The sequence below is a fragment of the Sceloporus occidentalis genome, unplaced genomic scaffold, assembly GCF_023333645.1.
Source record: "Sceloporus occidentalis isolate IW3139 unplaced genomic scaffold, rSceOcc1.0.p SCAF_93, whole genome shotgun sequence".
Taxonomy (NCBI): domain Eukaryota; kingdom Metazoa; phylum Chordata; class Lepidosauria; order Squamata; family Phrynosomatidae; genus Sceloporus; species Sceloporus occidentalis.
In genome coordinates this window covers 2041769-2185947 of record NW_028317073.1, presented here as the reverse complement: position 1 = coordinate 2185947, position 144179 = coordinate 2041769, and positions in this window count along the sequence as shown.

Sequence of the window (144179 nt, the reverse complement as noted above, 5' to 3'; positions counted from 1 at the left end):
GTGAGTGTATATATTCAGTATACAATATATATGGATATATATATACATACACCTCTCCCTCGCACTTAGCCTTACGTGACGTCACGTGACCCCGCTGGCCGCCTTGGATAGCACAAACCCAACATAGCACTCTACTGCAGGAAATTCTGCAGAAGCATAATCTTAGCTTCTGATATCAATTATCCGTAGACATCTACAAATGGGCCAAACATTATTCGGACACATTTTTCGGTTTGTTCTTGACCCTTTCATTTTCAGGCAATGCATTTCGTTCCCTGCCTATTTGGTTCGGCCGAAAAATCAGCATTTTTAATTTGGGAACGAAGTTCGTTGCCTGATGCCTGATGCCCAAATTCACTCTCATTCACTCTCTCATATTTTCACTCACACTCTCATTCACTCTCTAAATGTTTCCTTACCTTCTATGATGACCACTTCTGGTTTCTTCCATATCATCTTCATCTTCTAACGTCTCCCTTCTCTCTTCTATCTTCAATCCTTAATCTGGTATCTTCTTTCTTCATCCCCATCTCCACGGACATAAACCAGCAACTTCTGCCGAAATGACGAACTGTGGTGACATCCTCCCCAATACTCCAATCGGTGAAGAGGACATCACACAGTCAATCTTTCTTTAAAGAATTATAACAATAAAATGGCTAAGATTCACTGCTTAATGAACAAAAAATGCAGCGCTTATGTGGCTGGACTCACTAGCCAAATAAATTCACTTTACTGATAGACTGAGGTGATAAAAAAAAAAATGAAATTAAAAAATTTGAAAAATATTAAGAAAAAAAAACTTGGTCTCTTCTGTGCTAGCACAAAGCAAAAAGCAGCATCAGTACTACACAAACAAAGATTAGCTTAATTTAACAATTCAATTACTATTACCGGCTAGTTTACCGCTGACATGTTAAATGGACCGCTAAGAGCAAGATTAATTTATTAACCTGAAAAGCATCTTCTTTCTACTAGCCTATTTTACTAGGCTATTTGATCTTTCTACATAGTACTACCAGTAATACCATTGTAATACCTTTTTGTATTCTACCTGACAGAATCCCACGGGCACACTAAGCTTAGTAACAACTTATTTACAGATAAATATAATAATTTTATATTTTTTATATTGTGATAAATTAATAAAATAATATAATACAATAGTAGTAGTATAGGATATTATATTACTATTATATTTATATTACCAAATTAGTTAAGCTTAACTAACTTATTGATTTGACTGACTGGCTGTCCTGAATTATTTAAAAAAAGAGAACTAAAAACGTTACTCACTTCGAAACCAACCGGAAGGTCCTCTTTCGGTGGTATTATGTTCCCTCCAGACTCGCTAAGATGTTCCCCTCCTCCTCCCCCTTCTGTTGGAGACAGTGTGGTGAAGTGGGTACCATGCTTCACGTGTGGTGGGGCTGCCAGAAGCTTAAACCCTACTGGACAGCAGTTTTCCATCTTATAGTGGAATTACTGCATATTCCTATCGTAGCTGAGGTGGAAATAGCCTTGTTGGATATGTTTCCTCAGTCAATGGCTTCCCCACTAAGGAAACAGCTGGGACATGTCTTGATCGCTGCCAAGGTTTGCATTGCACGTAGGTGGAAAGACCCACTCCCTCCCACGATACAGGACGTCTTATATGCGCTTACCACAAACCGTACTTACAAACAGATGGCGCATTCAGCCTCTAATACTCCACATATTTTCCACGATACTTGGGCTGCCTGGGACGAGTACTATACAGCCACATTCTGTCCTATGCCTAGTGGTTTTATTCTGAAAGATTTGCGGACCATTTGGTATCGGAAGGCGACTCTAGCAACCTGATGGACTTTCTACTTCTTCTCTTCCCTCTCTTTCTACTTCTTACTATTTCTTGCTCCCCCCCTTGGCTTTATAATTGCTTTATTTCCCCCCCTTCTTCTTCTCTTTCCCCATCCCCCCCCCCCCCTCCTGGTTTAAAAAAAATAAAAAAACTGAGATCTGTATGACATATTGTATGCCCATTATACCGATGTGTTGTTTACAATTTTTTTTTTTTTTTTTGTCTTTACACACTGTACGTCGGTATATTTACTGTGTTATCCGACTGTAATGCACATATATGTTATTTTTCTTTTTTCTGTTCGCTTCTCCATGATATACGGATACTATATGTGTTCTCTTTTATGTCTGATCTCAATAAATTTCAAGTGATAAAAAAAAAAAAAAAAAAAAGAGAAGACAGGCCAGGCAGGCAATGCCAGCCCAGGGATCCCCATCCGATACACTAACGGAGTTACTCACCTGAGTACCCGCTGACCGCTGGAAAATATGGTCAGGGGTTCTGACACTGAGGTAGTCACCAGAAGACCAAAGAAATACCGAACTACTCAAGGCAAAAGCTATTGGAACAAATCCAGGATTTATTGGAATAAAAGGGAACAGGCAAAAGTATAATCCACAAACAATTTGATGTTCACTACCACCAGCGAAGGCTCAGGAGTGTAAGTCATAGCAGACTCCTGAGGCATGACCAAGGCATGTTTGTTGTGTGTAAGTCTTGAAATGCAATGATTGTAAGTAGATGCGACCGGTACTACCCTGCTAATGCAGAGCACTGGTTGGCAGCAGTAGTCCAAGGAGCGGGCAGGAGAACTAGGTGCCTTGTTATAGAAGTACCAGATGTCTGACAACCATGACAGGGGTCATAGTTGCTTGCAATGTGAGGCGACAATACCATCTGTAGCACAACTTCTTAATTATCATGTGGATAGCACATCTGTTTACATGAAGTTGAGGTCATTGCTTCTGGCCCAGAAGATGGGGACAGTTGCCATCCATGGTGGTCCTAATGCTCTAAACTGGGACATCCCACTCACAGAGAAGGTGCTCAGCTGGGTCACATAACGTGACCCCACATTAGAGACGCAGCAGCTCTGACCATGTGCAAGTTGCCCTGAAGACTGGCTCAGGCCCAGTCTGTAAAGTGACCGTGTGTGTTTTACTGTTACTGTGTGTGTTTGTGTATTACTGTCAGGAGGCCACTTCACTTGCCCCTTAAACCAGAAGATGTTAGCCTTCCCCTGGCTTTATAAGGCAACATGAATGCATTTTCTAAATTGACATATATATATAATCACTTTTTGTATTTATATGTGTATTTTCATTCTGTCACTGTAACTTCATTTTTCAAATTATTTTTTGTTTGTAACATCATAGCCAATATCAGGTGTGCATTAAATAATAGTCCAGACCGTTGTATTGTATCATTTTGTTTCTGTAAATCCAAATTGTTATGCAATGTACTGATTGTTATGTTCTGTTTCCCCACTGTCCAGAATTGTTTAGGCTGGTTGTATATAAATCAATAAAAATAACAATAGTTTGATAGAGTTAGAATCCTTCTTTTGAGTTTCTTGAGATGAAATAAATTACTTATGTTTCTGCATTGAGTAGAGCAGGGTTTTAGGGATAGCTAGGGGGATAGTGTGAAACAAATTAATTTGATCCATTTTGTTCACAACATGTCAGACCCACAATAAATCATATCCTACCATTTATGAACTTCTGGTTTGAGTTCATCCTAGTTATCTACAAAATGTAGTTATTCTCTTCATTCATAGTGATATGATTGCTTAATATACTGTATGTTTTTCATTTTATTCAGTACCATATTTAATATGTAGAAACTAGTAAAGAAGAAATATGTGTTTACTTGTACACCTGTGGTAGGTGTGTTACCAATGCTGCACTTTTGAACTTCAGTAGTGTGTGGACATCCTGGAGCTGATTGACTGTGATGAACTGTTCTTGGGAAGAAAAAACAACATAGGAGCTAAGTATTGCATATAATGTTTTATTTTTTTATGTGTTATTCAGGAGACGTTGGAAAATACATAATATTTTTTCTTCTCTCACTCAACTAATATTGGAGAGATACTTAATCATATATATCAAGTTCTCAACAGTATATATTTTAATGCTGTTTGGTACTAACTGCATTAAAAAATAAAATAAAATACATTTATGCTTGTGTATTTGTCCTTGATGTGTGCTTTCAGGAAATAACTATACCATTTTGAACGCTTGTACCTTTTTATGATAAAAAAAAATTCTAAAAGATGATTTTGTGATATTAAACAAAATATTCAAACGATGTTGTAGTTTTAAAAAAGCATATTTATTTCAACTAACTGCATGCATTTTAGTAGTTTTATAAAATAAAATATTACAAAGTATGTTATTTTGGGGATTTTTTTGTACTTAAGACTAGGCTTGTGCATTCGTCTTCAGGCGAACATAAAAACGAACACGAAGAGTGCGTTTTTGTGTTTGTTCCGAAGACACGAAGAAGAGAAGACAGCGGCGGTAAAACGTAGAAAAAGACGAAGACACACACCATCAAGATCTTCGTGATCGTCTTCGTCTACTAATCTCACCGGTCCCTTTCCCATCTAGCCTACCTTATCTTCGTGGCAGCGCGGGAGTTGACGGAAGCGGAAATCTGTAGGTTTGCCGTCAGTGGTTACAGGGCAGTGCGAGTGAGCCTATTGGTCGCCTACGGGGACCTCCTCTGGCATCAACCAATTTGTTGTTATGTTTGTCTCAGTCTGAAGTCTAAAGGTATGGCATTCTCTGTTCTATGTGTATAGATTCAATGTTCAGTTTCAGCTTTGGTTATTCAGTAGGCAGGGTTTAGTGCTAGGACCCACCGTGTATTGGAGTACTTTGGCGTAGTGGTGGGCTAAGCATACTATGGCCATATGATGTGACGGGATCTCCAATTGTTATCACATAGTCCTAGGCTAGTTCCTGTATTCATGTTTGTCTGTCTCTTATGAACATTTGCCCTCCTTTCCTTGTATCATCTGAGGATCTTGGTTCCCTGTCCTTTGTTGTGTCCTGTACCATGTATATATTGTCTGGTTATGTTTCTTGCTCAGTCTCCCTGTTCCTTGCTCTGTTCCCCCTTGCTTGCTCTGTCCCCCTTGCTTGCTCAGTTCCCCTTGCTCGCTATGTTTCAGCTGTTCCTCTGCTTAGCTTCCCTACTCCCAGCCTGCAGCATCCTGCACATGATTCTAGTGCTATGTCTCATGCTTGCTCCAGGGTGCCTGCAGGATATCTCCAAGTTCTGCTTTGTTCCGGACAACATCCGCTGCTATGTCAGGGTGCTGGTATGTGGCTGCACAACTCTAAGTGATCAATCACCCGGGCAAATGCAGTCGCCCTGAACGTCTGAAATCCATCTTTGGGCACTCTGGGTCATTACAGTCGTCTGTATGGAACCAGTTTCGGACACACGGGGGGAAATCGCACAAGAAAATTGTGTTCTCACATCTGATTTTCTGCAAATATATATGTTGCGACTGTTTTTTCAGGAAACAGCCTCTTTATGTCAACATTCATGCTTGTAACTACTGTTGATGTCTTTAAATCCTGTAAAGGCACTTTCTTATACTATACCCAACTTGTTTTTCCTCTCTAGACTAGTTTAGTTTAGAATATTTTCTTGTGAGTATAGCTGAGAAACCCCTGTGTATTTACCTGTAGAGCCTCACTTCTGCCTGTCCTCATCTTCAACTCCTACTCCTACTATACAGAAGCCCCAGTTTGGGGCTTCTGTATAGTAGGAGTAGGAGTTGAAGATGAGGACAGGCAGAAGTGAGGCTCTACAGGTAAATACACAGGGGTTTCTCAGCTATACTCACAAGAAAATATTCTCAAGACCTTAGTTTTAATTTAAATATATGGTTTATCAAGTACAGTGTCATTATAGGAAAACAATATGCACTGAGATCATCATTCTTGGAAACAAAAGTGTGCTACATTATTAAAGGATCAATAGCTATTAATCTTATGCTGTCAGTAGTTCCAGTGATAGCAACATTTATAAACATGATCCAAAAACCATACATAAATCATTACATTTTCTAAACAAAATTTAAATTGAATCTGCATCTGTTTTAATGCATACAGGAGGATATCAACTACAAACAACCATCCATCATTGATTTTGTTATGTGCCGATGTAAATAGTAGTTTGTAGAAATATTTAACTTGGGTGCTGCCCTAGTTCTGACCGAGGGCTACATCCTCACTGCTGAGAACTGGGATTTGATGACATATGTTAGCACTCTGTGTTTTAATCCCTTCGTGGTCAATGGCTGATGTTAGTTTTTGTACCCTTTGTGACAATTTTAACATTTCTGCGATGCTCATGTTTAGTTGCGTTTACCGAACCCACACAAGTTATACATGGTTTTTTTCAAGACAAGAAGCTTTTTTTTAGATGTCATTATTTTGATTCTATCATATAATTTATTATAAAAAAAGTATAAAATATGGTGAAAAATTTTGAAAAAGGGACTTTTTCTGACTTTTACTTTCAAAATCTTCTATCTAAATAGATTCTACTTTTTGTCCTACGTTTAGAAATACCCAATGTTTTTTTGTTTTTGCTTTTTTCTACACGTTATAGGGCAATAAGTACAAGTAGCGTTTTGCTATTTCAAAACCATTGTTTCCAAATCTGGTAATTCTGCCCCCATGCGCTATTTCGGGTATCTTTGAAGTCGGCCAACGCAATTTACCCCATAGAACCTTATATTTTTGAGGACTAGAGACCCCAGGGTATTTCAAATGCTAGTATTTTAACTCTTTCCATGCACTAATTCTACCACCAATCTTTTGTCAAACTTTGTGGTAGTCATTTTTTCCCCCCACACATTTCCTGGTAATACTGCTGATTCTAATGAGCATGGAAGTCAATGTCTGTGTATGTGCACACGGCATCCAAGGTTTTCTTCCATAGCAGCAGGGTTCAGGACTGGACCATACCAGCATCCTTCCAGTTGCAAAATAGCCCGCTAAATAGTCTAATGGACCATCACACAGAAAAAGGCAGGGCTTATAGTACATGCAGACTTATATTATTTGACTGTTCCCACAGTCATTTATTGATTACTTCTTTTTAGATACCAAAAAAAATCAGTGAAACATGAAGATGTCTTATGGAGCAAACAGATTTTACAGGTCATTAAATATTAACCAAATGGCAGTGTCTAATGCACAATATAATATATGCATCACACAAATTGGAATATTATTACATTACATATAAAATAGCAGTTTAATAACTTATGCATTATAAAGAGTTTTCATTTTAAAACCGAATAAAAAAAATGTACAATTTCACCAATTATACATTTATTCACAATTTCTATGTAGAAAAAATATGTGAACAAATCTTTTATAAGAGAACTAATTTAAACTGTCAAGTCATCAGCTGATCACAGCTTGGTAATATGCATAATATGGATTGAAAAATAATCAGATCTTTTCATACTGAAATGTAGAAAATAGGTCACAGTCATAAAAAGAAAATTGCCCTTTAAGTGGAACACATAATTCATATCTCTACATTTCAATAGTGTAGCAGGAAACTTAGCAATTCAGCACTCTGAATGCCTTTACTAGTTTTATTTAATTATTAATTAGATTACAGAATGTTTTTTCATGTGAAGTCATTTTCCGTTGAATTCAATCTTGATGATCTGCTGTCATCTGTATTATTTGTTTTGCTTTTTATTAGTTATCTTATAGCCAATGAAATTGCATTTTTCCAACTAGGAGAAGTTTTGAAACTGATGGATTAGATTATGTTTGTGCGGGAGGGGGGTTAAATAAAATATTTAAAAAATTCTGGAACATTTTCCCTGATTTTATTTTAGCTCTATATTTAGGTACTACAGTAAAACTACATCTATTTATAGAGCACCATCATATTCTATAGCTCTATTCCAGTAGAGGGACAGTGAAAATTAACTGTAACATTAAAATTGACCGTATATAATGTCACAGTAAATTTAACACACAAGACATATTGGTACAGAAAGTGAAAAGGGCCCTGCCATACTGGTACCGAAGGAGTTGAGGATGTTTAAATTGCAGTAAGAGTGATGTGGAGAAGTTCGTGTTGTGGAAATACTAAAAGGATTGATGCTTTTTTCAAAATACATTTAAAGGATATTAGGAGGCTAAGTTGTATGCATCTCTGAATAGTTGAGTTATAGTTAGTGTTTAAAGTATGAGAGGGTCTGACAGAACATAGTAGGGGATTACAGTAAAACATTGAACACACAAATGGAAAGAAGAGATAACCGTAATAGAGAGACTTAACTAATGGCAAAAACAACAAGGGCAGGTAGAAACAAATTTGGAGAGAAGAGCAGAGATTGTCAGGGTCCACGATGAAGCGACTCACCCGAGTACCCGCTGTCGGTGGTGCGATGGAACCCTCCATCACTGGGACCACTGGAGAGGCCTGACTGCCAGCCTCCTCCCTATTGACTATGGGCCCTGGGTTTGTAAAGGCTTCTGTGGCTACCCCCAGCAGTATCATCTCATCACTGGTTGAGGGGATTATCTTCAGCAGACAGCCAGGATCTGCCACCAGGGAGTGACCGCCATTGTTTCAGTATAATGTTGTATAAATCAGTCCCCCCCCCTTTTGTATTGTTAATCTCGTTACTGCCCCTGTTGTCTCTGGGAGGCAGATTAAGGGGGTGGTTTATGTCCCAATATTTTATTTTATGTAAATGTGTGTTTTGCTGGCTATATCCAGCTCTGTGTGTCCAAAATAAATGAGTCTTCGTTTGGTTTTACCCTACACCGAGTCTCGGCTAGTGGTTGGGGAACCGGGGAAAGTGTGTTGTCCCAGGCTAAGGGAACACAAGACAGCGGAGGTAGTCGGTCGGTCTAGCCAGATCCGTGACAGGTGGGTACTAGCTCCCATGCCGCCGCTGCCTCCATCTGTGTTTAGGCGCCCGCAGGCCCCTTTTCCTTTTCTGGATTCCTGAATGGAGTAGGCGGGGGACGCGCATTGACGGCACCACGCACGGGGGCGGGGCGACCCGTGGCGGTGGATTGTTACTGACCTCTGGCTTGATTATCGCTGTTCCTGATCTTTCCTATCTCGACCTATTGGCTTGTTTTACGGACTTCACTGCTCTCTCCCTCCCTGACCTTCGGATCCGGCTACCTGACTTCGCTTTTTTTAGCTAACCTTCCCCTATCTTCTGGAAAGTAACCTACATACTGGGTTCCTCACCTTGTATCCTACAACCTGACAGAGATATAGGGGTCACTGTTGTTAAGGGTTCTGTTGGTCAGTGCCTGGAGTTCCAATTTATTTCTGAAGGGTACAAGGAGCCAGTGGAGGGAATGGCACAGTCAGGCAACAGATGAAGGCAAAAGTGATAAGAGAATTAGTCAGTGATCTGGATGCATTGAAGTGGTAAAAATCAAGGGAGAGGAAAGCTGTTTATTGATACAATCCAGATTGGATAGCTCAAGGGAATGGATTGGTATTTAAGTAGTGTCTTGTGTGAAGAATGGGTAAATTCAGGAGATATTTTGTAGGTAAAGGTAGCAGGATTTGGTGAAAATGAGGGTTGAATAGTGTCAAGTGTGACATCATGGCAGAATTCTCGGTCTGTTTGGTAGATTGAAGAACAGTGATGGCGATATCAGGGATTGTGAGAGTGAAAATGGGAAAACAACCAGAGGTCCAGTACTGGAGTTGTTGAGTTTTATGTATTGGGATGCACTTCACAATGCAATTACAGAAAGAGAGTTGGTGAGAGAAAAAGTTAAATTAGTCACATTCAAAGTTATTTCTTATGCTTACAATTTTCTATAATAAACTAACCATGTGTTCTAATTCCTTTCTCACGAGTGATAATATAAAAATATCTTACTCATCATTGAGTGTCTGACAGAAGGTGGCCACATCATTCATTAACTAACAGTAGGCTATAAATGTCTTGGTACATTAGGTCAACCTAAAGGTAGAACATCTTCCCATAATATATGCAGGGTCCTTCCTAAAAAGTCATGGAACATACAAATGATCAACCCTTTTCATCTGGTCAAGACTCCAGGGCTACCCAAATTGATCATGTTCCTGTTAACAGCCACTAATCTGTGACCAGGAATGCCACAAGTCTGATTACAATGGGCTACTTGCTTGATGAACAAATATAACCTGGTTGCAAGCCCCTACCAAAGATCTTGTAGTAACTATTAAAGAAGGATGTTAATGCTTCTTTATGTCACATCATTCGTTGTCTCATGTATACTATATCTAATATAGACCATTTAAAAATACTGTACCAATATTTATTGGTTAAGCTGCTGATGTTTGCAGTTTGTGCTGCATCACTTCTTGCCTTAGATGTCATGTATTTTCTGCAATTAGGGCATTCAGGTTTGCTTGGCCTACAGTATATGGTGAATGGTGTTAGTGATTCTGGCCAGGAATCTAAGGGGCCTGTTAACATGGGGGAGTAAAGTTCCTTTTAATACTCTTACTACCCACAGCTTGGTCAGTACCATGCAAATAAAGTGGAGTTTCCTAAAGAAGAAAGAGCTGCAATTCATTCCTAAAATTCTCCACATTGACAGTCCGCCCCTTAACCTAAGAAACTTGTAAGGGACTGCCTGGGAAAGAACACCATTAAGGTTTCCCCAAGGGGCAGGGCACTGCAGTTCATTATTGTCTGCTTGGTTGGCTGAGTTCCCGTGGCTGTCTTCCTCACAAACTTCAGGAAGTTAACAGCAGACTCTTAGTATAGCTTGTCTAAAGTGTGCTACATGTGAGTAGGGAACAGGTAGGCAATATCTGTACTAGCTGCGTCACAGACAGATGAATTCAACTTAGGAAGCTGCAATAAATATTGCACATGAACAAAGCTTTACCTGCTTTGCGGTTTAGAAATCAAGAAGGCTTGGAGGAGATGGCAGAATAAAGCAGTAGGCTTGGGTAATCATATTGTGCTGTTTTGTTCCTGTTTCAGTAAATGTAGGTACTAACCTTCTCTTGTAGTTCAATAATGGCATGAATACATTTTGTTGAATTGTGGCAGAAGTCTATATATACAGGAGTATACAATTAGACACAGAGTATACAACACAGTTTGTTACAGTGCTTACGTACGAAAATAATGATCAAATGTGATAACAATTTAGACACAGAGTATACAACACAGTTTGTAAAAATAAACAAGGAAAAACAGAAATACTTAATTACACAAAACCCATATAGGTCATCTGCGGGAAACCACAGTGTCCTTGTTGTGTTTTAGTGTTTTCAGTGATGTTATAAATCCATAGAAAGTTCCAGACAGAACTTTCCAGTAGCGATTCTACTATTTTTCAAAGCTTTTATACCCTGGTGAAATGTTCAGTGTCAGAGAGATGTCCCAGGCCCAGCTCTTAGTATCAAACATATACTCTTAACATACCTCTGTTAAGATTGAAAGATCCCATTGTGTCCTCAAGATTACCCAAACCTAGCAAAAAAAGACCTATGTAGAAGGTCTGGGTCAGCCTGTGTGGCTTAAGAGGGAGGGCTTTAGGCTGTAAAATACAACTGGCTAGGTTAACCCTTCTAATTCCAAACCCATGTTGTGGTCAGGCTTGCATTCAGGGCTGAATGGTGCTTTTGTCAGTGCAACTTTTAACATCCAGGAAAGGCAATATCATCTTAATAGAGGCTGCGCCAAGTTTTGAAGTTTTGCTATTGTAGTGTACAAAAGAGGATTTTGATGCGGAAGAGTTAACAAAGTGATGTTGGTGTAAGGACTAATTGTTGAGGAAAGGGTTAATATGATGTTTTTCATTTATTCTCTGCATAAAAGTATAACAGGAGCTTGAAACCAAATTAATGTCATGTAGAATGATATCATGTAGAATGATCTAGTATCATTAAACATAGCTAACTTTGTCCATGAACCCAGAATTTCTGGTTGTTGACAGGATATGGAGAACATTAAGATGATCCAATTTTAGTTAATGAATAGATTTACTAGTATGTAGACAGATAAGTATATACACTCTTTATGTTTGTTAGATGATATAAAAAGTGGGATTTTTCCAGCATGGTTGACACCACGGATCAGTTCACGGTGCCTGGCATTAGCTCTGCAAACCGTCTTGCACAGTGAAGCAGTGTTGTGGACATGGATTGCATCGTCCATTATTAGTGATTCACGTCACAGACGCAATATCTGTATCTCCCTTTGGATAAACCACTCCCCTAACTGTGGCATACATTACAATACCAATTAGTTCTATTGTTTAAGAAGTGCCTTACCTCTACCACCAGGTAGCACTAGAGAGTGAGTGATGTGTACATCTATTGTTTATCTAGACCATAGATAATGGCTACCTACATGAAAAGCCACGTGGGCTATGCCAGGAACAATGGGATATCAGGAACTCCAGGAAGAAGGGGGAGGAGCAGAGGAGACTGGAAGGACAAGAAGGAAGCAGCATGGCAGAAGCTAAGGGAGCTGTGAAAGTTTGCCAGAGAAAAGTATGAAATAGAAAGCTGCTCTTCCATCTTGGGCTAGTTAAGTGCCAAGAAGCTAGGACTAGTTAAGTGCCTAGTATTGTAACTAAGAATTAGAAAACAACTACTGAAAGAATCCTTTAAAGTCTTCTATATGATCCTGGTATCTAGAGCCATTTTGGAAACTGAACACCAAAGGAGTCATTTGATATGCTGATACTCTCTGAAGTTAAGTACATATGTTATTACAATGTTATTAGAATATAATTGTTGACTGTCTGTAACTTTGTTATGGTAACCTTTTTCGATATATTGTTTGTACCGCTAGAGGTATTAATAAAGTATATCATTATATATCATAACATCTGTTGGTATTCGTCTTTACATAATTTAACTGTATTCCTGAATCAAATTTATTGTTGTATTGTTAGATGTGTTTTGTCTAAATTGTGTATTTAAATATTAGCATAATTTTGCATAAAACAGGCCACGACCACAACAAGCAGTATATAACTTTCAGGGTCTCCCAGTGCAGGAAGGAACACAAGCATCATCTCTTTCATTCCTCTTTTGTTTCTGAATATTATGTGTGTATTTTGATTTAGTTAATACACTATATGCATGCTTTCATCAATTGATTGAAAGTATCATGTCTGCATCCTTGAACCTGTTAGCATTTGCCTGTCCACGCAGGCATGTGCAGTCCTGGGTTAAAACAAATTGGCATAGTCACTGAATGATGCCGTTTTTTGGGCATCCCCAGTTGGCCAGTCCATTGCTGCTGGATCACCACAGCTGAGATTTTGAACTGGTGTGCTGCACCGATTACTTGACCAGAGTTGGAGGGAAAGATTACACAGGAGGATGTGTGTAAAGCTTTGCAGAAGCTTTGTTTAAGAATGGAAAGGGAGAACAGAAGGCAGCGGGGGAGTTGGGATTGCTTTTCCTCACTTCGCTCAGAAAATTAGATAATGTTTTTTGGGAAAGAATGCAGAAACAAATAAGTTAAAGGATGAGATTGCTGTGTATGAGAGAACAACAGCTTGTTATGTGTGAAACTGTAGAGAGTGCAACAGCTTTGGCTGTGAGAGTTGCAGAACGGTATTCTAAACAAAACTTTTCTAAGGTCTCTTCTGTTAAAGTTTGTGCCCTGGTTAGAGGTTAGTTATTGGACAACTAAACCTGGGATGGTATTGTGCATGATAGTGAGGATGAATGGGACTGGGTTGAGGAAGTGAGAGTAGCAGATATTAAGGATGATGATGCTGAGTCGGAAATGTGTGTTCGCCCTCTTGTTACTAATAGAGCAAAAGGTCCTAGGGGAGCAGACGCAGGTAATGTGTTAAATGGTCCCAAAGGATATGAGAGGGACTCTGCTATGGGTCCATCATAGGGAAGACCAATAGGCGATGCCATTTTACTGAGACGGCTAGATGGGATTGATAGGACTAGGGAGAGAGAGAACACTAAATATGACACGTAAACAAATGTTTAAAGATTTATTGGACCCACCCCTTTACTCCTAGGTAAATTAAAAGATTTACAAAACAACAATTGAAGGGAACATAAGCCTAATTCTCCACCAAGGACTGAGAAATATGCAATGAGCCCTTGTTCTGAAAAGCATCCTAGTCTTGTTTCATAAAAATAAAATACCTAGCTTATCACCTATAATGGAGATTCTTGATTTTCCCATTTAAAAACTGTAACAAAAATGTACCCTCATTAAATTCATAATTTACATGTAATCAATACTAAATCTTTTTTTCTGTATTTGTTATTAGTTATGTGAATTCTGTTCAGTGTCCAGAAAACAATTAATAGCCTGCTCTGCTAATTAGCTGAGACGCTTCATTTGCAATAGATATTTATGTCTTTTCTACATTAATACTGTACTTGTATAATACAGTCAACAAAAGGAAGTAGTAATTAGCAAGTACATTTATCATCATTATTGATTTCCAATATTTTTTGTCAATGTACTTAAAAGTGTATGTGGGATGAAATATTGATAATGTATGTATAAAATCTATGTGTATGAGCACAATCTGTCAATTTATAATTCAAGCAAACACAGTTTAACACAGTGTAATATGAAAGACATTTATCATAATTTCTATATCTGTACATAGCTGCTAGGTTTGGTTCATGAGATCTTATGTTGAAAATGATGGATGGGAATATATATCCAACTATAAATGATTATCATTTTTTCATAATATAAAAACTACATGCCTTTTTCCATTCTTGTAATATTTAGTGCTATATGGTTTGAGGTTAAGCACAGTCACCTACCATTTACTAAACTAGCACCCTAGCCTGTCTAACAGATTTCCCAGACAGAGTGCTAATGGGTTCATAGCAGAACTTAGCCTGGGGAGGGAGAATCGAGAGTGAAGGAACACTCTAGACGACTGGAACATTAACAATACAACAATGTGAGTCATAACTGCTGAGTTTTCATTCTCAACTCTTTCTTCAAAACTTATGTCCTACAGAAATAAATGTCCTACTATTTATAGGGAAAATATTAAGTGCTACATTTATTATCATAATGACTTTTAAGTAGCTATAAACCCCTGGCATGCTAGATTTCATAATTCCCTCCAGTGCAATCTTTATAACTAGATTCATTTATTGAGTGAGCTTATACATGGACCTTACATGTCATTAAGCTGGTGCATCAGCTGTCCCATTGCAATAGCTCACAACTTAGAAACTAAATTCTATTTATTACTTCTGTTTACTACTTTGTGTAAAATTCAAATATATACATTTTAATTCTACCTGAAAGATTTTCCAGTTAAATTGTAAATTAAAACCCATGAGATATCTCTCTAGCATTTTCAGACTCAAACAGTATGTTATAATACTCACAACACGTATTCATCACAAATTAGTAAACAGCTATTTATATTAAATCAACTAATACATTGCACTAATTGCTTAAAACCTATGTGAAATGAATTGACAGCTGTCTTAGACATTTGTATTCATGGTTTACTAAGAAGTTAGTGAATTAGCAAAAAAAAGTAGCAGATGATCAGTGGTTTTAACATCTGATGTGGATAACGCACAGGGGCAAGAGTAAGCAAACAGTCCATGTGATTCACACTTAAATTGTTTCCCAAAGCAGATATTTGCTTTTTTACAAATTGGCTGTAAAGGCTTTCTGATGCAGATAATTCAAATAAATTGGAAAGGTAAATGTATTTTTCTGAACAGTGTTGTATGCAAAATTGACTTGCATGTCTTTCTCGGTCAGCAGCAGTGATGGTGAATAATGTCAAAATACATTGGGTATTTGCATGAAAGTAATGATTTTGTTGATAGGTTTTTTTCTAGAATCCCTTGCCACAACACATGAAACTATATTTTACGTTGGAACCTCTGGGGATATGCTTACTGGACCTCTCTCACTTTTGTGGAAGTGGTGTCACGCTAGGGTGGAGACAGCTTCACAAAAAAAGAAGAAACTGATGGTGGTACAGAGTAATTCCCATCACCATACACTGAGCCAGACTTTGACGGTAGTGCAGCATAACCCCTATTACTTTACAATTACAGACATTGACGTGGTAGGCCTCTGGCCCCAAAACAACTTGCCTGTACCACCTCTGCACCTGAAGCAGCCTGCCTCTGTCACCTCTGCCCCAAAGCAGCCTGCCTCTGTCACCTCTGCCCCGAAGCAGCCTGCCTGTGCCACCTCTGCCCCTGAAACAGCCTGCCTGTGCCTCCTCTGCCCCCCAAATCAGCCTGCCTATCCCATTTCTGCCCCTAAATACTCATTTACCTACTCATTCATTCACCCACTTACTTTCCCGTACTCCCTTACCTCTCTTGCAGATTTCACTTGTCCGGGGTATCACTAGGGGCTGTGTAGATGTCTATGCGGCCTGACTACCACCTAATACGGACCCACAGCTTACTGCTGTGACGCCTACGCACTGTGTGAGGAAACTATTTTCCCGCCCAGAGGGAGCAGAGTGTGAGCTCCACAGTTTATTTAACCCCTTCATTCCCCTATGGACGTACCGGTACATCCAAACAACGCATCCCAAGTCGTTTGACTGCCTGGACTCTCCACTGACAGCAGAAAGCCAGCGATCTCACCTAACAGCTTCCTGCAGGGATATCCGATCGCTCATATGAGGCACAGACACTGTGATCTCTATGCAAGTCCCCACAGTGTGATCGGCGCAGAGGGATCGCAGGGAGGAGTTTCCTGTTTCTCACTCTCCTCACATCATGAAAAACGAAACGGAGAAAAAAAATGGTTAGTGATTAAAGAAAAACAAAAAACCCCACTAAAATAGTACAATAAATAATAATAAAAAAAAAACAATAAAGTGAGCTAAGTGATGTCATTGTGACATCACTGGCATTAATAACTTAGGTCCTAAGAGGACCTCTAACCATATTTTTTTTTTAAACTATATAAAAGAAATACAAAAAATAAAATAAAAAAATTAAAAAAGATATGAAAAAAGATAATAAAAAAAGAAAAAACCCTTACATCCCATTGCCCTAACACAACATCTAAACAGTATAACCCTCCTGCCCCCATTCACAACCCCCAAACCCATTAAGCCATAAGCATAAAAATTCTACAAATAATGTACACCTTTTGTTCTCTATAAGTGCTGGGAAAGTTCAGCATTACAAGCCTGCACCAAGATCGAGCTAGAGGATTCAGAGGGAAAACTTATAAAAAAAATTCCCATCCTAAATTTTCAACTAATCATCTAAGTATGGTATCAAAAGAAAGCTCTATCTCTCCTTGAAAAAACAATATATAGTTTACATGGGTACACTATTCACAGGAAAGGAGAATAATCGCTGAACCAACATACTGCAAAAATGGCAACATTGCTCTGGGACTTGAGGTACTAAAAACCCCTGGGTTTAAATATGGTTATTTTTCCACGTGTTTATTAATGCAGCAAAATGATTTTCATATTATTATCTGCTGGTTTTTATTTTATCTGTAACTGACATCTTGATGCCCTCATCTAGATGTAACAACACATTTACATTTTATCTCTTTACATTCATGGCGATGTTGAATTGGTTAAGATATACCAATTTTAGTGGGCAGAATGTTTGTTTACTCAGTTTATTTTCCACTGTCTATTTGTTATTAAAATGTATACAGTTGCAAACAGAAGACACAGGAAGCTAAAACCACAAGCTAAGCAAGATTATCTGAGTGCATTGAACATAATGGGCAATTTTCCACTTGAGAGGTTCTGTTGAGAAATCGTTGAGTAGCAAATTTTTTTATATGACAAATCCAATTCTTTTACAGATATTATATGAAATATTCATAATCCTGGGTCTGTTACTTAGTGTGTGTTGGCGTGTATACATGCACATATATTCTATAAGAACCACCAGTTTGAGTTTAAAAAAAACAAGTAACTCTTTGGGAGCACTCTTTACAGAAGTATTTGGATTGTGTATGTACCCGCAATGATGTACATTAGAGTGATAACAAACACAAGAGTAATATAGTATTGTATATTTTGCGCCTTGGTCACTGGAGCTATATGACCTCTGATATGCCACTCTGCCCCTAATATGCTCTATAACCCCTGATATGCTTTATGCCCCTAGAAATACCCTAGTGTCAAGGTTATGTCACGCAGGTGCTCCACCATAGAAGCCCCGGCAGCAGAGGTTGTCTAAGTGCATCGCGCAGACATCCACGGCTGCTGGGAGGATCCAGGTCCCTTGCAGCGCTGCAGGGGATCTGGATCCTAACCCTGCTTATCCACAGCAGCGCTAAATGAAAAAGAAAAAAAACACATGCATGTTCTGGGCGGCAGGTGACACGAACAGCACATCCCTGTGCTAAACCCCGAATATAGTCCGCACCCCCACTTTAAAGACCTAAAGTGGGGGGAAAAAGTGCAGCCTATATTCAAGCCAATACGGTAGTTTCTGCGTGTTTATTTAGTACCCCGGTTGTTTAGTCTCTGACAATTTTTTTCAGTTTTGGTTCATTTGTTTTCAGATAACATATTGCATTTTTGTCCCTTTTGGTTCAGACAAAATTTGAGGAGGCTTTTTTTGCTTCGGAAACTAAATTTTTTGTCAAAACTCTCCCCTCTCTACCTCCGTCTTTCCGCTCCCCCCCTTAGTAGGAGCAAGCAAGGGGGGAACAGTGTCCTGCTGCATAGAGAAAAATGACAGGAGAAAAGGGAGAGGCCTGCAATGCCAGCTGCTCAAATGCATATTAATTATTCTTCTCCTAAGATTTCTATTTTTATTTAGAGTAATAAAGTTTTACTTAATGTAATTAAATTTACTTTACTGAGGGAGTGGTGGATATGTCGCACAGCCTCCCAGCAGAAAAAGCTTGAGGTCCACAGGACTGCTGAGATTTACATAGTTACATATGGTAGCCTTTCCCATATCTGTTAATTGCTGTTCATCCAAAAGAAGGCAAAAAAACCCAGTTTGTGGCTTTTTCCAATTTTGCAACAAACTAGGGGAAAAAATATTTTTCTTGACCCCAGAATGGCATTTATATCTCTCCTTGGATAAAGAAGCTGTTGTCCCATAATTGAAAAATTATTTCCCTGAATATTATGTTTTTGCAAGTATTCATCCAGTTGCTGCTTAAATGCCTGTACAGACTCTGATAAAACTACCTCTGCAGGCAGAGAATTCCACATCCTTACTGTAAAAAAAAAACTTTCCTACCTTAGACTAAATCTTCTTTCTTCCAGTCTGAACGCGTGACCACGTGTCCTATTCATAATCCCGTTTATGAACAGATTTCCACACAATGGTTTGTGTTGGCCCCGAATATATTTATATAATGCTATCATATCCCCTCTGAGGCGCCGTTTTTCCTAACTAAACAGATTTAAATTAATTAACCTTTCTTCATAACTAAAGTGCTTCATTCCTTTCATTAATTTTGTAGCCCACCTCTGCACCTTTTCCAGTGCTAAAATATCCTTCTTTAGAATAGGTGCCCAAAATTGCACAGCATATTCAAGGTGTGGCCTTACCATTGATTTATAAAGAGGCAAAATTATATTTGTATCCCGTGAATTGATGACCTTTTTATACACGACAATACCTTACTGGTCAGTTAATGTAATAAAGTCTTACTTAATGAAAGGATAACTGTCATTAGCAAGGGGGATGGTGGTTATGTGTTATATGGAACAGTCTCCCAGCAGAAGAAGCTTGGGGTCCACAGTGTGGAGGTTGCGTGCAGACTATGTCAGACACCTTAGGGGGTATGATAAATATATATATTAAACATAGATATTACGGTCATTATAGGTGTAAAATTAGTTACAATGATCTGACCTAACTTAACGACATTTGACCAGTTGAATTCACATGCTCACAGAAAGGACAGCCTGAACCCCTCATGAAAAGGCAAATGTGTAAATAGTGTATTGCATTGTCTGTGAAAGCAGTAGTGCCTGATTGTAAATAATGTGTGATAGGGTCTGTAAAAAAAAACCTGAAGCTTTTGTTTAATGTGAGGCTTTTGGTCTCTGTAAACATGATGTCATTGTCCCTATAAGAATTGTGTCTCCCCCAATACCTTGTTACAATATTTTACATTCGTGTTGCAGTTAGTTACATCTCTGTTACGTCCTTGTTACCATACATCTTCATTCCCAATGTAACCGTGTGTTAGTCTTTCATAGGCTTTATCACAGTATTAAACCCTCCATTTTCTTCCAATTGTTGCTCTTTCTTGTTGGAAATTGCAGTTGGAAAGTTCCCAGTTGCAAAGAAAGAGAAAGATGGTAATGGGAGCAAAGGCTTTATAGGTTGAGGTGTCTGCATAAATACAAAAAAAAAAGCAAGAATTTAGCTCATACCCAGCAAATAGTATTCATATATGGCTTAGTTCACCACTACATCATTTATGCCTTACATATTTGTTGTTAATATTAATTACTGAGCATGTGCTGAATTAATGCTCTGTTTTGTGTATTTATTGGTCATTATTAATCTAGCCACAATCTGGGAAACTGAATGTGTATATATTTTATACTTTTTAGGTTGTACGCTCCCCTTTATGTATATGTCAGTTTCATCTTTCTCTGGTCAATGGGACACTTCTCTCCCGATTCCCAGCGATGTCACTCCCATTCCACCAACGATGTAAGCTTTCACATAAATTATATCTTTTTCTACCTGCTGCTGGCACCCAGGTGCAGACTGGACAGGGGGACATACACGTAATGCAATGTTATTAGACCCAAGTTAAAAGCGATGCTGCTCACATAAGAGCAGTCAGAAAGAAAGCTGCAATGAGGTAGGGGGGTGTGGGAGAGTGTATGCAAGTGTGTGAGAGTGCGTACATGTTACAATGTATGAGTGTTTATGTATTAGCATGAATGTGTATGTGTGTGAGCATGAACGTGTATGTGTGGGTTAGAATGAATGTGCATGAGAATATATATATATATATTTTATAAAGTATATACATATTTTATATATTGTATGTATACATGAAATATTGCATCAATTTATTGTAACGGAATAGTCTCACGCATTCAAAGGAAGAGAAAGAAAAAAACAGAATACAATTGCAGATATTTGAAATTTAATCTTTGCACTGTAGAACCCTGGAGTTTAATTAGCATCTTTCAGTGGTTTCTTTAGATGAAGTTTGTTAAAGTCAGATATGTTTCATGTGGAATTCAATTAAAATGTCTGTCTCTTGTAGAGTTTCAAAATCTTGCAACTTCTATTCTCCGTAAGAGATAAGATATATTACTTTTTTACTTTTAACGAAAACTTTTTCACTTATATATCTCTGATCTTATTTCAAACTATACCCATCCATAACCTCTCTAATATCTAATGATTGTCACGCACAGTGTACAATAGAACCTGTAGTCAGGTAGAACAGCACGGGCAAAGTCCAATAGACAGATCTCAGAGGTAACCAGCGCAGAATGGTCGAAAAACAAGCCAAGGTCAGGAAGCCGGAAGTCAGGATCGTCGTGGAATAAGCCGAGGTCAGGAAGCCAGAAGTCAGGATCGTCGTGGAGGAATCCAGAGTAAAACGCCAGGAAAACAGGAACAGGAACAAGCCGAGTCGGTAACAGGAATCAAAACAGGAATGCTTACTGAGGAATAGACACTATCAAGATAGGTACGACCATCAGAAGGCGAAGACTGAGTGTACTAGAGTCTCTTAAATAGGCAGAGGAGTTTAGGCACCAATTAGCGTTTTCCCGCCAAATATTCAAAGTGCCGTTATGTCACTTCCGGTCCGCGGCCATCTTGTGATTGGCACGAACGCAATCTTCTAAAAGGAGCAGTATTACCGGCTGGCGCCACTAGGTGACGTGAAGAGGATTGCGTGCACGCGGCAGGACCGGACCTGATTCCCATAGGCGGCGGTGGCCGCGTAGAGGTGCGGGGTCTTCCTCGTCCTCGTGGCGGCGGAAGTTGTCTCGTGGAGGCGGGAGGTCTCCCTCTTCTCCGCGGTGGCTGAGGCTGCTGTACCGAGGCGGGGGGTCTCCCCCTTCTCCGCGGCGGCTGAGGCTGCTGTACCGAGGCGGGGGGTCTCCCTCTTTTGTTGGGGGATTCGTGTGTGCGGTTTAGCCGAGTCATGGAGCGCATCTGTGTCCTGTTTCTGATTTCATAGGTAGGTGATATTTTATAATGTGTTTTATTTTATAACCGGCCCCAGAGACTGAATATGGCTACAGTGCCGGCCCTTCAAAGGGACAATCAGGTAACCTGGCTGGAGCTCTTAATTGGCCAGCGCAGTCCTGTTTGCCCAGAGGGCAGCCTCACTACAGGGGGGGGATAACACAGGTGGGGGAAAACCATTTATCCTTTAATCCCCTCAGTTGATCCATTTCCTGTGAACTCCCCGAGCTGATGGGATTTGGGGTTGGGTTCTGTGTACATTGTGAACGTCTGTTAAAGGAATGTTGATAGAATTACGGATCTATATAAATTCTATGTGTTTGAAATAAAAGTGGTTCTTGTTTTACTGCACAAATTGTGGTCTGACTGTAACTTGGATAGCAGGAGCTATCCGTATGAAGGTACTGACTAGTGATTCCTCAGCCCTCACACAGGGGTAGCCTGTAACAACTTACAAATTGCAAGTTTACTGAATTTTGGTAAGTAATTTTCGGCAATTTCTACAAAGCCACCAAAATAAGGCCAGCGACCCCCCCCCCGTCCAAAGTTCACTCACACTCTCTCTCACATGCTCATTCACTCTCTATCATGCTTTTCTAAATGTGTATCTTCTCCGCTGACCGCTCCCACATCTCCTGCATCTTCTTTGTCACCTTCTCTTCAGTCTGCTATCTTCAATCTTCCATCTTCCTCCACATCTCCACCAACATAACCCAGTGGGAACTTTCACCAAAGTGGAGGCACATGCAATTATTTCCTCCAACTGGGGAGAGGAGGACTGCAAAAGTGCATTCATTTTGCCCTAACTTGAACACCATACACTCATGCACACACATACTAACACAGTACACTAATACACAGACACTCTTATACTATATGCTTACAAACACACTCATTGTATATTGTTATACAGTCACACATGCTAATACCACATGTTTATATACAGTATATGCACACAATACCCAGCATACATTAACACTCACTAACTCTTAACACTATATATAAAAAAACTCCATGTGAGCTGGTGCACTGCAGCCTTTTTGCTATAGCATGGTCATGTGGTTCAGGTTATGTGACCACGTTGGGAGCCTCGGTTATCAGGCGCCTGGCATGTTCCTGCGTCGCCCACTTCAACGCATCCCTTCTCTCTTAGATCATGGAGGCTAGGCCCACTTGCTTGGCTGGGCCCAGTCCACCAGTTCCTGGCTTACCTACCTGATGGCAGCCTTGCCATTACTTACCCACTTTTTCACAGAGCCATATGTGATACTAGATTTTCATACTTTACCTTGTACTGTTAAAGATCACCTTCCACACCATTCACCAGCTCAGTGGTGAAGATTAGTGATGCCACAATGATACCGACGCATGGCAAAGAGTGCCCATGAAGGACACCAAACAAAAAAATGGTGTAAGGTATCCCACCATGTTACTTGAACAAACAAGGTGGTAGCAAATAATGATAAATACCAAAGCAATACCAATGGGGCACACAATAAATCATGTTATTGTGTAAAATAGTAATACCAAACACACGATGGCTAACCATATTATATACTTAAGACCATGTTCTGCCTTCCAAACGCTGCACCCGAATCTAACCCACAGCGACTATACCTAGCCTAGTCCAGACTTGACTCCTAGTATTGTTATGAAAGAAAATACCAAAAAAAGCCAAATATTAATTGCTAATGCTGCATTATGATTTTTAACTCTTTTGTACTAATTTATATTATATTTTATATTTTACTGAAGGTCTTCTGTGAATTTCACACAAACATACATTAACATACTTTCACATACTAACATCCTTATTTACACATACTAACATGCACACATCCAACAACATACTCACACTGACATACGTATTTTCCCCTTACACACATCAAGGTTCCATCAAGGTCCTCACACAATATGTCTGAGTGCCAGGAAATTACATCTAATTCCTGCACTCAGCCAAGAAGCATGGTCCGCAATGCTGGTCTAGAGTTATGTCAGGGAGGAAGGATGGTGGAACTTACATCAGTGTTTTAACTACCAAGTATGTGACCCTGTTGGGTGCTTCCCTGCTTCCCAGATAAGAGAGCAGGGCGGCTGGGCCCCCCTGCCTGGCCAGTACCAGACCCCTTTGAAGGCAGCCCTGCTTACACATTACCTGGAGGTATAAAAGACGTGTGATCTTCTGTCTCAATTAAATAAGTGGTAATGTCTGGCAATACTTAGTAAGCAAGCATGCTAGTAAATCCTGAGATGCATAATATGAGTCAATGTAGCATTTATAGGGTGAACTCAGCAGTGAGCATCTCAACTTATTTGCAAATTTGTGGAATACTCTATTTGGGAGGCTCTGATGTATTACTGTTGTGCCAATCTATAGTTATCAAATTCAGTACGTAAAACAATGTTTCATCATTTTTGTAAAATCTTACATGTAATACTTACATTTTCATCTTAACTTATAAAGCTCAGAGAGTTGGTCCATATAATACAAATATTTACCTTTCGAATTGGGTTGCTCTGTAATAGAGGTTGAACTGTTTACTACAGTCAGTTATTTAGAGATTTTCTATCTTACTTTATACAGTACAGTATATGTTTTTTGCACCCAGGAATACTTCTGTCAACTAAATATAATTACAGTTTTGGTGTACTCACATTTCACTGTGCATAAGAAGATTAGACTATCCATCTAAATGCATCCTTCTAATTTCAAATGCATAAAACTGTCTTCTTGGACTTAATTCTCATTCATAAACTGCATCCATTCCAAGTGTTGGTCATCATTTGCATAGCATGAATTGACAAATAAAGAATCAGCAAATCAGTGGGAATGTGAAAATCAATTAACTAAGCAATCCATGCATAGCACTCCAAAGATACAGATCCAGTGTTATTTTGCTGAATTTCCATAATGTTTACTTTGGTAAGAAAAGTCATTTTTATAACTAAAAATGTACATTTCCAAAAGTATTGAATTTGAATGCTATATAGATAAATAATAAAAATGTAAATAGGAAAGTAAACTCTTAAAAATGAAGGGAAACATCCTAAAACCAATTAATTTTTTTTTAATTTATTTAAGTAAATAAAAATAATCAAAATAATGGGGCTTGGCTCATCTATGCAGCTCTGTAACATTGTGGTAGCTATATTTTAGAGCAAACAAAATAACATTTTCATAAATCATTAAAATCACATAAATCAACATCACACATTTTACATTTAACAAGATATAATTCCTTGTGATTCCTATTTATGATTAATGTGAGCCTTAGTTACAAAATATCGATCTGATATAATATAACATTAATATGTCACAGTGGTACAAGTGTTAGGTCTCCTAGGATAATGCTTTTGTATAATCCTAGCCCTTGTTTACTTTGCAAGGTACATAAACAAAAATAAAATAGGATGATCGTGGCCCAGGTTCCATAAATGCACCACTTATGTTATATGCTTATGCAGTGAAAAGATTCACAGAACCCACATAAGAACATGGGAAATCCACATACATGTTGATTGACAAAAAAGGTAACATAACTTAAGAAAGCATTAGAAACATAAAGTTAAATGTGGCAAAGGCAGTTTCTCTGTTTTTGGTGAGAATTTTTAATAATGCATTTTTAATAGTGGATTTAAAGTTCTCTATGGCTTCTCTAACAAGTCTATAGTTTCAGTTGATCTCCTAAGGTAACTGTACCTTTTGTTCTCAAGCAACATGTATTTGGATTTCACTTGTTCTTTTGATGTTTATTCGTATTTCACAAGGCACAAGGACACGCTTAATACTCAGTCCCGAAAATCCCAATGAAATCAATTATATAGTCATGTAGTATAAGGAAGCTTTTGGACAATACTTTATCAAAACCTTTTGACAATGAACTATGTTAAAACACAATATTTTAGCTTTTTCTTTTGAGAAATCATTTTGGAAGTTTTATCGTCTGCTTTAAGTGCCTGATATTGCAGTATAGTCTAAAAAAATATACGGTAATAAAAATTGATAGACTATTATGTACACAGTTCTACTTATACACATATGCACACGCATTAACTGTTTGTATGTGAAATATCAGTCATTTCCATGTGAAATGTACTGTATAATTTTGCCTGGGCTTCATGTATGGTTATAAACAATCCGCTCTGTATGAAAAAAATATTAAATAAAAGATCCTTTTTATATAATCTTTATAGTGATTCACAGTCCTGGACACTAATTACTAGCTAGGAAAGCTTGCTGCTAATAAGCAGAAAGACTTCCTGTTAAAGCTGTTCAAAAATGTTAAATTCCGATTAACACTTTCCTAGATGTTCTCATTCATTCAACCACCAAAAAATATTGCTAAACTGTTGACAGCTGTGAAATAGATTTACTTTATTGTAAAATATAGAACTATTCAACACAGTGTCCTTGGTATTTTCAGAGAGTCACATGCAGTCTCACACATGATGAACTCTCGTACTGTGTCCCATTGGACATGACCAATAATATCTTTTTTCTAAAGACTGCTTTGTCAGGGGCATGACTGGCAGCATGAGGCAAGAGCTTAGGTTCTTGGGGCCTGAAAGACAACCAGTGGATGGAGCACAGCGTGGTTGAACAGTCCAGAGGTCGGGGCAGGCAGCGTAGGTTCACTTAAGGTTAACAAGCCGAGGTTGTGGGACAGGAGATAGCTGGAATAATCCAGAGATGAGCCAAGGTCAGAAGCCAGGAGGTCAAACATGGTCAAGCAGGGATTGCAAGCATATAAACTAGCCTAAGGATGAATGGCACCCATACCAAGACAGACACCACAGCTTGGAACACACAAGCACTGACTGAAGCAAGAGCAGAGGTTATATAGGGTCAGAGGATGAAGCTCCAACTCCATGGCCATCCCTACCTATCTGTAGAGGGATCAGAGCTGAACCACCAATTAGGAACAGAAGCCATGCCTCCCGCCAGGAGAGGACAAGTCATGTTGCAGGCCTGGAGGGACTGTACAGCGGTACAGCACAACCTGGAGCAAGAAGAAGACCCCCGCTCTTAGTGGGAGTGGGCTTCAGGGCCTGGCAGGGCCATGGCATATGTACACAATATTGTCACATGCCTAAACAAACATGTATCCATTAAAAAACCCTTGCTAGTGGTTTATTTGCTTACTTTTTTGGGCTGTTTCATTTGTGTCTGGGTGTGATTTTGTCATATAGTTGTCTTGATTTTGAGCTTGTTCTTTGACTACAACTAATATCAGTTAGCCACGTCCCTTGACTTGCCTCTGTCTATGGTTTGTGGATCAACATTTGGTACTTCTGTTTGGCTTTGCTATCAGTCTCTGTTACCATGCTCAGAAACCTTTTGTTGTTTAGCGCTTCCAGTGAACCTGCTTTTTGTGAGTCCATCTGAATACTCCAATCCACCCCATGACACAAGAACAGAGCATAGTATGGGCCCCAAGGAGAGGTCTAATTTTGCAGCCATATTGGACTAACAAGGGCAGATGCTGGCTTCTCATGCATCGCAGCTTCGTTGTATGAGATACTTGACGACTGATGAGGACTTTGTTTACCACAGGAAAACCATCCACTTTTCCTCGAAGTCCTCGAATCCTCTTATCTACTTTGTTTACTGATATGACTTCAGAACAGTATGATGACTTCCTAAACGTTATATTGGAGAACCTCAGCTATTTCTCTTCTTTATTTAATGTATGTCGCACTTTTGGCTCAATCTCAAGCTTATACCTGTTATGGAGTCCACAGCTCTGTTATTGTTCCTTTGTTAAAACTGTTGTCTGGGCCTATTCATTGGTGAAACAAGAATCCACCCTACTCGTGGACACTGATGTCTTTATCACAACTTTCTCTTTTCCGGGGCTCTGAAAAAAATTCAAGGGCATGGCATTACTGACGATTTGGGGGCTTTTATTGCTCCTTGTCTCAGACCTGACACACTGTCATGACTTCCATTTCATGTCTCTTTCATGGTTCCATGAAAGTGGGCTAAAGGTTGTTCACTTCTTGGTATTACAGATTTTGAAGAGATTGGCTTTCTTTTACTAATGTAAGTGCAACAGATACAGACTTTTGGATTGAAATACTACACTTTTCTGTTTTTTTACATGTATGGATACTTATTAATTATTTAGACACATATGTTTTAACTGCAAAATCACAGTAGATCAGCAGTTTCTGAAATACTCAGACCAGCCCTTCTGGCACTCAACCTTTTGACTCCTCGTTCCCTTTTTATATAATAACATAGTAATTTAGGTTGGAAAATGACATAAGTCCTTGCTGATGAAGAAGGTAAAAGCCCCTAATTAAGAGATTTATGACTCAAAAAGGGAAGAATTCCTTCTCGACTCCAAATGGCAATCTGATATCTTACTGGATCAACAAGCTATAGCTAATCCTATCCTTATAGCTAATATTATCCTTGTACAATATTTTTGCTAATAGAGTATTCCACATCTTGATTGCTCTTACCGTAAAAAAATCTTTTGGCTGCTTTAAATGAAAATCCCTTTATTGAAGACTGAATGGGGGATCTCTTGTTCTTTGCATAGTCCTAATAATGAACAGGTCATGAGAGAATGTCTGTTATGGCCCCTGTATTTTATTTGTGTAATAATATCATATCCCTTTTAAGATGTATTTTTTTCTAATGTAAACAACGTGAGCTTCTCTGGTCTTTCTTCTTAATTAATGTGTTCCATACCTCTTTGTTAACGTTTTACCTGACCTCTGCATATTTTCAAACTTCATAATGTCCTTTTTAAGAACAGGTGCCCATACTCCTTCAGAATATTCAAGATGTTTTTTTTTTTTTTTTAAAAACATGCCAATATCTTTTGTGGCCTTGCAGTAGTTGCCTGACATTGAACAGTGTTGCTAAATATATTGTCTACAATTAGTCCCAAGTCCCGATTTAGTTCATGGGGAATAGCCAATGGTGGCTAAAAGTAGGTGGGAAGAAGCCGGATGTCTGCCCTCTCAGGAGATTGAAGAAACAGACATGTAGTCCCAAAAAAGTAGTGCTTCTTTCAAAGACTTTGAGTCAAACCTGGTAAATTCCCAAGTATGCAAATAAAGATAGATTAAAAGACATTATTACTGATAAACTGTTGATTCCAGTGTATTATACTCTTCATAAAGCACCTAAAATGAGTTGTTCCCAAGGTCTGTTATAGGAAGATTCTTTATATTTATTTATCTTTTTATTTATTTTTTAGATCGGAAATAGATTGCAGGTAAATTGCATCTGTATGGCTTAGGTGTTTTAATTCAGGCTATTTTTTCATCTAGAAAATTGCTTGCATTTGGCAGGCACAAGTAAGGCTTGAATGCTATATTCTTTTCAACACACCAAAACTCATGTATTAATAACATCTGTGCATTAACTTAACTGTTAATCTGGATAAAAGAAACTTTAAACAGCTGTACGTATAGCTGTATTTATTAAGATTCAACTTAATTTAGTCTTCAAAATTATGATTTAACTTCATGTAGTCTACAAAATATCTTTGAACATCCACTGAATTCCTGTTTGCAACACATTAATGCTTTAAATATTAAGACAGCATTTCCATTACAGCATTTTAATATTATATGATCAGAATAGATGCATATGCAATTTTTCAAACCCATCCTTAAAGCTGGCAGGGGAGGGCTAGCAGCCCCTGGCCTGGGGGGTATTCAAAAGCCATTGACCTGTGGGCATCCTCCTGGCCTATGATTCTGTTCATTACTTTCGTTTATACTTGCTTAAGTTATTTTACAAACTCATATACATAAATTCTTGTTTATTATCATATTTTATTTATAAAGTTCCAACAATTTCTGAAGCAATTCTTCCACTACATACATTCAAAGGGTATGAGAAAACTAGAACTGACAGGCTAAGAAAAAGAGATACATTAGGTACATGAGGGTTCTGCTTTTAAACATTTATACCCATACAATCATACTCGTATATACATACTCACAAATACATATATTTACATATATACACACACACACATGTATAGACACACAAATGCATTTTTAAACTATTTGTATAATTCTTTTTCCACACTTGCTAACAATATTAGAGATATTACTGGTAAAACTGAAAAATTTACTGCAGGCTGTATTGAAGGGGGTCACTAACAAAACAAAAAGTTAAATGTGGTGCAGCCACTGAAGAAGAAACTTTTTTTCTTGTTTTTTTTTTTAGACTTTATGTTTATTCATATTTAAACATACACAACTATAATAAATAAAAACATATACAGTTATACATAGATCCAACAATATTAGTAACAGCCATGAATTAAGAACGACTGTAATGACCCAGATAGCCCAAAGTGCAGGAGTTATTGCGCAGTAGCAGAGTAGGACAGGGCCTGGTGCAGGGCGATTGCACTCTCCCCGGTGGGCATCTAAGGTTGTGCTGCCACAACCTTGCGTCTTGACATAGCAGCTGATGTTAACCAGAACTTGGAGATACCCTGCAGGCACCCTGGAGGAGGCATGAGACATAGCAGTAGAACCATGTGCAGGATGCTGCAGGCTGGGAGTATGGAAGCTAAGCAGAGTAATAGCAAGCAAGGGGGACAAAGCAAGCATAACAGTCAAGGCATACATAACACAGGACTAGCCTAGGACTATGAGATAATAATTGGAGATTCCGTCACATCATATGGCCATAGTATGCTTAGCCTACCACTACGCCCAAGTCCACCAATGACGGTGGGTCCTAACGCTAAACCCTGCCTACGGAAGTACACATGGGTGGGGCACACTTTATAAAGGAAACAGAGCTAAAGCAAAGAGCAAGACTGGAATCAAGGAATCAGAGGTTCAGGACAGAACTGTTATGGTCTAGCTGCTTTTCTGCTGCATTGCTGGAGGCTTACAGCCTGGCTGGGTTGCCATGGCTACACTCCTGTCACTCCTGTGACTCAGCCCATTGTCCAGCCCACAGCCAACCCCTTTTGGCTATTTAAGCAGCTAAACTTCACTTCCTCCTGGCCCTTGTGTTGTTTCCGGCTGCAAGTGCTATTGCTGTGTTCCTGAATTTCTGTGTATGACCTGGCTTTCTCTGACGTCCATCCCAGCTCCTGATTCCTGGCTTGTTCCTGACTTCGCTGATCTCTGTATTCCTGACCCCGGCTTGTCTGAGTACCCGTCTTGGTTCCTGACCCCGGCTTGTCTTTTGGTATATGCTTTTGGATCACGATTTGGCTTTGTTCACTATTGTCATTACAATAAAGGTGATTGCATTTTACGTTTTGTGTCCGTCTGGTTCCTGGTCCCTAACAAGAACATACGGAAATCCAGAAATGGACCACAGCAAGACAGGGAAACAAAAGACATGCAGCTCCGCAGCCTGGATGGGGCCTGACAGACCATCAACGGAATTAATAATATAGGCTTGATATTAAGGTCTCTACAAATCTGAGCCTAAGAATTAGGTATTCATCTAGGTAACAAGTAGTTACGGTAGCATTTGAATATACAATGCAGGGTTAAGTAGGGGCCTTGAGGGATGTATTGAAATTATATTTAACTTTAGTTTTTAATATATAGGAAAGAAGATTGGTAGCTTCGAGTTTAATATCGGCTAATTTACTGCATGGCCACCAGATATGAAATTGTGTCCCTTCCTCTTTTCCACATCTCCAGCATAAATTAGAGGTCGAATTAGAGAATCTGATTAAGCGGGAGGGAACTAGATACCATCTATGCAGTAATTTAAAAAACATCTCCTGAAGAGTGGACTGCCTTCCTAACCTGTAGCCATACATTAGACCAGCTTTCCATAGGAAAAGTAATCTCGCAATCACCTTGCCATTTCTCTATTGACAGAGGTAGTACATTTATGCACATTTTATGTGATATCCTAGAAATTAAATTAGTTTGATAGTGTTTTTTAATAAATGTGTCAAGTTCTGATGGTGGGTGGACCACCCTGGATCTCAGAAAGTGCCTCACTCTAAGGTATGAGAATAACTTGTTATCTGAGAGTGAGAACCTGCCCTGAAGATCCATAAAACTCAAAAATTAGTCACCCAGTTTCAAATCCCCAAATGTCAAGATATTATTTTGCATCCAGCCCATTAAATCTATATTCTGAATATAGTAAGTAAGCACCTTGAGAGGGGTGCGAGCAGTGAACTCTGCTTCTAAGCCTTGCATTGCCCTAAACGTATAACTTGTGTTATTGCGTCAATTATAATTGAGTTCTTAAAGTTTCATTGTCTCGAAATGGCAAGATTGAGCCAAAACAAATTAAATAGTTCATGTTCGTTTGTCTGGATGCATTCGCAGTTCAGCCATCCAAGATTTTTATCTTTTTTAATATCCCAGTGCAATACGTGCATGAACATTGCAGCTTCTTTCTTAAACCTGGAAAACCCAGCCTGAGGGATCTATAGCTCCTTTTTATCGTTTTCTTTTGAGAGATTATCCAGAATACGCCCAGAAGCTCGAAGTGGTATAGTCCTAAACAAATATAAGATTTTTGGAATCAGGTAAGATTTTAACAAGTTAATTCTTCCTAGCCAGGAAAATTCCAACAACTTAATTTTTTCGATTTTGTGGAGAAGATCTTTTGTCAGGATTTCAAAATTAATGTGGACTAGATTCTTTAAGTTAAACATCAGTCTGATTCCAAGGTAGTCCACCCAATCATTTGAATAGTCAAAATGATAATGGTCGGAAATAAAAAGTTTTTGCAGAGGAGAAAGATAAGCGGTCATCACCTGTGTCTTACGAAGGTTTAATTTATAATTAGAGTATGCACTAAACTCTTGAACAGCCGACAGGACCGCAAGGACAGATACCTCGGGATTAGTCAAAGTGAGAATAATATTGTCTGCATATAGAGTTATTTTAAAAGACTGCTCCTTAAATGTAATTCCTTTGATTTCATGTGTTGAGCTAATCAGTATAGCTAAGGAGCCAACAGGCTTAAAAGAGGGTCCCGTCACCTTAGCGCTAGGGTTTGTATATAGAGCCAGTGTGCTTTTTTTGATAAGGCCAGTGATCCCGACAGCATTCAAGGCGGCACTCAAAAAATTCCAGTTTACTCCTATCAAATGCCTTCTCGGCATCTAGAGCCAGGAAGACAAAGGGAGTAAAGGAGAAATGAACAAATTGATTAACTTGCGAGTATTATCCTCTCCGGATCTACCTCTGATAAACCCGGACTGGTCTGGATATATCAGATCTGCTATGATTACATTCAATCTATCAACCAGAATTTTTAGAATAAATCTTTGTATCAAGATTAATTAACGAGATTGGTCTGTACTTTGTAAGAAAACTTGGATCTTTCCCAGTCTTTGGAATTGGGCAGATCGAGGCTTGCAGGAATTCCTTCGAGGATTGTAATACCATCCTCTGCTATACTCTTAAATGCCCTTAATAACAGAGAGGAAATCAGGGGGTCCAATACCTTGTAAAATAATGCTGAATAACCATCTGGGCCCAGTGATTTCCCCATTTTTAGATTTGAGATCGCATCTCTAACTTCACTCATAAAAAATGGTTTATTAAGGATGTCCAATATTTCTTTTGATAATTTGGGAAGTGGGAGACTTTGTAGAAAGTGTTCAATGGTGAAGAAGAGATATCTCTGTCTCAAGTTATAAAGGGATTTATAATAATATCTAAAAGCTTTAGCAATTTGAGAAGGATCTAAAATCACTTTATCATTAAGTCTGAGCTTCTTTAATCTCTGTCTTTCTTTAATCTCTGTCTTTCATTTATTGACTTAATTTTATTAGTAACCAACTTATGTGGACGATTACTTTGATTTGTACCATTTCTGTTTTGATAAAAAGATAGCTCGGTCTAATTTCTCATTGAGTTTTGTTCTAATCTCCAGCTGAATCTCATTGGGACTTAATTTATTGTTACGTTCTATTTTTGCTAATGCTATATATAAATCAGAGATAGATATCCCCTTAATGTACATTTCAGTACGCTCCAAAGAGTGCAGTCGTTGACTAGGCCATTGTTGTTTATCTGGATAAATTGTTGAGCTTTTGTTTAGCGAGATCAGATTTTAAGTTAAATTAAAACTTTAAAAACACATTCTCCAGTGTGGTCTAGCATTGTAGTTAAGGCAGTCATCTAATGTATAAAAAACTGGCCAGGTTATTATTATTTATTCTTTAAAAATGTTAAATTAGTATATATTGCATCAATCCTTGAATAAGAGAGATGTCTATTTGAAAAGAATATATAATCTTTTCCCGTTGGATGTTGACAAAACAAAAAAGATAAATTATAGAAGTGGTGCAGCCACTGAAAAAAGAAACTGTTATTAAAGACAGACAGGATAAAATGTAACTTTTATTTTAGAAATATTTTAGGAATTATCCTGATAGAAGTAGCCAAGATGGGTACACTGTAGTCATAAAGGAATGGACATGGTCAACAGTAATGCTCAGGTAGGCTGCCCCATTTAAACGATGCTCAGTTGGTACTAAGGGGCCCAAAGTATGCTAAGAAAATGTCCCCCACACCATTACACCACCAGCCTCAACTGTTGATACAAGGCAGGATGGATCCATGCTTTCATGTTGTAAACATCACTTTCTGACCCTGTCATCTGAATGTCACAGCTGGAATTGAGAATCATCAGACCAGGCAATGTCTTTCAGTCTTTCATTGTCCAATTTTGGTGAGCCTGTGCGACTTTTCGTCTCAGTTTCATGTTCTTAACTGGTGTGGTCTACTGCTGCTGTAGTCCATTTGCTTCAAGGTTTGATGTGTTGTGCTTTCAGAGATGGTATTCTGCATACCTTGGTTGTAACTAATGGTTATTTAAGTTACTGTTGCCTCTCTGTCATCTTGAACCTGTCTGCCCATTCTCCCCTGACCTCTGACATCAACAAGGCATCAACTCTGACATCTAACACTCACTGGATATTTTCTCTTTTTGGCACCAACAGCCATGCAACGTTCAAAGTCACTTTAATCCCCTTTCTTCCACATTCTGGTGCTCAATTTGAACTTCATCAAGTTGTCTTGACTACATCTGCATGCCTAAATACATTGAGTTGCTGCCATGTGATTGGCTGAATAGCTATTTGTGTCAACAGGCAATTGAACAGGTGTACCTAATTAAGTGCCCAGTTAGTGTATGTAGTTCCAGAATCCAGTACACAGCAGAAGGGCCTGCATTTTGAGTAGTGAGCAAGCCTCTGAGATCAAAAGCTGCCAGACACCAGAAGCAGCAGTCAAAGAAAGTCTAAGAGCAGGTACAACATAGGTACCCCAACTAAAGTCACCAGCACCACTACTATCTACAGGGGTAGTACTACCTCCACCAAGGGCCTCAATATCTATGTGCACCACCATTTCCCCAGGGAACTGGGAAACAGCACAAGGGTGGGTTCCAAATAATTTTGGGGCGGGTGATTTGGGTTAAGGTTGATGAAGATATAGTTCTCATGTTTTTACTGTTCTAAACTAGTACATACCGGTTATATTTTAAGACACCTTTATACTATAGTGTCTGTGATTCTTGTGTTCTGTGTCATATAGGTGTCCTAGTACACAACACTCTAATACCGTGATGGCACAGCCAAACTGCTATAGCAACCCCAAACTCTCAACTATGCAGAGACTAGGATCTCCTGTAGACACCAGCTGGCATGAACACACCCTCCAGGATGTTAGACTCAAGGTAAAAAGTGTTACATACATACACATACATATATACATACACACATACATATATACATACACATACATATATACACACATACATTTGTATTATATGCTAATTTCATGTCCTACTTATCCAGAGCTGCTTTAGCTAAGAATAACAATGTAAGCATAACAAAGAATTATAAATTGGATCCAGTCCCTGTAGCACTACTTTGCATACATACTATATAATATACATTGCAAAGATTGTTTGCCCACTTTCAGATAATCCCTAGAAATATTTAACATGTCTGTTTTGCAATTGAAATGTTTAGCTATCATCTTTTTAACATTTATAAACAGTTATTGGATGGATTTGTTATGGGTCAGTCTTGTTTTTTTTTTTCTAACCCCACACAGAGATTCACTTTTCCCGAAAAAGGATGTGGTGAACATCGTTTTTTTAAAAAAAAGAAAAGAAATGAGAGTTAATTAAAACCTTATCAAGTCAATTTTGAAGATAAATTAAAATACTTAGAGCTGTCAGAAAAAAACATCAATCAGCTAGACAAGGTTAAATAGTCATGCCATTGCAATTAGTTTGATCTGTTATGAAATATTCTTCTGAATTCAGACACATGACTGACAATACATTATAATATGCATTATCAATTCACATAACATTTTTAAGTGCTGTTTAGCATTCCATGTAACAGTAATGTCATGAAAATAATGCATAAAACTGAATATCGCTGTGAAATTTGCATAAAATCTATTATGTAAAGTTATGGAAAAATAGGATTAGGCATGAAAGTATTCTCCATAAATCTCTTGTGAAGAAAAACAAAAAGGGAAACATATATAGCGTTGAAGATTTAGTGAATAATTTGAACTTTGAAGGCAAGTTCTCTGTACTTTATGTATGAGTTGTCCTTTAATAATTTGTCTCTTAATAAGCATTCAAGTATCTTTGTAAAATTAATATTGCATTGATGGCAATATTGATATTGTGGATAAAACAAAAGAAAATGTATTCATTACAAGCCTCCAAACACACACATACACAAAGTAATGGTCACTACAAACAAAGATCAAAATGTGCACATTTCGAGTTTGAGCAGGCTCAGCGCCCAATACTCACCTGATCTGCAGCCCTAGTGGTAGATCAGGTGCTGATGCGTGGGGCCAACATTTCTATGCTCACGTAGCATGCATCTGTGCATATCCAGCGGCCATACATTCAGAGCTTTGACCATGTTTTATACCAAGTAAATTATGTTTTTGTCAAAATCTACTAGACTTGTTTTGTGTTTTCAATGAATTCTGTAACAGTCTGTGCAGATTCATCGAATCTATTCAAAAATACCTATCTAAAGTACATTATATGGCTTAGCTGCCACTATGTCAAAGTACCCCAAGTTTGGTGAGTCCTATCTAATTTTTCATGGCTATATGCAGTGCAGTCCCATTGATTCAGCTCCTTGGTAAGCAATATGGCAGATAACAGCTCCAACTTTATCACTATTGTCAGGAGGATGCATGAGTTAACCTACTCCATGGTACAGAAAGGGTTAACAAAGTATGTTCCTTGTCCACTTAGAGAAGAGCTTACAAGTGATAGATCCTGACCCAAAGTTCAATGGAAGCTAAACATCCCTCATTGTAAAGCACTTCAGAATAACAGCCAAGCATATCTTCAAAACATACCAGATATCTGTTTGTCAGAAAAATGTGTAAAGACCAGGCACAGGCCTCACAACCAGAGTCATTAACATAATCCTTCCACATGATAACACACGAGCAGTTTTCTAAAAACAAAGAATTGCCCTTTTCTATAAAAGTTGTGAATCTCGAAAGAACCTCAAACATTTTTTGAATTTCTTTGGACTTTTATTTGGATTTGTTGGGACAAGTATTTTAATATGTGAAAATCCCTGCAGACTTCCATTACATAGTTGTATAGTATTGGTGCTTGTGCCTTGTTTTTTTACTTGTATTTTGTTTGCCCCTATTCCTACCATAGACTGGCCTGGTATTCTGGCTCAACCATCCTTCTGAAGGTAGGCTACATGGTGCATTTGTCTTAAGCATTGGTGAATATGCTTACCAAGGCTTGCAAGATCTGTGCTATATATCTCTGGGTTAATAGGTTACAAAGTGCCCGGTGCACTGCTGCTCATTGGGTCCGGCATAAGGCGGTGCACAACCAAAATATTTGGTCCCTACTGAGTAAAAAGTGAAGTGATAATGATTATGTCGATTGCTAAGCAAAAAGCATAAGGTATGTAGTTTTAATAATCTAGGGTCACTCAAAGTTTCTGCAGTATTAGCTCTGTACCTCAGACAGCCAAGATAGGCCTTTAGTGTGGTAAGTGTGCGTCAGTTTGAGTGCATGTTTATTAGTGTATAGTGTTAGAGAGTAGGTGTAAGGACATGGTATTCCTGTGTATTAGTATTGGTTTTAGAGTGGATGTGTGTTAGTAAATGGTTTTAAAGTGTGTTTTTGTTATTGTATGTTTTTTGAGTTCACTTGCAAGCACATGTTGTTAGACTGTGTGTCAGCACACGGTGTGGGTATCTGCAAATTATGTTAATGTGTGTGAGGAGGTGGTAGAGTGTGTGCTCTCTGGCACTTGTATTTACTTGCCACCTGGGCCAGAAGGTGCCAGTCCTATGTAACCCAATTTTATTTATACAGATATTGGGGAAGTGTGGCGATAATGATATGTTACCCCTCCGGGGATTTCAGTGATTGCTGTGGTGTCACTGACTCACCTGCAGTTCTTGTGGAGTGACCAGCAGATGGCAAACTGCATAGCACATGGCTGAGGTGATAAAAGGGGCCATTGGGAGTTTTGGGAGAGGAGTTCAGAGTTGGATGCCAGAGGTGAAGGACCCTTGCTAAAAGACAGGGAGAGCGAGAGAGGCCTAGGAACAGAGGCCTGCTTGAAATCCTTGCTCAGAGGAGAGCTGCAGCATCTTGGCAGAATCTTCCAGCAGACAGTCCCAAGATACAGAGCAGTTTGCAGTGAACAATGAAGAGATTTAAAGCTGAACTGACCTGATTGCAGACTGTGGAGTGGTAAGCCTAAAACATCTTCCCCTGTTTCCATAACAGGGCACCCTGACCTTAGTCATGCAAATAAAATACTTTGATCTCCAGTTTTACTGACATACTAAAAGTTTTCAATATAAGTCAAGCTATACTGTGGAGTGAGATACTTTTGGGCCCCAACTATGTTATGTGCACCAACTAAAGGTAACCAGTGGCCGTTAGGGCGAAGATTAGGGTGGATCGTAGTGATTGTTGTAGGTGGGAGAACCTCATATGGTATATTGCATATTCTGAATATTTCATTGTACTGTATTTCAGTTTTCTGTTATATTTATGCATAGTGTAATACAAAGTTAATTTTAAGTTAGCCCCGTGTCACTTTTATTGATCAATCAGATTTGTTCCCAACGGGACCCCATATCCATACCCTGGATGCTCCGTTGGGTGGAGGCACTGCCACAGTTATATACACCAACTCCCAGGTAGCGATGGCTCAGAATTGGCTTGCAGAGGTAACTAGGATAAGGGACCACAGAGATATTGGTGGGCCTACCCAAAAACCTGTTACAGATATACAGTGAAGGAAACAATGATTTGATCCCCTGCTGATTTTGTACGTTTGCCCACTGACAAAGACATGATCAATTTTAATGGTATGTTTATTTGAATAGTGAGAGACATACTAACAACAAATAAATCCAGAATAATTCATTTCAGGTTATACATTTCCATTTTACTCAGAGAAATAAGTATTTGATCCCCTATCAATCAGCAAGATGTCTGGCTCCCAGGTGTCATTTATAAAGTAATGAGCTGAGATTAGGAGCACTCTTTTAAAGCGAGTCCTCCTAATCTCAGTTTGTTACCTGTATGAAAGACACCTGGGCACAGAAGCAATCAATCAATCAGATTCCAAACTCTCCACCATGGCCAAGACCAAAGAGCTGTCCAAGGATGTCAGGGACAGAAAGATAGACCTACACAAGGCTGGAATGGGCTACAAGACCATCGCCAAGCAGCTTGGTGAGAAGATGACAACAGTTGGTGCAATTATTCGCAAATAGAAGAAATACAAAATAACTGTCAATCTCACTTGGTCTGGGGCTCCATGCAAGATCTCACCTCGTGGAGTTTCAATAATCATGAGAACGGTGAGGAATCAGCCCAGAACTACACGGGAGGATCTTGTCAACGATCTCAAAGCAGTTGGAATCACCAGGAAAAAATTGGTAACACGCTATGCCGTGAAGGACTGAAATCCTGCAGTGCCCGCTAGGTCCCCCAGCTAAAGAAAGCACATGTACAGGCCTGTCTGACAATGAACATCTGAATGATTCAGAGGAGAACTGGGTAAAAATGTGGTCAGATGAGTCCAAAATCAGGCTATTTGGCAACAACACAACTCACCGTGTTTGGAGGAGGAGGAATGCTGCCTATGACCCCCAAAAATACCATGATCACCATCAAACATGGAGGTGGAAACTTTATGCTTTGGGGTGTTTTTCTGCTAAGGGGACAGGGCAACTTCACCGCATCAAAGGGACGACCTCCTTCCCTCAGCCAGGGCATTAAAAATGGGCTGTGGTTGGGTATTCCAGCATGACAATGACCCACAACACAGCCAAGGCAACAAAGGAGTGGCTCAAGAAGAATTACATTAAGGTCCTGGAGTGGCCTAGCCAGTCTCCAGACCTTAATCCCATAGAAAATCTGTGGACGGAGCTGAAGGTTCGAGTTGCCAAACGTCAGCCTCGATACCTTAATGATTCGGAGAGGATCTGCAAAGAGGAGTGGGACAAAATCCCTCCTGACATGTGTACAAACCTGGTGGCCAACTACAAGAAACATCTGACCTCTCTGATTGCCAACAAGGGTTTTGCCACAAAGTACTAATCCATGTTTTGCAAAGGGGTCAAATACTTATTTCAATGTAGTAAAATGCGAATCAATTTATAACTATAGCTATGACAGTAGCAACTCTCCTTCTGTAGAATCATAGAATGTTCACTAGATAAGAACCATTTGGTCCATCTTGTCTGCCCAGTTTTTCTGATAAAAGACTCAGATTTTAATCGGCCCCTTGTCTTGTCTTGGATGCGAGATTTATGTTCATTGTTCTAAAACTAGCTTAAGATATTATGTGTCCATTGCAGTTTTTTATTTATGTCTACTTTCTCTTATTTGCCTACTATAATTAACCCTGCTAATCAATTGTATATGAAATCAGCATTATTAGACTGTATGCTATGTTCAGTAGCAATGTAAACATGCTGTGGATTGATGTAGCAGAGTAAATTGATCCTCAGATATTGTGTAATGTGTTATTCCCTCTTGACACTACTATTAATTTCTATGAAATGTCTCTGGCATTGTAAATTATGGAAGTATAGTAGGTAGTGTGTGTGAACCACAATATGCCATACATTTTTACCTAGAGGGAATAGTTAAATTACATTTGAAACTAAGATGATGCATTTTATTTCCCAGTTTATGTGCTATTAATATTGTTAAACAAAGTAAAATGATTTGCAAAGTTAAAAACATTAGGAACGTGTTTATGGATTTGTGTGAGTTTGAAGTGCGTTTAATTATCCATTTTCTACCTACAATAAAATCTCCCCTGTAATGCACACTGCGAATATTAAGATTATATTAAACAATTACATTTTAACCACATTTTCAATGTGATTGCAGGTAGGTGGTATGATCAGGGGCACAAGCAGGCTCTGTGGTGGCGCTGACAGCTGTTTGGTGGCAAAGATGGCATATACAGGCTGTTTGGGGGCACTGGCAAGCTGTGTGGTGGCAAAGATGCCCAATGCAGACTGTTTGGGGCACTGACAAGCAGTTTATTGGCAAAGTTGTCAGTCTGACACAGCATGTAGGGAGATAGAGTGGGTATTACCACTCTATCTCCCACACCTAACGGCTTTAAAGGGGTGGACACGCAGGGGTCACCAAGCCCCATAGATTGGCTAGCCCAGTCTCTAGTGTAACCCTTGCAACCATGGTTCTTACATCTCTGATTACAGAGATTGCACACAATCAAGGTTATATATATTCCCCTCATAAACTTTACTAATTTTGCTATAATATGCTTTCTAAAAGGCCCAATTAACATGACCAGGAAATCCTACAAACCATACATTATTGATTTACTTTTTTATTTTGCTGGTCTGTCTGAACAGTATTAGAAAGGCTTTCAATTTTGATTAAAGCATTGCAGATAGGATCATGATCAGTTATCAGGGCTCACAAATATGAGCAGTAAAGAACACAACATGTCTGTGGATCAATATTCTTCTGGGTTTCAGCAACTGAAACATACATTTATATAATTTAAGTATACTTATATAAGTAAAATGCAAAATTGAATCCATTTTGCATATACTCCAAATGCAACTTTTGGAATGCAAATCAAGTCATTTTGTTTGCCATAGGGCAGGGGTGTCCAAGTTTTTTCTGCAGTGGGCCACTTCATCAGAATTGTATGCGTGCGAGGGCCGCACTCATTTATCACTGAGAGAAAATATGGCCTTTAATAAAATATGCAGATTAAAATAAAGTAAATGACACAAAACCTTTACTTTTCCTCTCACTGATTTCTGGGATTTCTGGGCCTACAAATTCAGGATTCTGGATAAGTAAAAATAAAATAGTTCTATTTGTTTTAGCGATGCACTAAAATGAAAATTCTGGACCAAAACCGAAAATTCAGGGTTCACTTAGCCGAAACTGAAAGTGACCCCCCCACACACGTTTAATAAAAGTAAGTTACACACCAAAATTGTACAAAAAAATTAGATATTATGATTGTTAACAGCAATCTCAGGCATACCCAGATTCCAGCATGTACTGGTTGGCTGGGAATTGTATTTTTTGTCCAATTTTAGTGTGTAACCACACTTTTATTAAAAGTAACACACCGCAATTGGACAAAAAAAATCAACAATATGACTTGGCATGATAGGAGTGTGATTGCTAACAGCAAACACACTCTTTTTATACCCAGGCAACCAGTAAATGCTGGAACCTAGGCACGATGGGACTGTTACTGTTAGCAGATTGCTGTTAGCAATCAGACTCCTATCATCCCAAGTCAGCCAATACATGCTGGTACAGGGTGGCTGTAAGTGCAGACCCCATACTGCTGGCAGCATCAATACACAAGGGGGACAGCTAGCCAGGTTTCAGCATGTACTGGCTGACTTGGCATGATAGGAGTGTGATTGCTAACAGCAATCATAGTCCCATCATGCCTAGGTTCCAGCACTTACACATCAATGCTATCGCACACAAATTAATTCATTCACAGATTCATTCCCTCAATCAGACATACTCATTCACACAACCCACCCCACCCCCTTACCTGCTCTACAGCTCTCGATGCCGCTCACAGACTTCAGCAGGGGGCGCGGCCTCCCTCGTTCTCAACACAGAGGAGGCAGGACTGGAGCAGAGAATAGACCCTCCCACAAGTAAGCAGCAGGGCTCTTGTGATCCTGGCTGCCGATCTCACGCGGGCCGCACCTCGAGGTTTCGCGGGCCGCATGTTGGACGCCCCTGCCATAGGGGTACCATGTAGTATGGTACTCCCATTGAAGTCAAAATGAACTGAGCCCCATCAAATTACTAACCACAGTCAATAACTCTGGACCCAGCTTTTTGGATCCCACCTTGGCTACATCCCATGATATACTAAAGAAACAACCTTTAGTATAGAGCTGTAGCTAGCTCCTTTTGCGCCAGAGGCAAGAATGGAAAATTATGCCCCCCAGCTTTTTTTTTTTACAGAGGTTATTTTATTTACACTGTCCTTACACACACCTGTCCATAAACACACATTTACACATACACACTTCCTTTACACACACACCAGCTTACAACATACAAATACCTATACTGCTCTTACACACAAACTGCGCATACACACTGCCTTTACACACAAGTGCCCATAAACACGCATATGCACATACACATACACCGCCCTCACATTCCCCTGCCTTTACACACACACACACACACACACATACACTCACTAGCTTACAAACAGTGCCTTTACACACACACTGCCCATACACACACACTAGAGTGACCACATTTTATTTCTGCCATTGAGGCAAGTGCATGAGTTTGCACACACAGGTATATATACCTAATATATATTTATTTTAAGTAAATACTGTAATTGAACAGCTGAACTGGCAGTTGTCATTATTTAATGTTATATCCTGTTGCTGATGTATATTAATATTAGCCTCTGCTGACAATATATACTATTAGCCCCTGCTGACAATATATATATAAATATTAGACCCTGCTGACAATTTTTTATATTGAAATAATTGGACCCTATGCAAGCATTTCTTTGGGCCCCACTCCACACTCCCTAGCATGCAATAATTCCCTCCACTACCACACCATAAAAATATTTGCCACACTTACAACAGATTAGGGGAAGACTGTGAGAGTCAGTGCAGTCTTCCCTCCTTCTGACCCTACCGTGACATAGAGAGGTCCTCTCACCAGTAATCATCCCCAGAATCTTTGTCCCTTTATTCGCTAAGCCATACCTCTCTTTTACTTACTCCCTGTAGTTCAGGTATATTTCAAATAAACACATAAAACAGTACTTGCATGTATAGATCAACTGAATAAGACATACAAACACCATATTTGCAGGTATACATAAATAATGTATGGAAACTGTCAGGCCCCATCGGGGCTGGGGAGCTGCATGTCTTTAGTTTACCTTGCGTTGCTATAGTTTCTCTAGTCTTTGATTCCTTGCTTCCAGTCTTGGTCTTTGCTTTAGCTCTGTTTCCTTTATAAGGTGTGCCCCACCTGTGTGTTCTGTTTGTCTCAGGCTGCAGTCTACAGGTATGTCTCCCATTCCTATGTGTTTGGGTTTCAAGTTTAGTTTGTTTCGTATCACTGTCAGCAGGGATTAGTGTTAGGACCCACCGTCATTGGAGTACTTTGGCATTGTGGTGGGCTAAGCATACTATGGCCATAAGATGTGATGGAATCTCCAATAGTTATCTTATAGTCCTAGGCTAGTTCCTGTATCTTATGTGTGTCAGTCCCATGTAACCTGTATCCCCGGCAATGGGGTGTCCTGTCTTGTATCCCCAGCAGCGGGGTGTCCTGTCTTGTTCCATGTTGTGCCCTGTATTAAGATGTCTTGTCTGGTTATGTTTATTCCTTGTCTTGTGCCCTGTATCATGTATATCTTGTCTGTTATGTTTCTTGCTTGGTCTCTCTGTTCCTTGCTATGTCCTCCTTGCTCTCTCTGTATCTTGCTCACTCTGTCCCCCTTGTTTGCTATGTTTCTGCTATATCCTTTGCTTAGCTTCCATGCTCCCAGCCTGCAGCATCCTGCCCATTTCTAAGTTCTGTTATGTCTCATACCTGCTCCATGGTGCCTGCAGGTTAATACTTTGTTTTGAACTGGATAACATCCGCTGATATGTCAGGGCGCTGGTATGTGGCTGCACAACCCTAGGTGCTCGACACCCTGGAGAGGGCGGTCGCCCTGCATCAGGTGCTGTCCAACTCCGCTACTGCACAATAACTCCTAAACTCCATCTTTGGGCGCTCTGGGTCGAGGTAGCCGTCTGACCACGGACCCGGGTCCTTACAGAAACATAGCATAGCACATAACATAACATAGCATAGCATAACACACAAACCCAGATTCACAGATATAGATATAATTCACATACAGTGGGGCAAAAAAGTATTTAGTCAGCCACCAATTGTGCAAGTTCTCCCACTTACAAAGATGAGAGAGGCCTGTAATTTTCACCATAGGTACACTTCAAATATGAGAGACAGAATGAGACAACAAAGTCCATAAATCACATTGTCTGATTTTTAAAGAATTTATTTACAAATTATGGTGGAAAATAAGTATTTGGTCAATAACAAAAGTTCATATCAATACTTTGTTATATAACCTTTGTTGGCAATGACAGAGGTCAAACGTTTTCTGTAAGTCTTCCCAAGGTTTTCACACACTGTTGCTGGTATTTTGGACCATTCCTCCATGCAGATCTCCTCTAGAGCAGTGATGTTTTGGGGCTGTCGCTGGGCAACACAGACTTTCAACTCCCTCCAAAGGTTTTCTATGGGGTTGAGATCTGGAGACTGGCTAGGCCACTCCAGGACCTTGAAATGCTTCTTACGAAGCCACTCCTTAGTTGCCCCGGGCGGTGTGTTTGGGATCATTGTCATGCTGAAAGACCCAGCCACGTTTCATCTTTAATGCCCTTGCTGATGGAAGGAGGTTTTCACTCAAAATCTCACGATACATGGCCCCATTCATTCTTTCCTTTACACGGATCAGTCGTCCTGGTCCCTTTGCAGAAAAACAGCCCCAAAGCATGATGTTTCCACACCCATGCTTCACCGTAGGTATGGTGTTCTTTGGATGCAACTCAGCATTCTTTCTCCTCCAAACACGATGAGTTGAGTTTCTACACAAAAAGTTCTACCTTGGTTTTATCTGACCATATGACATTCGCCCAATCCTCTTTTGGATCATCCAAATGCTCTCTAGCAAACTTCAGACGGGCCCGGACACGTACTGGCTTAAGCAGGGAGACACGTCTGGCACTGCATGATTTGAGTTCCCGGCGGCGTAGTGTGTTACTGATGGTAGCCTTTGTTACTCTCTGCAGGTCATTCACTAGGTCCCCCTATGTGGTTCTGGGATTTTTGCTCAGCGTTCTTGTGATCATTTTGACACCACGGGGGAGATCTTGCGTGGAGCCCCAGATCGAGGTAGATTATCAGTGGTCCTGTATGTCTTCCATTTTCGAATAATTGCTCCCACAGTTGATTTCTTCACACCAAGCTGCTTGCCTATTGCATATTCAGTCTTCTCAGCCTGGTGCAGGTCTGCAACTTTGTTTCTGGTGTCCTTCGACAGCTCTTTGGTCTTGGCCATAGTGGGGTTTGGAGTGTGACTGTTTGAGGTTGTGGACAGGTGTCTTTTATACTGATAACAATTTCAAACAGGTGCCATTAATACAGGTAACGAGTGGAGGACAGAGGAGATTCTTAAAGAATATGTTACAGGTCTGTGAGAGCCAGATATCTTGCTTGTTTGTAGGTGGCCAAATACTTATATTACCGAGACATTTACCAATGAATTCATTAGAAATCCTACAATGTGATTTCCTGTATTCTTTCCCCCCATTCTGTCTCTCATAGTTGAAGTGTACCTATGGTGAAAATTACAGGCCTCTCTCATCTTTTTAAGTGGGAGAACTTGCACAATTGGTGGCTGACTAAATACTTTTTTGCCCCACTGTATAGTAATAGAACATTTATTGTAGATTATATAAACTGTAATCTTCACAGCCTTTGTTATTAAAATATTTATAATTAATCACAATGAATTTAGTGGTAACATATTCCTTAGTACCTTATTGTATTGTTTTTAAGAAGGTTATGTATGAAAACACCCAATAGATTTTTGAATCAAACATATTAACATATTGTTTTTTCTTTTTGTTGCTCATACAAAGCATAAATAATAGTTGGACTAATTCTTAAAAGAATTTTAATTATTTTTTAAAGTGATATTTATTGCATGGCATACATCATACACTAAAACACTAGTTATGCTACAAATGGGACCTCATATAGTTATTTAGGTTGTGTGACACGTGAGCATTTGACACCCTGGCTCTCAATTTCCTCATCCACATAAACATAAGCAATATGCTATACCACATAGGATTATATGCATAAAGCATCACTTCATATATAAAATCACCTGCCCTTGTGGTTTAGCATATGTCTGTAAAACAAATCTTACTTTGAGATTAAGATTTTGTGGTCAGATTTGCCATAAGAACCATTAACAGATAGGGGACGACTGAAAAAACTGTTGCTAAACACTTTATGTTGGAGTAATATCTACCCCAATGCGAGGTAGGGACAGACCTAAACAAATACTACTCAGAGTATTGAGTATTTTTTCTCATATCCGGTATATTGATAAAAGTCTCTGTTGAGACTCTACGAGTGCTTATTCATTTTGGAGTTAACTATGTTTTCATCTTATAACCTAAAAGGATCTCCTATTTTTGTCAGTAAATTAGAAAAGGCTCCTAATTTTTTTTTCTTCTAAAAGATATCTATAGTTTTTTGGTACACATTGCATTTTTGATGGCTATTAGATAGATATTGATTAGATATTAGATGAAACTTGCCTCTGGTATTTCTTGTTATTAAGCACTAATTATTCATCATTGATTTTATGCCTCAATAGAATGAAAGCAAATGAACACATTTTTTCAAAGACTAATGACTTTGCAGCACAAACATCAATAAGCTTTCTTATGAAATTTTAATACCATATTTTGTACAGTGTATGATAAGCCTTATCTGAACATTATGATGAAATATTCATCGATATATAACTAGGGACATATACTGTTGCGCACTATGGAAAAGTGAACCAAATCCTTAGTGAACTAAGGGTAGAGACTCCTTGAGAATACTACTCAAAATGGTTGTGTATTTAGGAATGTGAATATGTGTGCACCCAAAACGAAAACTTAGTACATTTTATATTCAGAAGCTTGGCTTTTTCATATGGGAAATCATTTTGGATCCGTAGCTTCCTCAGACCAGAAACGACTCCACAGAAAACTAGGGTTTCTCAAAATGTGTGCAGCTTGGAGGGAAAAGTTGTGTAGCATTGTTGTTATGACGTTTGCAACATGGGGGATGCATGGTTAATGGTGAGTTTGCTGAGCAGTACCCAACGTCAAGTACCCCATCTCACCACTGGCCGCATATTACTATTTGTTGAAAGGAACATATTTAGATTTAGCTTAGGGTTTTCTGAATATCCCGTCACTGTGACAGCAGTTGCACTAACAATGCTATACTAACTTACAAATCCGAAAATAAACACATTGAACATGCATAAGTGTTTTTATGTACAGTGTGTACAGTGTGTACAGTGTGAGTATTAGCAGTATATATATCTATCCCCTTTATTATTTTATCACTCTTTTTAGTACAATTTGAATAACTATAATATATTCTCTTATTCCTGATTTGCTTGTATTTCTAAACTGACAAACATCTGTTTCTGATAGTATGGGCACAGAAGATGTGCATTTCTAGTGTGAGTTTTAAAAATTATGTAACTCACATATGCACACACTCTTACATTTACACAAACCTAGATACCCCTGTTTACACATACTTACACCAACAGACACACACACATACTTACTAACACACACTTACACATGCACATTAACACACACTTACACACTCTTGTTAACACATGGTCCTCTCACATACTTACATATACACATTAATGCTAAAACAAAAGCACACATCCATGTTCAGACATACTGACACATCCATTTTTATGCTAACAAACACACATTCATGCTCACACACACACTTACACATACACATTTATGCTAACATACTCTCTCACTGTAAGATACATACATTCATACATACACCCCCCACACACTCTCCTTGCCTCATTTGCAGCTATCTTTCTGACTGCTCACACTCTGTGGGAGCAGCCTCACTTTTACATTGGGTTCACATAACATTGCGTTTTGTGACCCAGTTGCATTCCTGCAACCCCGGACTGTTCCAAAATTGTTCATAAAGGTCTAGTGAAACATTTTTGACCCATCCAGGGGGCAATGGCCTCCAGCCTCCCAGGCCAGTCAGCCCACCCCTGATTACAGTCAAACAATAATTCCAGCTGTTCATATTGTCCACACTTTCTACACAAGCACATGCATACTGTAACCTCCTGGTTATACTTAGGTGACAATCTTATAAAATCTTAGTAAAACTTTATATACATGTATCTGTGTATGTATATGTGTGTATATATATATATATATATATATATATACACTCACTGGCCACTTTATTAAGTACACCTATTCAATTGCTTGTTAACACAAATAGATAATCAGCCAATCACATGACAGCAACTCAATGCATTTAGGCATTTAGACATGGTCAAGACAACTTCAAACCGAGCATCAAAATGTGAAAGACGAGCTGATCTACTGGGATTTTCACACACAGCCATCTCTAGGCTTTACAGAGAATGGCCTGAAAAATAGAAAATATCCAGTGAGCGGCAGTTGTGTGGATGAAAATGCCTTGTTGAGGTCAGACGAGAATGGGCAGACTGATTCGAGATGACAGAAAGGCAACATTAACTTAAGTAACCACTCGTTACAACCAAGGTATGCAGAATACCATCTCTGAATGCACAACACGTCAAACCTTGAAGCAGATGGGCTACAGCAGCAGAAGACCACACTGGGTGCCACTCCTGTCAGCTAAGAACAGGAAACTGAGGCTACAATTCGCACAGGCTCACCAAAATTGGACAATATAAGACTGGAAGAACTTTGCCTGGTCTTATGATTCTCGATTCCAGCTGGGACATTCAGATGGCAGGCTCAGACTTTGGCGAAAACAACATGAAAGCATGGATCCATCCTCCCTTGTATCAACGGTTCATGGTGGTGGTGTAGTGGTGTAGGGGAAATTTTCTTGGCATACTTTGAGCCCCTTAGTATCAATTGAGCATTGTTTAACCCCGACAGCCTACTTGAGTATTGTTGCTGACCATGTCCATCCCTTTATGACCACAATGTACCCATCTTCTGATGGCTACTTCCAGCAGGATAATGCACCATGTCACAAAGCTCACATCATCTCAAACTGGTTTCTTTGACATGACAATGAGTTCACTGTACTCAAATTGCCCCCACAGTCACCAGATCTCAATCCAATAGCACACCTTCGGGAGATTTGCATCATGGATGTGCAGAAGACAAATCTGCAGCAACTGTGTGATGCCATCATGTCCATATGGTCCAAAATCTCTGAGGAATGTTTCCAGTACCTTGTACAAAGTATGCGACGAAGAATGAAGGCAGTTCTGAAGACAAAAGTAGGTTTAGATCTTCCTCTTTTCATAGCAAGGTGTACCTAATAAAGTGGCCAGTGAGTGTATATTTATATATATATACATATATATATATATATATATATATATATATTCTCTTAACCCCTTAATGACAATTGCCGGTCCTGGCACGGCACGGAAAAGCATGTGCTTTACGACAATTGACGTGCCAGGACCGGCACGTCTTTAAACGGGTGCAGAAAGCGATCTACTATCGCTTTCTGCACCCAAAAAGCGTTGCTGAATGCCTCGACCTCGAGGCATTCAGCAACGCCGCGATCGGCATGAAGGGGCCATCTCTGGCCCCTCCACGGGGCGTCAACATCCGCCATACTTTGTATGGCGGCGGACGCCCGTTTTAAAAGCGTTTAGGAGGCGATCGACGATCGCCTCCTAAACTTAAATGGTGTCGCTGGAATGCCTCGATCAGGAGGCATCCAGCGACACCAAACACTAACCTTTTGATGGGCTGTGACCGCTCCGGAGAGCGGTCACAGCCGCAGCTGCCGGCAATCTTCGCCATCAAGGAAGATGGCCGCCGTCCTGTAACAGGAACCACAAATTTTAAAAGTTCGCTAGATAGTCCAGACCATCTAGAGAACTTTGGCTCCACTTGCAGGTTGAATACAGGTACTGCATTCACCATGCAAGTCAATGGAGCCCAGCTTTCTAATCACAGTGTGATTAGTAAAAATAAATTAAAAAATAAAATAAAATTAATAATAATTAGAAAAAAATAGTAAAAAAACAGTAAAATGTAAAAATCATTTCCCACTGATGTCACTATCAGGGGAACCTCCAAGTTGAAAAAAAATGTTACATTTTTTTTAAAAAAAAATAAAAAAAATATATATATATATAAAAAATATATTTTTGTGAGCAAGTCCTAAAATTAGCATATTAGCTTAAAACAATTCTCGCATGGAAAGAGTTAAAATACTGGCATATTAAATGCCCGTGGGGTGTCTACTTTTAAAAAATGTATGATTTGATGGGGTAAATTGAATGGGCCAGGTTCAACAACGTCCCAATTAACACGGGGGGAAGGATGGCCACACATCTAATTTCCAATTAGAAAAATGCACACGTACCAAATGTGGCCTTTTAGTTCCCCCAAAAAATGACACACCCATGCATGTGGGGTATCACTGCACTCAGGAGATGTTGCTGAACACATTATGGGGTGTCGTGTGACAGCGGCATATACCAGGAGCTGTAAATTCATACATAAAGTAGGTGTGTGTGGGAAAAATACACACACAAAAATATTACTGCAAACTTTTAAAAAATGCTGGTGGTAAAATATGTGCATGCAAAGAGTTAAAATACCAGCATTTAAAATACCCTGTGGTGTCTAGTTTTGAAAAATATATGGTTTTGTTGGGCACACTGAAATGGCCTGGCTCAAAGATGTACCAAATAGGGCATGGGCAGTGGATCCCAAATGCCAAAGTTCAACATTGAAAAAAGCGCATGCCCCAAATGTGGCCCTTTTGCCCCAAAACAGCCAGGCAAAATCATTCATGTGAGGTATCGCTGTACTCAGGAGATGTTGCTGAACACATATTGGGGTGTTTTGTGATAGTGACATATACGAGAACATTTTAATTCATACCTGAATTAAAATGTGTGTGGAAAACCAAATGCAAAAAAATGACTACCACAAAGTTTGACAAAGACTGGTGGTAGATATGGTGCATGGAAAGAGTTAAAATACTAGCATTTGAAATACCCTGGGGTGTCTAGTTTTCAAAAATATATGGGTTTATTGGGCACACTGAAATGGCCCGGCTCAAAGATGTACCAAATAGGGCATGGGCAGTGGATCCCCAAATGCCAAAGTTCAACATTGAAAAATGCGCATGCCCCAAATGTGGCCCTTTTGCCCCCAAACAGCCAGGCAAAATCATTCATGTGGGGTATCGCTGCGCTCAGGAGATGTTGCTGAACACATATTGGGGTGTTTTGTGATAGTGACATAAACTAGAACATTTTAATTCATACCTGAAGTAAAATGTGTATGACAAAACAAATGCAAAAAAATGACTACCATAAAGTTTGACAAAGACTGGTGGTAGATATGGTGCATGGAAAGAGTTAAAATACTAGCATTTGGAATACCCTGGGCTGTCTAGTTTTCAAAAATATATGACTTGATGGGGTAAATTGCATTGGCCGGGTTCAAAGATACCCGAAATGGCACATGGGGGGAAGAATTACCAGATTTGGAAAAAATGGCTTTGAAATAGCAAAACGCTACCTGTACTTATTGCCCCATAATGGGTAGAAAAAAGCAAAAAAACATAAAAACATTGGGTATTTCTAAACTCAGGACAAATAGTAGAATCTATTTAGCAGGTTTTTTCATTACCTTTTATAGATGAGTAAAAGATTTTTCAACTAAAAGTTAGAAACAGTCATTTTTTTCTAAATTTTTCACCATATTTTATAATTTTTTTAATAGTAAATAATATGATACAATCAAAACAATGTCATCTAAAGAAAGCCCTTCTTGTCCTGAAAAAAACAATATCTAATGTGCGTGGGTTCAGTAAACGGGAAAGAAGAAAATTACAGCTAAACACAAGCAGCGCAGAAATGTTAAAAAGGCCATTGTCACAAAGGGTACAAAAAGTAAAATCAGCCTTTGTCTCGAAGGGGTTAAAGAACAAATTAAACTCTTCAACGATGCACTCATGGCCATCATAACAAAAAAAATATAAGTGGAAAACCTACATGTATGACAAACTTTTTTGTATCTCTGGCATGCCTGTTTTTGAGGACTAGAACTACCATTATGCTTGTCGTTCTGGGTGAGTATTATGGTAGTTGTAATCCATAAAAGCCCATTAACCCATTTCCTTTTTGTCAGTCTTCTTTAATTTTAGAGAAGCTGGCTGACATTGAATATTGTGCTTATACAACATTACTAAAATCCCACTTAATTTAGAATAATGTTCTTGACAACTCAAATTCATTATAGATGGAATTAATTTAGTTTTGAAACAAAACTTTGGTTTGATAGCAAATATTTTGTACCGATTAAAGCCACAGCTATGGGGACAAAATGTGCCCTTGGTTATGCCAACCTCTTCATGTCAAAATGGGAGAACACATTTATCTGGAGTGAACACAGGTGGAGGGCTAATATAGTTCTATTTTACAGGTATATAGATGACCTGTTTTTTATTTGGAAGAGAAAAGAGGAAGATCTAAACCTATTATATTATCTATTTCTAGATAATATAAACAATAATGGAATTAATATAATCTTAAACACCACATATAGTGGATCTGGATATATATATATATATATATAGAGAGAGAGAGAGAGAGAGAGAATATCAAAATTAAAACTTATTTTAAGGAACTAGATGCAAATACTTTCATAAATCAGAAAAGTTGTCACTATAGTTCATGGTTAAAGGGGGTACCTGTCACGTTTCACCAAGCGCTAGCTGGACTTGTTCAAACTTTGTTGTTCATTTTCATTTACCGACCACTAGTGGCCGCCCTTGCCACTCAGACCACTCTGACTAATTATCAGGTCCAGCTGCAGTGGCTTACCTGATCAAGTCAGCCTTGATAAACCTGCCCAGCCCTGCAGTCTGGGCCTTGACATTGAAGTTGGAGGACTACCTGTTTGGTTCCTGATTTGTTCCTGTACCTGCCTTGTTCCTGTACCTAATGTTTGAGGACTACCTGGTTGGTTCCTGCCTTGTTCCAGAACCTGCCTTGTTCCAGAACCTGCCTTGTTCCAGAACCTGCCTTGTTCCAGAACCTGCCTTGTTCCAGAACCTGCCTTGTTCCAGTACCTGCCTTGTTCCAGTACCTGCCTTGTTCCAGTACCTGCCTTGTTCCAGTACCTGCCTTGTTCCAGTACCTGCCTTGTTCCAGTACCTGCCTTGTTCCAGGATCTGCCGTGTGCCCCGCAAGTGGGCTTATCTGCCGTGTGCCCCGCAAGTGGGCTTATCTGCCGTGTGCCCCGCAAGTGGGCTTATCTGCCGTGTGCCCCGCAAGTGGGCTTATCTGCCGTGTGCCCCGCAAGTGGGCTTATCTGCCGTGTGCCCCGCAAGTGGGCTTATCTGCCGTGTGCCCCGCAAGTGGGCTTATCTGCCGTGTGCCCCGCAAGTGGGCTTATCTGCCGTGTGCCCCGCAAGAGGACTTATCTGACGTGTGCCCCGCAAGTGGGCTTATCTGCCGTGTGCCCCGCAAGTGGGCTTCCTGCCAAGTCGCGTGACTCTTTATATTTATTGATGTACCATTGCAGTCAATACAACTCTTAATCCAGATCTGTTGTCTGTGGTTTCTTCCTACGCCTGTCTGTAACAACCCCAGACCATAATGCATCGTGGGGTACAGACAGAGCCCCTCGTATCCCCTGCACCTGGGCTCCTTATCAACCTGTGTTCTCAGCTCGTGACAGAATGTCAAGGCCCACACAAGGAGTTCGCGGGGATACCTGCAGTGCTGGAATTGTTGGCAGAATGTGTACTCCACCTATGCAAGTCGGTAAGGACTGTGGTGGAAGCCGATTGCGTGGACACAAAAACCAAGACACAGACACAAAGAAAGAAGGCTGCTAAGAGCTTTAAGCGAGAGCCACTCACCAAAAAGGAAATACAGAGAAGGCAAGAGGACGACCTGTGCTTTTATTGTGGAGGGACTGGCCACAGGATAACATATTGTCCGCACAGACCAGTCAAGCCGTCCGCAACCCCCATTGAGAAACCCCATGTCCAGGAACCTGCATATGACGTCAGCAACGTTACAAAGCAGAAGCATTCCCTGTCGCGACCACAGACAGGTAATGCAGGGGTTAACCAATCCTCGGCACCTGAGGATCCTACGCCCTCTATAGTAACGTCAGATGACCTCCAGACCTCGTCTGACGCCCCCGAGTGGTCTGATATGGACAGTGCGTCATCTGAGGCGGATGTCATGGATCTCAACCCCCCAGCTGTTTGTGCGGTAAGGAACACCACTCCTACCACTCACAGGAGTAGAAAAAGGACACTCCAAACCGCACAACACTCCCTAGGAGCTCCTGGCAACGTCCTTGCATCAGATGGAAAGATCGTACACAGAACAGAACTGAAACAGTACGAACAACGTCTCCGTGACCAAAGGTCCAGTAAGCGTTCCTCTTTTCCACCTGCAACCCAGCCCTGTCTTGGTGCTATTCAACACCGCTCAGAGGAGAACCGTGCACAGGGCGAATACCTAACCCCTGGTGAATTCAGGAGTAGATGTGGGACAAGACAAGCACTTACCGGGACTATCACATCTGTCTATCCAGCCCAAATCAGCACAACAGAACCACTGCCATCAGATCGTGTAGTGACTTCCAACGGCAATGTAATATGTCGTGAAGACCTGGAAGCGTATGAGAAAGCACTACGTGCTAGGACAAAGAAGAAGAAGAAGTCTCACCGCAGACGGTGAGACCACTGTTCCATGGTTCTGTGAGCATCCGGAGGCTGCTCCTTGCAGTGGGGGTATGTCACGTTTCACCATGCGCTAGCTGGACTTGTTCAAACTTTGTTGTTCATTTTCATTTACCGACCACTAGTGGCCGCCCTTGCCACTCAGACCACTCTGACTAATTATCAGGTCCAGCTGCAGTGGCTTACCTGATCAAGTCAGCCTTGATAAACCTGCCCAGCCCTGCAGTCTGGGCCTTGACATTGAAGTTGGAGGACTACCTGTTTGGTTCCTGATTTGTTCCTGTACCTGCCTTGTTCCTGTACCTAATGTTTGAGGACTACCTGGTTGGTTCCTGCCTTGTTCCAGAACCTGCCTTGTTCCAGAACCTGCCTTGTTCCAGAACCTGCCTTGTTCCAGAACCTGCCTTGTTCCAGAACCTGCCTTGTTCCAGTACCTGCCTTGTTCCAGTACCTGCCTTGTTCCAGGATCTGCCGTGTGCCCCGCAAGTGGGCTTATCTGCCGTGTGCCCCGCAAGTGGGCTTATCTGCCGTGTGCCCCGCAAGTGGGCTTATCTGCCGTGTGCCCCGCAAGTGGGCTTATCTGCCGTGTGCCCCGCAAGTGGGCTTATCTGCCGTGTGCCCCGCAAGTGGGCTTATCTGCCGTGTGCCCCGCAAGAGGACTTATCTGCCGTGTGCCCCGCAAGTGGGCTTATCTGCCGTGTGCCCCGCAAGTGGGCTTATCTGCCGTGTGCCCCGCAAGTGGGCTTCCTGCCAAGTCGCGTGACTCTTTATATTTATTGATGTACCATTGCAGTCAATACAACTCTTAATCCAGATCTGTTGTCTGTGGTTTCTTCCTGCGCCTGTCTGTAACAACCCCAGACCATAATGCATCGTGGGGTACAGACAGAGCCCCTCGTATCCCCTGCACCTGGGCTCCTTATCAACCTGTGTTCTCAGCTCGTGACAGTACCTAAAAGCCAATTTCTGTGTATAAGACGTAATTGCACTGATGTGGACACGTATAAGGAACAAACTATGGTTTTGAAACAGAGGTTTATGGAAAAGGGTTATAAAGAAAATGATATTGATAAAACTATATCCCAAATAGAAATCATAAAGAGATCAGAATTATTAGAATATAAAGATAAAGAAAAAGTAAATTTTGAGTGTCCCCCAGGTGTCCTAAATTTTAATAACATGTCAAAAGGAGTTACCAAAATTATTTTAAAAAAAAAGAACATTGGCATACTTTATAAAGGGATGATGTTTTAAAGGACATGTCTCCTATTATCCCAAAAGTTATTTTTAGGGGAACTCCAAATTTAAAACATACATTATCTAAGAGTTAGAACAAAGATACAATGAAAGCTCCTCAAGTACAATCTATATTAGGGGAAAAAAAGGCTAAACAACAAAAATTTCCTGTGGAGAATTTTACATCACATAGTAATGACAAACAATATTATATAAAAAATTACTAACTTGCCACTCTACCAATGTAATATACTTATTAGCATGTCCATATAGGATGTACATCACATAAAATAAAAATCAGAATACTGTAGATGAACATCTCAAAAAAAAAAAAAGGTTTTATTCAACATTCAGTATCAAAACATTTTCTGGAACATCATAATAAAAACCCAGAAGGCTTAGTCTTTGGTGCCATAGAAGAGGTACAGAGATATTGGAGAGGTGGCGATAACAAACAATATGGGACAATGAGAAATTAAATGGGTTTTTGATTTGGGAACATTAAAACCAGAAGGATTAAATACAGAGTTTGATTTGTAAAACTTTTTAGAATTTCCTCACAATTTCCTAAGTGGAAATGTCCAAATTGGGCCCAATTAGCCATTTCCCCTCCCCAATGTCATGTGACTCGTTAGTGTTACATGGTGTGGATGGGGAGCAGGTGTGTTATTGCTCTCGCACTCGCTCATACTGGTCACTAGAAGTTCAACATGGCACCTCATGGCAAATAATGAGGATCTGTAAAAAACAAATGTTACTCTACATAAGCAGATTGCCAAGACCCTGAAACTGAGCTGCAGCACGGTGGGCAAGACCATACAGTGGTTTCACAGAAGGTACCACTCAGAACAGGCCTCACCATGGTCGACCAAAGAAGTTGAGTGCACGTGCTCAACATCATATCCAGAGATTGTTTTTGGGAAATAGGCGTATGAGTGCTGCCAGCATTGCTGCAGAGGTTGAAGGGCTCGGGGTCAGCCTGTCAGTGCTCAGACCATACGCCACACACTGCATCAAATTGGTCTGAATGGCTGTTGTCCCAGAAGGAAGCCTCTTCTAAAGATGATGTACAAGAAAGCCTGCAAACAGTTTGCTGAAGACAAGCAGACTAAGGACATGGATTACTGGAACCATGTCCTGTGGTCTGATGAGACCAAGATAAACTTTTTTTGGTTCATTCAGATGGTGTCAAGCGTGTGTGGTGACAACCAGGTGAGGAGTACAAAGACAATTGTGTCTTGCCTACAGTCAAGCATGGTGGTGGGAGTGTCATGGTCTGGGCCTGCATGAGTGCTGCTGGCACTGGGGAGCTACACTTCATTGAGGGGACCATGAATGCCAACATGTACTGTGACATACAGAGGATACCCTCCCTCCGGAGACTGGGCCACAGGGCAGTATTCCAACATGATGACAACCCCTCCAAGATGACCACTGTCTTTCTAAAGAAGCTGAGGGTAAAGGTGATGGACTGGCCAAGTATGTCTCCAGACCTAAAGCCTATTGAGCATCTGTGGGGCATCCAGTGGCAACCCGTGAAGCTCTGGTGAACTCCATGCCCAAGAGGGTTAAGGCAGTGCTGGAAAATAATGGTGGCCACACAAAATATTGACACTTTGGGCCCAATTTGAACTTTTTCACTTAGGGGTGTACTCACTTTTGTTGTCAAGGTTTAGACATTAATGGCTGTGTGTTGAGTTATATTTGAGGGGACAGCAAATTTACACTGTTATACAAGCTATACACTCGCTACTTTACATTGTAGCAGAGTGTAATTTCTACAGTGTTGTCATATGAAAAGATATAATAAAATATTTACAAAAATGTGAGGGGTGTACTCACTTTTGAGAGATTCTGTAAGATTATATCTTATATTATCTACCCAGCACTGATGTTATCTTTATCCAGTACACATGGATGGTGAGGAGTTAAGATTCTGTCCATTCCCAGGTACTTGTTTGGGCCTTTTAACACTTTTGGTTCCTGGGATATTAATAATAATGTGGTATTCTGTTATCATAAAGGAACAATTTAATATAGTTTTAAAAATAATGATTTATAGCTATTTGGATGGTAAATAGCATGGCTCAGATAGGTATGTATAAGGGGTGTGATGTGTGGGTACAAGAGCTCGTCCACACAATACAATACATAGGGCTGATGTCCACATATTTTCAAGGCTGCTTTTTATTCCCAGTCTGGCCCTTGTGGCCACACAAAATATTGACACTTTGGGCCCAATTTGGACATTTCCACTTAGGGGTGTACTCACCTTTGTTGCCAAGGTTTAGACATTAATGGCTGTGTGTGGAGTTATTTTGAGGGGACAGCAAATTTACACTGTTATACAGGCTGTACACTTACTACTTTACATTGTAGCAGAGTGTCATTTCTTCAGTGTTGTCACATGAAAAGATATTTACAAAATTTGAGGGGAGTACTCACTTTTGTAAGATAGTGTATATTATATATATAAGAGCTATACTAAAATATATAGTGATGCCCTTAAGGAGAAGTTTCTACATTCGGACAAACATTGTATAATTTTTTGATTATTGTATCTTTGCCTGTTATTTATATGTAAAAAACATCTTCCATTCTTGAGAACATCTTTAAAAACATTGCTGTCAAAGGATAATACCATCCAACGAAGAAAGACTAACTAGGAGATACGGAGAGGACTAAAGAAGCAAAATCCCACGATATGGACTTGTCTCACGAGACGATGATGTATACGGAAGAGTGAGGAAAATGGCGTATGGTCAAAGCTCTGAACGAGCGAAAAGCGTAGGGTTCTAACTGCAGTAACATTTATTTTTTGATTTTATATTTCGCTATTGTTTTTATATATGTATATTTACTTGATACCAAAATAAAACAGTTTTCTGTATTGAGGACATGGTTCCCTTTCTTCCACTGAGCATTTGCCACTGTAGGTTTGGAGATACCTGGAGATTTGGGGCATAATTTCTGAAGAGCTTTTCATTACCTTCTCTTTTGTGAGTGGATTCAACACCTGGGGAGGGAATATTGATTTTGACCGTATTGCACTATTGGTTGTGTTTATGTTTTTTTTAAAGATATTTTCTTCAAGATTGACTGAACCAGAAAAATCTATATACACCAGGTTCTGTTTTATTTCTATTAGCTCTAACACTGAGCGCGCTTTATCACATTTTTTCGAACTGCTGGTACTAGTGAGTTATGCTAAGTTAGGCGAAAGGACATACAAAATGTAAACGTGCTGTATGTGTGAGAGATCAGGAATATGGGAAAATGCATCAGGTAGCAACTGATGCTTACAAAATTATTTCATGGGATGTGCAGGCATATTTAAGTTTGCAGTGGGCTGTATCTCACTACTCATAGCCCTGTTAGCAAGCAATTACATTTTGTTGAAGCTAATGTGCACAGAGGTGTAACAAGTGTCCAAACCATAGATAACAGTTAACATTAATCCATATTTCTGAGTAGTAAATTATTCATTGCTGCCCTGTAGGTTTTCACATATGAACATCAGTTAAATTGTGATTATTAATAAAACTCTTCTAACTTATATTTGGTCAACAGCGCTAAGCCCTTTTAGAATCCAGCAGAGTGACTATTTTCATAAGGCATAATGTAGACTATATGGGCATCAAAATGTTAAGATGAAATCTAATGCTGATCAAGTGGGGTAGGTTATAAACAAGTCTAAACATAATGTTAACGTGCAGTGAATACTTCTGTTTCCCTATAATTTGAGAATCAGTAAACATACACAAAGGTAATTTTTAATCAGTATACAGTCAATGTGGGTGAAAACGCTACAAACAGTTATTAATGATTCAATTTCAGCCAGAACATTGTTTGTAATACACTTCATGCACGGACTGAATCACTTCCATTAATGAAAATCTGTAACTTAGCAGAATGTGTCCAATTAAATTTGAGACAATATATTTTCCACAATATTAAAACCAGTATGTATCAACATTACATGTTTGTGACAGTTTAGAAATACAGCCTCAGTATTTAATCACTAGTGTGGAGCTCTGTTAATTAAATTTAGTACATTACAAAGTGTGCAGAAAGTAAAATAGTAACATTTAACATTTAGGTTATAACATACTTATAACAAAATAAAGATGTGCCTTAATTTCTGCTAATTTCTTCTAAAACTGAAGGGTCCTTTGCAGTAGGGACAATGGAACAATAAACAATATTGGGGTTACACAGCCCCACAAGACAGCATTTAAACTTGTTCCAAGGAGGAACTCTAGTGCTATTACATAATGGAACTCGTGACTACTATTCTGATTTGTCAAACTTTTTGATATTTTTGAGGAAAAGAATGTAAAGACTAAATAAAAGCACCCTTAGGGTCACATCCTTTTCTGCTAGGATCCAGAATTTGCCCTTCAGATGCATCCTCTTCATCCTCTACAGGACCAGAGCGATAACAAGTGATCTTGATGCAAGGGGCACACAACATAACAAGTATTCCTAAATTAGCTTCTCAAAGCAGGTCTCAATGAGCCCTGTGGTGATGTCATGATGTAAGGAATCAGAATGAGCCGCAGGGGCATTGTCACCAGGTGGCTGGCCTGAAGGGTCTGTTCCTGGATTGCTCTCACAGCTTTGCCCTTTATACCTGTGCTATTCCTGTGCTGCCTTTCAACTACGTGTGCCTTCTCTACTCTACCTTTGGCTATGTTCTATATAGTGTTCTACCCCTGCATTCTGGGCTCCTATCCTGAAGAGTTTGCTAGATGTGTAATTGCTTGTTAGTGTGAGTGTATGTTATAATAATTGTAAGTGTGTGTGCCAGTGTGTGTTATCAGGAGGACAAAGGGGGAGGGGTTCAGCTGTACTTCTCATACCGGCCACAATATATACAAAACACTGGGGAATTTTGAGGTCAACACCTTGAATTTGTTGGTGTGTTCCTCAAACCATTCCTGTACCATTGTTTGCTTTGTGGGAGGGTTCATTATCTTACTAAAAGAGGCCAATGCCATCAGGGAATACCGTATCCATGAAAGGGTGTATACGGTCAGCAACAATGCTTGGGTAGGTGGTACGTGTCAAAGTAAAATCTACATGAGTGGTAGGACCCAAGGTTTTCCAAGATTTTCCCAAAGCATCAGACTTGCCTTCTTCCTATACTGCATCTGGTGCCATGTGTTCATGAAATGTGATTCATCAGACCAGGTCACCTTCTTCTATTGCTCCGGGGTCCAGTTCCTATGCTCATGTGCCTATTTTAGGTGCTTTCAGTAATGGACGGGGGTCAGCATGGGCACCCTGACTGTTCTGTGGACCAGGAACACCCCACAAGAGCTGCAGTTCTGGAGATGCTCTGACTAAGTCATCTACCCATCACAATCTGGCCCTTGTAAAAGCACTCAGATCCTTATGCTTGCCGATTTTTGCTTCTAACACATCAACTTTCAGGATGAAATGTTGACCTGCTGCCCAAAATATCCCACCCACTGACTGGTGCCATGATAATAAGATTATCAGTGTTATTTACTTCACCTGTCATCATAATGTTATGGCCGATTGGTGTTATCAGGGTTCGGCCCCAGCCCTGCAGACTGCCAGACGTGGCCGCCCCTTTAAGTGTTCTGCCTGGAGTTAAACTCCTCTCCACAGCTTGCTGTCCTGTTTATTTCTGTCTGTATTTTATGTACCTTTGCCCTCTTTCCCTTATACATCTCAGCTCCTCACTCCATCCCCTGTGTTCTTTGCCTTGTTCTCTGTCCTTTGTGGCATCCTGTACCGTGTATGCATGTCTTGCTATGTATATAATTAATGTGCTGTGTATTTCTGTTCAGCTGTGTTTGGTTTTGCTATTACCCTGCCTCCCTCACCTGAAGCCTAGACCACTCACACCTGATCTAATGAACAGGCTTTATATCCCTGCCTCCTGGTAACAGAGGTGTGAGTTAAGTTCTTTGGAGCCATAGTTCATGCCAGACGCTGGATCTGCCTGCCTGCCTGCCTGCCTGCCTGCCTGCCTGCCTGCCTGCCTGCCTGCCTGCCTGCCTGCCTGCCTGCCTGCCTGCCTGCCTGCCTGCCTGCCTGCCTCCTCTTTCACCCGGACTGCCTACTGGATTTCCCCTTTTTTGCTTGCTACCTGTCCCAGACCCTTTTGAAAACTTACCTGGACTTTTCTACTCTAATACTCCCCAGCAGTCTGTATGCATGATATGCCTCCTACTCTGCTGCTTCTGGCGAGATGTCTTGCTTTGCTTTTGTAATATAACCTATAACCAAACATTCTGCTTATGTCATTTGTGATGTTTGTTTCAATCACTGTGTTCTTACACTCCTGCACTCTGGACCCAACATCCAGTTATGGGCTGCAATATGATGAGCCTGACAGGCTCATGTGTGTAAATTCCTATCCATTACCATCACCTGTAGATGATTGTTAAACCCTTGGTGCTTTAACCCCTTCGTGGCAATGGCCTTTTTAACATTTCTGCGCTGCTCGTGTTTAGCTGTAATTTTCTTCCTTCCCGTTTACTGAACCCACACATTAGATGACATTGTTTTGATTATATCATATTATTTACTATAAAAAAAATATAAAATATGGTGAAAAATTTAAAAAAAAATGACTTTCTAACTTTTAGTTGAAAAATCTTTTACTCATCTGTAAAAGGTAATAAAAAAACCTGCTAAATAGATTCTACTATTTGTCCTGAGTTTAGAAATACGCAATGTTTTTATGTTTTTTTGCTTTTTTCTGCACGTTATGGAGCAATAAGTACTATTTCAAAGCCATTTTTTCCAAATCTGGTAATTCTTCCCCCCATGTGCCATTTCGGGTATCTTTGAAGCCGGCCAATGCAATTTACCCCATCAAATCATATATTTTTGAAAACTAGACAGCCCAGGGTATTCCAAATGCTGGTATTTTAACCCTTTTCAAGCACTTATTCTACCATCAGCCTTTGTCAAACTTTATGGTAGTAATTTTTTTGCATTTGTTTTTTCACACACGTTTTACTTTAGGTATGAATAAAACTGGTATATGTCACTATCATAAAACACCCCAATATGTGTTTAGCAACATCTCATGAGTACAGTGATACCTCACATGAATGATTTTGCCTGGCTGTTTGGGGGCAAAAGGGCCACATTTGGGGCATGCACATTTTTCAATGTTGAACTTTGGCATTTGGGGATCCACTGCCCATGCCCTATTTGGTACATCTTTGACCTGGGCCATTTCAGTATGCCCAACAAAACCATATATTTTTGAAAACTAGACACCCCAGGGTATTTTAAATGCTGGTATTTTAACTCTTTGCATGCACACATTTTACCACCAGCATTTTTTCAAAGTTTGCAGTAGTATTTTTGTGTGTGTATTTTTCCCACACACACCTACTTTATGTATGAATTTACAGCTCCTGGTATATGCCCCAATATGTGTTCAGCAACATCTCCTGAGTACAGTGATACCCCACATGCATGGGTTTGTCATTTTTGGGGGGAACTAAAAGGCCACATTTGGTATGTGTGCATTTTTCTAATTGGAAATTAGATGTGTGGCCATCCTTCCCCCCGTGTTAATTGGAACCTTGTTGAACCCGGCCAATTCAATTTACCCCATCAAATCATAAATTTTTTAAAAGTAGACACCCCATGGGCATTTAATATGCCAGTATTTTAACTCTTTCCATGTGAGAATTGTTTTAAGCTAATATGCTAATTTTAGGACTTGCTCACAAAAATATATTTTTTATATATATATATTTTTTTGCCTTTTTTTTTATTTTTTTAACATTTTTTTTCAACTTGAAGGTTCCCCTGATAGTGACATCAGTGGGAAATTTTTTACATTTTACTGTTTTTTTTATATTTTTTTTCTAATTATTATTAATTTTATTTTTAATTTATTTTTTCTAATCACACTGTGATTAGAAAGCTGAGCTCCATTGACTTGCATGGTTGAATGCAGTACCTATATTCAACCTGCAAGTGGAGCCAGAGTTCTCTAGAGGGTCTGGAGACCGTCTAGCGAACTTTTTAGACTTTATTGTTTTTTTTTCCCGGGCCGCCGCCATCTTGCTGATGGCGAAGATCACCGGCAGCTGCGGCTGTGACCGCTCTCCGGAGCGGTCACAGTCCATCCCCAGGTAAGTGTTTGGTGTCACTGGATGCCTCCTGATCGAGGCATTCCAGCGACACCATTTAAGTTTAGGAGGCGATCAACGATAAACGCTTTTAAAACGGGCGTCCGCCGCCATACAAAGTATGGCGGATGTTGACGCCCCGGGGAGGGGCCAGAGATGGCCCCTTTGTGCCGATAATGGTGTTGCTGAATGCCTCGAGGTCGAGGCATTACAGCAACGCCGTTTCGGTGCAGAAAGTGAAAATAGATCGCTTTCTGCACCCGTTTAAAGACGTGCCGGTCCTGGCACTTCATTTGTCGTTATCGACTTGAATTTCCGTGACGTGCCCGGACCGGCAAATGTCATCAAGGGGTTAAAATGCACTTTGTAAGGCACAGGTATTATAAATAAACACGGGCTATGCAGTTTTCTGTTACCATTTTACCTGGCCTTTATTTTATTCTTCTGGTATTTGGGAAACAGACTAGCTCTCCAGTATGTACCCCTATTGGCTAAAACAAAATAGAATCAGAACACAGTTGTGCTCAAAGATCTCTTAGACTAGCAGTAAATATGCTCCGCTGGTCTAACTTGTGCCCTTTTGTATTAATGCAGTGAGTAGGATGAAGCCTCTTAAGCGTATTCCTCCTATTTGTATTTGCAAAAAAAAAAGAATAAGTTCAGTGAAAATCTGAACCTTATTTTAAAACACATCTCGATGTAGGGGTACAATCTGTAATTGGAGGCAGCTTCTATTCGATATTATACTTTATGGGCATATGCTAATTATACGAACATACACTTTTCAAACCATGCACATAGTGCCATAGAAATCACTGGGTGATTTTATTGGTGATTAGCATAGTACAGGGGCGTCCAACATGCGGCCCGCGGGCCAAATGCGGCCCGCGAGACCTCGAGGTGTGGCCCGCGTAAGATCGGCAGCCAGGGCAACCGATCTTATGCGAGCCGCACCTCAAGCCCTGCTACTTACTTGTGGGAGGGTCTTCTGGACTGCACAGAGGAAGCGGAGTTCACGTGACATCCTACTTCCTCTGTGCTTTAGCAGAGAAGGCAGAGGGAGGCCGCGCCCCCTGCTGAAGTCTGTGAGCGGCATCGAGGAGCTGCAGTGCAGGTAAGGGGGTGGGGAGGGTGTTTGAATGAGTGTGTGTGATTGAGGGAATGAATCTGTGAATGAATGATTATATGAATAAATGAGAGTGTGTGTGTGTGTGTGTGATAGCATGGATGTGTAAGTGCTGGAACCTAGGCATGATGGGACTGTGATTGCTGTTAGCAATCACACTCCTATCATGCCAAGTCAGCCAGTACATGCTGAAACCTGGCTAGCTGCCCCCCTTGTGTATTGATGCTGCCAGCAGTATGGGGTTGTAATAAAATGTATATAGGGCCAAATACAAACTTCAAATAATTGGAACACATATAAATGTATGTGCGTCAAAAATAGGCAGAGTCACTTAGATGCAAACAAAGGTAAAACATTTAATACGAACAAAAATAGACGAAGAATATAAAAAGTAGGTAACAAAAATACGAAACAAGTCTTACAAAACCTTGGAGAGGAATTTAGTTCATGACATCTGTCCTATGCATTCCTGAGGATGGAGGGAGGGAGGGAGTGTTGGGACGTGAAGAGTCCGTGGATGGCAAGTACATCTTCTCTCGACCTCTCTTCCCATGCCTCTCCATGTCTTACAAAAGCCTAGCTTATATGTGCCTTGGATAGTGATGTCAGTCTATTGGTCTTCACCTAATTGGGTAAACATGCTCACTAAGATCTTTACACGTCGAAATCCTATTTTAGGTAGTCACTGTACGTATATTGTAATGCCCTTTTAGAGTTACAACTATACCATGCATTAGCAAGCTTCTATCCTATCTATAGAACGCCTGTTCAGCAAATCCTTCATTCTACATTTAAGGTCAAGGAAACCTTGAAGCCTATCATTGAAACATATTAATATATCTTAATAATCATTTATTTATGAACAATGATTACATATCTTTGACTATTGCCTATACCAATAATTATATATGGTCCATTTCATATTACTAGGGTTAAAAGAGATGTTAAATGTGTTAGAATCTTTTACAGGGGTCTGCACATCACTTACAGCCACCCTGTACCAGCGTGTATTGGCTGACTTGGCATGATAGGAGTGTGATTGCTAATAGCAATCACAGTCCCATCATGCCTAGGTACAAGCATTTACTGGTTGCCTGGGTATGATAGGAGTGTGATTGCTGTTAGCAATCACACTCCTATCATGCCAAGTCATATTGCTAATTTTGTCCAATTGTGTGTTACCTACTTTTATTAAACATGTGAGTTTTTATTATTTTTAAAGGTGGGGGTCATTTTCGGTTTTGGCTAAGTGAACCCTGAATGTTTTGGTCCAGAATTTTCATTTTAGTTCATCCCTAGAATAAATCTAGGGAATCCTGAATTTGTAGTCGCAAAACTTTCAAGGCCCAGAAATCAGTGAGAGGAAGAGTAAAGGTTTTGTGTCATTTTACTTTATTTTAATCTGCATATTTTATTAAAGGCCATATTTTTTGTCACAGTGAAAAATGAGTGCGGCCCGCGCACGTATACAATTCTGATGAAGTGGCCCACTGCAGAAAAAACTTGGACACCCCTGGCATAGTATTTTGAAACAAAGTGCTGACATTTTACCATTCAAATTAGTAAGCAATTTAGAAAACAAAGCTATATTGTGGGAAGGAATATGATCCTCTGTGGAGTAAAACAGATGAATTTCCACCTGGTGCTCCATTTTTAATTGTACTAGAGAAGCAGACAGGTCTAGTGAATCCACTGTGCAGCTTATCACCCATAACTCATACACTGTTTGCTGAAGAGGATCAAGAGTGAATTTAATGTTTCATGAAGGAACAGGTGGATAGTATCTATTGTTGATTTATCAGTTAATTTATTTGCATTTTTGAGCATCATACAATACATTTAAAAGATCAGATAAGTTTGCTGACTGATATTATTCTAAATAATAAAGTACAAATTGATTACATTGCAATTGATTACTTTTTGCAATTTCATTTTTCTTAGAATATTTTCATGTATATGCCAATATCTAAGGTTTCAAGTCATGATGTCATATGATATTATAAGTCCTTGAAAGACAGAATCTCATTTTATTGAATTATTGCAATTATTAGTAATTTGGAAAGTTTGGTTTGCCAAATTGAGGGGAATCATTTGAAAGCCTAAGGTGTATTGTTTAATTCATAATGGGATCAAAAGGATGGCAAAATGGTGTAGGGGCAGGCTATAGCTTTATGAAGGATCAGTACTTTGAGTGAGGGGTACTTACCCTCTGCATCTATATGGATACAAGAAGACATTTATGCTAAACCAATTTCCCTAGTGCTTACAGGGAAACAGGGTAATAATTCCCCGAGCTCCCCTTCTTTTTCATCTGGCAGTGACTGTTGATGTAAGTTGGAAGTGGCAAAATTAAAATGTGCAAGAAGGACATTTAATCCTAATGGTGCATATGTTCTTCAACTGGACATAATGTTTAAGGAATTAGCTCATTTGCCAACCCTTCATTAGCTGTGGAATTTCCTGCCTTATTCAACCAGATTCCCTCCAGTCATGAAATATGGAGCTTGAACCTGTTATCTTGGGATGCTGTCCACCCATCCATTTCGCCGACAGGAGGCTTAGTTTCCTTCATCACAGTCTGTCTTAATGTCACTTGTCCTAGAACGATTGCTCAATAGGTGATGAATATAAAACCAGGTAGCACCCTGTCTACATTGCTGGAACATTGTTTCCTGGCCACCTGTTTATCCTGTTGTTGTATTACTTTGTGCCCTGATTTTCTTACCCTGTCTGTGGACTTTAGTTACATGATCTTGCTCACATCTTGGTACCTGTTTCTGTTTAAATTTTATTTGTTCATGATTGCTGGTTTCTACTCTGTTCCCAACTTGACCCTTTGGTACCTCTTCTCACTCACCCTCTGGTTAGAGGCCCCAGCACAGACATTGTTTTTTTTCCCCCTCATGGCACCATGTACTAGCTCCCATATCTGTGTGTGACCTAGCTTAACTTTGATTTCTCCATCATCTGATTCTCTGGTGCCACTACTAACTATTTCTCTGACTTGCTTAGACTCAAGTATACTTTGGTACTGTTTACTATCTATTGTCTATCTATTGTCTACTAGCCTCTTCCCATAGGCACCTGCCTTGCCACAGTCTTTATTGTAAAAAACTCTGAGAGAATTCTTCAGCAAACCAGTCTTGCCATAGTTCAGTGATGTGCATTGCTTTGTACTGCTTCCTGTGGTCACCAGTAAAGCAACATGTACTGCAGTGTACTCCTGCCTCAGGCCTGCTGTACCAGAGAATATACTATCATTCTTCCAGAGACTCTTGTACAGAGGCCTCCCTTCTCTGCTCACCCTTGCCTTCTAGTCTTGGCCACAGTTTTCTGGTCACGTACCCCTAGTTATGAACTTGTTACTAGTCTTACGCTGCAGTGCCAAAAACCGTAAGCAGCAGCACACAACCTCTTGCAACTTCTTGTCAAAACTGCGGTGTCCAATCTGAGACTCAAGAGTCCAACTACCCAGGGTTCTGACCATTCCAATGTCCCAGGCACCCCCAGATGTGACACCACCACATGTTATCCACATAAAAATGTTCACTATAAAATAATCTATTTCACTATAATTTCACTGCAATTTAAATTTCTGAAATATATAATCCGAAGAACCAGGCTATATTTAATTAAAATGGGCAAGAAGCAATGGGGAAAAAAAAATACTGTGACCTCCATTCAAGTTGCACCTTAAACCAACCCAAGACTCAAGAGCAGGCTGCTCTGTCATGACATCTCTCAATGCAGTGTGCTGATGTTACCCCGGCGTACACCTTGGCCCAAGGCAGATCGCCCCATTGTACTGCGTTCAAAAAACAATATAAGGTGGAGCTTTCTAAATATCAAAATAAAAAAAAACTATTTAAATTTTAGTAGAGAATGCAGGCAAATGACACATCACAGAAACTGGAAAAATATTTTATCTAAATTTCTGATGAATTAAGTAAAAGTCTGTCTGTCTGTCTGTCATTTTGCGAGGGGTTCACCAAAGACATTCATATTGCACATGGTTTGCTGAGAAAGTTCATAGTGAGAAGGACATGTAACATTTAGGATTGATAAGTGCTGTTTATAAATATTTTCACACAATATCCTGCTGCAGTTAATGATACCACAATGCCCTTTGGCTTTTAAGCCATCATTATCATCACTGCTATCTGTTTAAAAAATGTATATCAGGCTATTACTTTGGATTCACCTTCCGTAATTATCAGTAGAAAAAACGCAATTCTGTCCCTAATCTATAATTATACAGAAATGAGATACCTCATCATAATTGAATTGTACACAAGTACGTGCATTTTGTGATCTTCATAGAGGTGTATTAGATTGCCATGGCACAGCCAGAGCTTCATGTGAAGCTATTCCCTAGGTCCTGGTCTAGAGTCCCACACACGCCATGCTGCGAGGAGCCTGGTTTTCTACCTGCTCAGTTGCACGTTCGCTGTGTAGGCCGCAGAACCGGCCTTTAGTAGGTGTGTCTTTCTGATCGCTGCATCACAGAGGCCAACGGAACAACAAACAGGCCATGGTCCAAGGTGGTCAAGCCTCACGAGGGGGCTTAATGAAGTCCAGATTAGCTTAACGCCAAAAACAGTCAGTTAATGACCAATGATGTGCCAGGAGTCTCATGGCATTAAACAAGCTTAGAAAGCGATTTACAATGACTTTCTCCACTTAAACAGTGTAGCTGTAATGCCTAAATGTTGAGGCATTCAGCAACACAGATCAGCATCAGAGGCCATATCTGGCCCCTCCCCGCGGCGTCAACATTCACCATATACTGATCAATGATCGGCTCCTAAGCTTCAATGGTGTCACTGAAATGCTTCAACAACCGCCACTGCAAGAGATTTTGCAAGATGGTGGCATCCTTTAAAAAATAAGCAAGTTTCCAAGAGGGTTTCTCCAGACTTTCCTGAGAACAGGTACTGTATTCAACCATGCAAATCAATGGAGCCCAGCTTTTTATCACAATGTGATTAGTAAAATATTTAAAAAAATAATAAAACAATGGAATAAAATCCTGACATGGAAAGAGTTAAAATACTAGCATTTTAAATACCCAAGGGTTGTCTACATTAAAAAAAAGGAATGGTTTGATGTGTAAATTGGAGTGGCCAGGTTCAAAGATAGGCCATAGGCACAGACTGATCAAAATGGAAAAATGCGCACTTACCAAATGTAGCCTTTTAGCCCCCAAACAATATGCATGGGTGGTATCAGTGTACTCAAGTGATGTTGCTGAACACATTTTGGGTGTTATTTGATAATGACTTATCCAAGGAGTGGTAAAATCATAGCTGAAGTACAATCTGTGTTAAGAAAAACACACAAAAAATACCACCACAAATCTTGACAAAGGCTGGTGGTAAAATTAGTGCATGGAAAGGGTTAAAATGTGAAATACCTGGGGGGCGTGGCCGAACTGCGACATAGATGGACGCCTAAGTCTGTAGCTCCCGCTCCTCGTGCCTAAAAAGACGCTCCAGTTTCCAGCAAAGTCCCTCAAAATGGGCAAACATTCCAGACTTAACTCCCCGAAGCCTTCGGGATCGAGGGAGAAGTCGGCACTCACCTCTGTGCGCTCCTACTTTCAAGCGTCGTCGGACCAAGATTCCCGCGACTCCTCTCACAGGCCGCCATCTTCGCCACCTAGCCCTGCTAGTGAAGCGGATGTGGAGGTTCAGCGTGCCCGGCAATCACTCCGGGCTCCCTCGGCAGAGCGGTTGTGGCGCGATAAGCTGGATTCCCTACCTTCGAAGGATGACATCTCGGCGATCGTGGATCACGCTACACAAGGCCTGCATGCGAGTCTCTCTGCTATACAAGCGGACATCCGCCATATTGGGGACCGTGTGGCCTCCTTGGAAGATGTCCAACCGAAGATCTGTACAACAGTGGACTCCCTTACCGTGCGGCTGCGGGACCAGGCAGACGCTATGGTGCAGCTGACAAGGAAGCTGGATGACCTGGACAACAGGGGCAGAAGAAACAACATACGGGTACGTGGCTTACCGGAGTCCGTTGTTCACGACGATATTGCCCCGACATTACAAATTATATTTAATAGGATTCTCCGTCGACCGGACGACACGGTCCTCCGCTTTGACAGAGCTCACAGAGCCCTCCGGCAGAGGCCCGTGGGAGCGGCACCCCCCCGGGATATTATCTGTTGCTTGCAAAGTTATCCCCTGAAGGAAGATATTATGCGTGCCTATAGGAGCAATACGGCCTGCTCCTGGGACTCTCATCCCATCACGCTTTTTCAGGATCTTTCTCCGTTCACATTACAAGCTCGGAGGATGCTCAAACCGGTCACACAAGCTTTACGGGCGGCTAACATCCCCTATCAATGGGGCTTCCCGTTTGCCTTGCTGGTGCGTCGCGGTAACGCGACTCATATAGTTCGCTATGCATCTGATGTCCCTTCGTTCACTGAGGCCTTGGGCTTACCCACCTGCCAAGTCACCGATTGGGAGCCATCCTTCGTCGCGCCAGCACCCCTTTTGGATTCATCTCAAGAATGGTCTCCTAGACCACAAAGGAGGAAGCGGCACAAGCTCCAGGACACCCCATGAGTGAGGATGTACGCACGGTGGGCTCGTCCCGCCTTATCCCGTGGACATCGCTCCGGTTCGCCGGTCTAGGACAGCTCCATGTTCCAGGCGTTATGTGGCTGCGCCGCACCTATCGCTGCTCAGGGTGTATCCTTACTTTTTACTTTGGTTTTAATTCCCCCCCCTTTTTTTTTTTTTTTTTTTTTTTTTTTTTTTTTTATTGCTCCATACTACACTCTCTTAACTCTGCACGCGGAGCTCTTACCTGTATTGCCGGACATCGTCGTTTTTTTTTGTTTTTGTTTTTTTTTTTAAGATTTTATGATTTTGCATGCGTTTCTCCGTTGCCCCTTATGGGACGCTTTTGACTATGTTCTCTTGAAGCAGGGAACCGTTTTTTGTGTTTTTTTCTAGGCCCGTTGGAGCGGGAATGCGATATCTCCTGCCCTCTTTGTATTCATTCTCTCTGCCTTCGGCAGTGACGTTTGCGAGCTAAGTTTGCGCTTCTTCCCCCCGAGCCTACTTACCTGACCCTTTCTCCAGGTTCAGGTACAGGGTTCTGACCTTCTCTAAGGTCATCTGGCTCAATACTCGATGCTGCGGCATCTAGCATGGTTCTATGCTATGTTTGTTGTGATTTTATGTTGTGTTCTTGATTTTTACTGCTTTATTTCTTTTTGTTTCTTTTATTGCTCCAGGGGTGGCATTGTCTCGGCGGGGTTCCTCCTGATATCCCTCTCATGGCCCCTGATTTAATTAAATTTACATCACTTAACGTTAGAGGTTTGAATAAGCCCCAACAACATTCGAAGATCCTCTATACCTTGCAGCACCAGAAATCCCATGTCGCCTTCCTACAGGAAACCCATTTCAGGTCTCCTCACGAGTTCCGACTAACGAATAAATACTTCCAACATGCCTTTCTGGCGAGTGCTCCTGAGTCAAAGACGAAAGGGGTTGCCATTCTCATTCACAAATCCCTTCCATTTCAGCTCCTGGATGTCTGGAGGGACCCCGAGGGGAGGGCCATATTCTTGAAATGCTATTTTGGGACCCAAAAGGTCACATTGGGTAATGTGTATGCTCCTAATCGTAACCAGGCCTCCTTTTTATGCAATATGTTGAATAGATTTGAATCTTTCCAGGAAGGCATAAATGTTTTTGGGGGCGACTTTAATATGGTTTTGGACCCGCGTAGGGACTCCTCCACTCATACCTCCTCCATCCCCTACTCTAGCATTAAAAAAGTTAAGCGGATACTACATTTACACCAGCTAATTGATACCTGGAGATCGCAGCACCCGACGACTAACGATTACACTTATTATTCCCACGTGCATAATAGATACACACGGATTGATAGTCTGTTCCTCTCACACCATCATCTTTTGCATCTGCATTCTTCCGAAATAGGCGTACAGACACTTAGCGACCATGCCCCCACTCACTTTACTCTACGCCTCTCGAACCCCACGCCCAAACAGTGGGGCTGGAGGCTCAATGAAAATTTAATTGACAACCCTCACCATGTTGCTGAGCTCTCGACTCACCTTCAGAATTATTTTCGGGATAACATTACAGCGGAGTTGCCCTTCCCCTTGATATGGGAGGCCCATAAGCCAGTCATCCGTGGTCACTTGATCAAATTGGGCTCCACGCTTAAACGGTTAAAATTGGCCGCTATTTTAGATCTCACACGTAAACTCCACCGCCTCGAACAATCCCACAAACTCACACTCGCCCCGGAGGTCTTGACGCAATTGCACACGTTACGTGACCAACTGGCCGCTCTCCTAGACGACACCACGAAACGATATTTTCTTCTGACCAAAAAATTGTTTTATGAGCTGGGTAACAAACCGGGTAAACTATTGGCCAGGGCCCTGCGGGTGCGAAGGGCCTCCACTTATATTCCTAAAATCAGATCCCCTGACGGCTCTATTCAATATGAATCTCATGGAATCGCTAAATGCTTCCACTCTTATTATAAGGCGCTTTATGACATTAGCCCCCTGTCTGCTGGCTCCCCTGTACACCTTCAAAGTATTGATGATTATTTACAAAAATACTTAGCTCAGAGATTGGACGGAGATGCGCTCACCTTTTTAAATTCCCCTGTGACAGGGGACGAGATTCTGGCTGCCCTGAGACTTACCCCCCGTGGTAAATGTCCCGGCCCGGACGGTTTTACTACCGGGTATTATCGAAAAAAATTTCCTGTGTTAGGTCCTCACTTAGTCACCTTATTTAACGCCCTGGCCGCGGGGACGCCACTTGACAGCCAGTCCAATGTAGCTCACATTTCGGTTATACCCAAGCCGGGCAAGGATCCTGAGCTGTGTGCTAATTACCGCCCTATTTCCCTGATAAATGCCGACATCAAGTTGTTGGCTAAGGTGATGGCGCTGCGCTTACAACGTTATGTACCCTCCCTCATCCACAAGGATCAGGTCGGATTCATGCCTGGGAGAGAGGCCAGGGACAATTCTATTCGCGCGCTCAATCTCATCACTCATGCTCGCGCGCACAACATCCCGTACGCCTTGGTTTCTATGGACGCCGAAAAGGCGTTTGATCGGGTGTCCTGGCCCTTCCTCTTTCGGGTTTTGCATAAGTTAGGAATTCACGGCCCTTTTCTCAATCAACTCACTGCTTTGTACACTAATCCCTCTGCACGCATAAAAGTCAATGGTATTCTCTCGGATGCCCTGCATCTTAGGAACGGCACGCGACAGGGGTGTCCCCTCTCCCCGCTACTGTTTATCCTAGCTATGGAACCTCTGGCCCAGGCGATACGCGACAATGATCTGATTACGGGTTTGACTATTGCGAATACCACTCATAAGATTGCAATTTACGCGGATGACATGCTGTGCATGTTGACCAACCCACTCTCCTCCCTCGACCAAGTTGTTTCGGAATTGTCTCGGTTTAACCTTCTGTCCAATTATCGAATTAATTTGCAAAAATCGGAAATTTTAGGCATAAATATTCCTACTGCCCTACGGTCGGTGATGGCTCGCGCCTTCCCCTTCAAGTGGCAGGATTCGGCCTTTAAGTATTTAGGTCTCTGGCTCCCGGCGGACCTCTCCCAAATTGTCCAACTTAACTTTTCGGCCCTTCTGGCTACGGTGATCCAGGATCTCCGTAAATGGTCGGTACCCCATATCTCGTGGTTTGGTCGCATAGCTGTTCTTAAGATGAACATTCTCCCGAGATTTCTATATCTCTTTCAGTGTTTGCCTGTATTTTTACCTAGAAGCTTCTTTCGTGCCTGCCAGAGGGTCTTTACGCGGTATGTGTGGGGGGGGGCGCCTAGGCTGTCCTTTGCGCACTTGTCTCGCTCTAAATCAAGGGGAGGTATGGCCCTCCCCAGTTTGGAGTGGTATTGGCTTGCGTCCCATTTGTGGAGGGTAGTGGAGTGGTCATTGGAGGCCCCCAAGCTATGGGTTCACCTTGAAAATTCTTTTTTTACCTGCAACATCACGGCTGCCCCTTGGTTACCGGGAGGCTCTGGGTGCCTTACCCATTCCTCTCATCCCACTATTTCGGCTACTTTGAAGGCCTTCCGTAAGGTGACAAAGGGGGCTATTCTTACCTCGACACCAGGTCCACTTCTTCCTTTGACTTGCAATCCTGAGTTACCCATTCACATCACAGATGACATGACAAGATCACTTACCGCGGCGCGTTCCGGTCCTTTGAGGCTTTGTCACATATTGCAGGCGGGTACTTTCCGATCTCTTGGGGACCTCCTGCACCCGGTTACACCTTCCTTCCATATGGCTTTTGTTTACCACGGGATCAAGCATTATGTCTCCTCATTTCTGCCTAATCCCCAACTTACCAGACCCCTGTCGGGGTTTGAACAGTTATGTTTGGCTGGTTCTGAGCCGGCACATTTATTATCCACACTTTATGCTATGCTTCAGGAGGCGTTCGGAACCGCTAAGCCCTTTTATTTTAGTTTATGGGAACGGGATCTACAATCACCTCTGACTGATGCTGACTGGGATAAGGTGCTTCAACTCACCCATAAAGGGGCTATATCCAGTTGGGTTCAGGAAGGCAACTACAAGTTGCTGTCCCGTTGGTATAGAGTTCCGGCCGAAATGCACCGTTTCCTCCCTCAGGTCTCACCCCTTTGTTGGAGGTGTGGGCAGGAGGATGGCACTTACACACATATTTGGTGGGATTGTGCCCACATTCGTCCGTTCTGGCGGGCTGTGGTGAAAGTTATCCGTGATATTGCGGACCCAGATATTGAGTTCTCGCCACTGGGTTTACTGTTACATCATACTCAGTCCTGGTTGCCCTCCTATAAGAAATCTCTGGCCATTCACCTGGTCCATGCTGCTAAGGCCGTCATTCCCCGATTCTGGAGGGTGCCGCGCCCTCCCCCGCTCTCAGCTTGGGTGACCAGAGTCAATAATATCTCTCACATGGAAGATTTGGTGGCGTCTGCTCATGGTCGTGAATACGCCAATGGTCTCAAGTGGCTGCCATGGGTGACTTTTGTCGCTTCTCCCCAGCTGCTCGATTTATATCTTCCGTAGTGACTTTTCTGTTAGGGGGTCGTTTTCGCTGGGGTACTTCCATTCCAGGCCCCGATCTGTATCTGATGACTTCCTTGCCATATGTTGCTCACTGTCATTCCCTTGGAGCGTGTTTTTGTTTATGTTTATGTTTATGTTTCTTATTTCTTTTTAATGTTTATTGACGAAATCACTGTCGGGATTCATTACCCACTGCGTTACCTGCATGGATGCTATGCGTCTTATTGTGACTTTGTTATGGCTCATCTAGGTTGTGTACGGCCTCTCGGCTGAGTTATCTGGTCTTACACTACGCCTTGTTTTTGTCATTCCTGGCACTTCGCTTCGCATCATTCTCTCTGCATATGTGTACCCCACGGGTCGTTCCTGACCTATTCTGTACTACTTACCTTATGATGTTTGCTGCTTTATTGTACTATGATCTGTCAATAAACGATGTTGAACCAAAAAAAAAAAATAAAAAAAAAAAAATATGTGAAATACCTTGGGGTATCTAGTTTTCAACAATATATGGTTTGATGGGGAAAATTGCATTGGCCAGCTTTAAAGATACCCAAAATAGCACATAGGCCAGAATGAACAGATTTTTATTAAATATAGATTTGATAAAAAATGGTTTTGAAATAGCAAAACTGTACTTGTACTTACTGCTCAAAAACTTGCAGAAATGCTCAGACCTCTGTCAGTCTTGCCCTACTAATGTCAGGAGGTAGCAAGTGGTGAGAAAAAGCCTAGTAGTTCTATTTGAAACTAGCTGAAAATGATTGGGAGGTAATAGTTTTTACGGTCAGTTATACTGATACTTTTAATACCACTCTTCTTGCTAGACTTCTTAGTTTAGTAAACAGTGTGTTTAAATCAAATGTGGTGCATTTTATTATTGCCTGCCAAGCTCACTGTCTGAATACAAGGTTTTCTCATGAATTGTTTATTGAAATTTAAACTCTACTTAAATTTTACCACATATGCTCTTTAGGAGTGGATTCACTACAGGGAACTGTTTACATAAAGAACAAAGTTTCTTTAGTTATTTTGAAAAGTGGCAAAAGATTTTCTGCTTGCCAAAATTTATTTTTGTGCAGTGAAATTTCCTGCTGTTATTTCTAAATTGCACCACCTGCAGAGCACAGTGTACTTAGTACTTTTAAATATAAACCTGTATACATATAATTGTGTGTATGTGTGTGTGTATATATATATATATAATTTCCCAGGCAATACAGCAACGGATAGATATTTTTTCCACAAACAATGATCAAAATCATTTTCCATCGAAAAATGGAAGAGCACCTTGATAAGCCATTGCTGAATGGCCAATATGTACATAAAACAAAGCAGGGAATCAGTGCACACCCAGCAACTATACACATCTAAAGCACACCTATTAAAGATTCCATTACACTATATCTTTATTTATAACTTGGCCTGCTACTATCATTATTATTGATTGATTTATATAGCACCATCATATTCTGCAGTGCTGTACAATAGGTCAAAAGGACATAACAAGTAGTGTATAACATAACAGTTTTGACTTACAAAGACAAAAGGTAAGTCATGTAAACGTACCCTAAACCTACTTGTCCATGTTTTCTAAAATGGATCTGAATAAGCGGCACTGCATTGCTTCTTAGCCCACTTAGACTCCTGCAATGTAAAGCTCTGTCTAGACACCATTAATGAGACTCTTGTATGTAGGATGGATGCTTAACTCGAATATCTGGTCCAGCATATGTACAAAATTACAAAAAGTGAAGCACACACTAAATCCACTTTCCAGTCTACTGCTGAAGTAATCAAAAACTATATACAACAAGACAAGGACGCAATACGAAGCTACACAGTGTGACAGAATAACCAATATGTCTGCTTCAAATAGGTGTTTTAAAACAAGTTTTGTGTGTATTTTCTGGGTGCAAGGTTGATTCCTTGCATTGTTGCACCAAAGATAATTCTATATTTTTGTTCTTGTAAGTCTATCAATATTATGTTACTGGATGACTACTATATTTAATAGTTCATTAATTAGTTCCTGGTTGGCAAGCCTCATCTTTCTAAATGTTTCAATGTATTTGATCATAGGTTCAAGGTATCATTGACTATTTTGCTAACTTCTACAGTAAAGGCTTCTGAGTATGGGTGACAACAGTCTCAAATGTGCTGGGACAATTACAACTGGGCTTATGCCTTTGCTGTTGGTCATTCTTGTCAGTTCCCCAACTATTGAGACTGTTAGCTGTTCCAGTAACCAAATGTCCAAATTAAATGTGTTATGACACCAAACATGATGGTGTCCTGGGAAAATGAATCCAACTTTAAGGCAATTTTAGAACTCAATGAATGAAAAAATAGTGAAGAGCTTATATCATGAAAGGCTTAGTATATTAGCATACCTCCCCATATCTCTCTTTTAGGGTTATCAACCCCACTTTTAGGCCCTTGAGAATGTTGAGTGGGAGTGAGTGTATTTCAACATTTCAAAGCCTGTAAAAGATACAATTTTTATATATACACAGCAGAAATGTGTTTAGAAATTGTTATATTATTTTGTAAACACTTTATCTAATTATATATTTATCAACAGATCACAAAATCACATGATAGGTCTTGATAAAGCACTGCCCCTAAGCCACTTGCAGTCTTTGACTACTTGAAATGTGGAGAGGCATTCTTTGATTACCTTGTTTAAGATATAAGAAATTGGAAAGTTAAAAGCACCTAGGGTGAAATCAGTATTACCATTCTTGGCAACCTTTTTTTGTGGCAGTGGATATGTCAAGAAAATAGACAGTATAAACTAGAAAGAACTATGATAAATATTTTGTAAAGCAACAGAACAGAGCTACATAAAAGCCTTCTCTAAACAGAACAGTACACAAGTTCCTTGTAAATTAATGATTTCTGACATCCAATTTCCTTCCAACCTCCCTTAATGCTTTGACTCATGCATAAAAACCTATTTAAAGATCCAAGTGTTTCCCATAACATTTAGTCTGCAAAATGATCATACATATACGAAATAAATCTTTCAGGGTTGATAACAGGAAAATCTCTAAATATATTTATCTTGTTCACTTGAAAAATAAAACTATATATTTCATTATTTATATGTCAGTAGGAGAATGTTCTTCAATGCATTTTCTTTATGTACACACTAAACAGGGCAGAGCTTGCACAGGGAGATTCATCAGAAGGCAAAGCTAACTATTAGTTGAGGAGCCTGGTATAGGGCAGATGCCATGAAACCCTGTGCATATTGTGAATAAAAAGGAAGTGTGGACAAATGAGCACCCTACTTCATTACTGTGTCTAGGGCCTGGTGAAATCTTAATCTGGCATCGAGTTTCAAAATGTAATACGAGTTGCAAGGAAAAACAGTAAGGTGTAGGATTTTTTTTAAAGTTTTTAATTTACTAAGGATCTATGTGTAATAAAAAAAAAAAAATAGGACCACATACTCAGGGTTTGGTTGCAGACACAAAGTTTTCTGTTTATGGAAATCAATTACAAGGGGGTACCAATCAAAACCACCATACACAAGTAAAGCTGTAGAAAAAAGTAAAATATAGGATTCTCCATGAGTCAATACCAGCACTTTACCCAAGACTCCAAGTTGTGATAGGTCCACACTATGTTTTATAGAAAATTTAACGTGTACTGGTTGCTGCTTTTATTGCTGCAATCATTTTGCCCAGCAACCATCATGAATAGGATTACTTTTACTGGGGGAACGAAGTGGATATACTGTAGACGTATGGAGCATGGCAAAGAGAGTGCTGGTTGGCGACAATACCACACACTCATTTATCATTATACTACCTTCCTTATATCTATGCTGGGGCATCCAGATTATAATAGACATTGCTAGTAGGTAATTCAAACCTTTTGAGAAAGGAAATTGGTGCACAGCTGATTACTTTTTTTTTTTATATAAAAGTAATCAATACAAATGTCCGTGTTCCTGTATATTGCAGTTTTTTAAAATAAAAATATAAATTACATTTACCCTTTAAGCAGGTCCCAAATTTTAAATTCTGCAGTAAAGTCCAATAAATAAACCCAGGTCGTTGTGTTTAGTAATTAAAAAGCAAAAATATACACACACACACTATATGGCCAAAAGTATGTTGACACCCGACCATCACACCTATGTGCGCTTGCTGAACATCCCATTCCAAAACCATGGACATTAGTTTGAATTTACCCTAAACGTTTGCAGCTATAGCAGCTTCTACTCATTTAGAAAGGCTTTCCACAAAAATGGAGTGCATCGGCGGGAATTTGTGCCCATTCAGGCAAAGGTTCATTTGTAAGGTCAGGCACTGATGTTGGAGGAGAAGTCCTGGCTCGGAGTCAGAGTTCCAATTAATCCCATATGTGTTCAATGGGGTAAAGTTCAAGGGTCTGTTCAGGCCACTCAAGTTCTTCCACACCAAACTAATTAAACCATGTTTTTATGGACCTTGTTTTGTGTATGGAGGCAAAGACATGCTGGAACAAGAAAGGGTCTTTCCCAAGCTGGTGCCACAAAGTTGGAACCATACAATTGTCTTAAATGCCTTTGCATGCTGTAGCATTAACATTATCCTTCATTTAACTAAGAGGCCTAGCCCAAACCCAAACAGCCCCAGATCCTACTTCACCAAACTTTACAGTAGGCGCTCATGGTGACGTCCTCCCCTTGATTGAACGATGAGGTTAAAGGTCGTCACCGGATGCACTGCCATATTGCCCTGAGTTCAAATTACGGCAAAATGACGGAGCTTTTTTGACATCCTCTCCACCAACTGGGATATTCAAATAAATGATTATAACATGGCATTATATTATATGCGCAAGATCTTTTTTAACTCCCTACCTATATAATGAATTTATCAAAAATGTTTTACAATGATGTGATATGGCTCTTGCTATGTGTTAAATTCAACGAGGATGATGGCTTCCAGGAAAGGACAGTCATGAAAATGAATGCCAAGCTTATAGGAAATGAATGTGTAATAAAAAATGATAGTTGTGAGTGACACCTTAAATAAAAGTGACACATAGAAAATGAATACAATGCAATTTCTGTTGTCTTCGTATTTACCATTTTATATTAAGTCAACAATATGCAGTCATAAGTATAAAAGACAGACAATAACAAATGTAATTGTTTTGTGTCTCATAAGGTAAAGAAAATCTCCAAAGAGGTACATCAAAATATAGTTTGGTTATGCTGAGAAAAGGTTAAGCATTAGCAATTTTAAAAATGGTAAGCAACTCCTAAAACAAATGTTTTTTTTTTTTTGTGATGAGTCAGTTCTTTCCTGTAAAGTTTACTTTTGCCACTATCACAGAGTCTGTACAAATCACCCAGTGGACCATTAAGGTCATCCCTTTCTTACAATTTTAACCGTTTTGTTTAACCATAATTCAGAATCTCCAGGCTGTGGCTACCTGGAGCCCTCTCTCTTTGGGGCGGAAATGGCTTCACGAGGGGCAGCCTAGCCACATATGTTGGTGCAGGCTAATTGTATAGATGAGCGGGGATGGCCCAGAGCTGCTTACATTTGTATGTGGGTGGAAGGTGATTGATTGCCTGGAGATTGAGTGCCATGACCCAGAGAACCTGAAAAGTTGCGCTTTACCAGAGTACATAGGTATAACTTATTTTTCATGGTTCCTGTACCCACATGATATTTTGTATTTCTTAATACAGATAGGAGTTTATTCAGGGGTGCTAAGGAGATTTTTAATAATATAATTATTTTGGAAGTATATAGCTTGTTTGATCAATTTGTATATACTTTTTCCATTTTCTTTTTTTCTGTAAGGATGAGAAGACAAATGTATATGGGTAGATTCTGAGGTGTAATGAGGGGTTACATAGGTTCACATTGCAGATTCTGATAAATCCCTCCATGCATTTGTAAGAGGAATCTGTTAATACAAAGGGTACGCTCAGCTACCATATCTTATGCTTTAAAGTGCATATAATGGCTGGAGTGTCCCTTTAAGACCTAGAACAGATATGAATTTGCTAAAAATGTGTTATAATTTTTTTAAACTATAATATATATTTGCTACATTTGTCACACTTAAATCAATACCACCAATAACTAACATTTTATAACCTTAGAGCAGAGATTAAGTTATGCCAATTCATTAAGCTGTGGATTCCATACACTTTTTTGGTTTAAATATATTACCAAGAGGACCTCCCAAGCACATAGCAGATAAATAAATATTTTAGATATATTTGCTCAGTGTATCCTATGAGCAATATACATCTATTGCTGGATTTTCCAAGGCTGCAAGTAGTATAAATAACCTCCCTTTGTGTGTTACTGACAGAAATATATGAAACAATATATAAAACTAAGTACAGTTGGAGAAAGTTTGTGTTTATTGTTTGTAGAGATATAGTAGGATATTTTGTGAGATTGTGTATAAGCAGAAGACAATTTTCTGTGACACATCCCCTATTTTTCATAGGAGGATATGTAGGTTCAGGCCTGAAGAAAAAGAGTTAAAGTTTAAATTTTAGAACATGCAAAAAAAAAACTATTCATGCTTAATCTTTGAGGTAGTGTCTATCAATTTTGAAAAGCTAGACAGTATTTCAAATAGTTATTGTATTTGACCTCTAAGGATCTCTCACCTTCCTGACACATGCATTCAATTTCAGTGTGGTTTTGCGGTTTAGCTATAGAGGTTTCCTTTTCATTTTGTTATCCAATCTCCTTAATATGAGAAGCTGTCACGGGGCTCAATGGAAAGCTTACCCTCATGTGGGATTTGTGTGATACTGAGTATTTGTCACTGAGTGTGAAATACAATGTAGAAACACCAGATAAAAGAAAACAAAAAAATCTAAAACAAATACATATTCAAAAGATTGAGTTGTGTAATTGTCATGATTAAAAGGACACTTTGGCCATCATATGCACTATAAACAAATGTAATGTTGATCACTGAGAACTCATACTATCCTCTATTGCTGGCACATGCAATAGTCTAAGGGGACCCCTCGCATGCATGTGAATAAGGGGGATACAATTGAAATCAAATTGTCCGCCATCGAGGATTGATTTTCAGCCAAAATCTGTGTAAAACAGACCACTTAGGGGGGTGTTACACTGCATGACTAAAGCTGCAGCTTTTCCTAAAGGCAAGTACTTTTATTTTGATCTTAAGGAATTATTTTAAAGCACTTGCAAAGTACTTTAATATGCATTCTTCAGTGAGGGGGCTGTATGGGACATTTGACCTGTTGTGATCACTTTTACTGACATAGATGAATATGTGTGATTTAAATATTATGTTTACTTTTCTTTTTGGGTTTGATCAACAAAGTGTTGCAGGCTATACGAATGGATACATCAGGAGCTTGTAACTGGATCAGAGATTTTTATTTTTAGCCAAGGCTAGATTATAGAAAAAAAGATAGTATTCAGATCTATTGTAGTTTGTAGCAAATGTCATATACAAAGGTCAGTGGCCTGGAGATCTTAAAGCTTGCATAACAGAAAGTCTTCTTTCCAGAATGCAGGTTGTACAGCCAGTTAGGCCACATTAAGGAAGGATTTAGTGACTGTTTCCTTACTAGATGGAAGAAAAACATATACATTTGCACTGTTAACTTTTTGCAATAAGCACATTTTACTATAGCATATAAATCACTCATCTCCCCTCCTAATCCCAGTCCATTTAAGACTGTCTGGGGCTAGATCCATACCATGCACAGCTAGTAACACTGAGTCTTCACACAGTGTTGCCCATTCCTAGAAAGGAACTATTGTGGAAACAAGAGTATTAGACCGTGGTCTATTGGGAAAAGCCTAGAGAGTTTTGCTTCTTTATTACAATAATAGAATCAATTTCTACTATTTTATTATTTTGAGGAATATATACAAATGGCTATTTTAGTTTACCTTGCATGACTTGAGTTAATTTCCATTAACAGCCAAATGCTTTGTACCTAATGAATCAGAACATGATAGCAGGATCTATTCCCTTAATGCTCATAATTTAACTCAACCTTTAAAGGTTGGAATGACAGATGTAATTGTTCTTACTGTGGCCTCAATTTCAGTAAACCGCGTGTCAGTTTTAAAGCTGTATTTTTAGGTATTAATTTGAACATAGTTGCCTTGTGAAATGTCAGTTAGTCCTTCTTATTTTCATGAGACTATTTCAGTTTGCTCCATAGCATATTTTAATATTATTGATACAATTTTCCCTTATGTTCATGTGACTTGGTATTTGAATGATCACATGAAATCAAGTTTCAAAATTGCTTTGCCAAATTTGTAAAAGCTGCATATGCTACCCTAAATAGGTTCAAAAGCTGCTTCAGGTTGGCAGTTCATATTCATACATAACATATTATTTATCAATAAACAATTTTTCCCTAAATTGGAAAAATGAACAGTGTATTGTCAGCAACTAATTCTGAAATGAAATGGTACACTAAAGTTTACAGTGGCATTTCTCTTGAGTCCACTGAGACTGTAAGTCTGTGCCAAGTATTTTTAGCCAAGACACTTGTGTTAGAATGAGAGGGCCAGGGAAACATCAATTAGCAGCTTAGTTGTGTTGTTTTTGAAGCTGGCTTCTATATGTGTCTAAATATAACATGGCTAAAAGATAAGTGGCTGATTAAGTTTCCAGTATAAGCAGAAACGAATATTTAAGAATTAAGTTCATCTGCTTGAAAGTTTCAAATGTATATAAGAACCAGACACGGAAAAGATAGATTTTAGCCAGCTTAACTCTGGCTCTAAGGTCAGCTTACCAAGCTTTATTTCTACTTTGCAAATTGAAAAAAACCCCAAAATACCTTTCCATCATTTGAGATGACAGCCCCCCCAGCAACAAATGAGAACAAAATATAGAGTTCCTGTTACAAACACAAAATAAGTAGGATTTTAAAGATCATTAGAATCAAACAACTTGCTTGAATACTACATCGGTCATATATTGCAACTATCCCAGTAGCAACTAGTCCCATCTTGAGAAATAAACCCATCAGGATACCCTTGCATAAGCCTTTCCATGGAAACGCAAAATGAATCACTGCCTAAAAGCTGACCATAAACTTGGAAAAGATTTGCTTGTAACATGACCATGGAAACTCCCTCCTTCTTGATGATCCAAACCCTCATTAATATATGAAAGGTGGCACTGCCACTACATGATGTGGGTGTATAGTTTAACTGTTTATTTTTTCAGACATGAATATATTTTTAGGTAGGCCATCATTTACCACCTTTCTCAGTATACTTATTATCCACTATTACATAAAAAAGGGTAAAGGGAAGACTATAAAGTCCAACTAATAATAATAAAATATCTGTATCCCATACAGAGCTTACCTTGATATTGGAATGGTTTTAAAATGTGATTTAAGGCCTTTTTTGATGGTGGTAAACACTTAAATTTGGTTAGTACAGCAGTCAAATGTTTAGGATTTAAATCAAGCCAATCTTTGTGACAGTGTGTGTGTCACAGCCGGCTCTTATGTGGGTTCCAGTTGGTCCATTGGATGCAGGAGGCACTTTTGGTAATTAGCCGCCCCAAGGTATGTTGTTTCCGAATAGATTCATAGAGCAGGAGAAGTGATTCTGTACCTCTCTTTCTCTGTGAATCTATTTAACTGGCCTCTTGTGCATGGGAGAGCATGGGAACAGCCTTTCTTCCCATCCTTCCAATCAGGGGAGAGGGTGTTAATGTAAGCTTCACTTTTTTTCAGAAGTGCATTGGGAGCAGTCACGTCCTGCAGGGAGGCAGAAACAGTGGTGTCATGTTAGGTGAGGCTAATTGCGAGGCTGCTCACATCCAGAGGGAGAGGTGTGGTTGAGGTAAGAGAATGAGTAAGGGAGTTTGCAAGCATGGGTGTGTAAGTGTGTGAGCATGAATGTGCATGGGTAAATGTGTCAGCATGGATGTGTAAGTGTGTATTAGCATGTATGTGTAAATGGTAGTGGATGTGTTGGTATCTGAGCACTGATGTGTATGGATGTGTGAATATGGAAATTGATCTTTGAACATGGGTATGTTAGTATCTGTGTGACCATGAATGCGGGTGTGTGCATGGATGTGTATGTGTAAATGTGTATGAGCATGGATGTGTATGGGTTAATGTGTCAGCATGGATGCATATGGGTAAATGTGTGAGCATAGATGTATATGTGTAAGTGTCTGTGTGTGAGCATGGATGTGAATGTGTGAGCATGAATGTGCATATGTAATCATGGATGTCTGTGTAAGTATGTATAAGCATGTATGTGTAAATGTTCATGTGTGAACATGAATATATAAATGTTGGTGTGTAAGCATGGATGTGTATATGTGTGTGAGCATGGAAGTATATGTTTGAGCATGGATGTGTAAGTGTGTGAGCATGTATAGGTAAGTGTTTGTATGTGAGCATAGATGTGTGTGTGAGTGTGAATGTGTAAGCATGGGGAGTGCCAAATATAAAAGATTCTGCAAGGTTCACGAAAAAGTCATGGGGAGAAGCGGAGAAAGAAAGAAGACAAAAAAGAAAGCAGAAGAAAAAAAGAGGCACAAGAAGAAAGAGAGCTATGGGAAAGGAGACAAAAAAAACAGCTGACAGGTAAGGTACACATTGACCGCATGAACGGGAGCATTAGCGAGAGTATATTTATCATGATACAACATAATTTACATGGGAGTGGTTTTAATGGTTGGAGGGGGGCAGCATTTTATCTTTGGACCCGGGCAGCAAAATGTTTTCTAGCTGTACAAATCCCTTTTCAGTGCTAATTGAATATCCGGCACCGATTGAAAATTTATATAATACTCAAGCCATTGTGGCATTGCTAGTCTTTATTATTCAATACTTTTTTCAGGCTATAAATTTACATGCTGATTTATGTAAAACCTTCTTCTAAAAGCCAAAGCCTTGACAGATTTACTGGAATTTGATGAGATAGCATTCCTCTTATCCAATCAATTAAATAAATAAAAGCAAAGCTTGCATGAAATTGGGTTACACTGTGTGAAATTATGTGCAGCACGTAGTCAGTTTATTAGCAGACAAAGGCAGTAAATGGTGGTACTAATGAACATGAGAAGGTGCCCTGCCTGACTGTAGTACATCTGGAGGTTGACAGCTGGTTATTATGTACACCTAATTTACCATAACAGTAAATAAAGCAATAGAGAGATCACATCACCTACAACCTGTGGCTTAGCAAGTTTACCATTTAACACTGAAAATAAAGGACTAATAAATTATAAGTAAACCATATTGTAAGTTTTTTAATGTATTATTAGTCCTTGTGGTATACAATATGCAATCTGCCTAGTGTAATTGTATTTTCATGTATTGCAACTGAAGAAAGTAATGATGGTGGTAAAAGGGTAATTATTTAAATGATCTGAGGCTAGGTGATCTAGAACCTTTTCATGCATGAGCATAGCTAAATGGGAAACTAGGCTGTCTGCAGAGATACTTTCTCATCTTATAGGCATTCTGAGCTGAAGCTTCAGCCCCAAGCTTATTATGTTTATTAGCCCAACAGCAGCGCTGGACAGTTTAGTGTCCATGACACCCTCACTAAAAAAAAATTGCACAATAAAGTATTCTCTGTGTACTTTAATTTGCATTTTTACAACAGAAAAAAATAATAATAACAATACAGCAATTATCTGACCTACTGTGAATGCTGATGTCCTGCTGCAGAGCTGCCCTCTTCTTCTATAGCCACATAATTTTCCACTGGTTGGCTGCTTGAAGCACCCAATCAGTGACATGAAAGTGGTCGCATTGTAATCAGTGGCGAGCTAGCACTACAGATGGCTGTGAGTATATCACATGCAGGAAGAAGTGTTCAGCTGAACTGGGATGTGGAATGTGGAAAATGTGTATGGCTGGATACTACAGATTCGGCCCTTGTTTTTTTTTAAATGGACACCACAAACATATTGTCCCCCCTGGCCATTGCATGTTGCTATATAATTGTGGCTATTCTCTTCTGAGTGTATTGTGTGTCAGCCTGTCCACTCACCTTTTCTAAAATGCCCATTTGCCTTTTTGTCCCACTCTACTTGGACCTGCTTGTTTTATCTGTAATTAAAGCAATGGCAAGTATAACAAACTACAATTGCATTGTTTAAGTTATCAGCAATGATCCTCCCTCATTGACAGTAATGATGTGATTTCTGAGTGTGCAGCACAGTGAGGGAGCTAAAGGCCACAAGTAACGTACAGTGTGCTGTGTGTATATGTGTGTGTCAAGGAGGAGAATGAAAGTTCGAAAAAGGATGAAATTGTAAAACGTAGGCAAACGAGAGACGAAGATAGAAAAGGGTGAAGAAAAGCAGGGGCTTACCTAGAGTATTTGGCACCTGGGGCGGATCCTGTATGTGGCCCCCCCATGCACACGCACTAAAAAACTGCATAGTTTCTGCCATAATATACTGGCGCAGACATTGGCGGGGGTACAGCATAACTGTTATCAATATATACCGAGGCACACATTGACAGGGGTACAGCATAACACCTATCATTATATACTGAGGCAAACATTGACGGTGGTACAGCATAACTGTTATCATTATATACTGAGGCATGGTGAGTTTATTTCACACAGGCAACGTTTCGACACACAGGTCTTTCTCAAGTAGGCTTGCGAAAGACCTGTGTGTCGAAACGTTGCTTGTGTGAAATAAACTCACCTTACCATTTGAGTGCTGAGCCTCTGCTTCTTTATTTTGGATTTATTGAAGGACTTGGTGGTACCCTGGCTCATGCACCATCTCACTACTGAGTGCTGTATTCCAATTTTCTGTGTATATACTGAGGCAGACATTGACGGGGGTACAGCATAACACCTATCACTATATACTGAGGCAAACATTGACAGTGGTACAGCATAACACCTATCACTATACATTGAGCCAGACATTGACAATAATGCAGCATAACCCCTATCACTATATGCTAAGCCGAACATTGATGTGGTGTAGACCTACCACTTCAGTGCCTGGCTTAGTATATAGTAGGGATGCAACGAAATGAAAATTCTGGACCGAAACAACAAAAAAACAAAAAAAAACAACACATTTTTATTAACACACAAAAATTGGACCAAAATTAAAGAACAATATTAACAGCAATCACACTTCTATCATGCCCATGTTATAGAATGTACTGGCTGCTTGGGCATGAGAGGAGTGTGATTGCTGTTAACAAATATATATATATATATATATTAATATTGTTATTTAATTTTTCTGTCCAATTTAGGACAATAACAAAATATATATATATGAACTGCAATCACACTTCTATCATGCCAAGGCAGCCAGTACACGCTGGAACCTGGTCATTGTAAAGGTGTGATTACAGCCTCCCTATGCCATGCTATCCTCCCACACACTTACACATCCATGCTATCTCACACACACACATACACAAACACTCTTTCACAAATATTCACTCTCACTCTCACTGAATGTTTTCATACCTTTCCTCTTTTTCTACTTTTCCTGCTACAGCTCCTTTTCCTCCTCCTCTTCATTCTTCCTCTTGGCTCTTCTTCTGTGTACTTCCGGTGTAATGACCGAGGAAGGCGGTGGGTGCGGCTTCAGTGTTGTGCGCCGGGATATGACAGCGAATCCCGACACAGCAGTAGCCGCGCACATCGCAAGGGTGCAAGATTAACATTAACAGACCTCCTGCTCCCTTGATTGTCTTTAAGCCGGTTAAAGGGACCTCCCCAACCGAGCCTGCTCCTCTAGCGGCAGATATTACTGAAGAGCAGCACCCGGGGCGCCCGCCCCCGCTAGGTACGCTACTGAAGAAAGGATATCAGCAAGTGAGATGCAAAAAAAGAGAGAGAAATTAGGAAAATTGAAGGCCATGGGCGTAGGAACCCCTAAATATCTGGGGGGGGGATAGCATTTTTCCCCAGCAGATACCTCTTTCCTCACTATCCCCTACCCCACTTTCTCTCCATCTCATTTAATATAGGAAAAAAACTGTCAATCTTTGTAACAAAAACATTTTTTTTTTAAATATTGAAAAACTGGACCCTAGGCAACCATGCAATCACTCCCTCCACTCCAGCACCAAACAAAAGTCAGTGCAGTCCTTCCTCCTTCTGACCCTGACCATAATCATCCCCAGAGTCCCTTGTCCTCTTATTCACTAAGCCACACCTCTCTTTTACTTACTCCCTGTAGTTCAGGTATAGATCAAATAAACACATTTAAACAGCACTTGTATGTATAGATCAACTGAATAAGACATACAAACCCTATATTTGCAGGTATACATAAATAATGTATAGAAACAGCATAGCAGGTATAGATCAACAGAATAATACACAAACCCCGCTTTGAATGTATAGATCAACTGGAAGTATCATGTAAACTTGTCACTGAAGGTATAGATCAAATAAAAACACATGGAAACAGCACCGCAGGCCTGGATCAACTGTATTTGCAGGTATACATAGGGTGACCAGACGGTTTTCAGGGACAGTCCCCGGATTGAGGGCACTGTCCCTGGACAAATTATGTCCGCGGACATGTCCCTGGATGCAGGGCCGTACTTGCCCACCGGGAAATTGCCGGGTGGGCAGGTCAGTCCGTGGGCTGGCAGACCAACATTCAGAGCGGCCGTCGTCCGGCCGTGAGGTTCAAATCTGCCGTAAGACCGCCTCCACTGGCCAGCCAGTGCACACACCATGCCGCTCCCAGTGGCAGTGCCCCAGTGAGGCTCTTCGTTCCGCCCCTTTCAAGACGTGATGCTCAAGGGGGCGGGCTCACAGAAGAGTTCCTCGAGACGGGGAGAGGATCATCACGTCAGAGGAAAGCAGGAAAAAAGAAAAGCAAAAATTTAAGTATTTAAACAAAAATAGATAGGGGTTAGATGAAAGGGGACCCATATTCAAGGAAACGGAGGAGGAATTCCCTTGGAATATCATTTAAAATTAAATAATACAAAAGAGGGGTGGCTGGGTTTTGGCATTACAAAATCAATATAAACAGAGAGGTGGGTGGCTGGGGGTAATACACATGGCAATGGGGGGCATCAATAGACAAGAGGGTGGTTGGGCATCACATAAATCAATACTAAAGGGGAGGCTGGCTGGGTGCATTACACAAGGGTATGGGGGGCATCACATTAACCAATACAAAAGGGGTGGGGGCATCAATACACAAGGTAGGGTGGTTGGCTCGTAGGCATCACATAAATCAATACTAAGTGGGGTCTAGAAGGGGGGATCACATAAATCAATACACAAGGGTGTGGGGCATAAAAGCACAAAGGGGGAGCGATACACAAGGTTCTGTTGGGGAACACATTAATCAATACAAAAGGTCTGGATGGGGCATTAATACACAAGGGGTTAAAATATAAAAGGGGGATTAATGACAAAGCAGTGTAGAAAATAATTTTTTTATGTTGTGTTTGGATATTGGTGTAACGTTCACCCTTCGCTGGCTGGACTTGTTTAAACTTTGAGTTGCTCATTCCCATTTCCAGCCACTAGTGGCCGCCCTTGCCACTCAGGACCACTCAGACTCATTATCAGGTCCAGCTGCAGTGTATTACCTGATCAAGCCAGCCTATATAAACCTGCCCAGCCCTTCAGTCTGGGCCTTGACATTGACGTTTTAGGACTACCTGCTTTGGTTCCTGAGTTTCGGCCAGTGCCCCACTAAGTGGACTCCCAAGTCGAGCGCCCTGCAAGTGGGCAACCTGCTGTGTGCCCTGCAAGTGGACTTCCTGCCGTGTGCCCTGCAAGTGGGCTTCCTGCCGTGTGTGCCCCAACCCGAGGGCTTCCTGCCGTGTGTGCCCCAACCCGAGGGCTTCATGCCAAGTGACTTTCCTTGTTTTTATTGTTGTACCATCATATACAATACAACTCTTAATCCTGATCTTCTGTCTGTGGTTTATTTCCTGCGCCTGTCTGTAACAACCCCAGGCCATCATGCATCGTGGAGTACAGACAGAGCTCCTCGTATCCCCTGCACCTGGGCTCCTATCAGACCTGCTCCCCCGGTTCGTGACAGAATGTCAAGACCTATACAAGGAGTCCGCGGGGATACCTGCAGTATTGGAACTATTGTCGGAATGTGTACTCCAGTTATAAAAATCAGTAAGGACTGTGATAGAAGCTGATTGCATGGACACCAAGACCAAGTCACAGACACAAAGAAAGAAGGCTGCTAAGAGCTTTCAGCGAGAGCCGCTCACCAAAAAGGAAATACAGAGAAGGCAAGAGGACGACCTGTGCTTTTATTGCGGAGGGACTGGCCACAGGATAACATATTGTCCGCACAGACCAGTCAAGCCGTCCGCAACCCCCATTGAGAGACCCCATGCCCAGGAACCTGCATATGACGTCAGCAACGTCACAAAGCAGGAGCATTCCCTGTCGCGACCACAGACAGGTAATGCAGGGGTTAACCAGTCCTCGGCACCTGAGGATCCTACGCCCTCTATAGTAACGTCAGATGACCTCCAGACCTCGTCTGACGCCCCCGAGTGGTCTGATATGGACAGTGCGTAATCTGAGGTGGATGTAATGGATTTCAACCCCCCAGCTGTTTGTGCGGTAAGGAACACCACTCCTACCACTCCTGGCAACGTCCTTGCATCAGATGGAAAGATCGTACACAGAACAGAACTGAAACAGTACGAACAACGTCTCCGTGACCAAAGGTCCAGTAAGCGTTCCTCTTTTCCACCTGCAACCCAGCCCTGTCTTGGTGCTATTCAACACCGCTCAGAGGAGAACCGTGCACAGGGCGAATACCTAACCCCAACGTGAATTCAGGAGTAGATGTGGGACAAGACAAGCACTTACCCGGACTATCACAACTGTCTATCCAGCCCAAATCAGCACAACAGAACCACTGCCATCAGATCTAGTAGTGACATCCAATGGAAACGTGATATGTCGTGCAGGTCTGGAAGGGTTTGAGAAAGCACTACGTGCGAGAAAGAAGTCTCACCGCAGATGGTGAGACCACAGGTCTGTGAGCATCCGGAGGCTGCTCCTTGCGGTGGGGGTATGTAACGTTCACCCTTCGCTGGCTGGACTTGTTTACACTTTGAGTTGCTCATTCCCGTTTCCAGCCACTAGTGGCCGCCCTTGCCACTCAGGACCACTCAGACTCATTATCAGGTCCAGCTGCAGTGTATTATCTGATCAAGCCAGCCTATATAAACCTGCCAGCCCCTCAGTCTGGGCCTTGACATTGACGTTTTAGGACTACCTGTTTGGTTCCTGATCTGTTCCTGCTTTGGTTCCTGATCTGTTCCTGCTTTGGTTCCTGATCTGTTCCTGCTTTGGTTCCTGATCTGTTCCTGCTTTGGTTCCTGCTTTGGTTCCTGAGTTGCGGCCAGCGCCCCACTAAGTGGACTCCCAAGTCGAGTGCCCTGCAAGTGGGCTTCCTGCCGTGTGCCCTGCAAGTGGGCTTCCTGCCGTGTGCCCTGCAAGTGGGCCTCCAGCCGTGTGTGCCCCAACCCGAGGGCTTCCAGCCGTGTGTGCCCCAACCCGAGGGCTTCCAGCCGTGTGTGCCCCAACCCGAGGGCTTCCTGCCGTGTGTGCCCCAACCCGAGGGCTTCCTGCCGTGTGTGCCCCAACCCGAGGGCTTCCTGCCGTGTGTGCCCCAACCCGAGGGCTTCCTGCCGTGTGTGCCCCAACCCGAGGGCTTCCTGCCAAGTGACTTTCCTTGTTTATATTGTTGTACCATCATATACAACTCTTAATCCTGATCTTCTGTCTGTGGTTTATTTCCTGCGCCTGTCTGTAACAACCCCAGGCCATCATGCATCGTGGGGTACAGGCAGAGCCCCACGTATCCCCTGCACCTGGGCTCCTATCAGACCTGCTCCCCCGGTTCATGACAATTGGTGTGGCAGAGTCTGTCCTGGTAGTGTGCTTGGGTGTCAGTGTGACATAGCCTGTAGTGGCATGTTTGTTGGGGTTTCGGTGTGGCAGAGCCTGTCCTGGTGTGTGTGTTTTTGGGTGTCGGTGTGGCAGAGCCTGTCCTGGTGTGTGTTTTTGGATGTCGGTATGGCAGAACCTGTCCTGGTGTGTGGGTCTTGGTGTGGCAGAGCCGGTCCTGGCGTGTGTGTGTTTGGGTGTCAGTGTGGCAGAGCCTGTCCTGGTGTGGTTTCTAGGCCCAGAAATCAGTGAGAGGAAAAGTAAAGGTTTTGTGTTATTTAATATATTTTAATCTGCATATTTTATTGAAAAGGATTAGTGGCACTAAATTGTGGCTTCTGGTGTATGATGACTTTTTTTTTAGTGTACTGATGTACTTCCAATCCCATCACATAAGATTCTATCCTATATTATCTGCACTGATCTCATACAATCACTTCATAAACACATACAAAAACACTGTATATATATAGTTTGATGAAGATATGCTTACAACATAGTTTTTTACCATTTGCCAATTTTAAAAAAATGTCCCCTGATTTAATTTAAAAAATCTGGTCACCCTTAGGTATACATAACAAATGTATGGAAACATAGCATAGCAGATACAGATCAACAGAATAACACACAGATCCAGCTTTGCAGGTATAAATCAACTGGAATTCACATAAAAACTTAGCATTAAAGGTATAGATAAAACCCCCTAAATTACAGAACATGAAGAGCTGGACACCTACTGGGTCTGGTAAATGTCAAAGCCACCGTCCAGGATGAAACCCAGAGTAGAGCCCAGGTGGCTTCTATTAGGAAATGCTACCAGTGGCTGGACAGGGCTGGACTCAAAGACCGCGCTGAGACATTGATAATGGCAGCACATGATCAGGCACTAAGCACCAGATCCATAGATGCAGGGGTCTACCGCACCAGAGAGAAGCCAAGGCTGGCATTTAAACTTGCCTTTAACCCTCTAATCTGCAACTGGTCACAAAATAGGAAGACTAAAAACTAGTAATGAAGATTCCCATATGTTGAAGCCATGCCGTTATAAGCCATATAAGAAAGTCGGACACAATTACCTTTAGTGCAGAAAAACCAAAAGATTACAGCAAGCACATTTTACGCTAATACTAAAATCAATCAGCAGCGGATCTTGAATGTATACACCAATAATCAGGCACAAGGGATGACATCTCAAGGCAAGGCTGGAAACTGGTGCACAACACAGGACAAGTCAAAAGAAGGAATGATAGCTAGGCAGGGGTGTACCTATAGTATCCTGTATGTGGCACCTTTCCCCTCAGTTTAAAATGTAAGAACATTAAGGTTGGCAATAATATTTATTTCACAAATTTGTAAACTGTATGTCAACTGGAAAAAACTAGAAATCTGAAAAAAAATAAATATATATACATTAAGATTAAATAAATAACATTTACTGAATACATATGGTACAGCATAACTCCTATCATTATATAATGAGCCAAACATTGATGGTGGTATAGGGTAACCCCCATCTCTATACAGTAAGTCAGACATTGACGGTGGTGTATCATAACTCCTATCACTATATACTATGCAAGACATTGACTTGGTAGGCCTCTGCCTCTGAAACAGCCTACCTGTGCCAGCTCTGCCCTTGAAACAGCCTGCCTGTGCTACCACTGCCCTTGAGTAGCCTGCATGGGCCACCCCTGCCTCTGAAACAGCCTGCCTGTGCCACCTCTGCCCCTGAAACAGACTGCCTGTGCCACATCTGCCTTTGAAGCAGCCTGCCTATGCCACGTTTGCCGTTAAACAGCCTGCCTGTGCTACCTCTGCCCCTGAAACAGCCTGCCTTTGCCCCTTAAGCAGCTCTCATGTGCCCCCTGCCCCTGAAACAGCTTGACTGTGTCAGCTCTGTCCCTGAAACAGTCTGCCTGTTCCACCTCTGCCCCTGAAGCAGCCTGCCTGTGCCACCTCTGTCCCCCTAACAGCATGTCTATGCCAACTCTGTCCCTGAAACAGCCTGTCTGTGCCAACTCTGCCCCCTTAACTCTGCCCTTGATACAGCCTGCCTGTGCCACCTCTGCTCCTTTAGCAAACTCCCTGTGCCACATCTGCCCCTTTAGCATCCTTCCTGTGCCACTTCTCCCCCTAGTCAGTCTGCTTGTGCCACCTCTGCCTCCTTAAACAGCCTGTCTGTCCCACCTCTGTCCCATTTAGCAGCTGGCCTGTGTGAGCTCTGCCCCTTAAGTAGCCTGCCTGTGCCACCCCTGCCCCTGAAACAGCCTGCCTGTGCTAATTCTGCCCCTTAGCAGCTTGCCTGTGCCACCTTTGCCCCTGAAACAGCCTGCCTGTGCCATCTCTGATCTTTTAGCAGACTGCCTGTGCCAAATATGCCCCTGAAGCAGCCTGCCTGTTCCACCTCTGCCCCTAACAGTCTGCATGTACCCACTCTGCTCCCTTAACTCTGCCCACGAAACCACCTGCCTGTGCCACCTCTGCCCCTTTAGCAATATCCCTGTGTCACATCTGCCTGTGCCATTTCTCCCCCCCGCCTAACAGTCTGACTGACCTACCTCTGTCTCTTTAGCAGCCCGCCAGTGCCACCTCTGTCACCTTAAACAGTCTGTATGTGCCACCTCCACCCCCCAAACTTCTGCCTGTGCCACCTCTGTCCCCTTAAACAGTCTACCTGTGCCACATCTGCCCCCCAAACAGCCTGCCTGACCCATTCCTGCTCCTAAACACTCACTCATTCATTCACCCATTCACTCTCCAGTGCTGGTTCTGGGGCCGGTTGAGCAGCACAGACATCTATGTGCCCAAGGACCATCTAATGCAGGCATGCAGCTTACGGTGGCATCCATGCACTGTGTGAGGAAACTCTTTTCCTGCCCAAGGGAAGCAGAAACCTGGGTGGGGTAAGCTACTGCTTGAGCTGCTCAGCTTTTAAGAATTCCAAACACATTTCTGAATATTCTCTGCAGGAAATAGAATTTCATGCCTTATTTGTATAAAATATTTCCTGTATTTGTAGTTTGTTCTCTATGTGAAGAGGAGTCAAAACTGAACTTTTCATAATATCTGTTACTGCTACTTTGTTTTTAGTGGAAAAGTTTCTGATCATCATAACTTGTATCTTTTAGTTACTTTTCACCATAATTTGAAGAAATTATTATGTTTATAAAATTGTCCAATAAATAAAGTGAATTTTACATTTTAGAAATACATACGTAACAATAATCTTGTAATTTACACATTTTATTAATTTAGAATGAAAAAAAGCTAAAAACCCTAAAAATGTTTAGTTCATCTAGAATTTGATTTTATTTTTAACTCTGAGAATCTGTAGATTGCATACAAATTTTAAATTTGAAAAAGTAACTTTGTTACTTTAGTGAGTGATATTCCTCTAATGTGCATTATCTACACAGTCATAGTTTAGAAGGTAATGTAGTGTAGAGAATCATTAATTGCTGCCAGCTGCTCTCATTTTCTGAAACAGCATCAATACTTTTTTTGTATAATCAACCATCACATCTAGCAGGGTAAAGTTATTCTTACTATACAACATTTGAACAAAGGTCTTTTTCATCAGCAAGCTGGGTCTGGTAAAAAAAAATGTTGCTGCTGCCGATTCCAGGTTTGTCTACTGCTTTTTAGTCTGCAGTGGTGTAGCCACAGAGCCTACAAGTGATTCATCTATTAGTGGCCCAAGGTCTCAAATGTTCCCAACCCAATGCTGATATGGAATTTTCTTTCTCTTGCTCTCAAGACCAGCCATAGACTCCCTGTATGGACTCGTAGCACAGGAATGAGGCTTAAAGAATGGTATCCCCTACCAGCCTAGCAACCTAGGCTAGTTTGCCTATATCGTATGCCTGGCTCTACTGACTCCCTTGCTGTCAGCATCTTAAGTCACCGATACTGTAGTGCTAATGGAGGGACGAATAGATTATCAATGCGTTATCAATATACATAATATATTGTGTTCAATATGGTAATTCTACTATTTCCTATTTTATCCTTTCATGGCAATTCAGTGATTGATCAAGTAATGGGTATTAATAGTAATCAAGTTTGATGAATTCAATAAATAATGATCAAGACCCCATAGATAGTTTCATAGCTGCAGTTGATTATAGTTTATCATTGAAAAGTAGAGACCTTTGAAGGGATTGCTGATGTGCTAACAAAAATGAAATGCTCTAGTTTATTACTAAATATTTGCTTGCAAAATGTCAATATTTTTAAAGTTCTGCAGTCACTAAAAATTCTATTTTAAAAACAATATTGGTAATATTTTAAATTATATTTAATAGTGTTTTGCTGTAAAAATAGTCCGACTAAAACAATTGCCTGTGGTTTTCTTATTACTAATGATTTTTTTCTGACAAGGTTCAACAGATATTCATGGTATGAAATGAATTCCACATTGCAGCACTCTTACCTTCAACCCCTGTTGCTTTTGTTATATGCAACCTACTGCTTTCCAAGAGAAAAGCACAGTAAAATACTTAACATATAACCAACACTGTAATAATTTTTTAATAAAATAATTCCCTAGAGCCTAGACATGTTTCCTAATTATTTTCTTTAACAGTAGTATATTAAAAGCAGTGGACAAGCAAGGGAGATGAGTGTTAAAAAAAAATATTAGTAATATAATTAGACTCCAAGCATCTGTATGCTGTGTATATATACGAGTACATGTGTGGGTGTGTATTAAAACATACCTATCTTTGCTAAGGTCCTCCAATACTCAAGAACAGTATATTTATGTCATACTGTAAATTTATTTATAAGTAGACACAGCAAATAACAACAAAATAAAAGGTTTGCTTTTCCATTGATATGCTCTCTGGTCTATAACTTTGCTTTCCCAATGCAAAGACCAATCTATGACAGAGACCTGTACTCGGACTGAGTAGCTCCGCCATAGAAATCACTAGCACTAGTCGAGATTTAGTGTAGGGGTAAAGGAGTATAATCTCAACAATTTCCAGACAGCCCGGTGCCTCTATACAGTTTCTTTAGCCCGAAATACCCGTCTGGCAAATAGTCCCCATTTCAGGGTGTTCCTAAGGGAGCTGCGGTGATCCTGGGGTATCAATGGAGAGCTCAGGGTCCCAGGATGTTATGATCCAAAAAGCGATTCGATCCGTGGTCAGGACCCTGAGCACCAGCACTGGAAAGGTCCCCGGAAATAGTCCACAAAGTAGCCGTGCTCGAGTTTCAGAGCCACGGCTGGAGTTCCCGGTCCTGAAGATGAGTATTAAAACCAGGTTTACCTTTTGAGTGCCCTTCCCGGAAACACCACCACAAGTAAGGTAATGGGTGTCCACAGCTGCAATACAGTTCCATGGATTCACTGCTAGGTCCCCATCAGACACCAGGCAGGTGACAAGGGGTTTCTGGAACCACAAAGTTTAAACATAGTCTGGGAAAAGTTAGTGACTATACTCTTAAAATGTAAACAGTAAAACGCATAAACTGAACATAATATAAATAACAAAATAACAGAGCAGATGGGACTGTCACACAACCTAAATGTTCACTAATTTAATCCACCTTGCAAGACCTAGCTAAGCCAGGCTAAGATGTCCCTAATAGGATAGGTGGGCAGAATTTTCAACATATCAAAATTCCAATTTAAAAAGTTCATACCAATTGGGGGGTGGAGCGATGACGTAGCACGTGAAGCGTGCACGCGCGCGGCGTCGTGGAGCCCAGGGCATGAAACTCAACCCTACCTCAGCGGTATACCCCGGTCCTGTCGGTATTGCTAGTGCCGAACCGGCACTTAAATGAAGTGAACGCCGGACATCTGAGAGGAATGAGCGGTGAGGCGGCGAGGCAGCAGTTTTGAGATATACCTCCGTTGAGGTCACGTTCGCGGCAAATGCCGCTCTAGCGTCTGCGGTGGTCTTATGCGTTTTTAAGGCCCGGGTGGCTTTCTTTGGTGGTCTGCTGGTGGTTGATGGTGGCCCTCAGGGAGATTGAAAGCTCCTGACTCCCGGAGGTGACGGCACAGCATATAAGCTCAAGTTGACGTTAGAGAGATGCTGATGGTCCCTCAAAGAGATAATCCACGCACCATATTAAGAATATAGCCGGACCTATGATTGCTGACTGCTGAGGCGATACTTTACTCCAGATAAGTTTTCAAATTTTTTTTTTTTTTTTTTTCAACAAATTATCTGTTCAATACTTTATGGCAGTATAATCAATGGATATATATATATACTAAAATCTTTGATATATACCTCTTCAAAATTTTTTCATGAACTTGAAATTTAAGCTATATTAAGTAGATACTTCTAATACAAGTCTACAAGCTCAAAATCTACAAGCTCAAATCACAAGATTGTTTAAGGAAATAGCTATTATATGGGAGTATAACCATCGGATATATGTGCATATTAAAATCTTTGATATACATCCTGATATACACCTCTTTGAAATTTGCGTTATATCAAGAAGATACTTCCATTTCAAATCCACATGCTCAAATCCTAATACTGCCTAAGGATACATTTAATATATGGCAGCACAATTAATATGATATATGTGCACATTAAAATCTCTTAGATATTTTATAATATGCATCTTTGTGTGTGAATTTCAAGTATATCCTAAGAAGGCTCAATTAAGATAGCACTAACTTTATATCCTGCCTAATCATATGGATATATATACTTATAGATTACTGGAGTGTGTTGCCCTCCCTGCAACCAATAAGTCTTGTAATAATTGTATTCTAAGTAAATATTAAATAAATATATTCTGAAATAACTGGAATTAAAGTATAAGAGAATCTCCAAGAAGAAATAACAATGGCAACAAAAAGGGCAACTGAAAAAGCCTCAAAGAGAGAAAAGAGAGATGAAAAGAAGGATAGACCAGATAAAAGACTGTCTTTCTTCTCTCCTCAAACCTCTAAACCTGAAACGGAGAGATCAGATCCAGACTTTATGATGAACAGATCTAGTTCGGGGGAAGAGGAACAACACATTAGAAGTTTACCATCAGTAGAACTTACATCTCAAATTTAAGAACATTTGAAAATAGCGCTTGATACACAATTTGAAAGAATAAAGCAAGAAATTCACACACAGATTCAAGACCTGAAAATCGATCTTTTAGCGGTCGCTACCCGAGTTAAATCTAATGAAGAAAAAATTGAAAATCTAATGATGATGGACCTAAGCCACCAAGATAATATTAAACAGAACAACATAAAACTTCAGACATTAGAGCAAAAATTGGCAGACTTAGAAGATCATTCAAGAAATCGGAATTTAAGAATAAGGGGGATTACAGAATCGGCTCCTAGAGAGAACTTGGAAAAATATCTTAAAGAATATTTAGCAAGTATTGGAATAAAGCAAGAAGAACACGCTCCTATATGGGAACGTTGCCATAGGACAGCAAAAGCAGCCAACTTATCCCCAGAGATACCTCGCGACGTCCTTATTCTCTGTAGAGACTTAAATATAAAAGAAAAAATTCTGAGAGCATATAGAGAAGTAACACCGCAAGAACAATTTAATAAAATAAAGATCTCTCCGGACTTATCGTAATATACCCGTATGAAAAGACGACAATATGCGCAATCAACTGAAATCTTGAGACAAAACGACATCCGGTATAGATGGGCTTTTCCGGTGAAAATTATCCTGACTCATGAGTTCAAAACATGGACATTTGATATGCCTGAGAACTTGAGGAAATGGTTACAAGACCACAATATACAAAGAATTTCAAATCAGATCTGAGGTGGGGGGGGTGGTTGGGTTGGTTTTTATTTTTTTTTTTTTTTTGATATAGTTTTTCTAGATGTAATTCACCAAATAATTTTGCACATTAATTTTTGTGGTGACATTGTCCTCGGTAGCACGTCACACTCCTAAATTTTTTTTTTTTTACATATTTTTACACCAAGTTTTGAATGACTGAAATGATGCAAGAAATAGAAATATTTTAGGGACTCCAACCTCACAAACAATGACTCACTATTTAGGACACGCATCAATTCACTTTATAAGATTTAAAACATTTCCATTCACTACACTAGATTCAATAAATCCTAACTTATAGGAAATTACACAAATTCACACACCATCTTATAGAATAAACTTTTTAGTGTAACTTATTATTAATAGAGAACAAACTCACTTATAGTAATTATTTATAACCACAACGAAAGAAGTGAGACAAGTATTATTAAATTTTTTTTTTATTTTTTTTTTCCTCTCTTCCCTCTTATGGGAATCTGCTCTGGGCTTCACATTGCCATTGAATGATGGCAAAACTATTCCACAATAACAGTATGGGGATTGATTGTGGAAGCATGCAGTGTTATCTGGTGATACCCTACCTGCATTTATTTGTTTTTTTTGTTATGTATGTTAATGTTTATTTCTATGTTGATTCCAAGTCTTCTTTATATACGCTGAATTTGATGTGTGATTTAAAGGACGATAGTTTAAAATTTAAATGGGCCTGATTAAATTTGCCACAATAAACACTCAAGGTCTTAACTCTCCTCAAAAAAGGGCTTTATTATTCCATAGATTATGGAAAGATAGAATAAATGTCTGTTTCTTACAAGAGACCCACTGGCGAATAATCGATAAAATTAATTTATGTAATCAAAGATTCCCAGTATGTATACAAGCTTCATTGAAATTACAAAAAAAAAGAGGAGTGGCTATATTATTTTCTAAAGACCTAGAAGTAAAATCTAAATATGTAGAAACAGATCCAGATGGTCGGTTTATTATAATTATTGCTGAAATAAATAATAAGGTCTTTACTTTGCTCAATGTATACGCACCCAATAATGGTTCAGTAACTTACTTAACAAAACTTCTGGAAAAAACGTTAAAAATAAAACAGGGCCCACTGATTTGGATGGGAGATTTCAATTGTGTTTTAGATCCTCAGTTAGATAAAATGACATGTAAAAGATTAACTATTGACCGTAATATTCTCTCCCAAGCACGCCGATTTCAAGCATTATTAACAAAGCACTCTCTCTATGATGTATGGAGAATCTGTCACACAACAGAGAGAGATTATACTTGCTTTTCAAAGACACATCTTGCATATTCAAGAATAGACTTAATTTTGGGAGACTGCAGTCTAGTATCCAAAGTGAAAAACTCTAAAATACATGATATTACATGGTCAGATCACAACTTAATTACAATGGTTATGGAACAAGGAGGAGAGAAATTAAGTAATGACTGGAGACTAAATCATAATTTGATAAAAAAATTGGTAGACATTAAACATATAAAAAGATTAACACAACTTTTCTTTGAAGAAAATGATGTGGAAGAAATGTCTGCATCAAATCTTTGGTGCACCTATAAACCAGTGATAAGGGGGCATTTCATTAAATTGGGTGCAGAGACAAAAAGAAAAGCACAAGATAAACTTTCTGATTTGTATATTTCTTTATTTCAGTTAAATAAAATCAACAAACAGACTCCATCTAAAAGTAACACAGAGAAAATTGAGGCTTTAAGAACGAAGATAAACATTAAGCTTATTGAACAGACTAATAAAGCCCTAATGGCATTAAAGTCCAAAAGATATTATAAAGGAAATAAAGCTGATAAAATGTTAACAAATCAACTAAAGAAAAAGAGAGAAAAGAAAAATTTCTCTAAAATAATACATAATGGCAAGATCTATATGGCTCCAGATGAAATAGGTCAAGTATTTAATAATTCCTTTAGGACTCTATATAATTTACCAGACAATTCAGCAGAGTCAGATTTAAAGGACTATTTCCTAAACAGATCTTTCCCCAAACTTTCTAAAGAATCTTTAGCTATTCTAAATAATAACATTGCTCTAGAGGAGATTCAGAACGAAATAAGAGGACTAAAACAAAATAAATCCCCAGGGCCAGATGGCTTTGATGCTAGTTTCTACAAAACCTTCATAGAGGAAATTTCACCATATTTAGTAAGAGTTTTCAATGAATGTATAGAAAAAGGAGCTCTCCCAGAAGAATTGCTTCGTGGTAATATAATTCCAATTTTAAAAACAAACAAGAATCCAGAAGAGTTAACTAGTTACAGGCCCATATCACTTCTCAATTTAGATGCTAAGATTTATGCTGGAGTGCTTGCGAAAAGATTGAGTGTAGTCTTTCCACAACTGATACATGTAGATCAAGTTGGTTTTATCAAGGGACGGTCAGCGGTTAGCCATGTGAGAACCTTAGCGGGTATTTTTGAAGAGAACCCGATAACATCCGTACCCCAACTGACCCTGTCGCTAGACGCTGAGAAAGCTTTTGACAGGGTCAGCTGGAGATTTATGGCCGAAACACTCAAGGCCTTTGGATTCTACGGAAGAATTCATCAGGCAATAATGGCTCTGTACAATAAACCTATGGGCAAAGTGGTAGGCCCGGGTATTAAATCTTCATGGTTTCCTTTCACTAACGGTACACATCAGGGTTGCCCTCTTTCCCCACTCCTTTATGTTTTATCTTTGGAGCCACTTGCAAGGGATATTAGAGCGGATCAAAACATTAAGGGATGTGGCAAAGAGGGTACACAAAAAATAAAACTATATGCAGATGATATATTACTGACGGTTAAAGACCCAATAACATCAGTTAAATATATTATGAAATGGATAGATCAGTTTAGTTATGTATCTAATTATAAGTTAAATATTGATAAATCGATTGCCCTTGCCTATAACCTTGATAGCACTCAAAAGCAACAAATCGAAACTTTTGGTTTTAAATGGGCTGAAGACTCCCTTACCTATTTAGGAATAAAAATTAATAAAACACCAAAATCTTGGATGGAGATTAATCTCCTTCCTCTAATTAAAGATATGAATGCCTCCTTTAAAAATTGGCGAGGATTATTTATTTCATGGTGGGGCAGACTAAATGTAGTTAACTCATATATTTTGCCTAAATTTATATATATATTTAGGATGATTCCACATATGGTCCCTATAAGCTGGTTAGACTTAATCCAGCAATACATCAATAAGTTCATATGGGGATCTAAAAAACCAAGGTTAAAATTGCAAATAATGGCAAAAAAGAAGAATAAGGGTGGCTTAGGACTCCCCCTTGTGAGAGAATACGCTCTAGCGGCTTTGTTTACACATGCTATTCAGATACAAAATAACAAAGCGCTACAGGAATTATGGTATAGAGAAGAATTACCAAAGAAATATCCTTATAAAGAATTACAGTCTTTGTTCTGGATTTCCTCTATGAAAGCTATAGAATATACTGAATCAGGAACTAGCCTAGCTCTTCAACACCTCGTAAGAAATTGGCATTGGGTTAAAGCTAAACTTGGACTTGCAAATTTGATAATAACTAGTCTCCCACTATCTATAATAGAACACACGAATGAAAACTTAAAGCTATTTAGTTGGAAACAAAAGGGTATAATATTAATAAGAGATTTAATGCAGGGAGATACACTTAAGACCTTTAACCAACTTCAATTAGAATTTAATCTCCCAATAGAGGAGTGCTTTAGGTATTTAAGGGTTAAGAGCTATCTCCTAGACTCCCTACCCCAAAATACGAACTCAACAGTATATAACTTGTTTAAACAAGTAGTAGAAGGAGAGGACAGCAGGAAACTATTGACAAAAGCCCTAAACCTGATCAGGCTATGTAAAAAAGAACTTACTCCTCCAGCACTAGCAAAATGGGAGAGAGACTTAGATATTAAAATTAAAACTGAAGACTGGAACAAAGCATTAAACACCACTTATAAAAATATACACTGTTTAAATTTAAACGAGTTACAATTCAAAATTATGAATAGGTGGTATCTGGTCCCTTCTCTCTTAGTAAAGATGTACCCTAATAATCTCCCAAACTGCTGGCGCTGTGGTGCAGAAAGGGGAGATATGCTTCATATTTGGTGGAACTGTAATTTAATTCGAAAATTTTGGCAACAAATTTCACACAAATTAGTCCATATTTTTGGGAATCAATGGAAATTAACGCCCGAAAGAGCGTTACTCCATTTAAACCTGCCGAATAATGGGGAAAAAAAAAATACAATATTCCTCCTGCACTTACTAACGGCAATCAAAATAGTGATCGCTAGAAATTGGAGATCCTCGGCTCCAATACTGTGGACTAAAATAAAATCCCAGTTATTACACCAATGCCATATGGAAAAAGGAATATTAGTTCAAACTCTGTGGAATCCTGAAAGGCATAATCTATGGGAGGAGTGGATAGACTTAGTGACCGATGGTAAACTAGACCCTGAAAATGAAAGTAATTTACTTAGATAACTCCTTAAAAATCGCACACTCTGAATTTTTGATAGTAAACTCAGTAAAGACAATTGGAATCAATTGTAAGTCTTGTACGTCTATGTGATGTAATATTTTTGTTTTCCTTTTAAATGCAGAAGTGATAAATGTTTATCTTTCCTATGTATAATATTTTTGATATCATGACGCCAAGTTGATTAGATTTCAAGTTGTTATACTATATTCTGCATTTTTGTTAATAAAAAAAAAATAAAATAAAAAAGTTCATACCAAAAGTGCAATGTGTATGGGAACAAAATTATTACCACAAATTTGACTATGGCTAGTCGTAGGATTAGTGCTTGGAAATAGTTAAAATACCAATACTTTAAATACCCTGGGGTGTCTAGTTTTCAAACATATATGGTTTGATGGGGTAAATGTAATTGGCCGGATTCAAAGATATCCCAAATAAGACATGGGGCAGATTTTTCAATATGTCAAAATTCCAAGTTGAAAAATTGCACATGTCCCAAATGTGGCCTATTACTCCACAAACAACCTGACAAATGTATGCATGGGAGGTATCACTGTACTCAGGAGATGTTCCTGAACACATATTTGGCAGTGACATATACCAGGAGCTGTAAATTTATAAAAAATGTGTGCAAAAGAAAGCAAAAAAACTAAAACATTAAAAACACTGGGTATTTCTAACTCAGGACAAATAGTAAAATCTATTTAGCAGGTTTTTTCATTAGCTTTCCTAGTTGATAGCTTGAAAGATTATATGATACAATCAAATTAATGACATCTAAAGAAATCCCTTTGTGTCCTGAAAAAAACATATCACTTGCATGGGTAAATGAGAAAGAAGACAATTACAGCTAAACACGAGCACCGCAGAAATGTAAAATCAGCCCTTGCCATGAAGGGGTTTATGATGATTTCATGTATTGAAGGAAAAAGCTTTCCAACCATACATGGCCCTATGTTAAAAAATAATTGCCTTCTAAGCTACTAAAGAAAAAAATTAACCAAATGTAATTGGTACATTAGACTTGTACATTCGGATTCGTACAAACATGCCTGTTTGGTGCATTTGTACGAATCACCAAAAACAAATGCAATTTTTAATTGATAATTATTGGTGACAAAACCAGGCATTCAGTCCTCCTCCAAGGGGCTGCATGTGCCTATTGTCAGGCCCAGTAGACACAATTCCTTGGTTTGTTGTGAAACTAGTGGTTAATCAATATGTGTGTAGTAGATACATGGACTGGTTACTCATTCAGGCAGAAATGGTACGAGGGTGGAGTAGTGAGAGTTAAAATGAGATGTGGTGTGAATCCAATGAACTGTACATGAGGTTTACACTAGTTAATTAGCATCTCTGTGTTATTATGGGAGTCCTTTTGCCTGAACCATTCCCAGGTGGCAAATTTGACATCTCTTCTAGCCAGATAGGCACCGTTTTGATCCTGCCAAGAACCCTCCAACAAACAAAGGATGTACAAACTCAGCCCCTTTCTACTAAAGGTTATATTTAAAAGATTAAATATAGATCCAAGGCTTAACATCTGGGGGTCCTGGTATGCATATTTGAGGTGCCCCCAGAATGGCACCAGAATGATCTGCAATCGTTTAAGAGATAAACAAAAGTCTGCAATAGTCACAGACTGACCATGTATAGACTTTATATCAGATCCATACCCCGATATATCAAGGTTTTCCACCGGGTATGACCATAACATATTTTATTTGAACCCCTCATCTCCTGCTGTTACCCCTGTTTTCCACCCGGTATGACCATAACATATTTCATTTGAACCCCTCATCTCCTGCTGTTACCCCTGTTTTCCACCCGGTATGTCTTTATCCTGCATGTCTCCATACCCTGCTGCTCTCAAAGGGTTCTAAATTTGGTACCCTCTTGTCTAGCTTAATTGCATTTGTTAGCCAAGGTGTGAAACATCTGCCTCCTGTATGCAATCACCGTATCTGACCACTTGTGAGGCAGCCCTATAAGTTCCTAGGCCTTACCCCAAGTGGCCTCCTCAAAGGGGATAGTTAAGAGTTACACTAGAGGGAAACGGGAGGGAAACGGTATACCAAGTACCACTGCAGAAAGCAGCTTTAACACATCATTGACTACCGACCGACTACAATCACACCACCGACTAGGTTGTAAGCTCGCAAGAGCAGGGCCCTCCTCTCCTTTGCACCAGTTTGGTATTGTATGTGTTTTTGTATGTGAAATTTGTTCTGTAACAGCGCTGCGGCATCTGCCGGCGCTTTATAAATAAATATAATGTAATGTAATGGAGGACATTGACATATTTCCTTGTATCTCAGCCAGAGATTTATGTATGCACCCTGACATGCACCAGACCTTAGAGTGTCTTAATTAAGATTAAGAGATGGTCTCAAAATCAATGATCTGGTACCTCCTCATTTTAGAAAATTAGCTTTGAAGCAAAGAAATGTTTATATGATGACAAAATAAGGAGTATATTGGCTCTCACACTTTAAGCCCAATGACATGGGGCTTGAAGATGTATACATGCTCCTGCACACTTCATAGATGAAATTAAAAATGTAAAAGTATAATGTGCGTCCATGTGTCCTTAGCTGCTGTGGACCCCTAAGCTAAGCTTGAGAAAGGCCCCTTTAAGGGACATTTCAGTCAGAAAATGCATAGAATTTCCCCTCTGGCTATTTGCATTGTGTGAGATGCATTAGGCCAAATACTTATCCTATGCAGTTGTGAGCATGCACTTGTACTCACTGCCAGCCAGCTCGCTCTAGCTACAGAACTGGAGCTACAGTTTTCAGGTGGGTATTTTATTCATTTTTAAAAAGTAAGAACTTGTAACAAAGTCGGAAAAGCAAGACATTTTGGACAATGCTATGCTTCCAACTTTCTGGGAAAAGTTTGTGGAAGGCCCTTTCCTATTCCAGCATAACTCTGCCCAAGTGCACAAAGCAAGGTCCATACAGACATGGTTGGATGAGTTTGATGTGGAAGAACATGACTAGCCCACAGGGAACTGACCTCAACCCAATCAAACAACTTTGGGATGAACTGGAATGGAGACTGCGAGCCAGGCCTTCTCGTCCAACACCAGCACTTGACCTCACAAATGCTCTATTGAAGGAATTAGCAAAAATTACCCCAGCACCCCTCCAATATCTTGTGGAAAGCCTTCTTTCAAGGCTTCTTTCAAAGAACAATGAGAAGCTGCAAAATCAGGGCTAACTACATATTAATGTCTATGTATTTAGAATTCAATGTCATCAAAAGTGTAATATTGGTGTCCCAACACTAGTATATAGTGTATATATCAGTCTCAGGCTGACTTCCGACAAAACAGCTGCAAAAGTCAATATTGATGGTTTGTTTATGAAACACTGCATCCTTTAAGTTTCTCTTTAAGTCATATTTTCAATCAATTTATGAATTTAGGTTTGGTTGTATTATTTCTTCAAACCGTATGTCTTACTAAAAGTCTTGAATGCCATCAAAAGGTTTGTTTTTTCTATAATAGACCAACATTTGATGTTGTCAGATATAGTAAGATTTCCATATTGCTGAAGAAAAGCATTCTTACTAATGCAGCGTCACACATACTGGTCTATCTATGAGCTTGAAACCATGAAGATGTGTACGATCCAAGTAAAAAAGGCAGAAAAAAAACCCACAAAATATGAATTAAAATAAGTAAGGCGGTGGGCACTTCAGATTCATGTTTGTAGCATTGATGTCCCACCCATACAGAAATCAGGTAAGGTGCTCATGGAAGACAGACATGATGTCTCTCTAACCAGGACTGAATAAGTCCACCTTATGTTACTAATCGTTGCCAAACTGTGATAATACCAATGACGCAATTACTGCAGAATAGTGGGTAGAAATGTTGTCAGATTCAGGAGTTTAAATTTAATCTTTTAAATTTAAATTTTGTTCTTTTTTCTGTCTTCTTTCTTCATCCGCTTCTTCGTGAACCTGGCCTCCCGTCAAACTTCCACAAAAGAACAGAGCCTCCAGGAACGGGGAGAGGCTGTCACTGTGGCTCTGTACTTTAGTGTAAGTGCACCAAGATGGCAGAATAATGCAGACATATTTGCATAAAAATACAGAAACTCTTCCCTATCTTTGTGATCGGAGGAACGGAGGAGCGGGTGCATCTTGGAGGCTATGCACTATAATGAAAACAGATCTGTGGAGTATTCCACAGTATCTGTGGATATTTATTAATATCTTGAATAAATAGACAAGGCAAAGTTTCAATGAAAATATAAACAAAGGTTTACTGAAAATAAGGGGTAGTCTGATACGGCGAGTATAGCCCAAACTCTATATTTTAACTGGAAAAGTTGGGGGTCGTCTTATATGCCCAGTCGTCTTATACGCCGGAATATACGGTATATATATATATATATATATATATATATATATATATATATATATAATCATGTATAAGTAGTCACTAAACAGTATAATATTTATACACACAAAATAACAAAACAAATATACTTAGCTCTATTAGTAGAGACTCAGCAGCTTACACATGATAATTGGCTCAGCATAAAACAATGAGGAGACTTCCTTGCCACATGTTTAATGGAAGTACATGGGCTCCTCAAATAAGACACCTGGATTCTTCTGACCCAGTCATGAAGCTACATCTAAACTGGCTGGTACAACCTTAAATGGCCTTTAATCCGGTATCCACCCACCAAGGTAACCCAACCAATACCTAATGGTCATCTCTAGGAGGCGGTTATTATATATGGTTATTTGTGTAAGGAAGTAACTCAAAGATCGTCACTTCCTCCCTCAAGCACATGTCTCATTGAGTATGCGGCAGCCATCTTTATTCACTCAATGTCACCATGCTCATAATCAATACAGGGGATCCCTACCACCTTCTGGATTCGCACTTCAACAAGGTTTACTTCTAGCAGTAGCCAATAGAGACCCCTGGGGTCATAAGAGACTCCCAAGGAAATGAATTAATGTGATGGAGTGCAAAGATAGAAAGAAAGAGAACATTACTTGTTTATTATATATATATATTTTTTTTTTCTGGCCTGTTTGCTATTTTACTTTCTGCATTCATATAAATTTATATTCACAAAAAATGAATTGAACATATAAGAACTAAGAAAACATATATTATTTTCTGTAAACCATGTAACAACTCTTTAGATTTACTGCATTTGATAATAAAAAATCCTAAAGGAAAACTCGAGCAGTGATTTACTTACTAAATTTTCCCTGAAATATCCAGTGAAATAAAGAAGAATGTTTTCAAAACAGCTGAGAACGTTTCATGTGACTGCATTGAAACAGAGATGATGTACTGTACTACCAAGCAAATTTAATTTTTTTAAAGATATATTTCAAAATGATTCTTCCCTTCAAACTCAAGCAAAACATTTATTATTTAGGGTAGAAAGAAACCCTGACAGTTTAGCCTTAAAGGAAATTGACGGCAGTCACTTATTCCCGCATAACAGCATGTGAACACATGGGGGGCAGACAGTTGACAGAGGCGACATAAAATGGAATTGTTTGTCTATGACTTCTTGAACATGAAAAATGTTTGGTATACCTTTTTGTTAAAATGTTTTAAGATGGTGCGGAGTGAAATTCAAGACTTCTCTCTCACAATTCCAGGGTAATTCGTCAGGTTAATGAGGGGCAGATCCTGGATTGCTTGGCTCTCACCATATGTGTTAAATAAAAATTCTTTAAGCATAGGGAAACATTATCAATACATCTATCTTCCCTTTATGTACTGTGTATATACTACATCTTGCAAAATCATGCTGACTTTGAAACACGGTTTTTCAGATGATGCGCTGTGTTTTCAATTCGATTACTAGTATTATAATATTAACTACACTTTTATATCATAATAATTTATTTTTGATAGCCAAAGCAATACTCTGTTATGTAATAGTTTATCTTGTCTAATTATTTCCTGTTGAATCTCATTACTCATATATTTAATTATTATCTTAATCGTCTTATTGGCACTCATTTCATATATTTTTTTCTTTAAATTGCTAACTATTATATGTTTGGATATGAGATTTGGACTTAATGAACTCTTTTTTGATTACTGTAACATTTTTAATTAAAAACAAAATAATACAGATCATGTTGTCATTTAGCTGTGGATTTACTGTTAATACATTCATATGAATACATCATTTAAGATACAATTAGTGTATGTTGCTTGCTTGATATGGAAAATATTGTATATCTTAGTGAACAGCTTTTCAGAATAATTGATTATTTTATTAAATAACAAACAATAGGCATTAGGAATACTTAGGAAGAAATTAAGAAGTTAAGAAATTTTTTATGTTTCATTTTATATTCTGTTTTGTATTTTGATTTACACTGACATTTTATTTAGACAGAATATATCTATGTAATATATAACATCCAGTGCCTATAGTATATGTGTCCATTAATACCAACCAAAACAACAGAACAAACGTATCAGAACTATTATGATAGTGGTTGTAAGCCCCAACAAGTCAAAATATCACATCTTTAAGACGTCATTGTAATTATAATAGTAATAATAGCAAAATAATAGCAAAATAAGCAAGACAAATAAAATTAAATAACAAACATAAGTCTTAAGGTCCACAAGGAATGCAGAAAAAGACACAAAATTGTGTTAAATATGCATATACTTACTTAACTCTCATTGTCGACATCTTATCATAAAGTGATGAGTGAAAATATGAGACATGCTCGGTGGAGTTATGTTCTTTGAAAATAAACAGAATTTCCACTGTAGAAGGGGAACAAAGACCAGCATTCATCAATTACTAATGTATTAATACTGAAAAACTGGGGGGGGGGATTTAAGCCAATTGAAGTACCAAACTAATCAAAGTATACTGGTACACACATCTATTGTCCAGAGAAGTCTGGTCAGTTTGGTCAAAAATCGTGGAAGACTTGTGGCCATAAAGCAGGTAAAAAACACAAAATACAGCACTTAATTTATTGTGAAAAAAAGAAAACAAAATCCCACACCAATTAATAATAATTATTTTTGAATAAAATAAAATAAATAATATCGATTGTAAATATAATTACCAACCATATACAGAGGAGGGGATATTGGGCTTTTGTATGAAAATCATTAGTAACCAATATAGAGCAAAGCAGCTAGTCTTGACAATAAAAGACTCCCCACGAAATAGGGAAAACCTATAAAAGCAAAAATAAACTCAAAAGACTAAGATCCCTGCTAAGATCAGTATAAAAACAAATATTTTAATAAATACAAAGACAAAAAACATACATATACAGCACAATAAATACAGAAATGAAAACAGAAATACCAATAAATGATATATAATAAAATATGAAAAAGTAACATACTCGGACAATATATATATATAAATAATCCAAACATATGTGAAAAATAAAAAATAAACAATATCATTCTCTCAATCCCAACTAGGGATAATACATAGAAGGGAAATACTCACCACTGAGAGAGTTTAGTGCCTGGACAGACGAGCGGCAAAAAAAACAACAGGGCGAGTTTCGTAATACCTTCTTCAGGTGCTTTAGACTTATGAGCCAAAATGTGAAATTTCGAAGGGCTGGAGAACGGTACAAGAGTGAGTGTTTGCAGAAAACAGTAAAGCTTTATGGAGGTTCCTTGCAACTTTGGAGCTGCAGTTCTGCAAATGGATTTGGTCAGAATTAATGGTCTCCTCAATGCTGAGAAGTACAGGCAGATAGTTATTTGTTACTAAATGTTACCCCCTTACACCCACAATTGAAACACCAACCGTGGCATACCAAAACCACACGGTTTCTTCAGAAGTGCTGCTGCACGGCTGAACGCTACTTCAGAAAATACAAATCCAGCAAAGACTTTCCTTACTATAAATTCATGCTTGGCACCTACAACTCTGCCCTCTCTCTCGCCAAACAGCTCTACTTCTCCACTCTCATATCCTCCCTTTCTTCCAACCTGTGATGCCTTTTTTCTACCTTCAACTCTCTTCTCTGTCCCTCCATAACCACACCACAAACCTCTCACTGCCCAAGATCTTGATACCCACTTCAAAGACAAGATCAAGACTATTAGACAAGACCTCTCTTCTTTATAACCCCCTCCTACACCACCCACCACCCCTCTCTCCACTCATCCCATACTAACTGCCTTTTCCCCCTACAACCGAAGAAGAGATAGCCACTCTTCTTTCTTCCTCTCACCCGACAACCTGTCCCCTTGACCGCATCCCATCACACCTCACAAAGTCTCTACGTCCATCCCTTGATCCATCACTTACCCACCTATGTAATCTTTCACTATCATCTGGAACTGTACCAACAGCCTTCAAGCATGCGCTAATCACACCCATTCTAAAAAAAATCCTTCCCCAGATCCTATCTGTATGACTAACTACCGCCGTATCTCTCTGCTTCTTTTTACCTCTAAGCTGCTTGAACGGATTGTGTACAATCCCCTAACTTCATCTCCTCTAATTCCCTCCTTGACCCTCTACAGTCTGGTTTCAAACCCCTTCACTCTACTGAAACAGCTCTAACAAAAGTCCCCAATGACTTGCTCTCTGCCAAAGCAAAAGGTCACTTCTCCATTCTAATAGTATTGGATCTCTCTGCTGCTTTTTATACTGTTGATCACCACATTCTTCTTGCTTCACTTGCTTCTATAGGCATTTGAGATACAGCTCTCTCCTGGATCTCCTCATATCTGTATATCTGTCAGCTTCTCTGGCAAGACATCATCACCCCTTCCACTTTCAGTTGGTATCCCCCAAGGTTCAGTCCTTGGCCCTCTGCTGTTCTCTCTTTATACTTCATCTCTTGGCAAACTAATTAACTCATTTGGCCTCCAGTATCATCTATATGCAGATGATACCCAAATCTACCTGTCTTCTCCTGATCTGTCTCCATCTCTCATGTCCCGTATTACCAAGTACTTGTCTGCTATTTCTTCATAGATGTCACAATTCTACCTGAAACTTAATCTTTCTAAAACTAAACTCATTATCTTCCCTCCTTCTATCTCTATTCCACTACCTGAATTCTCTATCACTATTAACAATACAATTATCTCTCCTACTAACCAGGCCCGACACCTTGGGGTCATCCATGACTCTAACCTTTCCTTCATTCCTCACATTCAGTCCATCGTCAGATCCTGCCACTTGCAGGATTCATTCACTTATCATTTCCTGTCTTGACTACTGCAACACTCTTCTGGTTGACATTCCACTGTCTCGACTCTCTCCTCTACAGTCTGTCCTAAATGCTGCTGCTATGCGTCTCTTCCTTGCACACGGCTCCTCTTCTGCTTTCCCACGCTGTGGAACCTCCACTGGCTCCCAATTATCATTAGAATTACATTTAAAATCCTGGTACTTACATATAAGGCCCTCTATAACACTGCTCTCCTCCTCACTTATCACCTCTTCCTTTTCCTGACTACAAGATTTCACTTGGGCTGCCTCATATCTCTGGAATCTACTTCCACCGAACCTTCAGCGTTCACCCTTCCACCTAACATTCAAGAAACATCTCAAAACCCACTTCTTCAGAGAAGCATACCATCTTAGCTGCTAGAATTTCCTTGTCATTGATACAACCACCACACTACCTCTCACCCTTTCTCTGTGCCTTATGTTTGTCACCCCATTCCCTCAAGATTGTAAGGTTGCAAGCAGGTCTCTCTCCACCTAATGTATCGGTTTGTCTTAGTCTGTCAATTCTCGTCTTGTCATACCGCTAGAATATATGTGTTGTATTAAGCGTTGCGTAAATTGTTGGCACTATATAAATAAAGATAATAATAATAATCATGCAATACCATCAGGGAGGGCATTTGATAGGCCCCAAATTTATTATGCAGCATGAAAATGACCCTAAACATACAGCCACAATCATTAAAAACTATCTTCAGCGAACAAGAAGTCCTGGAAGTGATGTATGGTCCCCACATAGCTCTGATCTTAACATCATTGAGTCTGTGTGGGAATACATGAAGTGAGAGAAGCAACTGAAGCCAGATGGCATGTCCCTGCTGCACCTCTGAGCAGCGGAAGGCAGGGGTATGCTGCAGGGTGCTGATGCTTTCCACAAAGATGCCAGCACTCTCCACCTACTCCCTGTTCTTCACTCCCTACTATCACTCAGTGAGCTGGTGTGGGCTGTCCCAGAGAGGTACTACTGTCAGCAGCATTGTTACCTCCTTTATGAGTTTCTTTTCTAGAGAGCAAGGGTACAAGATGTCACTATTGGCAATGATACAAAAGTCTTCCATGTAGGCACTCAGATATCCAGTTACTGTGTGTGTGGTCCTGAGCACCCCCTCTGCTATTTCCCTGCTGCCTGCCACTATCCATTGCAATTCTGATACGGATTTTGCTATGCCTGCTGCCTGCCACTGACCTTTGGAATTGTTACACAGAAATCTCTATTTGCCTGCTGCCTGCCACTGACCATCGGGCCTTTTCTAATTGTGTATCGCCTGTCTTAGACCTATTAAAGTATTCTATTTTTTACTGCATAGTGGACTCACTGCCTTAGCCTTCTCTAAGGGGAGCCTAACAATATATACAGTATCTCACATAAGTGAGTACACCCCTAACATTTTTGTAAATATTTTATTATATATTTTCATGTGACAATACTAAAGAAATAACACTCTGCTACAATGTAAAGTAGCGAGTGTACGGCCTGCATAACAGTGTAAGTTTGTTGTCCCCTCAAAATAACTCAACACACAGCCATTAATGACTAAACCTTGGCAACAAAAGTGAGTACACCCCTAAGTGGAAATGTTCAAATTGGGCCCAATTAGCCATTTTCCCTCCCTGGTATCATGTGACTCGTTAGTGTTACAAGGTCTCAGGTGTAAATGGGCAGCAGATGTGTTAAATTTGGTGTTATCGCTTTCACACTCTCTCATACTGGTTACTGGAAGTTCAACATGGCACCTCATGGCAAAGAACTCTCTGAGGAGCTGAAAAAAAGAATTGTTGCTCTACATAAAGATGGCCTAGACCTAGAAGATTGCCAAGACCCTGAAACAGAGCTGCAGCACAGTGGGCAAAACCATACAGCGGTTTCACAGGACAGGTTCCACTCAGAACAGGCCTCGCCATGGTCGAGCAAAGAAGTTGAGTGCACATGCGTCATATCCAGAGGTTGTCTTTGTGAAATAGACGTATGAGTGTTGCCGCCAGCATTGCAGCAGAGGTTGAAGGGATGGATGGTCAGCCTGTCAGTGCTCAGCCCATACGCTGCACACCGTATCAAATTGGTCTGCATGGCTGTCCTCCCAGAAGGAAGACTCTTCTAAAGATGATGCACAAGAAAGCCTGCAAACAGTTTGTTGAAAACAAGCAGACTAAGGACATGGATTACTGGAAACATGTCCTGTGGTCTGATGAGACTGAGATAAACTTATTTGGTTCAGATGGTGTCAAGCGTGTGTGGCGGCAACCAGGTGAGGAGTAGAAAGACAAGTGTGCCTTGCCTACAGTCAAGATTGGTGGTGGGAATGTCATGGTCTGGGCCTGCATGAGTGCTACCGGCACTGGGGAGCTACAGTTCATTGAGGGAACCATGAATGCCAACATGTACTGTGACATAATGAAGCAGAGCATAATCTCCTCCCTTCGGAGACTGGGCCGCAGGGCGGTATTCCAACATGATAACGACCCTAAACACACCTCCAAGACAACCACTGCCTTGCTAAAGAAGCTGAGGGTAAAGATGATGGGCTGGCCAAGCATGTCTCCAGACCTAAACCCTGTTGAGCATTTATTTACAGTTATACAGGCTGTACACTCACTACTTCACATTGTAGCAGAGTGTAATTTCTACAGTATTATCACATAAAAAGATATAATAAAATATTTACAAAAATGTGAGGGGTGTATTCACGTTTGTGAAATACTGTATATATATATTCAGAAAAATACTTAACAATAAAATATAAATATGACTCTCATAAAAAAAAAACCTGTACTAATCATAAACTATATATTGCATCACCTAGCAAAACAGACTTACAGTACACATGTAGTACAGTAACTGATACCACTGGCATTTTAAATCCAACTTATTTTGCAAACACAATCTATAACTCAGGTTCCTGCTAAAGTGTTTAAAATGTTTTTTGGGACAATTTCTGTGTTAATGTCTATTCTGATTCCATCTGTATAGGAATATTAGGTTACTTTTATATTCTAGTCCTACTGGATTAACTGTTACTCAGCTAAATCAATGATTCTCTGTGGGTAGGATATAAATTACAACCAGGTAATGAAGACATTATTACCTAAATGTCAGTCCACAGTTTGCTCCTTAGTAGAGGAAAATATAAACTGATAGAAAATTCTAAATTAGGGAACAGATGAAAAATTAAATGTTTAACTCCTTTCAATAAAGCATATCTAATGCACATTTAATTCTTAGATTAGATTACATCTGAAAAAGGGACCTCTAAAAACATATGTAATTCTACATCATATTTGATAAAAACTTCTACAGATTCTGCTTTGTAGAAATTTTCCAGCAAATTCAGGTTTTTTTTTATATTATGCTTGAAATGTATAAGCTTCCAAAGCAGCAACTGGGGAAGTTACACAGAAAAAATTCTCCTTGAGCATAAAATACAGTGCTATATACTGTGAAGTATATTAGTAGTAAAAGATGGCCCAGTAAAAACAGAGATCTCTGATCTCAACAACCAATACCTTGAGCAATAATGCACTGTGAAATGCAAATTCTCAATGTGTCAAAGTGCACCTGATAATGCGGCAAAGAGGCTGCTGTCCTACTTGCCCAAAGTCAAAATTCTCCATGCACTATTTATTACCTTAAAATGGAATTAAATAGCACTCAAAATGATGAGCTTCATGTTAAACCATTTCAGCTATAGTAGACACCCATAATTAATAGGGAAAACAATCCTTTTCTTTGTTGCTAAAATACTATTTGACTACATATAAAAGCAGTTATTGTAAATTTGTAAGATATGGTATCAACTACTTATTTTAATTTTTTTATTATGAAGCTCTCAATTCAACATTTATGTTCACTTATATCTTTCATAATGACTTTGATGGTATATATTTCAAGGACACTGTTCAATTTACACATAACATAATCCTACCTTTTTAGCACATTAAGCACATAAAAGTCAGTATATTTGCCATTTTATTGTTACATAATGACTGATTTTTTTCATACCCTTTGTGACAATGGCTGTTTTAACATTTCTGCGGTGCTTGTATTTAGCTGTAATTTTCTTCTTTCCTGTTTACTGAACCTACACAAGTTATATATTGTTGGTTTTTTTCAGGTCAAGAAGGGCTTTCTTTAGAAGTCATTATTTTGATTGGATCATATGATTTACTATAAAAAATGGTTAAAATTTAGAAAAAATGACTTTTCTGACTCTTACTTGAAACATCTTTTACTCGTCTATAAAATCTAATGAAAAAAACCTGCTAAATTGATTCTACCATTTGTCCTGAGTTTAGAATTACAATGTTTTTATGTTTTTTTCTCCTTTTTTCTGCATGTTATAGGGCAATAAGTACAAGTAGCATTTTGCTATTTCAAAACCATTTTTTCAAAATTTGTTTTTTTGAAGCTGGCCAATGCAATTTACCCCATCAAAATATATATGTTTGAAGACTAGACACCCCAGGGTATTTCAAATGCTAGTATTTTAACTCTTTCCATGCACTAATTCTATCACTAGTCTTTGCTAAACTTTGTGGTTTCCCGGCACACATTTTACATTTACAGGTCCTGATATATGTCACTGTCATACAACACCCCCAATATGTGTTTAGTAACATCTCCTGAGTACAGTGATAACCCCATGTATTGGGTTGTTAGGTTGTTTGGGGGCTAAAAGGCCACATTTGGGACATTTTTCAAATTGGAAAATTGACATGTGGTCATCCTGCCCTCTGTGTTACCTGGGACATTGTTGAACCCAGCCAATTTAATTTACCCCATCAAATCATACATTTTTGATTAGTAGACATCCCATGGGCATTTAACATGCCAGTATTTTTGCATTTTTTGGAACTGGAAGGTACCCCTGATGGTGACATCAGTGGGATATCATTTTTACATGTTTCCAATTTTTTTTTTTAACTAATTTTTTTTTTTAACCAATTTTTTTTTAATTATTATTATTTAAAAATGTATTTTAGTAATCACATTTGTGATTTCTTTGTGATTAGAAAGCTGATCTTAATTAACTTGCAGGGTTGAATGCAGTACCTGTATTCATTCTGCAAGGGGAGCCAGAGTTCTCAGTTCTCTTATTTTTTTTAAAGACGCGCAGCCATCTTGCGACTGGCAAAATCTCTTGCAGCGGCAGTTGTGACCAGTCTCCGGAGCAATCACAGCGCGTCTTGGGTGGGTGTTTGGTGTTGCTGAATGCCTCGGTATTGAGATCGAACGAAGATCGCTTTCTACACCCGTTTAAAGCCATGATGGTCCTAGCATGTCAATTGTCATTAAATGAATGTTTTTGTGTGACGTACCCGGACTGACAATTCTCGTCAAGGGGTTAAGGTGTAATGCATACAAACGAGATATAGTTTTAAGAAACTTTTTTGTTTTTATAGTAATGTGTTAATAGTGCATGCTTTGGCATCACATCACAATTACATTTGTCAATTGCATTAAAAATAATTAATGAGGAAACAATTATACAGTTAGTACTAGAAAGATATATGAACTGATGTGTCTAATGCTGCATTTAGTCATAAACATATAGATGGAATATCACCTTTATGGCTCTGTTATTGTACATTAATTATTTAGACTCGGGTACATTTTATAACTAGGCACATTTATATTTAAACCAATTCACAAAGCAATAATATAAATGCAGGACAACTTCCAATGCATATTTTATCTGGTCCATTTATTGCACTATAGCATTTACATTTTAATTTATTTGCCGGGAATAATAGCTTATATTAGCTAGAAGGTCAGTTCTATCAATACAGAAAATTCATAAAACATGAATCAAAATTGTCTCCTATTCTTTTTTTTTTTATTTTTTTTTAAATATTCCAACTGTAGGTATTTCGAAGATATACACTTTTTCTGTTGATAACATGTACTTGTCACTCTGCATTGAAACTGAAAGATCAAGATTTAAATAATTATTGTTGCCCTCTATTCCCTGAATCATCTGAGGATCGCGGTTCTTCTCCTCTCCCCATGTCCCAGTTAAGGTATCCTTGCTTAAAGGAGAAGCGTCTGAGGATCTCGGCTCCTCACTCCATCCCTTGTGTTCCTTGTTCCCTGTCCATGTATGTCTTGTCTGGTTATGTTTCTTGCTTGGTCTCCCATCCCTTTCCCTTGCTTGCTCTGTCCCCCTTGCTTGATATGTTTCAGCTGATACTCTGCTTAGCTTCCATACTCCCAGCCTGCAGCATCCTGCACATGATTCTAGTGCTGTGTCTCATGCCTGCTCCAGGGTGCCTGCAGGATATCACTATGTTTTGTTCCGGACAACATCCACTGCTATATCAGGGTGCTGATATGTGACGGCACAACCCTAGGTGCTCATCACCCAGGTGAGTGCAGTCGCCCTGCACCAGGTCCTATGGCTCCGCTTCTGCATCCTGAACTCTTGAACACAATCTTTGGGTGCTCTGGGTCATTACAGTCATTTGTATGGACCCAGTTCCTGACACACTCACTCTCCCTTCTTGGAGGGTCGAGGAGAGGTCATCACCGGAAGCGCCACCATTTGGCAGAAATTCCCATAGGGTTATGTCTGTGGAGATTTGGATGAAGATTGGTGTTCTGACAAGGCCCACTCCCTTCCTATTTCCCCCTTAAACATCAATGTGCATGACCGCATTAAGGGAATAAATTGTTTTTTAGGGTTACTTTGGTGTTTAGAGGTAGTTTTACCTCCAAAATCATGAACTGTGCCTTCCTGGTTTAGCTTTAAACAAGATTTGAAACCACTTTACACTCTCAGGATGCGAGGGTCTCTTGTGATCACGTAACATTGACATACCATATATGTTATCTATGAGCTTAAGAAAAATGGAAAATTACTTTTTTGTATTTTGTTTCCAGGTAGCTCAGCATGCAACAAGGTAATCCTGTGTTTCTGTTAGATTTGTGGTTGCAGTGAGCCACCAGGAAAGGTGAAAGGGTCTTCGAAAACCTCTGGGGGTTTGATGTAGAGAGTAATTAAAGAGAATAATAAAAAGAGAATAACCAAAAATTCTCTGTTCTTAATACTCTAGTTAATGTGGGCCACCTAGAAAGGTATACTTTATGGAATAAAGTATTGGGACAACTGACCATTACACCAATAGGGGATTTTATGACATTGCATTTAAATACATAGATGTTACTATGTAGTTGTTTACTCCTTTGCAGCTATAACAGCTTCCTTCTGGGGAGGTTTTCCACTGGGTCTTGTAGTGTTTCTTTGGGAATTTTTGCCCATTCATCCAATAGAGCATTTATGAGGTAAGGCACTGATGTTGCATGAGGAGGCTTGGCTCGCAATCTCCTTTCCAGTTCATCCCAAAGGTGTTCCCGATCTGAGCCATTTTGGAGGAAGAATCGAGGAAGTTCTCGATTATGTCCATGGAAATGCAGACAAAGATATAAGATAGCAGATTGAAGATTGAAAAGAAGAGAGAAGAGAAGAAGATAGAGGATGAAGAAGAAAAATAACAAAGAAGAAGCCGAAGAAGTTATGGTCATGGGAGGGGCCGGCAGAGAAGGTAGGGAAACATTTAGAGAGCATGAGAGAGTGAATAAGAATGAGAGTGTCAGAGAGTGAGAGTGAGCGAATGTGGGATCATGAATTTCAAAAGAAAATTCTGAGCTTATCACTTTGGTTTCATCCGAGTTGGGAGGGGGGGTCTAGCCTCGTTTTCAGGGCTTCGTACGAATCAGTACATTTGCAATTCATATGAATTTGCACAAGTCTATAAAATAGCATTTAATATGTCATTTTTTTGGATGCTTTCTGAAAACGTTATATATAGTTCTATGATGCGTAAATTACATTAAGTCAGCTAACAATAAGAAGCTGAACAGTATATAGCTTTACATGGGTAAAACCAAAACTCAGAATCTGGGTTAACCAGAAGGATACAAAAAGTATTAAAAATGTCCAGGCCTCCTGGAAGGATATTTTTGGCCAGATATAATATGTTAAATAATTCATTGTAAAAAGATATTACAGTTTTACAATTTTTTCTGTGTAACTGACTTATTAACAGTGACTCTGCCACAATCAAAACACACCTTCATACAATTACATTAATGATCCTGAAGCAAATATAATTATGCTTTTTGAATTTAAATTGCTATCAGCTGCTTTGAATGTTTTATCAAAGCTGTCATAATTGCAAGGAATGTATTATTAACATGAAAAGTTATAAGTAATATAAAAGAAAATTATGAGGTGGATAGAATATTGATTTTTAATGGAACAATATGAATATCGCAGAAGGATGCACAGGAAATATTGGCAACATTGTGTCATGTTCGTGCAACACTGTCATTCAAAGTAAAAGCAAAATATGGAAATGACTCTACAAAATATTTTACAATTATATATAGTATTGTATAGTTCGTAGAACAAAAACGATTCAGACAAATATTTTGGTTCGTTTTTGGCCCATTCTTTTCGTGCAATGAATTTGCTTCCAGTGATGTCCTCTCCGCTATTTGAGTGGAAGTACACCTTGGGGCAAAATGTTGGCACTTTCAGTAACCACTTCTGCCCACAATTCCCACAGTTTTGATTAGTTAAACTCTGACATATATGAATATTTAATAACATTATTCATTAGAATAGTACATTTCCAAATATCACCTTTAATTACCTAAATTAAACCTTGTGTATTCCTAGTAAGTGAAGAATATTTTAAAGAAAATTAGCAATGTTATAGATTTTAGATGTTCTGTATTATATATAGATTTACTTCCAGGGAACCACATGCCTTTTCTGATTTGAAAGTCAGATGGAATTTACAGAATAAAAGGCTTTGACATTTAGATTAATATCTGCATATAAATCCATTTGGAAATTACATGCTTATGTGATACTTTTTCTATAAGTCTGCAGGGAACTGTCTGTATTGCATTCCAACAGCTAATATTGTTGATTGAATAATGTTTGAAATATTGTTCTGTATAACAAATGTGTGACATTAAACAATCAGGATGTATTACAATATTCATTTGGTTTTATTGAACGAAATTCTGAAATGCATTTTGGTCCTCAATAAATCATTTTAGCATTGTTATTGACTTCATATTTGCTTTAATTTATAGATAACACAGTTTGGGTAAAATGGTGTTTAATATTTTGCATGTTTCTAAAGCTGTACTGGTTTAACCTAAATCCAATAATGCATTTTGAATCAAGGTTCATATGGAACACAACTAGTACCCCAGTAATAAAAACATAACATTAAAGACACCTTAAATTATCTGCTACTCCAATGACATAAACATTTTTAACTGAAGTTTCTTTCCAAACCATGGCTCCATAGTCCCTCTGCAGCAATCATAATTCTGAAAGCAAACAGTGACTCAAAAGACTAAAATATCTCTTCAACTGACAACATTCATTGAATAAATTACTCAGCATTTGCAATGTGCTTGTCCAAACTATAATTTGAATAGAAAAAAATAACAATATAAATCCCACTGCATCTGGCCTCGGTCATCTAAAGCAATTGGTTTTGAGTATCAGTTAACCAAAAGTCAGAATATTTTAAAACAAATGATTTCCCTTATCCTTTGTGTATTTCTAAATATAAACAATACAATCTTTTTACACTTCATATAATGATGTTCTATTCTCTTGACCTAAAATACTGGAAGTTTTAATAAAATGCAACTTTCAAGGATGGACTGTTACGAAACAATATTGTTCAAATTCAGCTCCTACCCCCCCCCCACAAACACATTAATGTCCCTTGTTCTTGTGCCCATTGCTCCTTTCTACTAGAGAGTCAAATTAACTATAGGGACCTTAAGACACTTCTAGGGTCCCAGAAGTTTGTCTTTATGTGACGTGGCAGGCAAGCTTCCACTTTAAATGGCCATTGGAGTGAAACTAAAAACCTCCATTTGTCTTAATAAGCATAGGGGTTTGGGATAGTGTGCAGGTAACTATTTGTTTGGTGTTTATTCTATGTATTTTGGGCTGATGAATACTAAAGCCATTGCTGCCTCCCCAAGAGTGATGGGAGTTTGAGCGCAGGACTTTCTTCTGTGTGTTTGTATTTCAATTTTGTATTTCACAGTCAGGTTACTAATGCTGCCGCCCACCCATGTGGTTCCTATTAAGGGCTAATAAGTGTGTAGGGGTTCAGAGAACACCCTTTCCTGTCTCATTAGAGATTTTTATCTTTAGCTCAAAGCAGCAATGTGAATTGCTCAGTGTAGGGCTCGACTAAGAGGTTTGCCGTGACGTGGCAGACGAACTTCCACTTTAAAAGGCCATTGGAGTGACAACCTCCATTTTTGTGTGTTTATTCTATGTATTTTGGGCTGATTAATACTATAGCCATTGCTGCCGCCCAAGAGTAATGGGAGTTAGAGCGCAGGGCTTTCTTCTGTATCTTTTTTCACTGTTGGCCAAATAAAGATATCACTGTCTACTAACATTAGCTTTAAAAAATCATAGTAAGCTTCAAACATTTAAACCGTGCATGTTATATTTAATAAAGGACAATAATTTTAATCAAAGTTGACAATTGAGTATAATAAATAACGTGAAAAGTGTTCAAATAACTTAAAAAAACACCCTCCTTTCAATGCCAATTGAGAGCACTAAAAAGTAATATGATACCATTTAAGAAACAAGGTATAAAATTCCGTACCAAAATAATATGACAAAGGAAAAAAGTATTAATATATATTCACTCTGATACAATGTCTTCCACCTGTATGTATATATGTATTTAATATATCAACCACACTTATTACAAGGCTTTTATGATGTATAACATGAATAATGAACTCACAAACAAGATGGAACTTGACAAATAAAGTGCTATATGTACTTGTTATAACAACATCATTAAGTGTTCCCTGTTAAAATCATCACATCTTCAGACAGAACTGTCTGCATCTTCAAAAGAAGGGCAGAGTAGGCATACTGTTAGAAAAACACAGCGTGGTTGATCACACCACCTGAGCAAAAATCCCGCAATGGTGGCTTGAACAGTGGATGCAGGATGCAAAATAGTGGCGTTCCTAGTCACAAAACACAGCAATGACGAAAGAAGTATGAGCAATTAATGCATCTCCAACTGTTGAATCCACATGAAGTCCAATGAGTATAAAAATATGATGTTGATTAAAACAAAAACTTTTTCAGCAATTTGAGGTACAGTAGGTCGTCTGTTGGATTTGACCACACAGGCCAGCCTTTGCCCCCACGTGCATCAATAAACCTTGGCCACCCATGACCCTGTCGCTGGTTCACCGCTTTCCTTCCTTGGGCCATTTTTTTATAGGTACTGACCACTGCAGACTAGGAACACCCGACAAGAGTTGCAGTTTTCAAGATACTCTGGCCCAGTCATCTAGCCATCACAATTTGGCCCTTGTCACAGTCACACAGATCCTTACACTTGCCCACTTTTCCTGCTTCTAACACATCAACTTTGAGGATGAAACATTGACTTGCATCCCACCCACTGACAGGTGTCATGATAACAAGTGTTATCAGTGTTATTCATTTCACCTGTCAGTTGTTATAATGTTATGGCTGATTGGTGTATATCTCTTATGTATGTATTAACGACCCCATTTAAATTGCGCAGCTCTGCCGAAACTGCTGGCGCATAATAAATAAAAGATAATAATAAAGCTCCCAGTGTACAAAAGGCATTCCTGGCCTCTAGTAGATGGCGTATATGCTGCATCCCTGACCTGACTTAGAATGAATGGGCTGCAGCTGCAGGGGGTGTGTACAATAAGCCTAAGGAGCATTCCCATTGGTGGATAATCTAAAATAGACACACCTGCACTGGCAGGTGGCAGTTACCTGCAGTCTTATTTAAACCATGCTAACCCTCCCTATGCTACTTGTGTATTGCTGAGCTGTGGTACCAGTCTGCATGCAGTTACCAACCCCTTGTTCTTGTTACAGCTGCTTACCCTACTTGAACCTGCTTGATCTCCCAACTTTTTGACCTTTGACTTATTACATTATCCTGATGATCTCCTGCTCCACAAGCTTGTCTTGTTAACTTTTTCTTTTCCTGTGTTACCTGACCTTTACTTTCTGGACTGATAATTGACATTTGTTTTTGGACTGCCTACTACTGGGTATCTACACCTTCTGCTGTGTTGGAATGGCTGTGTATGTGCGTATGTAAGTGTTACACTATGTGTGAATGTAAGGTGTCACATTCTGTGTGTGTAAGCTGTTACATTATGTGTGCGCGTGTATGTATGAGTAGAGCTCCCCCAGACAATCATCACATCCACATCATAACTTACATAAGTAATGTCCTCCAACCACCATATTCACACCTTCCTCCATCATTTCCATTGCCTATCATAACCCCTCCAACTCTATATCTAGCATTATTTCTCCTTCATAACATTCCCCTAGCATGCCCTAATTCATATTTGTCTGTGTGTGTTAATCACCTTACCTCCTTGTTCCCAGCTGAGTCTCTCAGTCTAGGCTGAATGTCTGCTCATCAACGTCTCTCTGGATATGATGTCTTAAACTTGCTCCAATGATGATCAACGATCGCCTCCTATCTTTGATGGTGTCACTGAAATGCCTGGATAGCGAGGCATTATGTGACACTGAAAATCCACCCCAAGATGCACTGTGACCGCTCGGGAGAGAGAGGCAGTTTGTTCAGCAAAAGTACTAGAGAGCGGTACAACAATAAGTGTGTCCAGGCAACAGTAAACCATGGTGGAAGTTCCCTGCAAGTTTGAGGCTGCTTTTCTGGAAATGGAATTGGGGATTTAGTTAGAATGAATGGTCTCCTCAATGCTGAAAAGTACAGGCAGATACTTTTCCATTATGCAATACCATCAGGGAGGCATCTGATTAGCCCCAAATGTATTCTGCAACACGTCAACAACCACAAATATATAGCCAAAGTTATTAGGAACTATCTTTGTTGTAAAGAAACACAAGTAATCCTGGAAATGATGGTATGGTCTCCATAGAACCCTTATCTTAACATCATCAAGTCTGTCTGGAATTACATGAAGACAAAGAAGTAACTGAGGCTGCCTAAATCCACACCAGATTTGATTTAGATTTCTCTTCTGTTCACTCACTTCGCATTTTGTTAAAAGATTCTCCTTTCGAAAGCATTTTTTACTTTGCAGAATTTCTTACCTGCATAACATGTTTGCAGAGTACTATATTTCCCCTTTAGAATATCTAACCCTTCTAACAAAAATGTATCTAGACCCCATTCAATCACTTAAAAGCAGAAGTTTCCAATATCTTTAATTACAGTATTTGTTAGCAGTCTTAGTCTAGATTATACAGTTCAAAATGTGTTTTTAAAAAAGGTTGTTGAATCGCTAACCATGCTTTTTTCAAATTCCCATGCCTATTTTGCAATGTTGTAGGATTAGGTTTCATGCATCAGAATAAAATATTCTGTGGCGGTATCTGTGCTTCTAGGGGGGCTGGGGGGACCCCTTTGTCCCATACTGGTTTAAAATAGTTTAGAAAGAGCCCTTCTGACCTGAACCACACCGCTCCAGGTCAGATGAACCCTTCCTAAAATATTTTGAACTGGCACGGGGAGACAAGAGTGTATCAGGGTCACATGACATCAGGGAGATAAAGTTCTTGGAGCGGTAAGAAGTAAGCGGGGCGTGGGAGATGTATGTATATGTGTAACTTTATATACACTCACTGGCCACTTTATTAGGTACACCTTGCTAGTACCGGGTTGGACACCCTTTTGCCTTCATTCTTTGTGGCATAGTTTCTATAAGGTGCTGGAAACATTCCTCAGAGTTGCAGTTGCTGCAGATTCGGCTATCGGCTGCATATCCATGATGCGAATCTCCCATTCCACCACAACCCAAAGGTGCTCTATTGGATTGAGATCTGGTGACTGTGGAGGCCGTTGTGCAGTGAACTCACTGTCATGTTCAAGAAACCAGTTTGAGATGATGTGAGCTTTGTGACATGGTGCACTATCTTGCTAGAAGTGGCCATTGGAAGATGGGTACTCTGTGGTCATAAAGGCATGAACATGGTCAGCAACAATACTCAGGTAGACTGTCGCGTTTAATCGAACCTGTGTGTTTACAAGCAATTGAACAGATGAACACAATAAAGTGGCCAGTTAGTGCATATATATGTATGTATGTGAGCATGGATGTGTAATTGTGTGTGTGTCAGAATGGATGTCTAATTGTGTATGTGATCATGTATGTGTACTTGTGTGTGTGTATGAGCATGTATGTGTACTTGTGTGTGTGTGTCAGCATGGACGTGTAATTGTGTATTATAAAAATAATCAGTTGTCCGCAGAAACTAGCTGTCCTTTTCCATCAGTTGCATTAAAAAGCAAAAAAAAAAGAGAGACGCATAAACAATGACATCCATAACCTAAGATGACTACTCCATTCTAAATGCAGAAAGGATTATTTTCACAGCAAAGTCAGCAGATATATAGAACTAAGATAGTTATGCACCATTAAGCTGTCACTTTGACAAAGTTTATTTTTCTACCAAGGAGACATTTCAATATCATAGAAAATATTGAAAAAAATAATGCTCCTGTTTTCTTTAAGTTATACACCCCTATACTTTCTCTTAAAATCTAGGTTGTGAAAAAGACCAACACTTTTATTCTAAAGGGCACTGTGTATATCTTATATAGATACACCTTTTTTACTGGAAAATATTATGCTTTCATAGACATTCTTGAAAAAAAACTTAATATAATAAATATGACAAGCACTATTAACATTTTGAGAGCTTTGATGTCAGATAAAGAAAACAAAGGTATAAAAGTCAATGTTGTGGCAACTTCACATCATTTGTATGAAATATTTCTTTATCAAAAGTCAAATTCTCTGTGTACAGTATATGACTGAAATAAGAGTGTGGTTTTGCTTCCTTTTTCTCTGTTTTTTGTTACTCTTTATGAACCATATGGCAAATAATGTAACTACAACAGAGGTGTGACAAACATTGCCCTCCCCTAAGCAATGCCCAGAAGTCATCCACCCCATGTGTCCTGTTCTGGATCTAAATGTCACTGTCTTGAAACATGTCATTGCATATGCATGAAATCAGTACTCATTTGTGCGCAATTATATGAGTGATAAATTTATTTTTTTTGCACAAGAAAAGCCAGATAAACATCCTCTGCATGTAAACTTAGAAATTGATTCCTTTATTGTCACCTAAGTATCTCAACAACTACAGGGTAGGGTATATATAATAATAAGCATTATTAAACACTCATCCACATCCACCATGCAAGCCAGAAAACTTGATTTACCCACAGAATTCTTGTAGCGCTACCACCACTGCAAGGGATTCTAGAAAGGCATATGCAAACAAGGATGTTTGCATATGTTGGTCCAATGTTCAGAAGTTAAAGTTTTACACTTTTTACCAGAATATATCTTAAAAATTAACCGGGTGTACCTAACGATTTGAAAGCTCTTTTTACCTGGCAAAAATCTCCATTAAATCTAAACCTATGTTGGTCACTATCATACTCAAAGTTATGACATACAAAATATAGAACAGTGGGGAAAACAAATAATTTCCCTATTAAGTGGTAAAACATTAAGTCTCTCGACAGTTTCTTTTTATAAAATATTAACTCAAGGTGTTCACGATTTGCTAATAAGGAAAGACTTAGCTATTCTAAATCAAACCTCCCACCACATTCATCATCATTCTGGCTGATGGTGATGGGAGATTTGGTCCACAATAGCTGTTGTAGCCCTCAAAAGAGTGTGCACCAGACAGGGCCAGCCCAAGACATAATGCCGCCTGGGGCGAAGTTTGAAATGCCCCCCCTTCCTCATTATTTACCCTTCCTCTCCCTACCTTCTCATTATCTACCCCTTCCCTATTATCTACACTATCCCCCCACTTTGTACTTCACTTACCTTTCAGCAGTCCTGCGGCGAGTCTCCCTGCTGTGCCACGGTGCTCGCTGCTTTACTGCTGAGCGCCGGAAATTATGTCATATTCCGCCGCTCAGCATTACAGAGAAGAGAGGAGAGAGTGGGGCGCTGAGCAGGTACTGAAAACTTGATAAGCAAAAAACACTCTCTACTCCTCTGCTTAAAAAAACAAACAAACAAAAAAATGGCGCTTGGGGTGGCAAAGTGCCGCCTCTTCAAAAGTGCCGCCTGGGGCAATTGCCCCACTCTGCTCCATGGTCACATACATAGACCCTGTGTGTAAGTTACTTCTACATGTATGTACAATCACATCTATTTGAATTGGATACAATCAGGGTGGGCGATTTTGGAATCTAATAAAATAATAGGGGGGAAAATATGTTTTTTGTGCATTTTATGAAGCATGTTAATGCATAATTTTTTATATATATATATATATATATATATATATATATATATATTGGGGAAAAAAGTATCATTAAACACTGAAAATTAAAATTACTTTAAGCCATTGATCTATTTTCTAATTCAACGTGATATCATTTTTACAGAATTTGAAATAAAATGTAAGGAAGGAGAATTTCTGTTTGTTACAATATACAAAAAAAGTGGTATATTTTGCTGGTATATTTTTATATTATTTATTCAAATTTCTGTAGAACACTTTGTGATACAGTACTAATAAAAGTGAAGATCACTCAAAAAAAAGATTCAAGAACCGGTGCATTGGTATGCTTTGATTCTAAGAAAAGCCAGTCAATGATGTTTGGTACAACATTCATGAGTTCCCTGATACATGCATTGCTCTGCGGGAGACATACTTAGGTCTCCCTGCACAGTAGATTCTCATTTACAATATTCATAAGTTCCTTGTAAGACTTTACATTTGATACGAGAACAGCTCAAAAATTGAAGTGCTTTAAAGTTCTATAAACTCAATGCAGGTTATGTATCCGTTCCACAATATATATGGATCTATGAGTTTAAATTATTAACTCTAGGTGGATTGGGGGAGAGGATGTCACCAAAAGCTCTGATACGGACAAAATGAAGCAGCATAAGACAATATAGAGGAGAAGATAATGCAAGACACAGAAGCTGAGCTGCAAGAAATGGTTGGCTGTGAAGGTAGGCAGACATTCAGGAAGCATGAGAGAGAGTAAAAAAAAATCAGAGTGTAAGAGAGTGAGTGTAAATGTGGGTTCGGACAAAAAATTTGTTTTGTCTAAAATGCCCTGCAATTTTCATTCGAAAGAAATGAGCAGGAAACGGACATTTGCACATGTCTAATACCTACCAAAAGTATCTCACAAAGGTGAGTACACCCCTCACATTTTTGTAAATATTTTATTATATCTTTTCATGTGGCAACACTGAAGAAATGACACTTTGCTACAATGTAAAGTAGTGAGTGTACAGGCTGTATAACAGTGTAAATTTGCTGTCCCCTCACAATAAATCAACACGCGGCCATTAACGTCTAAACCTTGGCAACAACAGTAAGTATTCTTGTTGCTGACCTTTGGCTTGCTTATTGACTATGTTGTTTGCTGCCTGACCCGTGATTTTGACCCCCATTATCCATTTGCCTTGCCCAATGATGTACGTGACCGTTCCAGTGACCCGCTACTGCCAGTCTTTTGATCCTGTGTGGATTGACATCCACTTGGATACCACTTTGTCCTTATTGTCAATCTGACTGTACCTGAGCCATTACTACAAGACTCTATTTCTTCATCCATTAGAGAGCTTTATCTTACCACTCTACAATGCGGATTCATATCTGATTATTGCCACCCGGTTACACTTGACCCTGCTCTGTCCTTCATCCCTCACATCCAGTCCCTCATCAAATCCTCCCTTACGAAAAAATTACTGCAGTTTTTCTGAAGTAATACTGCAGTTTTTTGGACATGAAAAAACTGCAATACTGCACTTTTACTGCAGTATTACTCCACATTTACTGCAGTTTTACTGCATTTTTACTTCATTTGACTGCACTTTTACTGCAGTTGTTTTTGTACGGAAGTACAAATGCAATAAAGCTGCAGTACATTGAAGTACAACTGTAGGCTTGCAATATAAAAAAAAAAGCGCAGTAAATGTGCAGTAAAACTGCAGTACAGTGAAGTACAAATGCATTAAAACTGTAGTAAATGTGCAGTAATACTGCAGTAAAAGTGCAGTAATTTTTTCGTAAGGGCTGCCTCTTTTACATGAAAATATCTCTCAAATTCACTCATTCCTCACCAAGGAACTACCAAAATACCAATCCACTCCCTTGTGATATCCCATCTGGTTTATTGCAAGTCCCTTCTAACTGGTCTCCCCCTCTCCTGGCTTTCACATATTTAATCTGTCATCAACACTGCAGTTAGATTAATCTTTCTCTGTCGTTGCCCCTCATCTGTTGCGCCACTGTGTCAATTACTCCATTGGCTCCCCATACCCTTCAGAATCAAATTCAAACTTTCTGACCCTGCCTTACAGAGCCCTTAACAACTCTGCACCCCTAATGTCTCTATCCTCCTATCCAAATACACCCCTATCTGCTCTCTTCGTTCTTCTCATGACCTGCTTCCCTTTCTCGTTCGGTCAGACATTCTCCCTCGTATGTGACTTTAAAAAGCTCCCTGAAAACCCACTTTTTATAAGAAGCACTTTCTTCCTAACACTATCAGCCAACATCCTAATCAAGCTATCTGAATGGCCAACAACCTCTACAGATCACTGTGACTCGACAAACTCACCATCATGCAAGCAGTGCTCTCCTACTGTTTCACCTCCCTTACGAAAAATTACTGCAGTTTTTCTGAAGTAATACTGCTGTTCTTTGGACATGAAAAAACTGCAATACTGCACTTTTAGTGCAGTATTACTGCACATTTACTGCAGTTGTACTGCATTTGTACTTCACTGTACTGCAGTTTTACTGCACATTTACTGCACTTTTTTTTTTATATTGCAAACCTACAGTTGTACTTCAATGTACTGCAGCTTTATTGCATTTGTACTTCCGTACAAAAATAACTGCAGTACAACTGCAGTACAGTGAAGTACAAATGCAGTACAACTGCAGTAAATGTGCAGTAATACTGCAGTAAAAGTGCAGTATTGAAGTTTTTCATGTCCAAAAAACAGCAGTATTACTTCAGAAAAACTGCAGTAATTTTTTCGTAAGGGAGTCCCTTCAACTACCGACTAGATTGTAAGCTCACAAGAGCAGGGCCCTCTTTTCCCTTTGAACCAGTTTGTAATTGTTGGTGATATAATTTTTACTTATTCTTGTGACAGCGCTACAGAATATCTGGCGCTATATAAATGTAATGTATCTATTGTGATGACGGCACTGATGGGCTACTAGTGTTTTCAGTTCACATTGCTTGGATCTGACTTCGCTGCTCTGGTTTTTGTGTAATTGTTTAAAAATAATTGTCAACATAACTGACATCTGTTCTTAAACAACAACAAAAAAAGTGTAAACTATGAAAATAAACCTGATATTGTCATCACAGTTAATTTCCCCAATAAACAATTGAATTAATTGATTATAACAGAATCCAACTGTCAAAGAAATACCATTCATTTCACTGAATATGATATTATCTAAAGACAAGTAGATTCTACAGTATTACAGTGTCTGCCCTGAGGTTTTCTTGCACAACATTTTCCTACTGCAATATCTGTCTTTGAAGTAACAGTCTTACTTGAAGAATACATGTAGAGCAATAGCTATTGCCCTCAACCATAATAGTAAGAGATAGTGGGGAAGTTTAATTAAAGTTAGGAAGAAAACTATACATTATTTATTTTTCAAGAGTGAATGACCCTTTGTTATGAAGTGCAATTGACTATAAATTATAAATGTTCTTTCATAAATGTATCACAATATTCAGACCACCTGGGATTTTGCCTTAGGGTAGTACACAAAACTTAAATATTTTTAATATACTTATATTGGTTTGCAATATCTAAAATAATGAAAAAGGCTGTAGTGGCAAAAGTAAAAATAATATTTCAAGCATAGCTTTAATTCTCAGAAATAAGCACATTATAAAATAAAATATTTCAGGATAAAAACACAGTATAAAATATGAATTTGTAGTGACAGATCTACATATAACCTTTCGGATAGGCAGGGCCAATATTTTGTTGCATTCTGATGGATAAACATTGTCACCTATAGCATTTCAAAGAATCATGACAAGTTGATAATTTACGGACTAATGGCCTGATATGTCTTTACCAAAAGAAGTAGCTGCCCACGAGCATAATACTTATTAGAGGCAGAAAAACTGCTGGGAATTTTAGCTAACTCTGAGGCAACAGATGTCACCATCTCCTATCTCAAGTGGTTTGTGTCATAAGAATTTATCTGCAGTCTGAGCAGAGAGTGTTTCCTTTGACCAGAGAGGTGACCTGCTTTTATGCCAAGCTCAAATGTATGTAGGTAAGTTATGGCTATATAATTAATGTGCTATATCAGTTCCTGAGTTCTTTTGGCAATTGTTGAAATACCTATCTTGTTTGGTCAGAGTCTACAGAAATGTAATTATTTATAAATAACTTTACTATCCCTAAATAAAATTAATAGTTTATACAGTAAGATGTGTGTCTTTTATTATTTATAAACAAAAACCAAATTGGTATATAGCCAAACATAAATATTAACCCCTTTACAAATGACAAAACTGTTTCTTACTCGTAGTACATTTTGGCTTTTTGAAATTTTTCAATGTTGCTGTTTAGCTGTAATTTTCTTCTTTCTCATTTTGTGCACCCACACATAATATATATTGGTTTTTTCAGGACAAACAGGGATTTCTTTAGATACCATTATTTTTATCATATAATCTAATTTACTATAAAAAAAAGATAAAATATGGTGATTTTTTGTTAAAAAAAATGACTTTTTCCCACTTTAAAACAAATATGTTTTACTAATCGGCAAACAATAATGAAAAAACCTGCTAAATAGATTCTACTATTTGTCCTGAGTTTAGAAATACCCAATGTTTTTTTGCTTTTTTCTGCACGTTATGGGGCAATAAATATCATAGCGTTTTGCTATTTTGAAATCATTTTTCCCCAAAGCTGGTCATTCTGCCCCATGTGCTATTTCGGGTATCTCTGAAGCCAGCCAATGCAATTTAGCCCATCAAACCATATATTTTTAAAAACTAGACACCCCAAGGTATTTCAAATGCTGGTATTTTAACCCTTTCCATGCACTAGTTCTACCATCAGCCTTTGTCAAACTTTATGGTACTAAAAATGTTTTGTATTTTTTTCACATGCATGGGTTTGTTGGGTTATTTGGGAGGTAAAAGGCCACCTTTGTGAGGTGTGTATTTTTTTCCCATTTAGACATCTTGTCACTCTGTGCCCACGTCCCATATTTGGGACATCTTTGAAGCCGGCCAATTAAATTTACCCCATCAAATCATACATTTTTTTAAACTAGGCACCATATGGGCATTTATAATGCCAATATTTTTTTTGTGAAGATATAGCGTGAATTGTAGGACTTGCTCATAAACTTTTTTTATTTTTACTAATCACACTGGTTAGTGAGCTGGGCTCTATTGACCTTGCATGGTTGAATGCAGTACCAGAGCTCGAAAGTTCTCAAGAGGGCCTGGATAGACCCTCTGTGAACTCATTCAGTTTTCTATCGTTGACGCCATCTTGTATACACCTGTGTGTGTGATCTCATGCACTTCATAGTTTATCCCTCAATGGCGAAATAAAATGTCGTCACCCTAGGCGCCAGGAGCCGTCCTATCACCAAGGCCAGGGCCGTGCTGAGGCGGATGCACGGTGTGCACCCAGGCAGCAGGGAGCAGAGCCGAGAGTACAAACACAAGTGTCTTGCCTACAGTCAAGCATGGTGGTGGGAGTGTCATGGTCTGGGCCTCCATGAGTGCTGCCGGCACTGGGGAGCTACAGTTCATTGAGGGAACCATGAATGCCAACATGTACTGTGACATACCGAAGCAGAGCATGATCCCCTCCCTTCGGAGACTGGGTCACAGGGCAGTATTCCAACATGATAACGACCCCAAACACACCTCCAAGGCGACCTAAACCCTATTAAGCATCTGTGGGGCATCCTCAAACGGAAAGTGAGGGAGGGCAAGGTCTCTAACATTAACCAGCTCCGTGATGTTGTCATGGAGGAGTGGAAGAGGACTCCAGTGGCAACTGGTAAACTCAATGCCCAAGAGCCATTGGCCACACAAAATATTGACACTTTGGGCCCAATTTGGACATTTGCACTTAGGGGTGTACTCACCTTTGTTGCCAAGGTTTAGACATTTATGGCTGTGGGTTGAATTATTTTGAGGAGACAACTAATGTACAGACTGAACTTTTGTGAGATACTGTAAGTCTTTTTTTTATAAACTGAAAAAAACAATACTCATTAAACACTAATTACAGTGTAAAATTTAAATTACTATAAGCCATTGATCTATTCTGTAATGCATCAGGATTTTTACAAATTTCAAAATGGGAGAAAGAAATGGTTTTATTTTGTTTGTTACTAATATACAGAAAAACTATTGCTGGTATATTTTGATATAATTTATTCAGATTTCAGCAGACCTCTTTTTGGTACTAATAAAAGTGAAAATCACTTTAAAAAATTCAAGGAGCAGTGGTACACTGTAGGGAATCATTCTGTTTGTCAGTGGTGATGAGTAGAAAATTCATGAGTTCCCTGTTACATACACTGCTCTTTGGGAGACATACTTAAATCTCCCTGCACAGTAGATTCTCATTTACAATATTCATAAGTTCCTTGTAAGACCTTACATTTGATATAAGAACATCTCTAAAAATGAAGTGCTTTAAAGTTCTATAAACTGAATACAGGTTATAAAGGTGCTCCACAATATATATAGATCTATGGGTTTAAAATGTCAAAATATCAGCTAACTGAAAATGCTATTTTTGGATACAATCACAATTGTGATACAAGGTGATACAAAATGAATCAGTGAGGGAAATCTTTTATTTCTTGAGACCGACGACAACTTAAGACAAAGAAGGATAAAAACAGAAAAAGAAGCCAATAAGTATAGTATGCATAGGACAGTATGCACAATACAGGGCTAGAGGTGACATTTCTTCACCTTACAATCATCAAGTTAACATCTCAAACTATATTCACTCAGTGTAGTCTATAATCAGGGCCGTAGGAAGGGTGAGGTGAGTGAGGCACTCGCCTCGGGCGCAGCTGCGAGGGGGAGCACAGCCGCCCGATCAGCAGCTGCAGCCTCCACGACTGGTTGCAACATTAAGGAAACCAAGCCCAACATTAAGGAAACCATCTAAATGCATGGGCACTCTGGGCAGTTGCCCAGGGGACAAGCATTCTAGGGTCCCCGTGGTGAATTACATTGCTGCCAGCTGATCACCACCTTCTTCTAGACTCACTTGCTTCTATAGGCATTCAAGATGCAGCTCTCTCCTGGATCTCCTCATATCTGTCTAACCATTCCTTCTCTGTCAACTTCTCTGGCAAGACATCATCACCCCTTCCACTTTCGGTTGGTATCCCCCAAGGCTCAGTCCCTGGCCCTCTGCGGTTCTCTCTTTATACTTCATCTATTGGCAAACTAATCAACTCATTTGGCCTCCAGTATTGACTATATGCAGATGATACCCAAATCTACCTGTCTTCTCCTGATCTCTCTCCATCTCTCATGTCCCGTATTACCAATTGCTCGTCTGATATTTCTCCATGGATGTCACAATGCTACCTGAAACTTAATCTTTCTAAAACTGAACACATTATCTTCCCTCCCTCCGTCTCCACTCCACTACCTGAATTCTCTATCACCTTTAACAATACCACTATCTCTCCTACTAACCAGGCCCAATGCCTTGGGGTCATCCTTGACTCTACCCTTCATCCCTCACATTCAGTCCCTCGCCAGATCCTGCCACTTGCATCTCTCATATCTGCCCATTCCTCACCCAAGAATCCACAAAAACTCTGGTTCATTCACTTATCATTTCCCGTCTTGACTACTGCAACACTCTTCTGATTCCACTGTCTCGACTCTCTCCTTAACGGTCTGTCCTAAATGCTGCTGCTAGGCTTATATTCCTTACACCTCGCTCCTCTTCTGCTTCCCCACTCTGTGAAACCATCCACTGGCTCCCAATTACCTTTAGAAATAAATTTAAAATCGTGACATATAAGGCCATCCATAATGCTGTTCCTCCATACATCTCTGCCCTCTTCCTTTTCCCGTCTTCAAGATTTCACTCGAGCTGCCCCATATCTCTGGAATCTACTCCCAACGAACCTTCAGCTTTCACCCTCCCTCCTAACATTCAAGAAACATCTCAAAACCCACTTCTTCAGAGAAGCATACCATCTTAGCTACTTGAACTTCCTTATCATTGATACAACCACTGCACTACATCCCACCCTTTCTCTGTGCCTTATGTTTGTCACCCCATTCCCTCAAGATTGTAAGCTTGCGAGCAGGACTCTCTCTACCTAATGTATCGGTTTGTCTTAGTCTGTCAATTGTTGTCTTGTCATACCCCTTGAATTTATGTATTGTATTAAGCGTTGCGTAAACTGTTGGTGCTATATAAACAAAAGATGATAATAATAATAAGACTGCACTGACTCTCACAGTCTTCCCCTAATCTGTAGTGAGTGTGACAAATATTTTTTATGGTGTGGTAGTGGAGGGAATTGTCAGCATGGGCTAACATTAGTATATATTGTCAGCAGGGGTTAATATTAATATACATCGGCAGCAGGGTCTAATATTAAATAATGAAAACTAATTGTCAGTTCAGCTGTTCGCAGTCTTTACTTCAAAGAGATAAGTATATATTATGTAGTTACAAATGCATGTCTAACGTGTATATACCCGTGTGTGTGTAATCTCAAGCGCTTCCCTCAATAGCAGAAATAAAATTTGGTCACCCTAGTGTGTGTATGGGCAATATGTGTATATATACCGTATTTGCTCGATTATAAGACGACCCTGATTATACCACCCCCCAAAATCTGAAGATTAACTTATGAAAAAAAAGAAAAAGCCTGAATATAAGACGACCCTATAGGAAAAAAGTTTTGCCAGTAAATGTTAGTTCATGTAAACTATGTGAACAATTGTTTGTTAATAAAAGCTATGATTGAGAAAAATATTTTATTTCCTTTTTTTTTCAACCTGCCCCCCCAGTTATGCACATCTGCCCCCAGGCTTGCCACTCTGCCCCAGAAATGCCTTATACCCCATATATGCAACTGTGCCCCATGATATGCCTTTTAACCCTCTAAATGCCACTGTGCCCCATGATATGCCTTTTAACCCACTATATGGTCCTGATGAAAGTCTAATAAACAGACTGAAACGTTGATTAGGAAACTGCAGTTTCTGGAGTGATTATTTAAAGAAGTCCCTGGAGTGCCGGTAACTATTTTTGGATGTTATATGATTTGCTGTTTGCAGCTACTTGGCACCGGGCTAAAAAAGTGGTGATTGGTGTGCAATTGTTAATTTTGGACTTTATATATATATATATATATATATATATGTAATGTCAGTGTAGTATATATGTGTGTATGCATGTATACTGTAAATTATAACGTATAACTCTAACAATTCCTTTACTACATCAATTAATTGGATGCACTTTCTGTGCATGCGCTTTCGGATTCTCGTTACTTCCCCTTGGAGATTTTAGGAGAGCCAACACTGAAGCCAAGTAGCCAGGGATCGAGAAATAAAGAAGAATTGTAAAAAAGATTCTGATGAATGTCTCTATCTATTTTCATGCTAAAAAAAATTATATGTATGGTGTAAGGTGCCTTAAAAATGGGATTGGACATTTGTAAGCCTTTTTTATGGTTACATTAAATTTAACCTTTCATGTTGGGTTACCTTCTGCAACTATCAGTCATTTTAAGGGGTTAACTCAGCTGCTAATGGTCTAATTAAAGCAGTTGAAGCTAGGCACATGTCTTAGGGATGCAACTGCCCATATTTAATGTGGAAAGGCTGGTGCTTAGGTACAGCAGTCACATTATGCAGATCAGTATATGCCGGTAAACCAGTTTATTTGCCAGTCTTTCATTGGTAGAGAAAACTTAGCGTTAGTGAGTAATTACATTTTGCTTTGTTAGCTTGTTTTGCACACTTAAAGGTGTATCCACAGTGTATCCATAAAGCCAGTGTCTCCTATAGTATTTACTAACCTTCATATAGCAGTAGACTTACTGTAAATTGTGATTACAATATATGAAAGAGCATCTGGCATGCATACAGTTGAAACTTCAAATCATTTAGTTCTTTCATCTTTGTCTAGAATATGTTTCATAAATGTCTACATTGGTCACTTTTATGTTTTGCTAAGCGAAAAGCTCTTTGATTTTCACATATAAGTCATATGCATGGGTAGGTGATTACAGGTTGTGACTGACATTTTGTTAAATGTCCTGGGAGCACTATATGCTATGTACATGTATATTACATTAGCCCACAGTAACCAACCATAAAAACCATATATTTCCAAATTGCAACAAAAAAGAAAAGGTTTTTTACATGAATAAGTTAAACATGAAAATTAGCACACGGTCTGTCATTATATAGAGGTATGCAAAGTCACAATGTCCACTAGTGCATAGAAACATTTTCTGTTATATATGGATGAAAGGATATAATGCATATAAGACTGTATAGTAAAGCAATGGTGCGGGGGAAATACCATCTAAATGCTAAATAGTAGATACATATAATCTCACTGCTATACTGTGTAGGTCCCAGATTGAAATATGATGACAGAACATCCCAGGGGAATCTATGCATCAATGTATTGGTTGTAATCTCTCCTTGCTGTCTACAGAAATATAGGTTAGCATTGACGCTTGGTTTTATTTGATTTTGCTTCAACCAACAGGTGGTTACCATTGTCAGTCATGTGATGTTTTGGTTTCCTTTTCCTGCTCAATGCCACACTGTTACTTTTTTAAGGCAATAGTAATTAAGACCTGCTTGTCTACCAGGGCAAGCCCTACCATGGAGCAGAGTGGCACT